This window comes from Spea bombifrons, chromosome 2, assembly GCF_027358695.1.
Source record: "Spea bombifrons isolate aSpeBom1 chromosome 2, aSpeBom1.2.pri, whole genome shotgun sequence".
Classification (NCBI taxonomy): Eukaryota; Metazoa; Chordata; class Amphibia; order Anura; family Pelobatidae; genus Spea; species Spea bombifrons.
Genome location: NC_071088.1, coordinates 115,563,926 through 115,706,876, shown reverse-complemented (window position 1 = coordinate 115,706,876; position 142,951 = coordinate 115,563,926). Strand labels below are relative to the sequence as shown.

Below are 142,951 nucleotides of genomic sequence, written 5' to 3'. Positions count from 1 at the left end.
GCACTCGTTTTAAATTTTAATGCATACACAAGTCTGGTGGCATATTGCTTTTAACACAAGCTGCAAAGAGCCTGAACCAAGTCCGAATACATTCAGTAGAAGACCTGTCTAGATCCACCAGATATTTCAGGAATTGCCATAGTTTTTTATGTCTACATAACCATAACACTCTCCAGCAGAATCCCAATCAGATGTTTTTCAGTCTTCAACTCATTTCTTGTATATTTGTGCGACTTCCTTGAAAAGGATAATCTTCAATACCCTTTGTTGGATATTCATAAAACCTGGGCTTCAACTGGAAATCTCTAGCAAGCGTAAAAAGAATCAACTAATCTGCTGTGTGTCATTTGGAAACAAGTGATATTTGAATCCAAATGATGAAGTGAGAATGCCAAATAGATTATTGGAAGCATCATATACATGTCCTGTAACCATAGCACACTCATGAACAACTATACAATGACTTTTCCATGGAGCAACTTGTAGTGGCTCTCAAGGCTGGCCATAGATACTATGTTGACTGGGTCCATGAGCGAAATGCCACCTCCACACACCAAAACCACACCCAAATCTATATGTGACACCTACATTAACGCATGCTGAAACTCACACTAATACACTCATCCAGAGGCTTACACTAACCCATCCACTAAGATACTCAGACCAACGCAACTAACATGCACATGCACACACTACCATACCCAGACACACACAATCATACACACTAACATACTCATACACACACATAAGCAGACACACACCAACATTTCCAGACATACAGACACTCATGCTAACACATACCCACCTAGACACTCACACAATCACAATTATCACACACTCAGACACTAAGAAACAGCCACACACACTAACAAACATACACTAACATTCCCACACAGACACTAACATATCCAGACACACACATAAGCAGATACACACACTAACATATCCAGACTCACACAAGCAGACACACACACTAACAAACACACAAACTAACAAACCAGAAACATACCCCGATGTCATGCCACGGCATGAGTAACTCTAGCTTGGCACTGAATGGGTTAAGGGATTTGACTGATGCTAGGTCCAGTAACATTTGTTCACACCTTTCCTTTTGGAGCCAGAACCCAAAATAAAACTTGATTACCCCATGCTGGGTATTGTCACCTGGGACAGGAAGGGATTCCTGTGGAAGAGTGAAGGGCCAGACATCCTGGCAACATCTCCCTGGGGTGTGGAGACAGGGTATCAATAGACACAGGGTTAAATTATTAAATGTATAATGTCCAAAATATGATGAGTACATAACCTTTGGGCCCTATCGTACATTGCATCCTTATGTCTGTGATGTGCTGGTTTCAGGGAGACCAAACACGCCATGCAGGCATGACCATAACAAGTGCTATGCGAACGTGTCCTTGTGCTAACTGATACAGGTGTGGAGTTTGGTATGAAAATGATCACTAGGACCAGAGAATTATGATGATCCTGGTGTCATAATTATGCCAAGCTCAGCCAGCGTCATATTACATATTTTGTGATCCCAGACCAAAGTTGAGAAGATATAACCCCGCCTTCAGAAGGTCATAGTTCTGAACCCCCTACTCCCAGCCCCTTGCTCAGGTAACAAGAAAAGGGCGGTCTTGGGGGGGGATAAAAAGGTGGGCAATTGGTAATGGAAAAGAGCCTGTTTTTACCATCACAGAGACAACATCAAGGCTCCAAGGAAGTATGGTATGATACTCTGTTTTATCCCTTTTATTTTATACTGTTTTGTATTTGTACTATTTAAGTCTATGTCTCTTTTTACATGCATTTTTGTATAACAGCACTGTGACCCATTTTATGCTCAGATTAAACATTTTTAATCAGTTCTGTCTTTGTTCTCTAATCGAACTCAGCCTAGAGATAGCCTTCTGTATACATATAAGTCACGTTACTAAGTGGTTAACTATATAGATATCAGTTTGGGGATTGTGTAGTTATCGCAGTCTAATTGTTTTTTGGGTAACCTAAGACGCCCGGGTTTAAAGTTCTTGGTGGTGGCAGCGTGTTTTACACTGGGAGTTTTGGGGTGACTGGTTGGGGTTGGTGGTGGTTGCTTGGTGCCCTGCGGGGGAAGTGACCAAACGCGCCGGAAGTCTGGTTGGCGTTTGACCCTTGTTACGCCCGTACTCCCACGTCGCGGCTCGGCCGATAGCCCTGTCCGTGACAAACTGGTGGCATAGCGGTGGGATAGATAGATATATTGATAGATATATATATATTTTTTAGAGGTTTTTAGTGCTGACTGGATTTGCCTGAAGCACTAGAAGAAATTGCATACCTTTTTGTGTAATTTCCAAAGACAGAGCTCAGTGCTGATTTAAGAAAGACATACAAAGTACAAAACAGTTCCCCTCCCTACTCTTGTTTTTCTTTCTCTATACCATCTGAATATGGAGGCCTATCGCAAACAACCCAAAGAGGCCCTGGAATTGATGTGCCAAGCAAGGAATTTACAAACTTTTGGCAAGAGCAAGGAACAACTTATTGCTGACCTTATGGAGACTGATAGGCACGCTGTCCAGCCAGAGACGGACACCGAAAGCGTGACAGAGCTCCCTACTACTGCAGGAGCGCTACTCCTTGGAATGCCCAGTGGTTGTACCTCTCAAGGTGCTATGGACGTTTGCACAACAGATTTATTTCGGCAACTAATGGCTTCAAATCCTCGGGAGGCCATGCAGGTGATGATTCAACAGCAAGCTGCAGAAAGAGAAGCTGCGGAAAGGCAGGCAGAAAGAGAAGCAGAGAGACAAGAAAGGATGGCAGAAAGAGAAGCACAAAGGAGACATGAACTGGAAATGGCCAAGCTGCAGTCCACTGTTCAGTCCTCTCTGAACAGTAATGCATCCGATCCCAGCACACGTAGGCTCCGCAAGGATGATTTTCCCTCCCTGGAAGAAGGGACTGATTTGGATGTGTTCCTAAAAAGTTTTGAAAAAGTGTGCAGGCAGCACCAACTACCCTCAGACCAGTGGGGGAGATATTTAACCCCACAACTGAAAGGAAAAGCCTTGGATGTGTTTGTGTCCCTTCCCTCAGAGACTGATAACGATTATGAGGCTATCAAATCTGCCTTGCAAAAAACTTTTAACCTTACTCCTGAGGCTTACAGGAAAAAGTTTAGGAGCATGCAGCAGAGTGCGTCATCCTGCTGCATTCTATATGTTGCACAATTGGAAACCGCGTACAAGCAATGGGTTACCGGAGTACAAGTTACTACCTATGAAGCTGTTAATGACTTAATGGTCTTGGAACAGTTCTTACAGACCCGGAGCCCCGATGTACGAGAATGGATTTTAGAAAGAAAACCGAAAACAGCTAGGCATGCCGCAGAGCTGGCAGATGACTACGCCGACATCCGTGCATCCAGGCGTGGAGCTGTGTCAGCTGGTACTTCCACCTGGAGAGGGGCTACAGTTCCATCATCGTCCACAAGATCAGCAGTGAGGACTTCACCACCAACTGCCAATGGGGTAAGGGCTATGTCTGGTGAGTCACATGCCCGCCGTTGTTTTCAATGCAACCAGATTGGGCATCTGAGCTTTAATTGCCCCACTAGAAATCCACCCCAACCTGCTCGTGGGGGTGGGAGCGCCCCTGAAGGGGCACCATCAGTTTTGCTTGTGGGTGGGCCTGTGGCGAGAAAGGAGGATAACCTGCAGAGTGTAACTGTGGGTGACCGGGTGACCATGGGACTGAGAGATTCTGGAGCTTCATTCACCTTGGTGCGCCCTGAAGTGGTGAATACGGAGGACATAATCCCTGGAAGAACCATGTCCATCAAAGGAATTGGGGGCGTGCGCCCTGCTGTGCCTCTGGCACGTGTGTACCTGGATTGGGGTGCGGGGAAAGGTTTGCGGGAAGTGGGTGTTTCTGAGGATATCCCTGTTAATGTTCTGTTGGGGAATGATTTGGGCCGGATGCTCTGTCACTATGCTCCAGAGGACACTGCTTGCGAGCCAGAAGGGCTGACTGACAGCCCTGCTTCACCTGAAGTTCTGTGTGAAACTTTGGGGGACATTGTGAAATGTGATCACTGGGAGGGAGGGCAGAGCGAATCTGTGCCAGAACCAGGGGTCTCTGAGGTGCCATGTGAGAAGGTGGAGGTTTTGCATCACTGGGAGGGAGGGCAGAGCAAATCTGTGCCAGAACCAGGGGTGTCTGAGGTGCTGTATGAGAATGTGGAGGTTTCGCATCACTGGGAGGGAGGGCAGAGCGAATCTGTGCCAGAACCAGGGGTGTCTGAGGTGCCGTGTGAGAATGTGGAGGTTTCACATCACTGGGAGGAAAGGCAGATTGAATCTGTGCCAGAACCAGGGATGTCTGAGGTGCTTTATGAAAGTGTGAGAGGACCACCCGATTGTGAAGAAGGGCAGAGAACGAGTGAATGTCTGTCTGTGCCAGAACCAGGGGTGTCTGAGGTGCTTTGTGAAAGTGTGAGAGGACCACCCGACTGTGCAGAAGGGCAGAGAACGAGTGAAAGTCCGTCTGTGCCAGAACCCAGAATGTTGGAGGTGCCGTGTGAGAATTTGAAGGCTTTGCATCACTGGGAGGGAGGGCAGAGTGAATCTGTGCCAGAGCCAGGGATGTTTGAGGTGCTATGTGAAAATGTGAGGGGGCCACCTGACTGTGGAGAAGGGCAGAGGGTGAGTGAGTGTTCCTCTGTGTCGGGATTAGCTGGTTCCCAGGGTCCTGTATGTATGCCTCCTTTGAGTGGAACAGGTGGAGTGACAGATGTTTCAACTATAGCTGTGGTAACCTGGCGGCAGTCTTCCCATAATAGGGGACAGAGAGAGGGCTTTTGTGCACCTGTGCCCGTATTCTCTGGGACTACAAAGTCAGGACACAAGGGAGAGGGTGAAACTGGTAACCATTCTGTTATCCCTTACGTAGGGCCTACTTGGTTTGGAAAGCCAGGGCGGGACACCCTAGCTACCCATCAAGTAGATTTGTTGGGGCTTGTAGCTATACCGAGCTGCATGAAGAAACAATCTGTTATTAAGGGCATTACTATCCAGGGTTATTACTATGCCCCTGGGTACCCTGAGACCATGGCCTTATCCTGTAGCAGAGCAGATAAGGTAGCTGATGCTTTGCTCAGTATATTCTGCAGGGTGGGTTTTCCCAAAGAAATACTTTATCTAAGCCGGAAACTGTTACCCAGGGAAAGAGTAGGTTGGCGCAGAGATAAGCTTGTGGCTTAATCTCTGGGCCACCCTCTTAAAGGGGGAGGTGTCATGCCACGGCATGAGTAACTCTAGCTTGGCACTGAATGGGTTAAGGGATTTGACTGATGCTAGGTCCAGTAACATTTGTTCACACCTTTCCTTTTGGAGCCAGAACCCAAAATAAAACTTGATTACCCCATGCTGGGTATTGTCACCTGGGACAGGAAGGGATTCCTGTGGAAGAGTGAAGGGCCAGACATCCTGGCAACATCTCCCTGGGGTGTGGAGACAGGGTATCAATAGACACAGGGTTAAATTATTAAATGTATAATGTCCAAAATATGATGAGTACATAACCTTTGGGCCCTATCGTACATTGCATCCTTATGTCTGTGATGTGCTGGTTTCAGGGAGACCAAACACGCCATGCAGGCATGACCATAACAAGTGCTATGCGAACGTGTCCTTGTGCTAACTGATACAGGTGTGGAGTTTGGTATGAAAATGATCACTAGGACCAGAGAATTATGATGATCCTGGTGTCATAATTATGCCAAGCTCAGCCAGCGTCATATTACATATTTTGTGATCCCAGACCAAAGTTGAGAAGATATAACCCCGCCTTCAGAAGGTCATAGTTCTGAACCCCCTACTCCCAGCCCCTTGCTCAGGTAACAAGAAAAGGGCGGTCTTGGGGGGGGATAAAAAGGTGGGCAATTGGTAATGGAAAAGAGCCTGTTTTTACCATCACAGAGACAACATCAAGGCTCCAAGGAAGTATGGTATGATACTCTGTTTTATCCCTTTTATTTTATACTGTTTTGTATTTGTACTATTTAAGTCTATGTCTCTTTTTACATGCATTTTTGTATAACAGCACTGTGACCCATTTTATGCTCAGATTAAACATTTTTAATCAGTTCTGTCTTTGTTCTCTAATCGAACTCAGCCTAGAGATAGCCTTCTGTATACATATAAGTCACGTTACTAAGTGGTTAACTATATAGATATCAGTTTGGGGATTGTGTAGTTATCGCAGTCTAATTGTTTTTTGGGTAACCTAAGACGCCCGGGTTTAAAGTTCTTGGTGGTGGCAGCGTGTTTTACACTGGGAGTTTTGGGGTGACTGGTTGGGGTTGGTGGTGGTTGCTTGGTGCCCTGCGGGGGAAGTGACCAAACGCGCCGGAAGTCTGGTTGGCGTTTGACCCTTGTTACGCCCGTACTCCCACGTCGCGGCTCGGCCGATAGCCCTGTCCGTGACACCCGACACACTCACTCATCCAGACACACACATTAAAATACCCAACCTACACAAACACACACACTGACAAATATAACTAACATACACTTACAATTATAACTAACATACACTTACAATGTTGTATAAATATATATTATATGTGTGCTTATTATTTATTTATTTAAATATCATCATCATCATATAGTGCTGTACTATATAATATATACACACGCACGTGTTGTGAGGATAGCCATTTTAGTCCAGTGGTATAATTTACCATTATAAATGACGGATTACGTTTTTGGCTTTCTTTTAGTCTGCTCATGTGTCTGTGTACCTGCTTTTAATATGCTATTTATCTCCACCCTTGCCCCCTTTCCACTTCACATTCTTCTCGCCCTGACCTTATTAATTTACTGCTGCCTTAAATTGCTGTGATCTATACCTTATCAGTCAGTTTTACTTGACCTATACACTATCACAGAGGACTGACTTGGGAAGTTTTCTTTGTTGTATTGCTTTTGACTTGATAAAGGGAGGTTGCTTCTCTCCAAACCTGGTCCAGTAAAAAAGAGGTATTGCTACATCCCGCAATTCATGTTGTTTTGATGAGCGAATCTACTTGCCACTAACTAATGGAATTCTAAAACATGGCTTTATACCAGTGTAATTGCTTGAAACTAAACTATGTGTCTCATAAAAGAAGACCTCTCTCTCTACTCAAAGGTAGAAGTTTCCCAACCTACTCCTGGCTCTGTCTTTGGATAATTGTTAATTTTGAAATGTTGAATGGTAAGTGCAGAATCCCTACTCCAAGTAACCATATAAATGGAAACACTGCAGACCTACACTGAAACTTCAGCAGAGAATGACATTGAGTCCCTTCCTAGATTACTTTTATGGTTTTAGTTTAAGCCTTGGCTGATGGTTTTCATTAGATTAAGAAAATCTGCCTGGAGAATTATTCTAAGAAACAAATGGAGAGCAAAATAGAAAACTATTGTCTGCTGTCCCCTTTATGAACATAATTCTTACAATGTAAGATAAATAATCGTTAATTTTTCTACCATTTTCAAGAAATGTTATAATGTGATATACATTGTGATGTGAATTGTTCTTTTAATATAGAACGTGTAGCCTTGCTAGCATAACTCTCAAGGTACCTAGCGTTACATACTAAACAATCCTGAATCACATTTTTAAAAGAGAATTACTCTTTATTTTTGTGTAATTTCCCTTTAATTAAGCAGAGCTCTGCAGGGGTTTGGATACATGGCTCCAATGCTTTCTTACGGCAACAAAGTCAGGCACTATTGGATTAAGAATAGACCTAATGGGGTAGAAGCTGCAGGCCCATTTAATGAAATGGGGCCATTGTTGCTTTAAGCCAGTTTAGGACTCTTACCAATGCTGTAATTGTAAATGTATGTTTCTAATGAACCTTGTAACTACTGCATTGTTCACCCAACCACATAATTCTCCACTTATTTAACTTCCCCATATGTGCTTCTCAATAAGAATCTAGCAAATGGTAATAACACTTAAAACACTTTTAAACTGATGAATATATGGAGACTTAGAAATCTGTTATGCTGTTTTCAGGCATTTATTATATATTCTGCAAACTTATGAAAATAAGACCCTTAGCATAAGTTAACAGGAGCAACAAAGAATCACCATCACAATACAAGTTCAACTGATCATAAAATATAATTGTTTTGTTGTATGACTTTTACTTCTTGGAAATGTGTGGCCTTCACTCTTAACCAGAGATTTTTGTAAAAAAAAAAATATATTCATCGGAGAAATACAACTAAAGCAAAAAGAGTTGCGGGAACGTTAGCATAGTAAGAAATATGTGGGTTCTTAAGAACGGATTCAAAAGTCTACTACAATATGTCAGATCTATTAGCAGTTTATGAGGTTGTGTATTTTTTTTTTTAAATTATTAACAATACACTATTGACGTGTGAATTTCTTAGCCATTAACTTTGAAATCTCCTTCCATGAGCAATTTCAGAAGTGTCTTCTGGGTATTTTCCATACAGGTAATATCACTGCTTGCTGTGTTTCAGAAATAATTCGTTGAAAGCATATTGCGTACGGTTCTGACCACATTTTATTTATGGTCCGGTGCAGAAAGTGTATTTGCTTGCAATGCAAACATGAACACATACCAAGTGGATACCGAAGAAATAAAATTCAGTGTATTAGGTACTTACACATTGAAACTATTTGTAATTATTGAACAAGCATAACATCTGCTCATCATGTTTCTAGGTATAATGCAAGTAATTTTAAACTTTGTACCTAAATGTAAAAAAGGTAATATAGATAGCAACAATTTAGATAAAACATCAGTTGCATTAAGTTGTTTTTGTTCCAAACTTGTACCAAAAGGAAAGATATCCAGGTCCTTCCTGCCCATTAGGACTATTCACTGAAGGAAGAGTTGGCAGGAGAGTTGTAGGCTCACCTATTTGGCTTTACTATACATTATGACGGCCCAACTTCCTTATCTGGCCCTATGGTTGCCATCCATGTTTCACCAAGAATTAAGAGGTAAATCCTCTGGGATACAATCTGATATTGTCCATCTACCTGGGGAACTGGACAGCAGCTGCACACCAGGTATGCATTTGGGAGGGTTTTGGAATGTGTGCAAAGATACAATGTTGAATGTGGGAAGTAAGAGAGAAAGGATCTTTGCATGCTTTCTTTCTTCCTTTCTTTCTTTCTTTCTTTCTTTCTTTCTTTCTTTCTTTCTTTCTTTCTTTCTTTCTTTCTTTCTTTCATTCTTTTCTTTATTTTCTATCTCATCTCCTCTCTTTTCTTTTCCTCTCCTCTCAGTTCTCTCTTCTTTTTCTCTCTCTTCTTTCACCTTACCTCTCCTTTCTTTCTTGACTTTCTTCTCTCTTATATCCTTTCCTCTTTCCTCTACTTTATCTCTACTAAATCAAACATTTTATCAAAAACAGGATGGAAGCCCTAGCTGACTCAGTATAATACATACTTTATTCATTAGGAGATGTTTCGTTTTTTTCTTGCCGATAAAGCTATGCATTACGGAATTTGTGGCCTTCTGTAATTATTCTTTGTGATTATATTACCTGTTATCCAACTGTTTTAAGCTAACTAGACGAATACTGTTTCAGGAATGTTTTATTTTGTATTTCTGTAGTTAGGCAAATTTGAAGGGCGAAATGCCTCTTACACCTTTCCGAGTCCTAGTTTATTGATATATATATAATTCTATATAGATACATACATAATTTTTAACTCTATAGTTAAAGATACTAGGATAGATAGATAGATAGATAGATAGATAGATAGATAGATAGATAGATAGATAGATAGATAGAAGTTTACACAATACTTAGATATAAAAGAATGAACAGACCTTCTCTACTTCCAATGCATTGAGCGGATGGAAATTAGATATTGCATATAAGGCCAATGTATTTCATAATAATTAGAATACGTTTATTTTCATCTATAAATTCATATTTAGATTTCTTCTGTTTGTCCTTGGATTTATGATTACAGCACACCACATTTGTCATAGAACTGTCTGCTTAATTGTGTGTTGGTACATTTTGGGGCAAGGAATACATTTACACGTCAGGTCGTCACGCTGCTGTAAGGGTTAAAGGCTGTCAGCATGTTCTCAACAAAAGACTGAAAAGCAGCAACCTGAATGGTTTCAGGGCAATAACAAATAGCAAAACATCTGTGATCAAGCACCACAGTGGAATATAACCCATTGCCTTATATGTATTAATACATAGCCTTGGGGATGTCTCTTATCTTCTAGCTGCGGTGTTTTGTGACAAAGCCAGATGCACAAACAAAAAAAAAGCAGAATGTTTTTGGCTTTTGCTGAGAGCAAAGAGCTGTTATTAGTAGATAAGAGTCCCCCTTAGGGTTTGTAAGGGCATATTAATATAAAGAAAAGTATGTATGTACAGGGCTTCCTATACATGTGCCAATTGTTTCCTTTGTGTTACTGTCTTATAAATAAAAATTCCTACAATGTTTTATTAAATACTGTAGCCCATGTCAAAAAAAAAAAAAACGCCCAATGGTTCTAGGTGCTGTAAAAAGGTTGTAGACACAACATTGAAAATATGGTAAAAATGCAAATTTAGATTATGAGGCTTCTGTTTTATCTGTTTTTTGTCTCTCTTTTAATACAGAAAAAAATACAAATAATGAACATCAATAATAAGCGCATATCTCATATCTGAAATATAAACATAAAATAGTATATGTTGCCACTGTGATCCAGTCTGCCAAAAAACTTTGCTACAGTCAAAATAAAGCAACGTTTTCACTGGCAAAAGAGGGGCGTTCGTGTTTTAGGGGGTATAGTTATAGTTCTAGCTAGAGGGTAGGACTTTACCAAGCCTTTTTGTTGAAACTGGTGACCTATACATTTTGATAGTAAGACATTTCTATAAAGTATAATGTATTTTAGTGTCACAATGAAAATTTTAAACACTTTTATTTTCTAAACATATTAGCGTAACCTTTATGGCTGCAGAACATGGTGATACACTCATACCCAAGAAATATTCTGTACTCCTAGAAGAACATCAGAGGAGGAAAAAGGGATGCTTGGGAGGTGAGGTTTCTTTTGGCAAGGCCATGGTTAGAAGTAGTCCAAGAGCATCTTGGTGGTCACTGTACTAAGGCCTAGTTAAACCTTTTTTAGGTTCTTTTATTTGGGTGAAATAGTATTCTCCATTTTTCAAATTATTAAAAACTGAACTACTTAACTGATGATGTATTGCTTTGAATCAGGCCTCTCTAAACATATAAAGAGTATTATAATGCTATTGAATGTCAGGATATAGAGGCCTAATTTCATAGAAATAGGAAGCAGGAGGGATGAATACCCTAAGTTATTTTTTTTACCTGTTGGGACTGTGAGTAACTTTTGTAAATTCCGGTTTTTAACCAAAGAAGCAGATGGCTTTTGGCTTAAATACATACATTCTTCACATAGAGATGTAAGGGTGGGTGCGGCGAATCTCTCACCCCATACCCTGGGGCCTGCCCAGAATTCTGTTTTTCTGGATACCTATGCCCATGTTACATGCGTAGTCATACTCACACTCCACAGACAATGTTCAAACATTGCTTTTATGTTAATCGTTTCTTCCTCAAATGGATCAATTACTGTGGGTCTTATACAGTATGTGTATCATTTGTTGATATTTTATGGAAACAGAATAAAAAGAATAGATGCAGATTTCCTTTACCACGTGTTATTTGTTTTTCTTTTGACCAGAAATCATTACTCTGAGTGTAAGTTCCTCCATTTTGATGAGGTGTTGTAACTGTGAATGCTGTTGGTATCTCCATAGTTTGACCAACCTGCGAGTAGACAGACATACTTATTTCTTTTAGCTGCTTTATACCCTATGAATGGACTGTTAAGTACAGAATAAGGTAGTCACTCTTCTAGGCATTAATAGTATGCCCTGCATTTTAACATTCTCGCCTCTGATAACAGCAAACGTAAAGAAATTAGTAGTGAAAAAAATTAAAAAGTGTAAAAAATATTGTGTAAGGATGCATTCTAGCCCTACAAAACCTTCTGTTCTTGGGGAGGTTCCTGAAGATAAGTTTGTGTAGTTTTCATAGTGCCACCTATTCTATGAAATAAATGACAAGCAGTATCTTCCTTTTCTGAGGCATCTGACACGTATTAAAATGTGTTTTATAAATGATAAAGTCTCTTTTGCACATTTATTGTTTAACAGCTTGTTTGTGAGTTTCGTTGTATACCTGAATAGACACCGCAGGTAGGTGTCCCTTCTCACACGCTGATGTATGACTAGTTGGAGGAACCTGTTGGTTTTCTGGGTAGAGGCTGTATTAACACCTCAGTATCATCATCATTTAATTTGTATTAATAATACAAACTTTGAGTTTGCTGTGAATATTGAATACATATTAACAGGCAAGCTATTCATTCAAATAGTCATTTAAAGACATAGGAGAGTATCTGCTTGGTGAACATCAGCGTAATATGACGAATCTGATATAGGCAAAATAGTGCAGCCCTGAAAGCTGTTTTCGAGATTCATATTTTAGCTTTAAAATGATCTATTAGATTTAATTTTCTGTAGACTGACAGAATAATTGTTTAGGAAATGTTGGAGAACGCAGAAATGTATTGAGTTTTCCATCTCAAGGAAATGCAATAATTCAGCTTCTCAAGGTGGAATAATCTTTCATTGACATCCGTCACAGATGATAACCTGATTGGGTCTCAGTTATCTAGGGACTATTTATCACTGTGCAAGTTAATATTGGCCAACACCTCATTCCTAAAGGCGACAAGTGAAGATGTTTAATCTTATCTCAGTGCCATGACATATGTGGTGAGGACCTTGGTTAACCTGTCATGCTGTCAGAACGCCAGAACCCAGGAGCACACACCACAGGAGTTATTCACCCTGATTAACCTACCGATAGCATAGAGGCTCAGGTAGAGACAAATTCTATAGGTATTAGATAGTAGATAGGAAAGCACTTGCCGGAGGGCTGGGAATCTGTATATAGGAGATGCCACAGGTGGGGCAAGACAGGTAGGGTACACAGAGCTGGTCAGCAAAGTACTAAAACACTAGGCAGAGAGTAGTCAGGCCAGGAGTCAGACACAGCTTTAGGATACAGATCTGACAGAAAAGTCCACACTAGGATGCTTCTGTACACGCAGTTCTGTGTTTTTAAGCCTGTTCCTTCACTCACTGCACATCACAGGCATGCCCCGTAGTGCGTGTCACGGAAGCTCCGGCACAACCTCCAGAAGCCTGTCGTGACCGTGCAGAAGACAGCCGTTGGGTAGGCGCCTTCTGCACAGAGATTGTGGTCTATCTAGCTGGGACTAGATGAATAATTTGTATCTCACTGTATTAAATAATGGTTAGAAAGGACCATCTCTAGTGAGTTCTCTTGTGAGAAAATCTAAGTGCTGTGAAGTACATGGTAGAATCAATTTATTCATCTTCATGTTTACTGAATAAACACAATAGTGAGGGGTTGCAGAAGATAAAGCTGGAAGGAGGACCAAGCCACTGGTACACATCTATTCATCTAATGCTTTGCAAAACAATATATCAATTGGTGTCAGCCCAGGTGAAGTCCAGTAACATAGTCCATCTTCTAAGTCCCCGGGAATACATTGACAGAGATCTATTGCTACAAAAGCGTTGATCCTATTGCTTTACTACAGGACACTAGTCATAGGGTCCAAGACCTACTTAAGAGTGGAGCTAGGCCTCTGTCCAAAGAGCCAGAGAGGAGGCCCAACATTTTTAAATCATGAGTATCTAATATAATTACATGCCTGTTACAAAACACATGATCTTATATCTGAATCAGAGTATATTGTTTTAGAAAAAGGGTGGCATTTTGATTCCAAAGACTTCTCATGGGAATGAAGCCCACTCGGGCTACAGTGAATGAAGCCCACTCGGGCTATAGTGGGCCCTGACAGGGATGCAGAGGAAGACTAGGCCAGGCTGCATTTGCTGGATTTGGGGGGAGGCGGGTTATGGGGAGGTTATTTAAGGTTGTATGCTGCTGGGGTAAGGAGCCATTTTGTATTTAACTTTACCTGGTGTTGTTTGCGTTCTAGGTAGTGTTGCTGCATTTTGTAACAGCTGGGGACAGTAGCTTGTCAGGTATCCAAGGGCTTAATGCTGCGCTAAGATCTTTGGTGACAATAATCAATGGGAGATTTCTTGTAGGGTGTGAAGCTTGAAACCTCGCGTCTGGGTTAGGCATCTGGGTATGTCCTTTCAAAAACTGGTGTGTGGCATGGAACCAGGATAAGTTGGTAAGCTTGGTGGGTTTTCGGTTTGTGTATATTTACCTGTTATATATTTTGGTAGTCATTGTCTCTGTTAAGGTACCTTTTTTACAATTACAGGTTTTTGTGTAAAAATGACTTTAAGTTATAAACCAAATTCTGGTGGTTGTGTTTTATTAACTTGCTAAGCCTAGCCCTTAAGACGAGGCTAGTCAAGGCTAGTCATTTGTCTATCAACAAAGATGAGACCAAGGACTGATTAAGGTTTGAGATGGGCAGAATGGTTCTTATCTGACAGAAGATTGTATATTTCTCTGTTGAAAATATTGATATTATACATTGTGGTTTAGTTTTCTTGTGATTGGGCTATTCGATTATTATTAATCGAAAAAAATATTGTTTTAAGCAATGTACACATCTAGTATGAAGTTAATGATATCTAAGTGTACCATATCTTAACAAAATTTACCAACATTGGAATTGTTAGTGAAGACCAACTAGTCTCATGCTGATTTATATTTACCTTCTTCTATACACATTGCCAATCTAACCCCCCCCCCCTTTTTGTTGAAATGTGAATATTCTGCCTGTAGGAGCAAAGTCTGTTAGTGGTTATATACACCTTATGAGATGGAGAAGCCTGTAAAACATTTTAGAACACATCGCCTAAGAGGTAAAAAGTTCATGACTGTGAAGTGAGACAGAGAGCCTATTAATTGCAGGATTTATGTGTACAGAAAACAAAGCTATGAGATTTCTGGGAAATTCGGGAAATTTGGGAACAGGAACTGTTCTTTAGGATTTGGTGTTTGTGAAATCAAAGCAATATGTTCTTTACAATCTGCTCCGAAGTCATAGACTTACAAACTGTGAGGGTATTCTTTATATCGTTATTTAGTTTAAGGGGAACTCCCACCATACTTTTCTATTTTCTAATTGCCCTATGATTGTAAGAAATATATAATATTTGTCACAATAGTTACTTTATCTTTTATTTATATGTTTCACCAAGTATGCACTTCCCTTTGATCTTCTGTTGTTTGTGAAACTAGCAACCTGGCAGCCTCTTGAAGATAAGAACACCAATTCTGACCAATTCACATATTTTTCACCACTTCTAGCTTTGTTGTTTATTGTCTTATTATGTAGTCAAGAAGTGGTTTTGAATCATGTCAAGTTGAAAGTGATGCTGACTAATCTTTTCCTTTTTCATCATTTGCTTTGCTCTCTTTGTCTATTTCCTTGTCTACTTCCTTTACATAGTGAATATCCAGGAGCGAGAGAGGTGGTTATACATTAATCAGATGCATTCTGTTTTGCTTGATCCCCCAAGGATGGGTGCTTGGCCCTCTGCTCTTCTCTCTCTACACGTCATCTCTTGGAAAACTAATCAACTCATTTGGCTTCCAGTATTATCTATAAGCAGATGATACTCAAATCAGTTTCCCCAGATCTCATGTCCGGTACTACCAACTACGTCTCTGCTATTTCTTCATGGATGTCACAGCACTACCTGAAACTTAACTGACCTAATTTTCTTCCCTCTTTCTCCACCCCAGTACCTTTCTATCTAGGCTGATGTTCTGTGCTGTGTTGGTTCAGTGGTGGCCATTTTGCTGTAGGGACCAATCATAAAAATCCTGCTGTATTAATTAACAAAGCAGGGTAAGATAATGTTACAGTTAAGTATGACTTAAACCATGGGTGAAATTATTCAAAGTTATATGTAATCCACACAGATCTAAATACCACAAGAAAATACACTATGTAAGGTCAAGTTAATATTGTTTTATTTCAATAACTGATACACAAACATACATACACTATATTAGCAAAAGTATGTGGACGCCTGACTATCACACCTTGTTGAGCTTGTTGGACAGCCCATTCCAAAACTGTAGATATTAATATGGAGTTGTTCCCCACCCTAACAGCCTCCACTCTTTTGAAGTGTGTCAGGTCAGGCGCTGATGATGGAAGAAAAGGCTTACATTCAGTCTTCCAATTCATTTTATAGATGTTCAATGGAATTAAGGTCAGGGCTCTGTGAAGTCCAGACTAGAGGATCTGTCAAAAAACTTGCGGCTGGTTTTTTGGGTGTTGTGGGTGGGAGATCAGACAATATACCTGTGGGTTCCAGTAATCCCGCACACTCCCGCAAGGCTGTCTTCACGTTGCTCGCACACAGCGCCTCTTCTCTTGTTTCGCTCAGGAACCCAGCAGAGTCACGTGAATTTACGTCACATGACTGTGCTCCGTTCCTGCTTCCCCTGGATGGGACAAGAGAAGAGACGCCGTGTGCGAGCAACGCGAAGGCAGCCTTGCGGTAATGCGCGGGAAATCTGCAGTTCAGGTAATGGGGTGGGGGAGTTTGTATGAATGAGTATAGGTGATTGAGGGAATGAATGAGTATCTGTGAATGAAATTCTTCACTATCTCTAAAAACTGTGACAGAATGTTTGCAGGAGTGGGCGGGAGTGGACACATATGTTGCGGGAGCGGGCTGGTTTGGACACATATGTTGCGGGAGCAGGCGGGAGTGGAACACACGCGCTGCGGGAGCGGGCGATAATGGTCAGAAATTCAGCGGGAGCGGGCGGGAGCGGGCGGGAGCGGGCTTAAGAAAACAGTCCCGCGCAGGTCTCTAGTCCAGACTCCACATAATATGTTCTGGCATCACTGAGCACAGCGGCTCAGTGATGCCAGAACAGGAAAGGGCCTTCTCTAAACTGGTGCCACAAAGTTGGAAGTATACAATTGTCTAAAATGACTTTGTATACTGTAGCATTAACATTACCCTTCACTGTAACTAAGATGTTAAGCTCGAGCCCTTAAAAACCGACCATCACCCCACCTCTACCAAACTTTACAGTAGGCACTTTGCCTTCCAGTAGGTAACGAAGCACAATGGGTAAACTGAACACACAAGTAGTGCATCACATAACAATTTGGACTTAAAGAAACAAATATAAAGTAGTTTAGTGAGTTTACATTGCCATGTTTTTGTCTATTTAACTATTTGGATATTTTTCCAATCAATTAATGAGACATTCTGTGATCCAAGTATCCTTAGTATCAATATTTTACACAGAAGGTGCCCATAGTAACTATAGTTGGACAATGAGGAGTATGAGCTAGAGCCAGAATAATTATTACCATTATTAGATAACATGTACAGACACATTATTGAGTGTTTCATTGGTGAGGAACATTGTCATCATATTATGATACACTCACATCCATCTCCTAAAAAATAGGGATACCTGGGCAGGAAATAGAGACAAAGTCCAAAAAAGGAAAGTTGTGTAATGTGGTGAGGAAACTATAAGGCTCAATTACTAGTGAGAGGCAGAAAACACTGTAGATATTCACCACCACCCCCACTCACTACCCCCAGGATCAAGAGTAAGACATGTAATTACTGCTGTCTCTAGGGCAGGTCCAAAGAGTTCCCAGGTATCATCATTACTTTCTTTCTCTTCTCTCCTTGGAAAAACATTGCTGAAGTAAGGCAAGAAAAGAAAAGGACTGGTTCGTAGTTGCCCGTCTGCTACAATATTCTTACTTTTTTAATAAACCTTTATCTCACGGAAATCTCCTGACTGGTTTGTAGGATATTGCAATATTGCAAGGTACATGACCTTTTATGATGACAGATGTACCCTTAACCACATGGAATTGTGGAATTGTTTTAATTTATCCATGTATTATATTGTGTGTGTCTCAGCATCCCACATTAATACTCTGATGCTAAATATATTGAATTAAAAGCAGTTTTGCTTTCAATATTTAACACTGCTATTTTTATTCTGAAATAGTTGACTTTGGCCAATGAGAAGACAAATTAAATTGTCCCATTATAACTTCTTAGTCTTGGGTTTAAGCTGTTTTGCTTTTGTCTGGTTTTGATTTGCATATTTAGCTATTTTGGTGTCTAATATTTTGGGCTATTAAATAGCTTAGCAACAGTGCTTTTACATTATTATAAATATACAGTAAAATCACATTTTAGAAATTCACCTTTTCCCTTTTTCGGAAACTTAGAAAGCAGGTGTGCATTGCACATAATTACAAAGTAACCTAGCCCTATAGTTAATTCACATTTAGACTTCTTGCCAACATACCACTGGATTGATATTATAAAGAGATCTTCTTACTTATAGAATTCTAAAGATGAATTTCATAGTGTTTAAATTTCAGAATCTAAAATTGAAGATTAAAAGATACGATATATGGTCCAATATCTAAAATACATATCTATGACCAAAAGTATGTTGACACCTGGCTATATCAACATTATGAGCTTGTTGGATATACCATGAAAAATTTTGTAGAAGTACTCAGAGAGAGCACCAGAATAGTGCAGAGAGATTTGGGAGAAAAATAGTTGCAGAAATGATTCTTTTTCTCCATGAATCTGTCTTCAGAGATGTTAGAAAGACACTGAGAGAGAAAAACGCAAGAGAGGGTTAGAGTCTGAGTGAAAGTGTGATAAAGCATGAAAGAGTGTGAGAGAGTGAATGAGGGTCATTGACAGTGAATTTTGTTTCTGAGTGGAAAAAGCCCTTTGACACCTCTTTATTAGTGAGAATTTTAGAACCAGGATATCCACTAGCCTAGTGCAAATAGACCAAAAATGACTCAAACTAATTTTTTATTTCGTTTTTTGGTCCATTCGTTTTCAGACAAAAAAATTAGTTTTGAGGGCTTTTTCCATTGTGAAACAAAATTTAATGTCAATCGCCCTCATTCACTCTCTCATGCACTCTCACACTCTAACTCTGTCATGTTTTCTCACACTCTCATTCACTCTCTCTCATGCTCTCTCTGAATGTCCCCCTACCATCTCTGCTGTTTCCGTGTCCCTGTCTCCTTGGGCCTTTATGTAGATTTCATACCTTGTCTTAAATTCAATATCAATTCCCACAAAAGTTAGCACTGGATAAGTCACAAACAATACAAACACAGCATGTTATGTTAATCAGATTCTTATAGTTCTTCTAAATTATGATGAGGTTGTTAACCAGTATGCTATAGCAATCTTTCACTTGAAATTGTGACTAGTTTTAGCAGCGAGGGGTTAATCTGCCAACACATAGGGATCTAAGGCAGAGATTGCTCTGAGCTGTTGTTAATCAAAACCATTTTGGGCTGGGTATGTAATCCTCAGGGGAACATGCCTTTAATAGCCTGCAGTAGGCACAGTCTTTTGCATTAATACCATATGTTGAATCTTGTTTTAGAAAGAAAGGAAGAGGTGAAAGGGCTAGAGAAGACATCGCACCATTTCTTATGTTTGTATTTTGGCGCAGGGGCTCAAAGAGTTGTAAAAATACCTCTTGGTAATAGATCCCATGTTTGCGATAAGTGTAAATGAAGACATAAATTGCTATCTAAGAAACTTAAACACAGCTTTGAATGTTTAATTAAATTCAGGCAGAGTGTATACCTTCATAACATCATTACAATGAAACAAAGTGCCAGCACTGGTGCTTATTCCGAGACAAATACTCCTTCCTGTATCGATTGTTGTGAACTTGTGATACCCCATAATTCTTGTGAGTTGGATTCCAAGACTTGCATATTATTTAATTATGCTGGATGTTTCCACACAAATTGTAATATAACATAATATGTTTGAGATGCCTGTACCACTGGTGGTGTTGGCATTAATAATAGGACTTTTGACTGATGTGGTACTTAATTGACAGGATTTATTATTTCTAGTTAAGTTGCGTCTTTTATTTCCACAATCCTATCTTATCAATGCGGATTGGTCTCTCTCTGTAAAATCAATGGGAAAAGCAGCAACCAATAATATGCATGCTATCTGAATTTTGATGTTTTGCCAGCAAACTTATGATTGGCTGCTTCTTCAGTGACAACAATGGGAGTGTTACAGAGTATATCAATAGCCAGAAGAAAACTTAAATGGGAGATATTTTTTTCTTCATTTCCTATAACGAACGAACGCATGCATAAAATCCAATTTTCATAAAAAACACACTTTTGAGGACTGGACTGTGTCTTTCATTGACTGCAAGTTTATATCTTTTTGATACATACTTACAAAGACTGATGTTATCCTATGTGATAACAACATGACATAACTACATGAGCAAGGATTGTCCACGGCATGGTGGACACACACTTCAACCAGCCTACTGCCGCCACTGACACTTTGCATGTTAAAACATTTCATGTCCATTAGTATACACAAATAAATACATGGTGAAGTTGTGTACTTGTGCTTAGTAAATAACCACAAAAAAAAACAAAAATGGCACTAATGACTCCCATTCCAGTCGTTTTAAACGATGCAATGGTTCCCAAGTTGTATGTACGAAAAATGTCAACTAGAAATAGTGTATGTGTAGATGTTGGTGCTAGACGTAGAAAGAAAGAAAAATATTAGCGTTGGAAACAAAGTATAGCATTACATAAACTTGATACCACTGACTGAGTGAAAAACCAAAATTAGCCTGTTTTAAACAATACTCCCTGTGGAGATACATTTAATCCAGGAGATCTATTGCTACACACACATTGTTGATGGAGACAAAACAATCTTCAAGAGCAATACAATAGATTAAATTGTAAGCTTTTTTTGTCTCATTTGATTCAAAGGATTTCAAATGCCAACTTGTTTAAGAAACAACCTGATTTTACAAATCAAGGTTTGCAATCCCATTTATTTTTTAACATGATTTTAGAAAAAACACAAAAATCAAAGTAGTTACTTTTGGCCGGTTTAAGTTTAAAAAAACGTAATTGAAATTAATAATTTTAAGCTTCCACAGAGTCAAAAATGCAATATTGAATCATAATTCACTCAAACTATAAAGTCCATGACATAAAAAAAATAAAAAAAAACCTTAATAAAATAAATGGTTAAAATATTTATGGTTGACTAATACATTTAGATTTGAAATATGTTATTTAAAGTTACATTGTTAAAAGGATGATGCCATTAAAGTATTAGCGGGAATTTTTCTTTTAATGACCTAAAATGTATTTATTTTGTTTAGTATCCTGTTTACACATTCTGTATTTCAGTTGTTTTTCGTCTTCTTTCTGTTACACTATATTATAGACTTATTAATGTGATTTATATTTTCTTCCTGAGTCACAATTAAATGCATACAGTATCATTTGTGCCAATATTGTTATTGTTGTATATACTGTTTTAGATTTTTGTAATTTTTTGGCAAGCATTATTTCATTATGATATCATTTGAAAAGATGAAATAATATATTAATCATTTGTTAGGAGAAATAGTTAGGAGACTCTTCAATAATGAAATTGGGACAATAAAACGTTGTAAATATGAATACATATGATGCTTTCTATTTAGTACACATATTATAAACCGGTTTATACGCTCATCATTAAAATGATGTGTTACAAAACAATTTTAGCTCTTTTTCTTTTTTCCCCCTCTCATCCTCTTCCTCAAACCTTTCTTCAACACAACCCCTCCTTTCCTTCTCCTGCAGGTCTCTTCACTCTCCTCGCTTCAGCAATGATCACCGTGCAGGCAAAAAATGCGTCTCGCCTTGGGATATGAATCATAGTGCAGAAAGTCTAGTCTACTATGAACTGGACCTTTCCATGACTGACAATTCCCACAGTGACATGCCTTTTATATTTATGAAAATGGCTCTAAAAGCATCCTACCTTAACATAGTCAAGGGACATCAATAGAGTCTGCAGGCAAAGATTTGGGTATATTACGATGTTTGTAAAGATAGTGTTAGGATAAACCTAGAATTTGACAGCAGATAAGAACCATTCCACTGATCTAGTCTGCCTGTAAAGACTCAGACCTTAATGAGTCCTTGGTCTCCTCTTGGATTCAGGATAGCCAAATGCCTCGTAGTCTCGTACATCATTATTCCTTCACTGTATTAGCCTTTACCACTTCTACTAGGAGGCCGTTCTACCTATATACCACTCTCTAGTTTAAGATCTTGACCTTTTGTTCTAAAAGATGCAACTTCTAAAGAAACAGCGCTAACCTGCTTAAGAATTCGAGACCTACACTTTTCCAAGCCTATTACAAAAATTGCTGAGCTCACTTAGAGTTAAAATAACTGGAAAACATGAGGTCAGTCTACCTTAAAGGAAATAACTTGGTAAAACATGGACATTTTGCAGGTGATTTGTAATTCCATATATTAACCATATTGTTGTTCCAATAAAATGTTACAGAATTAGCTGGTTAACAGCATAGGCATGAAGCCTCTAAACCTCACCATACCAACAGCTATCTTAATACATTTCAACCTGGCTGGTTCGCTAACAGGTAGCGTGACGACTAACCTTGTTTTATGCATCCCAGATTGGATAGACATGCTATGACTATTATTATGCCCGGTGATGCCATGCACTAACATTCTTTTCTTTCATGCATTCATTGTTTCAGTACTTAAGATGTTTATTATTATTCATTACTATAAATAGCGCCTTTGGGTCCATAGGACATAACAATTAGTAAGTAACATAACAAGTTGACTTACAGAAATAAAAGGTGATGAGGGCCCTGCTTATGTTTGTCACAATCATAACCTCCACAACGGATGCATTACATCAGTGATCAGGACAGCATATCTAATCTACACATTATATGATATAGTCTTAAAATACGGTAATACATATTTACGGTACTTTATGTAACGCGCAATTGGGGAGCATGAAAATATAAGTGAGATTTTCTATGAATGTAATATTTACAATTTCGTTTTAAAGAAAATAAATGTTTTTAGTACATACATTATCTTTAAATGTGTATATTGCAGATTTTAAGTATATATATTTTACTTTTTTCCTATAATATTTTTATAGAATGAGTCTTTTTTTATTTGATCCGCCTAGAGATTGTAAATGAAGCTATTTCTGCGGCACCTGCATCTTCACCGAAATGTGCTGATTCAAATCATTTGATGCATTGGTCACAGCTGACCGCATTGAAAATTTTCTCTGCGAAATTCAACTAATAATGTTTTACTGGCCTGTGAGATGCACAGACAGAGGCAAGATCCTGTTAACCACACATTAGGGAATCTGTATCTTCAGTTTTACAATTTATTGAGTGTTTTGTTAAACAGTACTGTTTTAAAATACGTATTTTTAATACATGTTTTTTAAATATATATATTTAAAAAAAAATATATATATATATTAAATGTCAACAAGTCACATATAAAGGAATACTTTAATATGATAAAAGCAAATATTAAGTTATTTTAATAGCAGGACTTATATTATAATTAGTGAGCCAAGTCCTCTTCTACAAACATGGTTACAGAGTTTAAATAGAGAAACAAAGGACAAATATATAAAAGATAATGTAAATTATAATCTCCATGAAATTAAAATATAATTCTTAAAATCCTAAAATAATGTATTCCATAGAAAACAAGACTCTTCAAATACAAATAGCATAAACAATTGATTAATCAATAATAAAGTAAACTCTAATAAGATGTTTAAACATATAGCAGTCATTTTGTAGTAATGTTGCAGTTAGATACATTTCTAGGCAGTCAAACAGGATGATCTATTGCTGGCCTGTTGCTTAATTTTCTAGAAAGCGATGGATTGCACCTAGCAGCTTAAATAGCTGGTAATGGGCTGCATGTGTTACTAAACCACCATAAATAATGGCCTTCTTGCTATTATAGTTAGGGTATGAATCTTCCACACATTGACTGAAGTAACAAATTAGAATGAGATCAGCAAACAATAAGCAAATTGCTACGTTTTATGTTCTATGGTTGCATTTTGACTGCGACTTCTAAATGGTATAAGTGTGATCTTTAGCTATTTAAATAACATCTTAAAACAATCTGCTTATCAATCCATTGATTTGCCATATAGAAGGATATTGGATATGAACCAGAAGGAAAAAAATGTTATTGAAAAAATACAGATTGAAGATCGTATGTAGAGAAGAAATCTGTTGTCAAAACCCCCCAACAATATACTCGCCACAACCAATATGGTGTTCCTTAGGATTGTTGAAGTTTTACTAATTTGCACTTTGGTATGTATTGTTTTATCATGTCCGGGTCTCTTTTTGTAGCATGTCTGAGTATGGCATCTAATTATTGGGTGCCCTGAACAGCTATTTAATCTTAGGACAGTAGAAGTATTTACTCTCACTCATTGATAATGAACCATATTCCTGCAATTCTAGCTCTGCCTTCTGCTGATTCCATACAGAGAGTGGGGTCTCCAGCATTCCTGGAAAGATCATCGATATATCTAATAACACACACTGCCACTCTGGCTTGCTCTTTCCACCATGAGACATCCAGCGCACAAAACATGGCTTCAACCCACACTTGTGAACGGTGTCACTTTAGTTGGTATAAAGTAAGGTTAGCTTTGCATCTTAAACCATTCAACAAACCACTCGACAAAAATCAGCAACATAACAATAGATAACCTGATGCGGAGGAATAATTATGCAGATCTTGAGAAAGCTAAGATAAATTCTTAAGTGGCATATACGTGTAAATATATATATATATATTGCTTATTTTAATTTAGAATAACAGTTACATGGATCTTTTTAGTTAATAGGTCTGTAAAATATAGGCTCTGGGAAAAGAGGCAGATCTGCTTTAATGTGTAAAAAGAAACTGCAAAATGTTTAACTTTATATTATATACAGTATATATACACACATATATACGCACAATATTGTAACATGTAGTGCTATAGAACACTATGATAAGCTTATACACTGCAAACACTGCAAATTCCTACAAAAGAGGTACGTTAGAAGTGGAAAGCATGGTAGTGCAATCTGTGTCCCAAAGAGGTACTGTCCCTCCTATGGTGGGACATTTGGCAGCTATGTAACCTGCCTATAGCAGGCTGAAGCACCAGCCATAGCTGCATTACAATAAACTAACTTCTAAGAAATATTTTAACATATTGTAGTAAGTTGTGCTGCAAATGAGCTCAGCTTTGTAACCTCTAAATGACCTCAGGTTCATCTGTTGATGCATACATCTAAGTGAAAGATTTGGATTAGAAGTGTAACTGGATAGATCTTGTTAAATTGATGGCAATTCTTGTTAATAAGGACACCTGCACTATTTACAATATCCATTAAATTCCCATAATCGGAATTAAAACAGACAAAACATTCCTCTACGACATTTATGGCCTCCTTTAATCACATTAGCATTAATATGTTTTAAGTGATAAGCCGTTTAGACAGTAGAGATGACAGGGATATCCTACAAAAGAAAATAACTTTTGACGTAATGTGTCGTTAGATCAGGGATTGTAAAGCCTGTGGAGATTCTTTCATTTAGATCAGTTGCAGAAATTCTCATATGTGGAGCTCCAGATGTAAAAATGATGCATATGCTTAAGAACACCGTACCATATTATCCTGATGTATGCAACTTTCACCATTAAACTGTAATTTGCCCAAATTTAGATAATAACGTCTATAATGTTTGTTAAGACTTTATGTTTCCCATATGGACACCCTGCACAAAAAGTATCTATCTATCTATCTATCTATCTATCTATCTATCTATCTATCTATCTATCACTACAACATAACAGAAAAAGAGGAGGAACAGATATATACAAATAATTGTATAGAATATTTTAGGTTACATAGATATTAATGTACTTATTTTTGACCGTACCTGCAGCCACCTCTCAAGCTGTTGTTTTTACTGCTCAGCACCAGGATATGACATCTATTCTGGAGCTTCTTCTATTAAGGACAACCAACACCTGGAAACATCATGCTTTGGAGGCTGCGCCAGCTAAGCACAGTCCTCCATTAGGGCAATTTGCTCCTGCTTTGGTGGCAAATAGGCTGCTTTCCCCCAGACTTTCCCCCCAAAGCTCAAACCTAGCCTTGTTAGTGTAGCCCAGAATACACCACTGGTTTTCACCCTATAAATCTAATCAATCAAAAATCAATTTAGCCATATCAATATGAGGCTATGAATATAAAATACATTTAGTCCGATCTACACCTATATCAACAATCTTTAAAAATAAATTTGTTTCAATAACTATTATGTTGGGTTTACAACATTTCTCAACCAAGTAAGACAAAGAACAGATTATTTTATCAAGTACCTTTAAGATATCTTAAGTATCCTAAATGTCCAAATGAACAAAAGCCTCAGATAAGTGCTCCCCTATAAAAAAGTAATAATAATTTACCTTAGGAAGCTGCAGCTCCCTGACTCTCTTGTGGTCTGACTGTTCTTGCCATAGATTGGCTGCTTCATGCAACCAATCTGTGGCAGAAAACACCTTCATTGAAATAAATAGGAGCGCTTTCCACATATGTGCATGGGCAGTCTCCTAAGACCTTCTCTGCAACGTTTTCCAAGCCAGCATTAGAGCTGACTGGCAGCAAGTAAACCATAGGTCAAGAAATGTGTTTGATCAAACATATTTCTTGTCCGAAAAATAGCTAGGAGATGGAAAAAGGGGAAAACTCCCCATGCTAACTTTCAAAATGTCCTCCATAGGCTGGACTGTCCATATCTAAGATTCAAATTCCCCTGCCCCTCTTTTTTTCTCTAATGTCCCTCTTTCCGAGGAACCCACAATGTTTGTTGTATATGAGTGTACCGTAGTGCTGTACAACCCAATAATGCGTAGCAGACAATGTTTAGAAACTCTCTAAAAAATAGATTTTTTCCACCTTTCCCAGGTGCATATGTAGCTATCCATAGGTCACAAAGTCACATAAAAGCCTCAGTAAAACTAATTTTGATGTCAAATAATACATATATATATTCATGTCATTACTCAACTCCCTCAGTGCAATCCCCCATGCACATCATATTCTTCGTCTGTCTCTCGATCACCAGACCCATCTTCCTATACTTCTGCCAATTGTAAATTCCATCTCCTTCCAATGTCGCCTCCAAAACTTTGCACACAAAAGCTTTTCTAACCCTGCTGGTCGGGTCTGCTAAAAAGACACCAACAACCTTTATTTTTAAAACTTAAAACAATAATTGTTCTTTTCTACCAGCGCCCTATGAATTAAAAGGAAAGTACGCTGTTGCGCTGTTTTTTTCATGGTACTGAATGAGACTGAGCACTCGTACTTTATAATAGATGATATATAATATTACAGATTCTGCAATCCATAGAAAACACAGGATTAGCAATTGTTTTACAAATGGCATAATATTTCTCCATGAAATACATATGAGATTTGTGGCTGGGTAGAACGCTGTTTTTCATTTCAGATCCGCACCTGGGCTACTTTAATGAACAAACCTAATATTCGCCGTATGAGAACAAATGTGCTTTTGTTCTATTTACTCAGGGAATGCAACATATTAGAGGAAATTGTATTTTTGATTTTTTTTTAATCATAGGAGTAATACCGTTTGGTCTTCCGTGTATTTTTATTATCAAGAGGTTAAAACACGTTTCAACGGCAAAAATATGATTTTCGCTTCTAGATTCCAGAATAACAAAAAGAAAAAAAAATAGTAAACCACGCCAATTACAACAATTATATTGTTAAAACTAGGAAGGAGGAACCCATAATGCAACATGATGATCACAACACTAAGATAGCAGTTCCTCAGATTCCAGAAATTCCTCCAAAAGCCCTTGCTGAGGACTTCAAAAGACAATCAATAAACCAGAGAATTGTCTGCATGAGCTGAGAGATAAGGGATTGTTGTTGTTATGTGTCAGAACATGATTTGCATTTAACACATACCATAGACTAGAGACCTCATTCAAAAATATGGCATACTAATCTGAAACTATACTCTTAGAGTCGTATATTATACAAATATATTAAAAGTGCCGAGTTTAATGTGCTGGGATTTTAGTTTAAAAACTATGGGAAAGTTAGTTGTAACTATTATGTTAACCTTTTGTGTGTGTGTGTGTGCATTTCAATATTTAATAATAACTTTTTACTAACATTTAGTTTTGTTTTTGACTTCCATCTATCTATTTATCTATCTTGATAAAGATATATATATATATATATATATATATATAATTTTTAGAACATATTTATCTTTATTTATAATTTTTGAAGTGTGTAAGCATATACAGATTTTCTATTTATTTGCATATGTATTTCCCTTTTAAACTTAACAGTGGCACTGCATATTGAATACGTGGAAGAAATGAGGCAACTAATCCCTCAGAAACCTGACTCTATTTATTTAATCTATTTGTTATATGGGGACTATTCACCAGAGATTCTTGCATCTCATGTGAGAAAATTAGCCTTTTTCCTGTGTTATCATGGGGCTAATTTGTCACGGGTTATACAATTTCTTCTAAATTAGCCCCATAAAAAAATATAGGGGAATGTATTGTTGTCTAACGCGGGATAAATAGCAGCATTTGAAGAATAGTCTCTTGAATTCTGCGAGGACCTTTATAATATTCTCCAAAATGACCAGGCTGTTTTTTTTCCGAGGCTAATGAATTGGCTTGAGAATTGTTAAATAGGTAACACTGTTTTCCTTAAAAAATGAATGCTTAAATTGTGTTTTATTAGTAAAGTCATTTATTTTAAAGAACGTTCTACTCATTTGGACTATAATGTATTCCAAAAAATTATGTTTTTGTAGGATTACATTTTTCTATTTTGAAATGATCACATTATTGTGATGAGCCATAAATGGAAAGCCAATGGAAATAAATTGTACATAACAAAAGAAAAACTAAAATTATTTGGACCAAGTACATAAAAGAACAAATCTTGAATGCAATTCTCTTTCTATCCAGAAGCTTAAGTAAATAAAAATATGGCTAGTGGTGAACAACTCTATCCCGCAGAAAGATGGGAGAGTAGAGAATTGCTTTCCCATACTTCCCCCCACCCCATCTGTTGGCAGATCAATAGTGTAGACAAGTGGGGTGCTAGACAAAGAAATAATTTGCAGAGCATAAGGAAACCTTCACATTTCTATCCAATATAGCTTGATGAGACGGCTTTCGCTGTAGGAATGCAGAAGCCCAGCTCCTGGCTTGGACCTCACCCTTCTCTTCTCATATATCATTTTGGTTCTGGATCAGCTTGACTTGCCAATCCTGGATTTGGGCTCAGCCCTGGTTCAGCTGGTGCTATGGATCTGGCCCACTTGCCCACTTGTACTTTTTATAAGGTCAACCTGATTCCTATTTTCTTGTTAAACGCATTTTGCAATCAGTGCAGACATGCTTTAGTTATTGAATTTAGAAAATGAGACCCTTTAAATGTAGCCCCTCCTCGAGCTGTCTCTGCTTAAAGCAGGAAGCATTCATCAATATACTTCGTGAACATGCTCACTAGCACAGCCATTCTAGCCAGCAGGAGCTACGCAGCTGTTACTCCATCTAAATGTAATAGTATTGAACTGTTTCAAAAAATAAGTTACTAGGAATAGTATAGTATCTGTCTACATTATTTTACTAATAAAGCCAATTGAACGAAAAACTAACATATCCACTGCATTGGTGAATAATTATCAATGTCGAGTACTACCATGTGGAACATGACATGAGTCCTGTTAGTGTCCACTCACACTTACTGTCAAAGTTTATGTCAAAATATGATTGATATATAAATATATATTGTTTTTTTTTTTTTACATGTATTCACATTTATGGCACCCTACTTGGCATAACAGCTGTTAGTAAGTGGGAATAAAATAAAATCCTTTGGTACATCAGTATATGTATTCCGATGGGAACACTGATTTTTTTCCTAACTCAAATACATGTATTTTGAAATATGGCAATTTGTATTCTCTGAAGTAAAACAAGAAATGAAAGTGAGCGTTCAAAGGTTAGACACCAGTATGTGTATAACAGCATCTATTGCGGTACATTGTTTGTTACACATTATATATTGCTGTATGTTGCCTGTAAGGTCTTCTTCTGATGACCTGGAGGAAGAGAAGGGCTGTTATAAATTCATAAACCATAGGCACCTTTATTTCAAAGCTATCATGCGGGGGTACAATTCTGGCAGCCGGTGTGGAGGCTGAAGCATATCTGGGTTTGATACTGTAATTTAGTATGAATAATGACCACAAAATAACATTACCAATTAAAAATGATGGTATGTTCTAATACCAAGCATTTCAAATATATTTTGCTGTTTCCTGTCATGTTTCTGTGTGCATTAGACTATGAAAAACTTCAACTTGGGGTTCTGACCAGTCACCAAAAGGGACTTCATAATGAGCCCATTGCCCAGGGCTGGTGCTACCGTGCAAACACACAAGAAAAATGCCACCTAGAACTCCAAAACAGGTGTTAAATCAATGTCAATATAAAATGAAATTGTCTTTATTAGTGTCCTTGGACAGTAGATACAAGAGTAAAAGGGGAACCTAACAGGTCCGGGCTAAATGCTTGACGCGTTTCGCACATCAGTTTACCTCTTTATTTTGGAGTTTCTCGTGTGTGTTTGCTCTTCGCTTTATGAGATCTTGAAGCTGGTCATGGCTGGCTACAGAGCTCGGAAAGAGGTGTCTACCAGCACTATGATTGTGCTTCAGTTCACAGAGGCTTGAGCTGCCGTTGTTTATATGTCTCCTGGTGCTACCATGTAGATTAAGCTGCTCTTTAGGACTCAGATTGGTCTAAAGGCCAATGTTCCCTTTTTAATACATATTTTATTACCGTTAGATGAAGGGTGCTGCTAAATGTGTTTGGCTAGGACCAACAAAAAACTAGAATTGCTCTGATTTTAATGATTTGATCTGTCAGTAGAGCTGCATATCTACCCTGACATGGCAGCCCAAACTCATTGTGATGATAAATTCCTTCTGGAAAAATTAAAAGCAGAGGTGCATTTTGCATGTGCTTGCTCCAAGGACTGCAAATGTCTATGAATGAGACACATTACCCTGTGAATGGACACGCTCCTTGTACTTTGCTCCACACATGAGCCAGGGCGGGCTGGATCACTAGTAAGCCATGTGTCTTCCCAGTGATCTTGTGCAGCTCGCTGACTTGTCCTGAATTAGGTATATAGAACACTATCTATAGATTAGTTTACATCTTAAATCACCCCCTGTAGCCATTTGTGACCTTGTAAAATACCAGATTGATGCCGGTAGTAGAAATTCTTCAGTCACATTAAGGGCAAATGTTCTTCATACCAAGACCAAAAATATGTCCTCACCAGAATACCTGACTTGGTTAATTTGCCACCAGTGATTTTTTTTTTTTGTTAATCTGCTGTCAGCACCAGGAAAATAAATAATATTCCTGTATTTGTATTCACAGAGCAAACTGTATAGGAACATGAGCTTGCAAGAATCCGGGGAGATCTATTCTATACATTATAGTCTGTAAATATACCGGCCCTCTAAAACGTATCACAATCTGCGTAGAACGCTATTGTCAGAATCCTAACTATTTAAATGCAAATGTTCCTGATTTCGAAGATTAGATGGTAACAGTTAACAGTTTAAACATGTGCAAAAGATCAATAAATTCACTAGTGTAAACTGCTGAGGATAGCCTCTCATCTTCGCTGGCTGTGAATAGCTCTTGTAAAGCAACATGATTGTGTTACACACTGACAGGCTATTTGGAGCAATTGATAAAGCACAGAGTACTTTGGATATGGAGTTTGGCAAGCGGTTTCTAATTTAGATTTCTGCACCCTGCAGCACATTTGCAGAATCTGTGCGAAAAAGAAAAAGAATTGCGGGAAAATATTTGCCACAAGTAAAACGTAATTTAGATTATTATTAGATCGACCACAAACAATATCACACATATAATAGTAAATAATCTATATCCATGATTTTTTTTAACTATTATTTAATGATTCTCAAATGATTATGGAAACTATAAAATGCTATTAATAAATGTGATGGTATAATTACTGAAGGTTTTATAACACATGAATAGTTACCATTTAGAAGTTAATACAGTGATTTCATTTAAATTCAAGACCAAAGACCAATTGTGGTTCTTATCTGCCATCAATTCTATATTTCTATTTTTTTCACTAAATACAAGCTCTATAAATAACAATGGAAAACCGCTTACTTTTCGCTTGTCAATGATTTTACTATTAAAAGTGTGAACCAAGAGATAAACTATAAATTCACAAAAAAAGCTATTTTATTTTGAAAAGATTTTTTAAACTTGAAAGTTTTTTTTTTTTTGTAAACATATTCATACTCCAGCTTTTCTATGGCTGACCCTTCTTTTATCCTGCATTTTTCCTGTATATTCATTACCATTTCTATACCATCAATAGAAAAATGGGCCATTTTAATGCGACACCAAAACTAATATTTATCTGAAATATCGCACAGATCTTACGGCAGATGGATTTAAGTTATATACAAATGCAACGTGCAGTGGTCTTCAATCAATAACATGTTTTACAAGTAATCCAGTCATACTAGTAAACTGTATTAACATCAACATCTAACATCAAAGCAATTATTAAACCCACTCAAAGCATGGCTCAGTGAAAGCCTCCAGCAAGCCGCAAGCCATAATCCCTTTGCCTTACAGTGCATGGTTTTAAGCACTCTTTTAATCCACCAGAAACAATGACTGCTTCATACTTGGGCAAGCAGCACTAAAGGAAACTAGTGATCCATCAAACAAAGCAGCTGGCCTGGCAGGTAGGAATAGCGCTGGGTTTGTATATCCAAGCAGGCAGCCAGGAAAGACTGACTCAAGCAAACGCCTTTCATTTGACACCACTGTAGAATTTCAGTGTCACACACTCACGATGACTCCTAGTGACAATGTATCCATCTATCTGGATTTTTAGCTAATCACATGCTTTCTTCTAAGGGAAAGATCATTATTTACGAGAAATCTATTTATTCATGTAGGTTTTGCTGTTGAATGAAAGGACGATGCCACTTCACGTGACTATAAATCATAAATATATTTTTGGAAAGAGATTTTAGTGCAGTATATGGTCCAGCAGCTCACATGACATTTAGACAAGACTAAATGTGCATTATATAGCCATGTTGAAAAAAATTAAAGAAAAGGCTGCCATGGTGAAGCCATATAAAAGATCCAATTAGGGTGTTGTGTAAGGACTTGTTACTAAACCCCCTGGTGGCTATATGTGGAATTGCAAGTAAAACATAAACAATGCTTTTAGTAGTGGCCAAAAATCTTCAAAGTAAGTCAGCACAGGGGATATTTATCCCCAAGGATCTTTGCAATTCCTGTAATGGACGAACACTATTTAAAACTGTAATTGCACATTAATTACACGATGGGCCGGTGGCCAATTGGGCTGCATACTTACTGATGCGGCAGGTTAAGTCCTACAGTGTGCGGCTGCCAGCTGGCTATGTGTGGCCAGGTGCTGTGAATGTATAAAAATGGCATTTGGAGGCCACTACCCTTAAGGTGCCAGGGCCACTTAACCATTCTCAGTCTGTCCCTAAAGATGGGTATTGGAACTAGATTATGGTGTTAATGCTGAAGCCTTGTTATTGTGGACAGCTTGGTGTCTATATGTGGATTGGGAAATAAAGCACACACGCAACAGAAATCTGCAAATCAGAGATGTCCAAGGGCTAGTGCTCCCACTCCCATCCTTATATAATACAAGGTGTTGCATGGCCATGCCACTTTGTTAGTCCACCCACTTCTTATCTAGCCGAAAACAATCGTAGTATTTGTGCCCAGAGATGCCAGAATTTATAGTGTGCCCTTAAGGACCAATTCAGACATCCGTAGAATATAAACTCATAAGCTTTCCTTCCTTAATGTTCCTTCCAGCTGTTACATTGTATTTTGCTCATTATATATTACTATATATAATTATAATTCATATAAACAATATTGTACTCCTGGATAGTCTTTTCTATTGATTAGTATAGTATTAGTAGCACTAAACACTTTTACAATTTTTTTTTTACTATTGGAATATAGAATTAAATTAAACAATACATGTTAGGTAGGTGGTGAAATTATACATTACACAGTGTCTTGTATGTTCAATTGTTCCCATTCCAATAACATAGTGCCACCTAGTGTCATATTTATGTATTGCATGCGTTTGTCCGTGAAAGCATTGCGCATTCGGAGGTGCAAGCCATTTTCTTAAAATCTTGGTTTTAGTCACTCATTGCTCTCAATAACTTAGACCTTCATTTTGGTCCTCTTTACGATTTACAATAAGGAAAGACAACAAAACAAATGTTCAAATTCCTCTATTCATTAAAGTTTGTGTTGTAAATTTTAATTAATGAATTCTAAATTACACACATCACTGTAAATGCTGTTGTCAGCAGTAACATATATACTCCAAATACTCAAGAGAATATAAGCTTTGTACATCTTGTCCTGGTTAATTTCTGTATCCTACATTCTACAGTTCAATGTGCTAAATAAACCTAGTTAATAATGTTTACATATTATAATAAGTAATGCATGTAGCTGAGTAGGCGCTGGGTTTGACCTGAAGTCTTCGGGTGAAGCACTCCTTCTCTAGGTCACCGGGGATGAGAGGTTGAGTTTAGCCACACCCAGTCCCTGCAAGATTTTCCTCCCAACCCACTTAATACAATCTATGGCTAGCCTCATTGCTCATGTGACTAACCACACCCTTTACATGGCAGGCCCCACCCTTTGTCTGCCTAGTCCCACCCCCTCGCAAAGCCACAACCTCAGAAGAGAGAGCCCTCAAGGTATGGCAATGTATAAGCAACCCATTTTATGTGTAATAATGGGAGCGACTATCTTAATTCCTGCTTGCATGATTATCCCTCATCACAGCGTTATTTTCTCACTGTTGCGTTAAGTTCGACTTAGCAGCTTTTGTAAGGATAGATGGGGAGAAGTGAAAATACTTGTTTATTCTAGTTGTGGAATGCCCTACCACAGTTTTTGCTCAACTGTGGTTAATATTTAGTCTTAAACCAAATTTCTCCAAAAATGTGTTACTCAATTAAGTTCCCCTTGAAGATAATTGCATAGAAAGAAGTTAATGCATATCATTATGAAAACATAAAATAAAATAAATCCCCAAAAAAGTAATAATTATGTGATTCGTATGCTGATTCCTATAACACATGGAATGGTTGATTGAAGTATACTGTATATTACCACAAGGTTGATAAAAAAACAGTATGCTTCCCGATTATCCCTGTTTAGGAGGAACAGTCACTCTTTTGGATTCAAATCTTTCTGTCCTTCTTTCCTCTCCCGAGGTCCCTCTTGTTCTAGGAGCAAATGTTTTTTGATAGACAACAGCCTATCATAGTGTTCATCAGCCCTGAATTTTGTAAAGAAAATATATGATTCTTATCTGATACATTTTACAAACATCCATCACAACTGCACATAAAAAAATAGAGCCTTGGCCCCTTGGTACATTTCATAAAATAAAAATGTCTCTTTTTGGCAATTTAAAATGTTGGGAGGCAGAGCCGGCCTTAGGTGTTCTGGCGCCCTGTGCGGACTACTCCTCTGGCGCCCCCCCATCCCAAAAAACCCCGCATACCAATCCACACGCATACCAATCCACACATATATACCAATCCACACATATATACCAATCCACACATATATACCAATCCACACACATACCAATCCACACACGTATACCAATCCACACACGTATACCAATCCACACGTATACCAATCCACACGTATACCAATCCACACATATATACCAATCCACACATATACCAATCCACACACACACCAATCCACACACATACACTAATCCACACATATATACCAATCCACATTTACCAATCCACACACATACCAATCCACACACACACCAATCCACACACATACACTAATCCACACATATATACCAATCCACATTTACCAATCCACACACATACCAATCCACACACACACCAATCCACACACATACACTAATCCACACATATATACCAATCCACATTTACCAATCCACACACATACACCAATCCACGCACATATACCAATCCACACATATATACCAATCCACGCACATATACCAATCCACACACATATACCAATCCACACACATACACCAATCCACACACATATACCAATCCACACATATACACTAATCCACACATATACCAATCCACACATACACCAATCCACACATATACCAATCCACACACATACCAATCCACTCTCACTGAATGCTTTCCTACCTTTCCTCTTTTCTCCATACAGCTCCTTTTCCTTCTCTTCGCTCCTCTTCTTCAGTTCTTCTGTCTTCTTCCGGGTCAGAGGGCACGGACAGCGGTGGGCGCGGCTTCAGTGTTGTGCGCCGGGATCTGACAGCAAACCCCGGCGCACAGCAGCTGTTGCCGCGCGGATCACAAGGGAGCGGTATCGGAGGTCTTTAACAGACCTCCGGCTCCCTTGAGTGATTTTAAGCCGGGTTCAAGGGAGATCCTTGAACCGGCTTAAAATCACTCAAGGGAGCCGGAGGTCTGTTAAAGACCTCCGATACCGCTCCCTTGCGAGCCTGCTCCTCCAGCGGCGGACATTACTGTCCGTCTCTGGAGGGGTGCCGGGTGCCCCCCTGATGAGCGGCACCCGGTGCGGACCCCCCCCCGCTAGGTACACTGTTGACGGCAGCGGTACGCTACGGTGGCGTCGGACCGCGCGGCGGCGGCGGCGCCCCCTGGAGTGTGGCGCCCTGTGCAGTCGCACAGGTTGCACACCCCAAAGGCCGGCCCTGTTGGGAGGCATAAAAAACGGAGAGCTGATGTTGTTGGCTAGAAAGTTCTACAAGAGGATTTCTCCTTAGTATTACAACATATCCCTAAGTTGCGTAGGCACAGGACTACTATTTCTTTAAAGGATCACCTTATACAAATATTCACTCCTGTATATACATATATATACAACTAAAAAATGGACACAAAAAGTATAAATCACAATTTATGTAGAGCTTCTGGTTTTATTGACAGTGATACCTTCAGAAAAGAATAGACAGATAGGGTGAAAGAAATCTTCATGCTAAGTGAGTTTAAGAACTGCAATGACATTTATACGATGGTTCTGCCTGTTTGATATTTTTGTACATTTTTCTCCTCAGATGCTCTCATGTGATCAAACGTCATTTAAAATACTTTTTTTAAACGTGGCGGTATTGAGGGTGGATTTCAGGATTGATTAAGACCTGAAGGGATCAAAACATTGCTTGTCCTGTTAGTGGAATAAGGCTTACTTTATGACTTCAAACAGTGTCTCCTTTGTTGATGCTCATTAACTATATGAGCGGCTAAATTTCTCCGACATATATTTCATGCAACACCAATGAGTCATCTAATCACTTCCTTCTAAATTGGAATCTGTACATAGAAAGGTATTTTTAGAATTGATTTCCTTATTGTAACCAACTGAAGTGTCTGGCCCGAAATGCCTTTCAGTATGCTGACATTTATACTATAATGTTATATTGTCATTGTTCCAGCTAATGATCTCTTATATTTCGGTTATACTAATAAGTACGCTTCAAACTAGCAGAATATTTACTCTGCTTAACACTTTCGCCTTTTCTATCACTGAAAAATAATATATTGGAACCCAGGATGAGATTTATACCATTATACAAAACTGTACAGATCAAAATTTAAATATGCTTAATTACCGATGTAAGAAGAGACTTATGGAAGTTTTAAGGGGGCACAAGAAGCTCCGACTTCATGCACGGTGAGAGTGTGTGTTTGTGTGTGTGTGTGTGGGGGGGTCACTTGGCTTTACGTGCCCCCAAGGCCAGAAGGTACCAGCCCCGATGAAAAGTATGTGATTTATTACATATTGTATGTTCTATGTTCTATGTTTTACCAATAAAATCCATTTTATAAAATATTTAATTTGCAGACATTGATTAATGTAGTCTGTCTATTATCCGTTAAAATGGTACTGGGGTGTCCCTTTAACTCCCTGGGAATCTGATCACTACTTCCTGTTTCAGACTTCCTAGGAATTTTCATCTAAAGCAGCTAAGGGTTCTTTACAGTATTATTATCATTATTATCTTTTATTTATATAGTGCCAACAATTTACGCAGCACTTAATACAAGGAGTGACCAGGAATTCAAACAGTAAAGGAGTACTAGCGCTCGGCAATTTTTATAAGCACAGTGGCAATTTTTACTCAAGTTGGATATAAATTTTCAGTTTTGCCTTTGTGCTCTTCAGGGCTTTCGCAGATAGCACATTAACATTTTCTGACAGTAACAGTATACATTTTAACTAAATTGGGGTTTTTGTATCCCCAAAAGTCTTTTATCCAACGCTCAACTGTAAACACACCAATAAAACAAAAATGTCCCTCTCTGGCTGTTTCAAATGTTGGGGGGGGGGTGATTGAAATGCGTTCAATGTCTAATACCAAATGTAGAACATGAGAACTTTATGGGAGAGACACAATTAATTGGTTAGAGATTATACATTTTGAGGGTAAAAGGTTGGCTAGCAAGAAACAGTATTTATAATGGATTAGTATTGATGATTAATGTAAAGCGCTAACATGGGCTCATCAGCTGAAGAGTTAGTAGAAGGCACCCGTTTGCACGTTCATTTTAATTGCTCATTCATATTGAGAACACTTTCCTACCCAGAGCTCTCAGTCTGTAAGAATGGAAATAATATGCCGCGGTAAAGTTATCGACTGCATTGATTATTGTAAATGAACAAAACTATGAATAGAACCAATTCATAATTACGTAGAAGTAGCCAAGACAAAAGGGATGCTCCACTTGATGTATTCATAGACATGGTACCCTCTAAGTAGTACCAGCATTAAACACATTACAATCCTAATGTAGACAAGCGAACACCTAAAGGACTATGGAGTTTTAAAAGTCCAACATTTGTTCCAGAATCAGGCTTATAGCATCCATCACCTACCATCAGATTACTATTTTAATAACCCTCAGCCATCCATCCTTGGAATATACATGCAAATAGTAACTACTGAGCCGCAAATTAGACAAACACATGGATTGAGCACAAAACCCAATATATTTTAACTACATTTATGTGTAGCTTTTGCTGCAAAAGAAAGTAATGCCTTATTAAAACAGGTTTATACACCTTTACAAAAGAGCTCATTAAAGAATGGAATTTGCTCTTTATTTCAGGCAGATTTATTAAAATAAGTGATGGCCGCGCACACAGTGACTGTTCTGCTGGGTCATATAGCACAGGCCTTCAACCTCTCTAAGCTGCTATCAATGACATGTCTACGATGCAATGTGACAGGTTCGGACGATGATGTCATATACACTTTTTGATAGAAAAAGATTGTTAACATGATTAGCACATCCGTTTATAATTAAAAAAAAAAGAGACCATGAAAAAAATATCAAAGTTCCTTATTAAAGAGTTGCTGAAGATAGAAACCAACATGAATCATAATGACTTAGAAACAAAGGCTACCTCCGACCTTTCTGTCATCTGGGCGTCCCGTGAAGGCTTAAAAACGCAATGCATGAGAAGCTGGCTCATCACAAGCACGGGAAGAACCTAAATGTGAAAAGCTTTGCCCGTCCAAAAGGTAGGTCCACGATTCCAAATTATTCTAATTTAAATTATGGAACAAAGTATTCACTTAAGTAAAAATATTTTTTGTTTCTTAATTTATTTAACTTTGTAGGATTTACAGGTGGTAAATTCATATTTATTAAGTATTGATGATTAAGTGTATTTTATATAGAAATTTTTTTTCTGTGGTTATGGTAAACCAAGATTATGGAGTCAAATATAACATACTTGCTCTGTGATGCATTCCCAGCAGAACACATGAACAAGATCCAATTGGTTCTCTTTGCTGCAGTAATGTTCCTGATGATGCCCCCGCTTACCTTGCAGATCTTGGTGAAGAATTCTTCAGATGAAACCAGGTAAGAATTTTGTTGACAGTATTATTATTATCATCATTATTATTATCATCATTATTATCATCATCATGAAACCCAGTAGTCATTTTTGAGTGGCTTAGTGGTGCCCTGCACTTTGTTGTTTAAGGGCCTTAAAATTATCATTCATAATGCATTCCATTTAATATATGAATGTATGATATACGGTGTTATGTCTCCCTCTTGTGTATAAAAATGGTATGACTGCCACACACATTATATACGGTATATATATAGATATAATCTATCTATATATATATACAGAAATTAATAACAATAGTTGATTGTTAATGTATAGGGGTCCTAGCAGGTTGTATATGCAGGAGTGGTGTGTTGTATAGTCTAAATGTCTAAACTTACTTTATCTTTATTTGAAAAATATTAGTCATAGATGTAGCTTTTTTGTGGAATGCATTACAGATGGCAACAGTATCGGTCTCAGAGTGTTATATCAAACTTTAAGCGACACTCAGAAGGAACCTTCTCAAGCGATTTAACAAGATACCTGGACAAAATGAAGGCGAAGGACTTTGTGCGATGGCTGATGAGCAAAAAAAGTTTCAGGTGAAAAAGAAACAGTTTCATATTTTTTATGGAAAATGTGTAAAAAGTTGTTTCCATTGTTTGATCAGATTCTGTATAATTTAAGTACAAATTACATGTCAAACCTCAGCCTTAAATTACTGTATATTCTTAGATGGTTTCCTTTTTCAATACTAGAAACGCACTCCTCCCTGTACCTTTAATTTTGTTTTCTAGGTACAATTAGCTGCACTCCAGTGTCGGAGACCATTTGACATTGAATGGAAAAAAACCTCAATGAAATATTCTGCGTTATGTCAATTTGTAGGTGGAATGTTCTCAATTCACTGGTTGATGTCACAGAATCACTGTGTAAATATTGGAGGTGCTCATTCTATGTATAACCGCTTGAGTTGTTGCCAATAAAGGTGATGGGAATCGATCATAATTTACATTTTAAAATTTGCACATTTTAATTAACGGTTGCCATTTTAAGATTTGCTAACTAGGCATAAAGACTCATGTGCACTTATAAATAAAATAACAATTTTTACAGTAAATTATTAAAAACCCCCAAATAAATCCAGCACTGGTTGCAGTTCACGGAGGAGGTATCTGGGGCTGATTCCCAGGCGGTGCATTGGGAAGCAGACGTGTCTGTGCCTTGGTCCGCACAGAGTTTAAAGGTTGCCACCATCTGCTGGGCCACCCGCTTGATACTCTTGGAGAGGTTGATTTCACCATCACATACAGGAAAGCTTAATGAGTTCCTCATATTATTGGTGGTCTAGGGAAGGGCTGGCAAGTGGGGCGGTGCAGAGGGCGATTGTGCTATGGGCCGCTCGGATTTGAAGACTTTGGGCCAAGATTTAGCATTTCATTTTTGGAATGGAATATCACTAGTTATGACTATTGGCCTGCTTTTGTACAGTCTGAGTGTAACGTTTCTGTTTTCCCCTGGAATTTCTTTACAATCTATTTTAGCGGATGCATGCTGGACATAGAGCGTGTTTTAGAGTAAACAAGTAGTCAACTTCCTTTGGTTTGATTTGTAGCAATGACATCAAAGCACTTCTTAATGGATTTTGAAGTGCACATGGCACAATATATAATTTTGTATATATCTAGACAGGTCTGGAGTTTCCACAAAGCACCAATTTTTTGTTGATGCCAAGTGGAGCAAAGTAGGGGAGTAATAATATCTTCGCCCATACTTTGCCTTCTACTGACCATATTGTAAATATAGTACTGAGCAGAATATACTTATTAGCCGCTGAATAAAAAAACATGCACACAATAACCACACAAAAGCTGCAAGTTTCTATGTTTATTAAACATTGTCAATAATTTCATAATATCTACCCCCAACTAAAATACACAGTGTGGGTAAGTAGTGTTAAGAGACAAATCCATTTACCAACATTTAATCAAGCATAAGCCAAATCATTTCATCAGGTGCTTCAGGTGGGCACTATTCATTTTATTGATCCAGGTTATATCAGGGAGCAGCATTAGTTTATTCTGATCTAGGCATTTTTTGGAAAGGGCTCATAATATGAATTCCAGCTTAAATAGACAGGCATACAAGTGGGGGGAACGAAATCACTAGCACCAGTCTATTGAGCATGCCCATGTCATGGCATTCTCATTACCCATGCAACAAGGTGGAGAGCCTTATAGCATCCGATGTAATTTTAGCTTCAGTAAGACTTCTCGTAGAAATCATAATGTGTACATTTTGGAATAGGCTACATTACAATCTGTGGCCCCCGAGTTACAAGTTTTGTAGCAATAATATTCCATTTAAAAACTCTCACTCCTAACTTAAAATGTAAATAAAAATGAATTGTTCTATAACGACGATTCCCGGCAATAATAATAAGTATTTTACTATGATAAAATGAGGATTTGAAAATAAAAGCAAAAAAAGTAAGGATTTTGTCTCTTTACATTACACCAACAGATGTTACATTACACACATAATATTTATTCCTTGTTGATCAAGGTAAACAGCAGATATACCTAAGACAGACAAAATTCAGACAGCGAAACACACAGAATTACAATCACTTTCAAAGACTAACTCCACAGTGGAGAAACCAAACTTGATGATAATTCTATAAGCTTTCCTTGTTTTAGTAAAAAATGCTTACTTCAAAAATAATTATTACCTAGGAATGGTTTTGATGTTGGTTCATTTTAATGGCCCTTCATGGGAGACAGTTATTGCAACACATATGCTCCGTTTTAGAAACCAGTTTTATTAGGTTTTAAAAACCAGGTTGGTTTCTTAAACCTCTTCTAAAGCCTGGTTTCTCCACTGTAAGAAGACACAGTGGTTAGGATAGAGGAGAATAAAATAACACAGATAAGCATCAGATTGATGGATGGAGGAAGAGAGAAAAAAAAGAAAATCACAGCAACTTTATTCCACTCACAACATGAATTCTACATTCATTAAAACAAAATAAATATATTTCAATATTTCTAAAACAAAATAATCTATCTCTATTTCTACGTGCTTAAGGAAGAAAATTTAATTGTGCCAGCACCTATTATTCCTTCCTTTGTAAGGGTCCACCAACCTATTCAATTGAAGAGGTCATCTGGTGGGTCAAAGACCTGCCTTGAAACGCATACCTGTGGATTTTTATGTTTATTAGTCATGTATGACTTTGGTAGGTCTCCAAAATGGGCAATGTGCATATCATTTGGTTCTATGTTTATAGAGCGCAGCTCAATTTCATGGAGTAGAAAGTTGGCAGTTTAATTAAAAAAAACAACTGTTAAGAATGAATTATTTTGATATAGCTTAGTCGCTCGTTGCTGTTAACATAGTAAATGTCCTCTGAGAGATGAGCTCTTAGATTTTACTGTATTATCTATTGCCATAGTTCCATATGCTAGATAATAATCACATACTTCCCAAGGTTCCTAGTTTTCATGATTTTCGGGCATCACACTGTCCCATTTTTGTGGGCAGTGATGATCATGGGCATACCTGGGAATTCCAGGTTCTGGTAGACGAGATAAGGGTGTTCCGTGGTCTGCGATGTTGCGGGCGGGGATAGCCCCAACCTCATAATTTTTGAATGGGGTGGGAGGGGGAAATGGTCATGGTCGGGGAGTAGGGCATGTCTAAAGATTATTTGGGCTGTGACTCGGAGAAGCGGTGCTTAACCCGGAGAGTTCCCAGGAACGAGCATGGGTCATCTGACCAGCCCAGAGAGTTGTAAAATCAATAGAGGTCTGGACTGTTGCAGGTTATATAATCAAGTCTTCCTGCTGGTATACAATACTGTTTATGTTAGCCTTCTATAGGGATTCTCAAGAGCATACGTTAAACATAAGTATTTTATTAAAGGGGAGGGATCATATATGTAAAATAAAACTTTAATCAACATCAGCAAGATGCCAACTCTCAAGCACAAGAGGAAATATCAGGTGAAAGGTACATTTAACAATGGACCCCCCCAAATTCATGTATTTTAGAGAGGGTGTAAAAATGAGCATTGAGTATATTCTGGAGTTTGATGGTTTGATGTAAGTCAAATTGTTATATTACATACTACTTGTTATGTCCTGTCTACCCATTGTACAGCGTTACGGAATATGATGGCGCTATATAAAACCATAAATAATAATAATACAGTATCACACTAGAACTCTGTGGGTAATGGCTTCTTTAGGAGGATTCTATGTGTAATTTTGTGAGCATGAGGTTTGCTGTGCAGTAGCAGTAAGGCGAATTTGGTGCCACCAAGGACCAGCTGTAGTATTGAGCCAAATTAGAAGGCTACATACAGTGTTGAGCTGGTTGGGGAAGAAGTCCATGCAGGAGGGGGTGCTGGAGACATAGCTTGCATAGGGTGCTAGGAAACCCTGGTGTCATCAATTCTATTGAGCACAATAAATATAAACAAAACACTAGCAAGTGGCTGGACCAGCAATTTGTGTAAATAGCATTAAGCTTTAAGCCAGTGTGCTATTCAGAACCTCAATGATCCAAATGAACAAATTAGTCTCTATGAAATGACCTACTTGGATGCCTCCAGCATCATCAATGTTTTTAAAGGTTCCACAACTCAAAGGACGGTTTCATAATAATTAAAGCCTGGCTCCCTAATTAGCAGCTTTTGAGAGCCAGAAGCATATGCCATGCCATCAAAAATTTCCAGTGCCGCTACAGGGGTTCTTGTGGTGTAACTATTAATAATTCACCGAAAACATGTACTTAATGTACTAGTGTACATAATGTAATAAGACTAAATAGCTATTACATAGACCGCTGGTATAAATAGGTGACTAAAGCAGGTACTATTGATTGGTTTCCTTTTCCTGGAAAGGAATTTTCTCAAGCAAATGCTGGGAAATGTTTGTTAATTTCCTATATAAGTTACTCCTTAATCACAGCCAAGCAAGTTCCTAGATGCACTCTTCAGAGAGGTTGCTCTGATTCTTGAAGAATGGATATTTTTGGTCAACTTGCAGGAGAACCCATACTCTGCTCTCATTAAAAATACCAAATGACCGTGTATAATTTTCATTCAATCCACAGCATTATAAAGTCAGTGTTAAATGCACGTAACATATGGGGAGACAGAGCCCAACAAACATTTTACAGGCTTCGCATGCAGAATGCCTAGTCCTAGGCATGCTGTAAGCATGAAACAGTTAGGGTGTGTGCGTTGGTAGCTTCTGGCCATGTTTTATGGTCATATAACAAGAAATGAACGTTCTGGATTAAATTAGTTTTGCACATCACAATTTTGTATTTTAAGTGTTCGTGACAAGAGCCAAGAGAAATGCGATAGATTAAACCTCTTTTGTTAGTGTGCAGTGTTTGTTATATAGATAGGAATTAGTATAGCTCATTTTAGAGCTATGGTTCGTATGTTTACCTATAATTTAGATCACTTGCGTACACAGCGCAGGCAGGAAGACAGCCTTCCACTTTTGACACATAACATGGCTGATTTTATATTCCTGCATGTCGCAAACATGGTGGACGGTTCTCTCAAACGATCAGACTGGCTTGGTGGCATTTAATTATAGGACCGACACAGCTTCCTTGATTGGGTCAGCAAAGGGTGAGATCTGCTGGGAATAAATGCCTAGTCTAATAATTAACAGCACAAACGCTTACCTCTCTAACAGCTTTTCCAAGAGATATTCATGGAAGTATGATATGAAATATTCCCTACTCCATATGGAGAACCTGGCGTGATTACACAAACTCTACGGTGCTGTGCTAACAAATAAGACCCTCCAGTTTATATACCTTTAAGTAATGTTTTTGCCACTAATACATATATATATATATATATATTATATATATATACACGTTGTGCTTACGCCAATTTAATCACACCATAATACATGATAACATAGTACATAGAAAGTGAATATCTTTGAAATAAAGATGAACTCTTAAGGTTTAATGCCATTTAGGTATTTTAAACAGTTCTTAAATAATGGATTTGCAAGGCAAAATAAAATTAAAAACTACAAAAACTATAAAAATTAGATATTATTACAGAATGTGAATATCAGAGGCCCTTCACTCACAATGGTAAACAGTATTAAATTAAATACTATTAACATTAACAATAATAGTAAGTGGCTAATTTTGGTGAAAATCCTGCCAAATATTAAATTAGGAAAATTATTTAAATAAATATAAATAGAGTTAAAAAAGGGAAAAAAGAAAGACTAAGCATAAACTTTCAACATTTAAGACACATTTTTGTGAAAATTAATACAAAATCAAGAAAGAGGGTTAGCTACTTTTCTTCCAAACCTAACATTAATACTAACAACTCCTTGTCTACAAGAATCGTTCATTAAATCAAGAACACTTTACTTGAACCAAATAATAATATGAATGGGAGTTAATGAACTACTTAAAGCATGTTGGCACTTTATGTTCCATAAATGCTTGGCCATGAGGCTACATGGCGTATGTTGTCACACTAGACATGTATTTTTAAGTTGTTTCACGGGTCAGCAATGCTTTGGGAAGTAATGTGCTGTTCAACCCTTTTGACTGTAAGATCTACCAAGTTAATGTATTATCAGTCTGTCGATATCAGGAATCCTTTATTGCCTACGGAGGAAAAAATGGTAGTTCATGGTACATCACAAAGAATCTTATTTGAATGATTCACGTATCAGCTACATTAGTCAGTAGTTTTCTACTTGGTGACATAGAATAAGCATTATTGTGGTACAGAGTGATTCCAAAATCGTATGCTACAGAACACACAAACAACCCACAAGAGTACAATTATTAATGGTTATTCACTATATTCATACTAGCTTTGCCGTGGATGATGCTGGTAAGAGTTCCATTTACAGGATCCCCATTTCAAATCTCTAGAAATTAGACTATGAACAATAATAATAATAATAATAATATAATAATATGTTGCTATCTGCTCTTATTGCCACATAGCTAAATGCTTTTGGGAAAGTAAAGTACATGAAATGTACAATGAACATTAATAAGAGTAGTGAAAATCACTAGTTAATAAAAACAAAACAAAACAAGATGTTAAAAAACACAAAATAATTAGCTCAGAATTTGCCCAAAAGGCTGCTTCTTTTATATCAAACAGTGCTCCACATCACTGCTACACTGCATCAGCTGACCTAGAACTAACTTTTCCTAATGGTTTTTAGCCGCTGGTTGGACATGCCAGGGTAAAGTTAAATTTGTCTATATACTTATTATCCTGCATTTTATTTATATCAACACTTTGAATTGCTCTCCAGGTGCTTATCATAGGTACAAACATATTTATATATATATATATAAACACATTTTAAGATTTACAAAACCCAAAGTAGAACCATGTGGTCTCCCCGATACAAATCTCTTAACGAGAAGTTTATTAAGCACAGGAATCCCTCCCTTTGACTTAGTGATGTCACTGAAGCTACAACTGCTAATATGCTGTTTACGAACATTAAACGTACACAACACATAGGTAAGAGCTATGCCAGATTTCCGTGAATCCTTCGCAGACAGACATTACATTGGCACATGTGCCACTCCCTTACAGTGCGAGTACCAGAGAATCAATGGTACGCACAGATTTATAGCTTTTCGAAGCACACACTGAAAATAAAACAAAAATATATAATATATATATATTCATATAATAAAAAAATTCCAATGGCTTTAACATGAATCCTTCTTCTGAAGAAAAGGATGAGGGACAGTTCTTCAAAGCTGTATGCCACGTTTTGGGTCTTGGCGCTTCCCTGAGTCATCTGTCATTTCACGCTGCCCTTCTTATGCCAAGACACCTATTTGAAAAAGCTGCAGAGCAAGTGGGAGACATATGAAACATGTAGGTGAAGTGTATTATTACACATTTAGGTAAGGTGAGGGTGGAGCAGGAATGTGTTTATTATATATATTTTTTTTTTGGTAAACTTTTTCAAAGCTATGAATACAATATTATCATATTTTCACCTAATAATTGTTTACATGCGATGCACTGATAGCAGATAGTACAAAGATAGTATGTAAAGTGTCATATCAACCAGTTTTTAACAAACGACATCATGGTGAGATATGGCGCTTGATCATTTCTGAGAATTCCAACTGTTCTCTCTAAGAAACACAGCCTAATTTACCTTCTTTCCTTTGCTTTTGAACTTTCATTGTTCATACTCAAAGCTTTCCACACTGTAGTTTTGGGCATTTCATCAGAAATATTTATGTCTGATGGATCACATCTAGAATGAGACAATAACAGGGAAAGTCACACAATGTACACTGCACAATCACATGTACTGCAAGTTAAACGCATTGAATGACTAGTGAGTTCCTCTACAAAAAGAATGGCGTGAACAAGACTGGAAAAAGAACAGTAGAAACAAGACAGTGGAACCAGACAATAAAATAAAAAAAGAAGAAAAATATAGAATACGATCTCGAATTATGTATTTATGTAATTTTTTCCCCAATGTATCAGTATATAATGGAATAGAGTCAGAGTTACGATTGTTTATCCTATTAGCCTTATTAGACCTAGTTATAAAGGACGACAATGCCACTCTGTCTACGCTATAGACCGAAAATAGCTTTTAACTATACTGTTACAGTATGCATTTTTTTTCTTTTTTTATGTTTTTTTTATGTATTTGTGTCTATTATATTTATTATGTGTACAAAAAAACTAAAATATATTTAAAAAAAACAAAAAAAACATATAGCAAATTATGCACATTTCCAATTAATCTCTAAAGAACAGATTTAGTAATTTCAATATAACAAAGTTGTATTTTGCGATGACAACCGTGGCATGTGCTTTCTTAGCCCCTGGATAACCTTGGTAAGCACGGTGAATTGAACTGGATATCTTGGTTATAACCTCCTCTTTCAAACCCAATAAAGATATCACACCTCAGAGCTCTCCAATTGAAGCCCAGAGAAATAGATGTGTCTCAGAATAACCAACAAGTTTAGAATCTGTAGAAATGCTACAGTAAACAGATACAGACACAGCAAGGAAAGAAACCCAATGGATATAATAAATCATCTTATCCTTGGAAGTCACAATATTAAACAGATCTCGGTTTAATACAGCTTCCACATGTACTTACTATATCAACCAGGACTACCAGAAGCATGATGTAATTAAATCATTATAGCATATGCCAAGTTACCTTGAATTATTATTTTTCCCAGGGCTGCTCAATAATTTTCTGGTCTCCATGGGAAGTTGCACACCCTTTTCCTCACTGGCCAGAAGCATCTTCTCGGATTCCTATAAAAAAAAATACAGAATTTCTTTATTGCAGATGCAGAGCAATATGCTTGAAGGTTGAATAAGTATCCTGATACACCTCACGAAGAGTTGGGTTGTTCCAGAAAATAATAGCGTTTAACTCATCTACCCTGGACCCACCATCTTGGTTTCCAGACCCCCCAGTGTTATATGAGCTGCTCCAAGCCTCAGAGTTATTAAGTGGTGACATATTACCTCTAATTCTTTAGCTTTGTTTTTGGCATCTTCCAGTATTTTCTTCTTGCTCTCTGGCATCAAGTCATCAAGCCAGCTCAACTCCCGGTTAGAAAACCCAAAGTCCATCAGTTTGCGGACAAATACTAGGGCAAGAACCTGTCACCATATAAAAAAATGAAAACAACAAAAAAAACAAACAAAACAAAAAAGGAAGTTTCCTGTTTAAATTAGATCAAACAGATGTGTAATAGAGTTGTTGTCAAGGACACATCACAATTATGGCTGATGTTAATAATGAATACTAAAAAAACTATAGGTCATAGATCAAAAGAAAATTTAAGAAACATAGCAAAAGACAAAAAGAAGACTTATCTCCTATCCTGCACAGCATTGATTTATGATTTATATGACGGTACTAAATGTACCAAAACAACCGAGAAACTGTAAAATGTGATCATTGGTCTATAAGTCATATAAACTGCTCAGTTTGGAAAACTGGGCAAGCAGCACAGGTTAAAATAATATCAAAAGTACACCTTCACAGACAAAATTAACAAAACAATATGAAATTGCTAGTGTACAGAAATGTACCATAAACTAAGGTTTCTATAAAAAGCTAGGAGGAAATGGGCACAATTTATCTTTATATGATGATATTTGCTCATTGCCCCATCCATAGATCATGTTATAAAAAAAAGGTTATCACCAAATGCTACACAGTCTTTAAAAAAACAGTGCAAAAAAAGTGCAATACAATAAACTCTCAGCAGCTATTACGTTTTAATTACATGCATTGTGTACAAACGTCTATAAACATCATTGATGTTAGAATTATGGTGTAGTGACGCATAATCATAGGGTAGTAACGTCACTACTAGAGAATCCACTGCAGGGAAGAAAGGGCAATTTGAGGGCATTGCACCATGCATACAATTACCAATGGATTAAACCTGGCCCCCAATGCATGCATTTTGTATATATAGACACCGGATAATTCTGTAATATTTAAATGGCTATAAATAATCATAACATTAAATATATCCTTTTTACATACAGCTGAAGTTCTGCTATCCCATATGCAGTGGAATTACGGTGACACCTCGCTAGGTGGAAGCTATACACCAATTCAATAAGCCAGTCAGTATGCCAGCAGATTAGAAATGTATAACAATATGTGCAGATATAAGGAGTATGTTTCCTTACCATCATTGGGAATACAATAGCAGCTCTAGAAGCTTTGATGACCCAAAGTAAAACAAGACAGGTCAGCTGGATGATGGTGAAGAGATGAACTTTTCGTAAAGGGACGTGTCGCAGGTAGATAAAATCTGGCTGATGTTTGGCTGGCATTGCAAAAAGCAGGAGGCGATCAAAGAACTACAATATAAATTGTAAGCGTATGTTAGTCGTGTAAATGAATAAGTGTTTAGTTAAAAAGAACTTTTACCATTGGAAGGTTTTTATAATCATTAGATTGGGTGGTTGGTTTGTCCTATCCGTCCTTTTCTGGGACTTTTCATTTCTTCTCTGTTCTTTCTCCTAAGCATCTAGCTGACTTCAGTTCTAATCAGACACGGCGTTTCCACATCTGTCCTAGAGGCTCAAAACTTAAGAAGCTGTCACAGACAAGCAACCTCCAATATGCCTCACAGGAGGCTCCGTTTGGAAAATTACCGAATGCACCAGGGAACTTTTACAAGCAAGCAGGGAATAAAGTAGGGAATAATGATCTGCTACACTTAACAACACTAATGTTATATTTTCCCTTCTCTCCGAAGGACCAGTACAGAGTCTGTATCATGCTCCACTGTATATTCTATATATTCTAACAAAATATTGAAACTGAAAAATAAACATATTACCACAGTGGGCGATAATACCTGAATGTTTGCAGTAGATAAGAGAGAATACATAAATGATGTGAATGTATAATTTGTATATGGCAATGTTAGGATGGCACACCTGGCCAGTGACACATTAAAATGAATATTTAATACAGCTGTGTCTGCTGTCTTTGTGCTGAGAGAGGTAGGTGATAATTAGACAGTAGGTATTATAGTTACAAAAGCTTTATATTAAAAGTACTTAAACAAAATATAAACACGATGACAAGTAAAGAGACGAGAAGGGAAGACTAACAGGATATCTGTTATGATAGAATAAAATAAAAGCTGAACTCGCATAAGGTCAGAGGTCATGTACGATTAGATGCAGAGACACAGATGAACCCCACGTACCTGGATTCCCCGCAGTGAAGAAACTCCCATATACAGAAACACTCCGTACAGAACAGGCATTGGGATAAACTGCAACAATGATACAGAATGAAAAAAGAGATAATAAATCCCAATAGAAAAGGCATACGCAGGGGAACAGGAAATTGCCTACTGGACTTTTCTGAATTCAAGCTTCTGAGCCATCGGACATTTCTTTTACATGTTTTCTTTCATTTACACAGTTAGCATCCAGAGGCAGATAGCTTGTCATACCTCTTCAATATACGTATTGTAAAAAGTGCTGCATGAACTGTTGGTGTTATATATGTGATGGTCTGGAAGTGGAACGTGGAAATTACTAGGAAAAAAATATCCCTAAACTTTTCAAGTTCTGGGAAGACTGTAACAGGTATTCTGTATGCAGCCTGTAGGAGGCATATGAGGCTATAATGGGGAGGGGAAATAAATTCTGACCAAAGAGCTAGAATGACACTGAATGATAAAGGCTTCTGCTTCTCATGATTCTACAGATATGCAACACTGTTTAAATAATACAAGGTTAACTAAGACTGATATGCAAAAGGTGTATAATGGGCCATCCATGGTATCTGTTAAACGTATTGAGCAAAGCAAGGTGAAAAAGTTAACCAAGCTTAAAAAGATGGGTATACATTTGAAGTGTATCTTTACTGGACTATGTTAACCCCCATTTTGTGTTATATTGAAGTATTGTGCCATGCGGTGTACAGACAACTACTGCAAAATGGTGGTCAGCAGCCAGGTATCATAGGCGTGGTGAGCTGGTGTAAACACGACACTTGGTTGGAACAGGTTTATTAAAATGGTCCAGTGAAAGACCATATGCTTTAGACACAGGGATGTGAATTTTGTATATATTGTAACGGAGTATGCAGATTGAGTATCTGAAATTGTAAATAAGAGCACTAATAGCAATTTATTGGTGAATCTAAAGAAAATACGTTGTTAATGTTCTGAATGTTATAAAAAGTCTTATGCTTGTCAAAAGCGGAAATAACAAAAAGGCCAAAGAGCTGGAATGACACTGAATGATAAAGGCTTCTGCTTCTCATTATTCTACAGTTACTACCTCTTATCCACTCATGTTTGAGGCTGGTAACATATAAATAAATGATCATTTTAATAATAATAGTAAAGATGACCTTTTGAGGTTTTCTTTATTTTAAAAAGGAAGCCCGAGCTTTTATAGTCATTCATTGCCTTTCAAGCTACTGTAAGATCGTGTTAAGAAAGCGCAATTCCATTAACACTTGTACTTCAGCACCTATTACTAGTACCGGTAGCAAAAACCTCAAAGCACTTAAGACACATCATAGAAAGTAGACACTTACAGAGACTTTTCATTTAAACGCTTTGAATACATCAGACTAGAAAAAAAAAACACTAAAAAGGTTAGGACATTTTTGGTCTGTATAATACACATTTCTTTGTGTTTTTACTCCATTAGTGTTTTTTTTTTTTGTAAAGCAGGATATTTTGCAGGCTTTGGGTATTTTGTCAGTAACAATTATTTTGTTCCTAAATAAATTGTTGAAAACATGTTTTCATGGTATTAACTATGAAATATTGACATTATATGCAAAAACACAAAATAATCTGAAAAGGGAACATGTAAACAATAACAGCTAACAAAAATGGTTTTATAAGTCTCGATAAATATTTTATTTATGTAAAAACACTAACATACCTTGAGCACCGTGGTCATAAACACAGAGCATCCCATCAGCACAAAGATCATCAGCCCAGTAACCCGCTGTTCCCTGATGCCAAGAAATTTAGGTTGCTCTCCAGGGGCTGAACATTCGGACTCTAGTTTAAGACTATTAACGTGGGTAATAGAGAGGACCGTGGCTGCCACAAACCACGGAAGTCCCATAAGTGAGCAGATTCCCAACATCAGTCCCACCACCAGAAGGTCCAAGTGGTAACCGCATCCTTTCTGTATGTAGGAGGGAAATGACTGTTAGTGCACTCGGTACTGCTGTTTTTACAACCATTTAGGAGAAGAAAAAAAAGTATAGTTAGTAAAACAAAGTTAATTACAAAATTTAATTTAAAATCAATTTCTGTTGTATATTTAGAGCACTACAAAAGAAGGAGTGACAGAGGAAAACCTGGGGTATCTGCGGTACATTTATGATTTTAATCATATGTTGCTCTGTGCATATTAGAGCTTTTATTTTATTAATTTCTTCCAGGATTATACTGAGAAATACCTCAGAAGAAGAGCCCACTTTGGATAATGTTCAATTCATCTGAATTGTCAATTATAATTTAATAATTTTTATTGATATTAACTGGAAGATGTTTAGAAATAATTCTAGAAAACGATTCGTAATATCTTTAATTGCTCTTTTAATTTGTTTTTCTACGTAGGGGATTAACTGCGTTAACATAATTTGACAGTATTATGGCATAATACTTGTCCAGAGGAGGATCAAGGTAGGGTTTCCAATATTTAATAAAGGTACATTTACAAAAAGGAGTTAATTAAAAATTGTGGTGCCATTTTAATAGCATTGTAAGCACATTTGACCAGGACCCTTCTCTTTTGTGTCTATTACTCCAAATTGTCCTGTTTATCCATTGTACAGAGCTGCAAAATATGATGGTGCTATTTCAAATAATAAATAATAACAACAGTTGTCAGGGATAAGGAGGGGGGCTCTGCCGAGCCTTGAATGAACAAAGTCACATCAACTGTTGTCTGTGGAGGAGGTATTGCGGGATATATATATATATATATCTTTGATATATCCATAGTTTCAATGACCGTTTGGGTCAGAAGCACATATTTCCATCACAGTAAACCTCGTATGTTTCGCTTGGTGAGCAAGCAAAACTTTCACTCATCAGGGCTCCTGCAAGAGCGACCATGAAAGGACGTGAAAACGTGGAGGTTCTTGCAGTAACTCAGGAGATTTTCCGCAATTTTCACCCACTTTAAATAATCTGTAAGGCTTGGGATGCAGGTTACCCGGTAAGCAAAACACTTCTTGGTGTCTTTTTTGGTCCAGTCAGTTTTAAAGATGTAAAAGAGTTTATTATGAAGCATAAAGAAAAATCAGCTGCTACTAAAATGTGGGTCATCCTGTCATAAGAGTATACACTAGTCCAAATCAGAGTGTTTGAGGTGTGCTAGGTGAGTACAGGCACTTTTTAAAAAACAATTGCCTGCAATTTTGTCAACAAACCTTCAGTTTATGTTCCTTCCTGTTGATGATCACGGCAGTGATCTGCTGATCCATGAATATGAGGATAGTGCACAACAGAGCAGGAATTATTGTGGGGAAAACCGTCCACCAAGGGTTTCTTCCAATTGGATTGACAAACCACCCTCTATCGTCTCTTGTCGGCTGTAATAAAGTAGTTCAGTTCATTAGAGAGAACTCCTTTATAATAAAACCTACAGCAGTGCATAAAAACGGTAAATATTGGCAATTAGATATGCCTGAAGCTAAACTAAATACTAGCGCAATGTACACATTTAACTTAACTATTGGGCTCAAAACTTCATTAATCAAAAATACATTTGGCCTGACAGATGTAATTTCTTATATAATTTTATAATATGTAAATGATTTATAAAGCAAACACAGGCAAATTAATAGAGTTGTACTGTTTTATTCGTTGAAAGAGATAAGATGATACCTTTATTGGCTAACTGATGTACAATGGATTGCAAACTTTCAAAACGATATAGGTCTCTCAGGCATATTATAGGCAAGCACGGCAGTGCCCAATTTTTTTTTACCTTAAATTCATTTGGAACTTGAAGCTTTGGAGAGGGCACGCCGATTAAATAGTCCAGGACTACCATTGAAAAGATAGTGAGAAACACAGCAAAGTCACTCACCATTGACCGTACCTATAGTGAAGAACACAAATAGTTTGTAACGAGCTCCATTCACTAAAGAGGGATCATTTGAACTTGTTGATATCACAATAAATAATAAACATAATTAATAATATTGCATAGACAAATCAAATAGGAGGGTTTTAAGAATTTCCCATAATGCTTATTCATCATGCAGGGTCAACTCAGACCATGCAGGAGAACTTCACTGTGATTTGCCCTTGATAATGCAAAAGTAATATCAAGGAATAGAAACTCCTGCAAAGTCCTTACTTAGTGAAGAGACCATAATATTAGTAAATCCTATAAAGGGAATAACAGCAGTGAAAGGGTTAACCATGGAACACATTCATTTACCAAAAAGAAAAGTGAACATCTTATAATAATGTATATAATAAATGTATATATTAAATAATAATTCATAGTGTATATATTAAAAAGGTACAAGTATCTATTTTTCTGGGTAATTCATGTATTAATTAATGAGTCAGACAGAAAACTCTGCAAGCCAGTTTGGTTTGTTGAGGGGCCAGGAAAACTACTAGGTAAAAAAGGAAATGTTTGGACATCTGTAGCCATCTGTAGCATGTTCACAATGACCAAATGCATTATTCTTTAGCAACAGAATTCCAAGTTGAATTTCTAGCACAACTATTTCACGCTAGCCCACTGAGCAGACCAATGGGCCATCACGCTGAATGATGTTTCGCGTAGAACTTGGGTTATGACATAAAATTCAGACATGGACTAGCATACTCAAATATTAAAGAAAATAATCATAATGTTTTTGATGGACTCTTGAATTCCAAGTCCATTATACCAAATATATTTTGTACTATTTTCTGACATTTAAATAGAACCTTCATTCACTTCAACAACATAAAAAAAGACTGCACTGTACACTTGCCTTAGTAGGAAAGTACCGACTTGTTTTAAAGGTTTTCAGGGTGCCAGATAATGCGAATGTTGTGAAAAACAGGATGCAGCACCAGAAAAGAACATCAGGAGTATATGGTCCATGGTGTCCACAGGCGGGTCCCATAAACTCGCCATGCATTTTTCTACATTCCTTAAAAAGAGAAGGTATGATTCAAATCAGTGTGAACTGCTCCATTAGTCATACCAGGGGATCTGAGACCCCCGCAGAACTGGGTTGTACTAATGAGAGCTATTTCGTAGCAAGTAACTCATTCTAGTAAAGCCTTTTTAACAAGGTATACAACAGATAAGTTACCTGTTGCAAACTAAGTCCAACTAATTATTTATACAGACTTTATACAGACTTTATCCCTACTACTTTTGGGAATCATAATGTACCCTGTTGTTACAGATAGAGCCGCTTTAAGAACTCTAGGAACACAATTTGCATCGTACTTGCCATCACCCATGTGTAGATCCCACCATATTTATTTACTTACGCTAACTGTGAAGTTGGCCCAATCCGTTTCAGAGAGGGTGATGTTGTTGTCTCTCCAGTAATCCAATGTTTTGTTGGATGGTGTTTCCGGAGCAGTACATTTACAGCTAGGACAATAATAATACACAGAAACATAGAATGTTAAGACATATCAGAACCCACCTAATCTGCCAATGTTTCCTGCTGTAAAGATCTGAAACCTTAGTCTGTCCTTGGTGTTGTCTTAAATTCGGGATGTCCTTATGTCTACCCCATGCATGTTAAAATTCCCACAATGACAGCTGCCTGCACTTTTCTTTTTCTAGTTATCCAATTTCCATGTACCAAAACCACACTAATTTGTACCTGACAGATCAGATTCTCTGCATCTATACCTATACAAACAGGAAACATTTCTTTAAGCCTTAACACATACAGGAGCACTCACTAGTAAAGTGTAAGTTTGTCCAGTTGACTGTGCATGTGAACAGGGTATGTTTCTCCCAGATGAATCAGCTTCTCTATGGCTTCGTAGATAAAAATAATGCAGATCAGGGACGCAAACGCTTCTTCCGTAAAACGTGTGATATAGCAGACCAGGGAGCTGGCATCGGTTGCCACCAGAACAATACAGAGGAAGGCAGTCCACAGTCCAATACACGCTCTCAGTGAGAGATAGGAAAAGTCATGTTCTCTGCAGAAAATTAAAAGAGAACGGACAACCAAGAGGCACTGTTATCACAAAGCATTCAAACTTTAAAGACAAAGTTAAAGGGGAACCATCACAGCTGGTACTATAAGTAAATATATACATATATATTGGAACAGCCTAGACCTTGGGCTTTCTGTTTGCCAAACTATTGCAGTTGTTTCAGAGGTTTAGTGTAAAGTATAATAATAATAATAATAATAAATAATTTAAAATAAAAGCTAAGATCACAAACAGGGCTGATATAAGATAATGGAGGTGAATAACCAGTCATTGAAAAAAAACCCATTAAGATACCATTCCCCATGATATACACTTAATGAGGGTTTTTTTATAAGTACATGTTGCTTAGTCTAATATTTAAATGCCATTACAAAGGTTTATTATGCGTGTAAACCATAAAATGTAAGTTTCAGGAAAAAGCAACGGGTCAACTTTAATAATAAAGAAGAACATATTCATGTGGGGATGTTTGCTTAATGGCACTTAGTGGTGGTATGCCTATATCCGAGCTGACAGGAAATATCGGCGGTTACAGCAGTAGGGACAGGAAATAAGGAAACGATGCAGGAAAAGCAAGGCTTTGACTCTGCGCCTCCAAATACATATCTACAGATTGGCATCATTTGGCCCTTTAAGGAGCTGCTGCAGAGAACTGAAGATTACATTTAATTAGAATTAGTAATTTACTGGAGCGTGATAATTAAAACTGCTTAAGGCATCTATTCTATCAATTGCTTTGTGGCATTGAGTCAGTTATGATACAATTTTAAGTAATATGAATCACATACTTGCAAAATTTGAATAAAATCTTCTCGAACACCAGCACAGGTCCCGTACTTCCTAGAATTGTGAGGGGTTGTCCAGCAAATAACGAGTAAGCAATTCCTGTCATTGAAGCACCAAAGAGGGATTCGATTGCACTCTGTAGGGAAACATAAATAGATTTACTCAACCTACAGATTTATTTTTCTAATAATAACAAGCCTGCTCCATGAAATTCTGATATTTAAGCGTATATGTGTGTATATGACTGCCAGTAAGACCCCAAGATGCCCCCCGAGATGCTTTCATAAATTATACAAAAATGGAAATTTATTATAAAAAATAAACTGTTTTAGCTTTTGAAAAATATTTTTTGTAATGCCCGAGTAGGCAATAATGAATTTTGTTGAACCCAAACATTATATGTGCACAATTACATGAATAGTTATTTATATTGACTGGTTAGAAAACAGATCAAACGCTCAAATGATTATTCAGATTAAAATATGATTGTAGCTGAAATAAACAGATGTATTCTTGTTTTGCCATGATTTATAAAAGGGAAAATGACTCCTGCACAAGTACCGAGTATTGTGAAAATGGAATGAATTGTAAAGCCGAAGGCATCGGCACCCGTGGGAACTTCCCTTAGGAGGAATAGGCTTATGAAAATTATATATTTATGATATTTATGATAAATTATGATATTATCTGTATTTTTCAAAAACGTTAATATCTTACTATGCGACCTTCAGTTGCTTCTCCAAGTAAACCTCCAAATGTAATCACTGGGGACATGCATGCGCAGTACAGGAAGAGGAAGGAGGCCACGCACTGTAAGCTAAGTGCATCCTTATAGTCACTCCAATAGAATGGAGCCTTCCTCTTTATGTCTACTATAAGACCTCCAAATAGCCTGCAATAAAAAAATACGAAGTGACCAGGGAGCAAAGTTTATTGCATCAGCAAACCAACAGACTACGTTAATCAGCTATAAAACTTCCCACGTAGTATCCTGTTTTTCACAAATGTGCCATTGCATACATTAAGGCAAAAAACCCTTTATTATACCTTATCTATGAATCACAATGCCAGTAGACTATATGTATGTGTAGAGTACAAGTATAAAACAATTCAGCATTTCCAACAGTATGATGTGCTTAAAAACCATATCTAAAACAGCATACAAGAAGAACCCATTCAACAAGGAATCACAGTAATCTGATTGATTTACCTTGTGTCCATGTCTTAGACAATGTCCCTATCGGTATTATTTTGCTTGTAGTACTATCAAAACTCAGAAACACTCCCACCTACCTTCCTGTGCGCTGAAGTTCTGGTCCACTATGCTCAGGTTCTGGTTCTGGGTCCACATGACAGACGTTGCCATTAGGAACTCCAGGCATTTTCCTCTTTTCCTAAAATACATGGAATATATAAATCCATAAGACTTAATAACTATGTATAAGCACAACCAAATGTATTTACCTGCCCACATCCTGTACTCAACGGGAGCCCTCTGTGGCACTGACTGTGCAGAGTTCACTATTAAGTCTATTGAAGGCTTCAGAGTTTTAGTGCAAGATGTTAGGAACTTTGTTGTCGGACCCCAACAATGTTCAGCAGACAATCGCTAAAATCAATGGGACTGGACTTGGCAAGGTTCATCAATTTGTCAAGATGAGCCCACCAATATCTACAGAGGTTGTGACAAAGGATAATAATCTATATCTTTTGATGATGCTCAAATTTGTCTTCAAGAAGGGTGGTGTCATCTACTGTAAGCCGATGTTTACTGGAGTATCAGGGATCATAATTATTTAGCAACAGTTGGAGTGCTTTCTGGTTCCCTATACTGGTGTCTTCCCCTTTCAGCATCAACCCGAAAACTAAACAAATCCTTTATTTCTCATTCTAATAGTTACTACTACTTCTTTGCACCTACCTGAGAAGGGACATTCTTTGGTGGTTCAATTCTAATAGAGGGGTCCCATTCCCCTGGAGGAAGTACAGTTACTTGATCAAGAAACTCATCTATACCAGCAAGCAAGTCCCCCCTGTCCTTCGCCTTGTAAGCAACATCATGAAAAATCTAAAAATAACCGAGGCAATAACATTATGAATTGTGTATAATATAATTACAATTTAAATGTATTAAAAGACAAAATGATACTATTAATTCACGCACATTGTTACAATGTTGTTAGGTAAATAAAATTAAGTGAGCAGATCATTAAGTAAGCATATTGCTTTATAGTGCACAGTGTTTCCATTACTGTTAATGTTATTACTCTAGCTTGATTCATTTTTTCAATTCCAATCTCACAAAAATGGAAAAATACAAGATAATCCACAACAATCAAATAGAAGCAGTAAGCGTTCATGGAGGTTAGAACAGAAAGGAATTATACTTTAATAATACTTTAACGTTCAATATTTTTTTTTCTCTTAATGACAATTTTGATAATCTATTGCATATATCCTATGAGTGAATTATGCCCCAATATGAGGGAGAAGGAATGTGTTATTGAAGAGAATAGGAAAACTATATAACAGGGCTCATTGTTCTTGGCACTTCTACCTAGTTAGGGTCACAGGTAATAAAGGGAACATAATACGCATGTATGGAGTCTGTGCATCATTAAAACACATCTTGTCACGGTAACCACACTAAGTACCATAATCCAAGTAAAAACTACGTAACAAACCATATGACTGTATCATATATTATATCATATTTTTTTTTTGTTTACCTCGTCTGTCATGATAGTTGCCATTGATCTTCCAATTTCATGGTATTGCTGGGCTTTTCCCACTGGTCCAAGTAAAATAAATAGGAATCTGACCAACAAAATAAAACAGAAACAAATGAGCAAAACATCAAGCCAAACTAACATATCCCCATATTAACTTCAAGCTTTAACATATCTTTTGAGCCTGGTTTCTTGAAAAAATTAAGTTACATTTTAATTCACTAGGACCGCTGTTTTTAAAGGTTTATAGTCCAAAAAATATTCCTGTGTCTCTGGTGGATATGAGATTTGAAACCATTAACATCTAATGTTACACATTATTAAGAATTTGCCAAACATAAGCAGATGTTTTATGGAGCAGTCTGAACATTCATTCTACTCTACTCTAGAATGTGCTACATTTCATTACACAGCAGAACTTTGGAAAATGGCCTTTTGAGATCAACTTATTAATTAGAAAATATATATACGAATTAAGAAACACCCGTACCTTGTTGGGATGGGGACTTCAGTCAGCCCAGTGAGAAGGACTGCTGGAGACAGACGCACAAAAGCTACAATTGGACGTTCTAGAAAGTCAAGCTCTCCAACAAGGACATTGGAGGCTTCAGCGCCAGTAGGGATCTTTTTCATGAAATGAAGGTCCACCTAAAAAAACAGACTGCAAATCAAATTAAACTGCACAAGATCTCTCAAAATACCTTGCTTCCTTCAGGGTTTGTGAGGATGGTCAATTGTCCACATCTATTATTTGAGCTATACATTGGCTTTGGGTAATAATGTCAGGGTTTTGTTTTGCAATTACACTTTGAATTTGTTCTACACGTTTACTGATAAACAATGACTCAATTTATATTCGGCAACATCTCCTGATAACAGTTATACCCCATACACAGGTTTTTATGTTCTAGAGGGCCACATACATCCTTTACATATTACCCTATAGCGTAGTATTTTTCTTACTACTGGCTTAAAGGTGTTTGTTACAGTGAAGGTTTTTTTTAATATATTTGTTTTACTTGCAGTGCTCTCTATTTAGTTTATTTATATTACTTTGTGTTGTCTTAAGAGGGAGAGCCTTAAATTCTCACTGTCTTCACTCTGCCCTCCCCTACACCGATCACACTGTGATCAGCAAGCATGAAATGCGTGTGAGCAGGCAGAACGGGGGAGCAGTCTGAGATCACAGCAAGGTCTCTTTGCACGATCTGGAACTCTTTTTATATACAGTATAGGTGTACTGGCGCTTGCCTGATCTCCTGTGCAGTGGCAGTTAGTACCTTACCAGCCAGTCACTGTTATTCCTAGAATATGCTCCCACATATAACACATATAGAGCTTAAGGAATCAAACCAATTTATGCGTCCTTTTCCATACTTATTTTTAATAAACTTAGTCTCATTGTCTAAAATATATTAGTTTTATGCTTATTTGATTCCAAAATGCATAAAAAGCAGACCGATTGACTGTTGCTGCAGGTATGTATAAGAGGGCCTTAGGTTACCTGCCTTAGGTTACCCAACAAGCCCTACTTCTGCAGTATCACCATTTGATGGTGCCATTGTCCTTATGAATTGGAAACAGAATTCTTAGTATTGTTTAACGTCCACACTGTTTCCAGACTTAATTCTTTAATTATGAACATTTTTTCATTAAATTATTAATTGTCATGGAACATAAAACAAGACATTAAAAGGTTGTGGTTATAGAAACAGAAAAAACTTCTTAAAGGTAATACATTTTTTTATGCAATGGGACCTTTATAGAAAACAATAAAATGACAAATGTGTTTAAATTTAAGTAACCAGCACCTTCAGATTAAGAATTAAATAAATTGCATTATACCAGAATAATAGGACACTTAGAAGGTTGCCCTGTGTAGCCAAAATACATATTTTAGCTATTTTTGAATAATATGTGGTAGCAGGAATTTTAACTACATAATTTGTCCAAAAGGGTGTAATGTCACAAGCAACCCCACCTTGCTTAGGTCCACGGCACTACTGTTGTCATGATTCCCACCATTCTTAACATCAAGTGTAGAGGGAGTAGGTTGTGGAGAAACAGCCAGACCTGAGAAATAAAAAAGATATACCAAATTATTTTTATTGTAATGGATAATGCTAACAATGTTTGCAGTTCATTTAATTCAAACAGAAGATGGAGTTTTTAAGTCTAAGTTGATATTTTACTAGGCCAACATATTAAAATGTATAAAAACACCTAAACTGTTGGGTCATCATAGGTCTCTTTTTCAATACCTTACCTAAACTTTGGTGATCTATCTGCAAACAAAGAAACTATTAAAAATGGTCCATTACTCCTGATGTGAAGACTCCAAATCTGGGTACAAATGATTTTTCATGTTTCTTAAAATTTGTTTTATTTATTTATATCCTTTTTTTTTTTTTTTACATGTTCTGTTGTAGTTAATTTGTCAGCATCATAGGGAAGTTTTCTATTAAATATAACACATTTTTAAACTCTTACATCTGCTTGTTATAAAATTAATTATGCGTAGAATCTAATCTTTTAGGTTCATTCATAAAATCTACAGGTAAGAACAGGTAAGCATGGGTTAAAAAAATACGGTATATAAGTTATGTGAAAAAAAAACAAGGCTTTTTTTTCTTGCTAAATGGAAAAGCACAATTCCGGGCTGCAGACTTTGAATTATTTATTGAAAAACATCCACGAAATATTATCATAATGTCCTGGCTGGTTTGCAGTCTCTTGATTGTAAGCTGTGCACCAGCTTGCTTTGCAGAGAAAATAATAGAATCCAAAATCAAAAACATTGTAGTAAACCCATCTGAGGACAATTATTTGGTATGTGCCGACTGCTTCTTCTTTTTGCCTTCTAGAAAGCGTGCAGAATACGGTTAGGCTCTTTAAATCTCTGCGCCCATCTCCTGGGTACAACAGTCTCTTGCCGAAGGGAACAATTCTGTTTATAAGTATAGCGTCCAGTGAACCATTTCCCATAAGACATAATATGCAGATCCTTGGTTTATTTTTCTAGGGTCACCATGAAGGATATCTTTGGGCAAATATTGGTGCTCCATATTAAAGGGGCCAGGGACTGATAATCTAACCTGGTAGAGACGGGCACACTCCATGTGTTGACGAGAGGTGTATGTATCTAAAAAAACTAACCTACTATTAATAAAACTAAAAACCGTCCAGTTATCACTAAAAACACATTTCCATGGTAGAATGTTTCCATTAGTAACAAGTAACAAACCCTCCTTAGAAGAAATGCTGGATCCCCTGATATAAAGGATATCAGAAGATTCCAAGGTCAGTTTCTTGTTCCTCTCTTACATGCTACTATTCTTAACATCAATCTGTTTTTAGTAATTTTGTTCACAGAAAGCCATTTTATACTTGTATTAATCCACGTTATCCATGATGCATTCATCAGATGTATTTTTCGGTGTCCAACACAAGATGGGGATGATGTTTTCACATTCTCTGTAAGGTGAATTAGCCTTGTTGCCAAGGTGATGTGCTAGTATTAGCTTCCCACTCTGTGGACACTAAGGAATACATTTTCTCTTCTACAAAGAAATCTATATCTCTTGTTTTTTTGTTTTCATAAATCTTCAAACATCCTAGCTATTATGCTTTGTCGTCATGCTATGTCTCCTTGAATGTATTACTCCATTGCGGGCAGGGCCGAACTGGGAATAACTAGGGGCCCCGGCAAGTGCAGGACCCAATCTGCAGTATCAGTAAGTATGCGTCACCCAACATGTCCACCGACGAGGAGGCCTGGTTGTGGGCTTTTCTGATTAAGGAAGGGTCTACATGTTTATGGAGAATATTATATGTCGTTCTTTTCTCTGATATTACCTTATAACTAGACAAGTGCCGTTGTGAATTTATGAAACGTATGTTGCTTTGGTTGGAGACTATATAACAAAGCAAACATATCAGATTCTGCAAAAAATAAGTAAATATGGTATTATGAACATACTTCCTAAATTTCACCCTTTTCACAAAATGATCAAACAAAAGTATGTCCTATTTATATAAGAGTTATCTGGCAAGTTTCAATGTTGGTATAATGATACACTTGATATCTCTGACCTCTCCCTCCCTTTACAGGTCATCTCCCTGCCTTTTCGCTAAGATCAAGTCAGTACCTTGGAGAGGGGAGAGAGTTGATCCCCTGGGTGCTCATCACTTGTGTTGTTTTTGGGTGAGGGGTACACCCCAGCACACACAATGGTTGGATTTGTAAGCGCACCCTAAGCATTCAGACCCTGCCTATGCAACCTTCTTGTTTTGCACACTGGCCTGGCCTTTGGCTGGTTGGTGATAATTACATTGTTGCCACGTACCAAGGCCATAATGGCACCATAATAGGACTATTCCTGTGTGCACTGCTGCTCATTAGTTTGCATCTCAAAAAACGATATAGTCACATTTTAGTCTTTATTACTGCATTGGACATAAACTGTATCAAAAGGAACTTACTATTTTTGTCTAGCAAATGGGGCTCTGACTGCTTCTTCCCAACCTCGGCAAAGGAACGCACCATTGGGATAAGATTGTTGCGCTTCTTCTCAATTTGATGATGATGCTTCTTCAAAAGTGCTTCCTTCACCTTTACTCGGATATTATCTCCTAGTTCACCAGATGTCTCTTGGTGATCCAAGATCATATCTATAATAGATAAGGAAAAGCATTCAATTTTTTTTTTTATAAAATGCAGATGCAAATTATTTGACTTTACATAAAATTATGAGGCAGTCTTAAAGAAATAAATTATTACTAGGCATGTGTCATTTACAAAATCACTGTTTTACGGTTTCTGGTCACTATGAAAATATTTTTTTTAGCATGTAGTTACATTTGAACAAGTCCCTTTAAAAACATCTCTAGGGCTATGTAAATTAACAGCTAAAATAAGTGATGATGGCAAAAAAAATAATTTACCGCCCCTTTATCTGAACACTGAATCTTTTTTATGGCTTTTCTCTGACATATTTGCCATTAAAAGGTGTTTCATAAAGACTAAAAATATAATGGATCCAGATGAAACAAGATAGGAATAATTCCTAGCGTGCATTTGTGTGTATACAATTACCATATTTGTTTATGGTGTGCATACAAACATGTTTTCTATTTCAAAATTTCATTCAAGGAGAAACAAGAATTTGATTGCTATGAGTTTAACGGTATCAGTACACAGAATGATTAAAGGCTCCTGTGCAATGCAATTGTCTTTTGCGGTTCTATTCGATTAAGTCTTGCAATACAATTAGATGCAACGTGTCATTCTCTGGTAATTGCGCCTTGTGCTCGACTGCCCCTAAAGAAAGTCATGGGACCCTACAGTTTTCAATAATAATCTACAACAAACCAACAAAGTAACTGTGTCATTAATATATAATATAGTGCAAAGCAAAACTACCGTATTTCTTTACTTTGAACATTCATTCTAGTTTTGTTGTCCGCCTTCCATATTTGCCTGCCAGTCATCCAAACATTGAGTAATATTATAGTCATTACAGACCAAAAACATGCTACTCCATCAATACTTTGGATGACTCTGTGCAAAGCATATTTAAGTCTGGGAGATTTATTGAAAGTCACTTCACTCATTGCACTATGGAATACCACTTGTGACATTTTTTGTGAATCCATTCACCTGAACAAACACAATTCACTTTGCTTTAGTGGATAAACCCAAAATAGTCTGGAGAGCATAATTTATGTTTTGCGATATCTCTTCTCTCGCTATGCAAATTCTGCAATCAACGTACTCTGCTGGATCCAATATGCAATGTCACACTGTTTAATTATTTTTTGATAATTATGTTTTGTATAAATGTATACTGAACTTAAAGTGCAACCGCCCTTTTCATTAGTTTTCAACCTGTTTTTAGTAATACGCTGTAGCCGTGTTTGTCTGTTGACTCGGTTGCAAATCAATACCCAAGGGAGTCTTCAAACAAGATGCAGGGACACTATAAATAATCTCCCCGGGGCTACTTATTAAAGTGTCCAAGCTGTGAAAGCGGCTGTGTTTTGTTTTCCTTTGATAAATGTGGTTCTATTTTTTGCACTTGTTCTGTCCACAGCATTTAATGTTCTATGTACTCCGATTTTCCTCACAATATCGAAGTTATTTTAGCTCTTGCTGCAGTATATAGTGTCTCTGATCTGCTATTACACTGTTCTGTTCTTGCATATTATTAAGAGCATTATTATTATTATTTATTATTATAATTGTTATTTCTCAGAGTTGTGAAAGGCCAGAGTATCAGAGTTCCTAACTGCACTGAAACTAGTATGGGGTGAAACACATCTTTCATCCAAGTCTATCAAAGCTCCCATATCTTAGGCTATAAAAAACAAATCTCTAATGTTACAGAAAGGTTTAACTAAAGTAAAGGCAGAATATGGTGTGAAGTTAGACCCGCTATACATGATGTTGGATGGGGCCAATATTTAGATGGCTTCTATTTAACTTAATGCAAGGACAGGAGAACAATAGAAAAAACCTCCATTCTCATTTTTAGAACAGATTGCTGTGCTTGTATTACATTTGTACTCCGCTAAGTGCAGTCGTACTATGGTGCAAACACAAGGTGCACAGATAGGAGTCAGTGATAAATCTTGTGCAGAAGTGCCCTCTACACCACAGGTGTATAATTCAGTGATATAAGGAAAATACACGAGAACCCAAAAATCCAAACAGATCATAAATCCATTCTTCAGACAATTTGCACCAATATGCGTCAACTATCGCTAGTGATCATATACCTGCTATCTCTTCTATAGTGTTTGCACGCATATCAAGTTGAACAGTCCCATTGATGATACAACTTCTTAGTTCAAATAGGCTGTGCAAGGAAAGAGTTGCTACATAGGGTTTACTCCAACGTTCCCCTCCATCTTCAACATCTTCCTCAAACTTTAACCACCTGGACGGATTAAAAATAGTTTAATACTTACAAAACTAAAACATGAAAAATAACATTACTGAATAATTAAATTACTGGATTATCAGTGTATCTCTGTATGTACCTTTAAGTTGATATTTATTTAACAAATATTTATAATCATTTATAAAAATATAAACATCTAAGCCAATAATTCTATTTGTAACCATTCAGAGTTTTTGCCATAGTCCTTTATTGTGCCCAAAGAAGGTTCTTTACAATGTAGAGATATGTATCATATGTAAATCTCAGAATGCCGAGGTCTGTAACTTACAGGAACAATTTGGGCTTTTTTGAGCAAAGAAGATACAAATTGCATTATCATTGTAACCATGATCGCTAAAAATTACTATAATAAAAGCCTGTGGAAACATCTGTACTTAAAGCGATTCAATGGTGTCCCTCTATACGAATAATACATCTAAAAATGAAAACTTGTCTGAAAAAGATTTGACAAAATTGAATTTAAGTAACACACCCTATAAAAGTAAAACACACATGTGCAGAGGAGTCTAAAGCCAAAAGCAATGACAAATTAATTAATTAAATTTTTTACCTTAATGCCACCTACCTATTCAGAAGTCCTTTTTGTAGTTATTAATTCATTTTTAAATATTATTAAATATTATGAATTCAAGTTTGTAATTTTAGCGTTGGATTTTAAAGTTATATGTACTGGCTGTATTTGTCTAGTATGATCAATGAGATCTGGTCCCATTTTTTTACGGTTAGTTTAGCTTAATCAAAGTAATTGAACGATGAGGTTCGATTTGAATTGGCCACTCGGAGGTTTGCTTTGATCTGCTTAGAGAAGTTGGTGATTTTCAATTGAAGATAGTGTTTGTTATGAGGAAATTCTGAATTACATGTGTGTGGTTGAACACACGTTATTTCAATATGTACCTTACAGATTGAATTGGTGACTAGTAAGCAACCATTTACCACTTGCTCTTTTTTGTTTCCAAGGTCTAGAAAATACACAAGTGATTGCATTGTTTGTGTGCTGTGGCTGCTAAGTACAGATGGTATGGCCATGTAAAGTATGGCGTCAAAGTAGGAGACCTATGTACCATTGATAAGACCCTGACAAAGGTTGAACAGAAAAGCAATTCTCTCAGCACTGCCTGCTGATATAGCTTTCTTTATTTGGGAAGGAGAGGAGGGCACACCATTATTACCTACTTATTTTATATGTGTGCAAATCAGAACAATTTATAGATCAGTTTGGAGCAGGACAGTCCAGGAGGTTTATCTAACTTTTATTGACATCAGAAATGATTGTACCGAGACTATGTACTATGTGGCAGTTTCTACATTCGTGCAAGGACTAGCCTGTACTACACGTTTAGTATTAATTAGTTTACAATCTTTACGAAGCATATTACAATGAGCGGGCAATATATTTATTACTTAATTAGTGCGAAAGAACACATGCGTTACCTTGCTGTCTCTTTCCACTCCGCATCCTCACCCTCCTTAACACAAATCTCATCCAGCTCTGTGAACAGTTCATGAGGGACATGTTCTTCATCATCCTCAGTCCCAAGTATGAACTGCACTCGCTGGGAAGGAGTATCTAAATAACCAGACACAATAAAGTCAGAGGTATCTGAGGCATTTTGGCTAGAAGAAATCTAATTTATGTGAGTGGAATGTCCTGCAAAATATTTACTTAATGGGATCCATAAATAAACAGTATAAACTCAAAGAAACTGAGTGAAGGAAATACTAAGTAGCCTTAAGTCATGTAATAATGTTCAAAAGATGACTAAAAGATGACTCATCAGAGTAGCATTGAAGTATTATGTGTGCAGTCCTCTACACATTCAGACAGGCTGCGGTTCTATAGGGCGCATCTCTATAGGAGACTAATCAGATTAGCCTAAATGTTGTGAGAATGGGAAATAAGAACTTTGGTTGCCTCATTAGTTTCTGCAGCCTGTTGAAAAGGTGCTGGATTGTAAAATAATTAGGAGGTTGTTCCCACTTTTCCTGTCACACAAAACCAAACCCGGGTTCTACTGATGTATTGACGAGCATATACTGTGCATTTGTTGGCCTTCCTATGTCTCTGTTCCCTGTAGACCATACCATAAAATGGTTTTCTCCTGCACTACTATGGTTATCTCAGCAATTAGTAACTCTGCAGATGCTAATCTGTAAATCCGATGATGCCCTGAGGAGTACACAATCTTTGCTGATTGAGTATGTGGTATCTGTGGGTGTGGGGTATGAACCAAAATAGCACCTTTCACGGCACTGGTGAACCAATTCAACACAAACTTTCAATAATTCCCAATGTCTAAAATAAGATTGATCTCATCTTTTCCTTACTTCCATATTTTTTTACTTCCTAAAATATGTTTTGCTACAAATATCCTCATTACAATCCATTTGCACACATATTAACATTTCAGGTGTGCAAATCAGGCAGCCAGAGATGGGAAGTGAGGGCCCGGTCCCCGGAAGTTGGCATGGTTGGCCTAGGGAGCGGGCAGCATGGTATGCATGAGAAAATGTTTCACAAAATATTTACCATGGGCTAAGGATTCATCGTGGCCTTCTTCCTGTATGACGCCCTTCATTCGATCCCTCTTTCTGTGTTTCTGTCCATGAGTTCGGTGATGTCTGTGGCTCTGCCGTCCTAACGGCATTCGAACACCCACATACAAAGTTCTGTGTCCTAAAAACCCATATAGAAACGTTAGTTACAAAGGAATTGCACTATTATAATACACACTACACACAGAAGAAAGCTGCTGTGGCACTATTTTTTTCTCAATATATTTTTAAGTCAACGTCTGTCCTAATTTATTTTAGTCTATCCAAGTAATGAGTTTATGTGGCACACTACCAAAGCACTTTAAAAACAGAATGACATAATTCCAAGTCATCTATGGCAGAAACCATCAAGTCACATTAAAACATGTTAATCACCTACTAATATAATATTATGCAACATGGAGCTCAAAACAGAGATGACCTATTTATCAATGTGAAACACCATATTACTTTGTAATAGTTTGTAGGCTGTAAAACACAATGTATAGTCAGATCCAAACTACAATAGTAGTCCATACCTGGGGGGGGGACTGGGGGGGGTTTGCTGATTTGAACATACTAGGCCACTACCTGCAACCTTTCATGTTATATTTCCAATTCCATAGGTAGCGGCTTTATAGGCAGGACTTTGGGAAGCATTTACAAAAGGACTTTACCATTTATCTGCTTTCTTTACTGGTTTTCCAATGAATTGCTTTCTGTAAATGTGTTTTGGATAGCACTGGATAAACATCGCCCCTGGGATAAATGCTGCCTCCGTAGACTAAGTTAAAAGAATCTGTCAGCCTTTATGAGATTATATCATATCCCCGGCACACTGCAGTGAGGACCGTGGCTGCCGGGTGGATGGGGGCTCTGACCTCAGTCCAGCCTAGGGCAGCGCCCGAGGTAAATATGCCTCTGGTTGGCGGAACGTAATGGCACATTAAAGGGTCAAAACCCTAACTGAGATTGATGTCGAGAGATTTACTCTCCTGTGTTCATATGTGATGGAGCCGACAGAGTTTGCAACTTGGCACTTCATATTCCTGGCTGTGTGCAAACCATTAACTTTACCTTCTACAGTGTGCAGTCTCACGGTGTAATAATTAAAAGCACTTTATGTGATTTCCCCTATTCTGAGTAACATCTCTTTATTTATCCAGGTTGTGTTTGCTGGTATAAGAAAGAAGCTTTATCGTCATCCTAGTCAGCCCAAGCTGTCTAGAATTGTTCATTCACATTGGGGTACCAGAAAGTAATTTAATGTCATGGGAACACACCCATTGTACACTCCAATGCAAACATAAAACCATAATATATTCACATATACTTATTGAAAGAACAAGGAATTCTGGATTCTGCAGAAATAATAATTTTATAGCAATTTTTCACATTTTCAAGACAAAAGCATACAATATGCCCATGTATTTCTGTGGACATTGCCAAGAATATATGGTAAGCAAGAGGTGTAAGCAAAAAAAAAAAATTGGCACATAGGTAATAAAAGTGTTAAAGAAAATTCCCAGGCTTTATTAGCAAAAATATTTTTGACCTATAACTGTCCTGAACTACAATAATCAACGATGCTTGTGAGGAGCACAGTAATTACTGTCAGGAGGGTACTTTGATTACCACGGGCCATTAGAATTCCACCCTTTTATGAAGGACGTTGGGAACTGTCAACTTTTTCAAAAAAGAATTCACCATTTGATAAAGCTTAGCGAGGAGGAGAGCATTTAAGGATACAGGCACTCAGTAGGAAGCTGAAACAAGATAAGGGCATGACTTTGAGGCTGAGATACCAAAGCAATAACTGCTGCTTCATGATAACCATCTGCTTAGTGGAAATCTACAGACTGAACTTCACGCTTCGAAGAATACTCTGACGATAAAAAAGCAAATTAGATTGTCTCTGTAAGTATCATAATTTGGGATTTACAGAATAATGGCAAAAATTGCACACGGAAAGATTTCTAGAAAGCAGAGTCTCAAGTCTTTTTTCAAACACAGACTATTTCACATGATTTAATTTTCCTACTAGACAATCATTAACACGTAGAGCTAAAATTGCTCATTTCTGTAAAAGCAAAAAGCGGCTGCCTGCTTTGGCACGGGTGTTTGGTTCGGTCAGTTGCTACTTGAACTCGTCATTAATTCAAAATTACCAGCTTTAACCTTCCTTAACAGATGTTTTCTTCTTCTTTAACAGATATTTTAGCAAATATTGTTTTATAGCAACTTCTGCTGTTCCTGCAATCCATTTGTGTTGATTACAGCATAGCTTAATTTTAAGACAAAACGCATATTAGATTTGACAAAATATGGATCTATGAAGTCAGTTGATACCCTTTTAATTCCAGGGCAGTGTTGGGGGGATTTCACTTGACATACATTGTGACACGGTACAGTCCCAGGGGATTTCCTGTGTGTATATTGTGCACGTATAAAGGGTCCCTGGGGTGGAGTATTTGGGGACCAAGGTGGGCCAATGCGCTAACGCCAGTATTGTAGCAGACTGGATACCCAAGCTGGGTTTACAGGATCCAGTCCAGGACTTTGATAAAGCCTGCACCAGACGCTGGGTGTTAAAACCCCCTTAAGGGCAAAGAGAGGCCGTGAAGAAGATACCCGAGCCAACTGTGGCATTACCTGCCTCGACTCGTGTGCTCTATCTGGGGGAGGTTTCCAGAGCCTGGGTTAGCTATGCCTGGCAGGGAGATCTAGTAAGTGGGTGTTTAGGTTGGTTAGTCTGGACCAGCGAAGTATACATACCTGGGAACTTCTTCACTACGGCTACCCGGAGCTTTCCCTTGCGGGACGCGGCCAGGACTGCGGGTGGTCCCATGATGTCGGTGGGAGTTCCTGCTGATGTCAGCGGGAAACACCCCCATTTAAAGGGCAAATGGGCGGGGAGCGGGACGTATAAAGGATTCAGGTGTCGACCCGGAGAAGTGGTGCTTCACCTGGAGATCTCCAGATCAAAACCGGAGAGTTCCCAGGTAAAGATGTATAGCTAGAGAGGGCTCCAATGAGAGCAAGGATTTTCTTTTATGATTTTGTTTTGGGGTCTTTGATTTGCGCACTTCCAAATAAATAACACAGTTTGAGGGCCATGCTTAAGATCCCTAAGTTACATTTAAGGCCCTCACGCTACAGAGTTTGCCACAACATGTAGAAACTATATTGATACAGATGAAATAAAACTAAAATAAATATGCAAAGTGAAGAACCAGACTTAGACTCCAGAGCATTTAATTAGAGCATCAAATACTTATTCCTTTCAATTAATCGTGAAATTCTGCTGCAGGTACCAAGTCACCCAGTTTTGGGCCTTCTCTATGATGAATGAGCCAGCATGGGCTCCAGCTCAACACTTGGTCCAGATTTCAAAAGCAAAGCCAGCCAAAATGCCCTTACCCTAGATATGTGGATATTCAGTAGTTAGTAAGGCTTGGCTCCATGTCTCCAGCTTGCTTTCCCACCTCTAGCAATTCAGCACATGCCAAGCCATCCACAACAGTAACTTATGACTTTATTGAAAGTCCTGCCTCCAGTGAATTTTGCAGTAAATATCTACACATTCATTTGGGGCTGCTTTTAAAATGTAATCTTCCAAATTTAGTCTCCATTCCCTCCCCCTCTACCTGAATTCCTAAATTCACACAATGTACACACATCAGTCTGGCATGTTGCTCACTCCCATCGAAGTCAATAACAGCTATACTTTTCATGTATAATGTATCAGACTATTAATCCAAGTATGTGAGAGCTAAAAGAAAAGAAAAAAAAAGATAAGATCATAAAATAAAAAAGCAATATCTTTTGGCAATGCGAAGGCTGCGGGAAAGGGAAATGACTAAGTGTTCATTTTTCTACTGCATTTTATCTATTCTGGACATTAAATACATAGATAGTTCTGGTGAACAATGACCTGTCGGTAGTAAAGGAATAAAAATACATCACAATAAAGATCTAGGGTAGTCTATTTATATATCTGTGCTCAGGCAGTCATGGTTTCTTCAATTACTTTGCTGAAAGGTTCCGGTAGTAAGCAATCATTTTTTTGTTACAAGGCTATATATACGGTGCAATAGATTGCTTGGATAACAGCCGCATAATTCATCACCTGTCTGATTGATTATTTACATATTGCCTGAATGTATTGTAGGCTATAAGCAAAAATGAGTTTTGGTACATTCAAAGCAATATGCAAATTTCCCCAAATTAAAAATGCTGCTTATGTTATGCAAATTAGAGTCAAACGGGGACATGTGAATAATATTTATAACTAGATCTGACAGTTCAAACTAACACAACCACTTGCAGATCTGTCACTTAATAACTTAAAGCGATGTAGGCAACTTAATCATACGCATTTAACCAGATATGTGCCAAGCTCATTCAGCAGGCAATTAGAAAGCTCAAATAGAGAGGTTGTCTCGCCATAATTACATTACACTGATCTTTAACTTAAAAACAATTTTATGTACAGTAATGTAGCATCATTTTCATAAGGCTGCCCGTCTGTATCAAAGCTGTATCCTTTAAATTATTATCACAAGAAAAATCACTACCCAGTCTTAATTTTTTGGTTTTGTAAAGGGACAATAACACCTCTTAATTGGTGTTTGGCAATCAGCTCTTAAAGAAATGTTCTTGTCAGGGGGAGTTCGCGTTCTTCAGAAACAGCATGGACAGGAGCATGCTCCACGCAAGGTTAGTATGTGTGTATGCCTGTTAGAGTTGGCGTGTGTTAGTTACATAGTTACATGGGGGCACTTGGCCAATGATAGAAGGTGCCAGCCTACCCCTGACTAAACTAAAACATTTGCATTTTTGGCACTAGGACACCCCAGCCATCATATGTATTTTGATGGCTGGGGTGTCCCTTTAAATTTTCATGAGGTCTGTTTTGCACATGCATCAGGAGATTCTGCAGAATGTCCCTCCAAATGCATTTGCCCATTTTCCACGCCCCCTATAAAAATGACCTGCAGAAGATGTGTTCAGCCAAATACATCTTCCTACATGAGATATACTTACATCCAGTCGCCTCCAACACTGACTGTGCAGGGGTCTCTTTGGACCCTAGTGCGCATGTGCGGAAAGTGCTGGCGTTGTTTGTATAGGAGCATATCCTGACTCTGGTTGATTGTTTCCAGCAGCCAATCAGTGACAGGAACAGACGGACCATGGAAGAGGAATGCTGCTGTTGCAGGGATGACGTTTCTTGTGTCAGGTAAGTGCTTTATTTTTATTTATTTTTTCATTTTGTAAGAATGCATATTAAAGTATACACATGGTACTTTAATTTACATCCCTCTATAGTGGGGTTGTCAAGGGCATTATAATGCATTAAGTAAGTTAAATAACAAAAGTTAGTTTTGCTTTTCATCCGGTAATTTGGAAAATCTTTCATTTCTAAAATGTATCGAAACTGGATGTTCCCTAGCACAGTGTTATTACTCAAGTAAAATGGAGAGTTATTATGTCAAATAATTCAAAAATCAGAAATGATCGAAAAATGACTAAATATGGAACGGCTTTCAAAAAACCCATGTTCTATAAAAAAAAATTTAAAAAAATTAAGGATTTGTGGCTTTTAAAGATTTTAGTAACTATGAATCACAGAACATTTATTATACAAGAAGAATCTAGATGGACTTTACTTTTGGTAGACAGGGAAGCAATCAATGAAGCTTCCAGTAAGAATGCAGCTGCATCGGAATACAACTCTTCGGTGAAAGAGCCTCACTATGAATAGCATCAACACGCATGGATCAAAAACCATAGAAAACATGTGAGGATATGTAAAAGTGCAAAGAAAGTATTTAAGAAAACATTGCAACAAATTGTGGCTGATTATACTCTATACTCACCATGGACAACCAGTGGAACGACCAACCCATCCCAACACTTACAATAAGGAGAACGATACCAATAGATGGACTTTTCCCAGACAGGCTATATAAATTTATTACGACGCGGAACAAGCTCACTGGTTTATATCAAGCTTCAGGTGGGACTGAAATGTAGATAACCATAACTAGATTAGCCTTCTCAGATGTAAAACAAAATAATGCTACAAAAATGTTGTTCGTTGTTGATAAAAGTCAATAAACAACCAAGTTACAATGACTGTAGACGTATAGAATAGCAAATGCTTTGAGTTTTTGAGCAATGGACATCCTACCTGTATGCGCATTGATGAGAAGATGTAAGAACATCTAAATTACTGTTTGGAACAAGGATGCATTACATCATTAAAAGCAATATTCAACATCCAAGTACTATTAGCTGTACCCACACACATGAAAGGCCACCTATTAAAGAAAGTTTATGGAACTTTCAGTTTGAAAAATATTATAAAAATGCTTTACAGATTTATCTGCACACATGCACATACATATGTCTAAAATTATAGTGTATGTTTCAAAATGTGCTACAATTTTTGCTTATATTTTAATTCATAATCAATGTGAGACTATACATGTTGCATAAACTAGTTGTTCTTTGTGTCTCTCCCTTCAGAATAGTTCCACGATTATCAGAAGGCATGCCATATCCAAGATGTATGAAGAGATCAGCAACGGCGTGAAAGTAGGGAGATTCTTGCATTTCACATACAACTTTTATTGTTTAATTTGGTTGATCTCTGAATCTCAGAGACACACTGGACATGGGGTGGTTATTGTCTCCAGAACAACGGTTGTTTCTGTGGTACAAATACAAAGACTTTAAATAATTAAGTATGTTTTTAAATGTATAGTGCCAGAGCTGCTATGTCTACTGTATTGTAGTTTGTGTGTATACTGTTGTGTCAGAGTCTGTTTGTATATGTATAGTGCTAGAGTTAGTTTTATAGGTCCAAAAGCAAAATATTGACACAAGGATGAAAACCATGACCTTAGCAAATTTTTGTTAAAAAACTCTGGAAATGGCAAACAAGAAAATAGTTAAATATTCTTTCCAAAAAATTCTGACAGCTTTATTGGATTCTGTAACACCATTTAAGATATTGGAAATTGAGTACAATTATTTTTTTTTTCTTGAGCTGTATGAAGCCTGGTCTAAAATGTTGATATCCAAACAGATATTCAGAAGCTGTCTTGGAATTGCAATGTGAATCACCAACAAACTATTAAATGTTGTTAGTTTTATATTGAAAATATTTTATTGCTCTTTGTGAACCATTATCATGTGAAAGTACTAATAACATGTCAAAAATAAAACATATTGCTCCATGATTGCAGCTGTTATTAATATCTGCGTTTCACCACTTCATATATGTTACTATGAATGACCCGATCTACATTTGCTGCTCTCCTCTCATTGTGTCTTCCAGGAATCATAAAAAGGAAAATGAATACAGTAATTTTACCCCACAAGAAGATGGAGCCTTTAATTGAAGTGGATACCTTTTATTGGGCCAATGTAGTAAATGGTGTACATCAGTCACATGAGCTGTCGGGACTACAAAGCTCTCTCTACCAAGCTCTGATCAATGATTAATTGTTTGGAGCTTCCAAATACTTCAGAAATCATTCTGTCCAAAGCCTAGCATGATTTCATGCCTACACTCAAACTCAGCTGGGGAATGAATACTAATAAATGGGTTGCTTTACATATTTCGGATTATTCTTACCTTCAAGCTCCTCTTTCTCATAATGAATATTCAGCACAGAACTGGTGCCACCTTGGTCTACGACAGCCTCCTCATCAGATCTCTGTAAAAGAATACAATATACAAGAACTTACTTGATTGCTTCCGGTTATGAATTACAAATTATACAATAAATAAAAATATGAATGAACAAAATGACATTTATGAATGAGGAGTTTGCACTTAGAAACTTAGTAATTCACCACCCCGCCTCACATTTTCCTCAATAGAAATAATAAAACGAATGCCTTATGCAAAACAATTTCAGTAAAATAATTTCTCTGACTTTCTTTGTCTTTTATACTCTTTAGTTTTCAAAAGGTTTATTGCGTTTCCAATCTGCTTCCAACACAAAAAGCAAGAAGCGGCTGTAAGGTCATCAAACTGCACCAACTAAGAGTCTTCTTTAGAATCTTAAATTCTTCTTTGGCAAGCTGTTCTGAAGGTAGGCCTGGGGGCTCATAGCTTCTTCTCCAACTATTTGCCACATTTGAATGTGAAAACAATATACACTGCAGTGTTCAGCCATTTGTAGGACATTGCAATGCAGAAGGACTATAGAACAGTGGTCCATTCAAAAGCCCAAGAGGGCCACATCAGGCACTCCAGCTGCCAGCTTCCTATGTAGTCTGTAAATGCAGTCAGGTGCTCACAATAAAGGAGCAAATGCAAAAAGTACAAGAATACACAACTGCCACCCACATACACATTACCTACTATTCCTGCATAATCGCTTTGTTGTATTTTATTTTTTTACATCTCTGCCACCCTTGTTTCTTATAATCATCACCATGTGTAAACAACATTTTACAGGGCTATAACAATATAAACTGCATGACGCATTTTTCTCTTGTGATTGTTCAGATTACCACAGCTATGAATGGCATTTTAATGCTTTCTATAAAATTCTGAGCCTGTATGCATACACTGCAGAAATAAAATGTATCCAGTATTAGAAAAGACCGCAACAATTTATTTTGTCTCATGTAATTAAAAGTGTATTGTTGAAAAGTATTAGGTTTTCATATAATGCTATGGCTAATGCACCATACAGGAAATTCCTTTATAGAGATGGTGTATTCACTAAAGAGAGATTTGGCAATGAGGTTGAACAGTGGAACGGCCTCTTCTTTTTACACATTTTGAAAGGCAACCCCCAGTGAGCTTCCTCTGTGAGAAGGTACGAGTTGTCCCTGCACAATGAATAAGTAATGTGAGATTCCTTAAAACACCTCGCTCCTCACTTTTTGTATGTATCTATGCATTATAAAGCACCAACTCAGTCTTTGGAGCAAGAGCATAGTGATATCAGAGATATATTGAAATAATTAAAAAAAATATCTTGCAGACTCCCTGTGTAGTATAAAGATCCCTCTGGAAAACATTGTATTACACAGTATTTAGGGCCAAACACCCTAGTTAAGAGCTAGAATTTGTTTCAAAACCATGAAATGTTGTAGCCAAGCAAGATTTTTTTAGAAGGAAAAAATGGGCAAACTAGCATACCTGGGAACATTTTGGGTTTGACCCAGAATCTCTGGATAAAATTCTACTTCCCCTTGACTCCTGTGTCACAGCCACTCCCTACCCACCATTACCAACTTCCAATCCACTAAAGTCTAACTGAAGCTACCCCTGCCCCTGAACAAGTTCCCAGGTACACAAAGTAAAGTTTAACACATCTACCATTGAACTGGTTCCCACACCTCTGAAGCCGAGAGTTATTAAGTCAAACATTAATTTTGGAAGAGCTCCAAGAACCCTTAAAAGAGAAGAGTCTGTGTTTTTGGGGCAATTGTGGTTTAAATGAAGCTACCTTCAATGACTTCAGCCATCATTAAAATAGTCAGCTTGACCAGTATATACAAATATTAATCCTAGTATCGTATCCTTATTCGTTTCCTCCATATCATCGTGGCAGAAATCCTTCTGAGGTCTCAGCAATTACTACTGGAGCTTTGAATAATAATTACAACACAACAGATTAGAAGGTCCATTATTGGAGTTCACCCGATATTCTCTATTTTAACCAAAAGCAAAAATGATCAAAACACAAGCAAATGTTTCAAGTCTTCTACAAGCACAATCTTTTACTCACTGGAAACTTCCCCAGTTGATGTGGGTTGCATAAGAACCTTGGGTAGCAGAGCATGAAGCTTCATTATTGTTATATTAATTGTTAATCTCTCATAGATCCTGTAGCCTAGATAATAAATTAAAAGCTACAATTCACACTAATGAGACTAATGCTTTCAAAATAAAAAATGAAATTAATAGCAACAGAAGTTCTTCCAGATCCATTGGCAGGAGAATAAAAACACTCTGTGTTCACTTTGTGTTCTGCAGTTATTTTTAAACAAAGACCTCAACGGTGAGGTGGTTTAATACAATAAATTGCACGCAGCGTTCAAAGCACAATGTACACGACAAACAAAAAACAGTTTGTACTAGATGCAAACCAAGACTATAAGGCCTGTTATAATGAGTCTGTAAAATAAAAGCAACAACTAATTATAATAAGTACTACAAAAGAAGAGAAAAGGGTCATTTTGGTACTCATTACAGGAGTTAACAACATCAAAATTGGGCATAACTTAAAGGAACACCATACTTTTCAATCGGAAAGAGTAAGAGGGCATCAATAGTTTATTAAAAAATACTAAAAATAAGCCTTGATTGTTCCTTTGTCACGCAGTTTAATACAGAAGCACCGTTTCAAATGTAAGTGGCACTACTTTGTTGGGACAGATGGATGAGAAGCGCTTTAACATATGGGGCGAACGTGGGATTCCTTACTTTGTTGTATTATAGTCATCTCCGCAGGCCCCCGAAATCTGTTTCTTTTTGCATAGTTTTTTTTTTTTTTTTTTTTTTTAAACAGTGTACAGCTCTTTTGCGTATTTTATAGTCAAATGCTGGACTGTTACACCTCAAAAATTCCAATACGCTTTGGAAAGCGATTTAGTAGTTTAGATGAGAAGTTAATCTCAGTGTGACCTTGAAATTTATTGACAGTCACCTGATCTGTCCTTTATTTCTACTGCATCCCTAAGTGACATGTAGTCTGCACTTTATACCACAATAACTGAATGGCTGGCTTGAATTGCCAGGAGAATGGAAAAAAATCCACATTTGGAAAGAAAAAGAAAATGATTCTTCATAAAAGTGGCATTCGTTCAACAATTACAGCAGCTCTCGGCAGTCATCAAAAGATAAGGGAGTGATTGGCCAAAATATATGACTCATCCATGCAGAAATACAAAAAGGATTACTCGCATTTCAAAATAGTACAAAAATATACCGTTTCACAGATATAGCTAAATATATACCCATAAAATAATAATAGAATGCATCCTCTTCAAAGCATGAATAGAACACCTTCCCCATTTACTCTGCTGAAGAGTACAGAGCTGTCATATCAGGGCTACTTATAATACAATCGCCTGAAAACTCAAGTCAAGAAGATCTGTCCTGCAAAGGCATAGGCTAAATCTAGGGGGGCACCATGTAAATTTAAAGGGACTGCTCAGCTATCATATTAATTAAAGTGCATATGATGCCTGGAGTGTCCCTTTAGCTACTTTATAACAGAATAGGTTTACAACTTGATTGACTTCTAGCAGTCATGCTTTTTTTTTCTACCTATAGAATGCTAGGGTTATTTCTATAAATGAAACAATAAATAATTTTTTCCGCATTCTTCTTTTCTTCCATTTTTGCACTGTTCCCATAGGCCCCTTGGGGAACAAAAATATTTGACTAATATATTAATATATATATCCTAATTTTGGTTGTGGAGGTAGTGGTATGCCAGTAGGTTAATTACATATATAATATAATATGTCTCCCCTATTAATGAGTTACTAATTGAGAGTAAAAAAACTCAAATGAAACTGATTAGATATGCTAGTCTCTTAGTTGTATGCTCTGAAACAAATAAACACAACTTTCTGACAGAAAAACAAAAAGTATAGCTAAATATTATATTATAATATTTTATGGCTTGAAAGCAACATCGAGCATTTGTATTTTCCATTATTATTTATAGTTATATAGCGCCATCATATTTGGTAGCACTGTAGAATGGGTAGACAGGACATAACACGTAGTATATAACATAACATTTAGACTTACAGAAACAACATGTGAGGGGGACCCTACTCAAACGAGCTTACAATGTAGACATTAGATATCGGTCTATTGACAAAGCGTATAGCCAAAAAGACTCCAAACAAAAGCAGCAACATATTACGTCTTCCGGAAACACAAACAGCATGTCTTCTTGAGGGAGCTTGAGCGAATTACACAATTTTCCGCATACTCTCTGAAGTTCAAGCAGAAGAGCAAGCGCAGTGACATGAGCATGCAACCCTGTATTATGCCTGGATGCACAGCTGCACAATCATCAATGCAGTAGGACCAGGACTACAGATGATATCGGTTGGAACAGTGATTCTGAAAAGGATTTGATTTTAACTAGAAAACCAAACATATAAAATGCTAATAACTAATGGTGGATTTTCAATGTACACACATAATAAAACAAGCATTTCAGATACATCAAGTGCTTCTCACTTGGCTTTAGAATAAGGAAGTAAGATATTATCACAGCTGGACAAGCCTTCTCACTGGGTGTATTAACAGAGCTAGTCTATACACAGTCTGAGAACCCCACGCTATTAATAATATTTATTGTTTTATATAGCACATCTTATTTCGTAGTGCTGTACAATGGATACACAGGACATAAGTAGCATTTAACATAAAAATTAGATTTACAGAAACAACAGGTGAGGAGTTTACAATCTAGATGGATTTAGGGTGGATTACACAAAAGGTAAAAATGCCACCATTAAGGATGGACTAGCCACATTAGTATAAGTTTTGCAGGAGAGGGACTAGGAAAGGTGAGCTAAGGTAAACATGTTAAGGTTGTAGGCATGCTTAAAGAAGTTGGTTTTGAGGGCTTTTTTGAAGGACCGAAGACAGGGAGAAATATAGGCAGCGGAAAGGCATTGCTGAGAAGAAGTCTTGGAAGCATGAATGAGAACAGACAGAGATCTTTGGATGAGCAGAGGGACCAGTTATGACCGAGGAGATGTAAGTAGGGGAACTGCTATGAAGGGCTTTGAAAGTGTCAGAATTTTGACTATCATCTGCGTCTGTGGTAGCCAGCGGCAGGTGATAGTAAAGTGAAAAGAGATGAAGATAAGTCTGGCAGCATCATTCATAGTAGATTTTAGAGGGGCGAGGTGGGTAAGAGGAGACCAGCTAAACAGGATTGAAATAGTCAAGGCAGGAGATAATGAGGGCATGGACAACAGTCTTGGTGGCATCTTGTGACAAATACAGGCAATATTTTTAAGATGGAGATGGCGGTTTTTTGAGACAGGCTCAATGTGGTGGTGAATGAGAAGTCAGAGTCAAGGGCGACAACAAGGCAGTAAGGGTGAGGGGACAGGGAGATGATTGCAACATTAACATAAAAGGAAACTGATGAGGGGGGTGTTAGCATTAAAGGGAGGGCAAATGAGGAGTTTAGGAGAGATTAAGTTTTAGGAAACAAGTAGACCAGGTAGACGCAGATCCAAGGCAGTTAGTTACATGATTCAAGATGGAAGGAGAGAGAGCGAGATGGGGAGAGGATAGGTAGTCCATAGACAACAGAGGAAATTGAGAAAAGGAACAAGAAGATTGTGAACATGGTACTTGGACAATAACGGTGATGGGAGTGTAATGTTGATGGAGCAAACACAGTAGGCAGCACTTGACGGTTCAGTGGCGTATTGATTGAAGGGTGCCTCCATGTTCCTCTTTCTCCATCCTTGTCAAACTCCTTGTTGAACTCCCCTGGGGTGTGCTAAGGCGAGACTAAGGTTGTAACTCACACAGAGACTGTGAGCTGCAGTGAAGACAGGACTCTGTGCAAGGTAAGAGGGAGGGGATGCTGTACAGGATGCTTTGATGATGGGAGAGAAAGAGAGTAAGGGTATGTATATATGTGTAAGCGTGCAGTGTTAGAGTGAGTGTGTGTCCAGAAGGTTGCATGATGTAAATCAGTGGTGCATGCATCAATGTAGTAAGCGTGAGCCAAAGAGAGAGCAAGAGGAAGAAAGACAGGGAGCAAGAGTGAGAGACAGAGGAAGACAAAAGACAATGATAAAACTCTTTTGTGCCATGTCATCTTATGGGTCAATGCATTAGTCTATATAGAAAATGGAACACATAGGTCATGATTACAGTATTCTGCCTTAAACTCAGCGTTGCTGTCACTGTTGCTTCGGGCAGCGTATATTTGTAACACAGCAACACAGATGTGGTTTACTGAGGAAATTACAGGCAAATAAACTATAATTAGGAGATAGACATACATGGGAAATCTCCAGAATCGCTCTGGAAACTCCAGTAATTAGAAATAATTACCTGGTCTCCAGGCACAGAGGCATCTCATTTGTGCAACTTACATAACCCTCATCTTTCCACATACTGCCTATACTACCTAATACACTTCAACAGAGGAAACGGGGAAATAAATAATCATAGGAATTTTAGTTCACAGTTAGCATCTGCACTTCCCATGACGCTCAGCCAGCATCATGTAAGTAGTGTCTGGCTGAGCCTCATGGGAATTCAATTCAATGTGTTGGTTATTTTTTTATATGCATGACTGTGCTGAAAAATACAAAGCGTGTTTTAAGTGGCGATGCAAGCGCGGCATTGTATTGGTGAGTTCCGTGAGATTTAAAAAATATTTTTTAAAAAAGCGTCCCTCTTTCACATTTTGAAATGTTGGGAGGTATGTATGTGTGTAAGGTTACATGAAGAACAGCAATGTAAAGAAGTGTCCTACAGGTGGCCCACAAATAGTTTGTTTAGGGTGACAACTGCAGAATCCAGCAGGGTGTTCCTTGCTGGATAGAACATCATTGAAAATTCTTAGATTAATATTGTTATATACATAATATACAGTTTGAGCTGCAGCAGCTTGGGTGCAGTCATCTGAGAAAGAAGTTCATGCCAGCATTCTCAGCAGTATGCCTTAATCTGTCAGTCATTCTTCTGTTTCTTCTCATTCCACTTGCATTAACCTTTACTTCTGGATCATTTATAAATGAATAAAATTGTGCAATGGAAAAAACACAATGCAATTTACTGTATCTCCAAGGCAAGCCAGGGGTTATCATAAATGCCATGTGCTCACCAAATACATCTCCCTGCAGGGTACCCAGGGTGCAAAGTGTTCCTATTAATTTCAATAGAAGCACGTTCCTGCCACTGCTTCAAGCAGCCAATCAGTGCCACGAACAGCTGGAGTTAGTAGGAGGGCAGCTTTTTGCAGGAGGTCAGGTAAGGCCTCTTTTCCCTTTTTGCAGGGAAATGAACCATCAGATATTTTATATTTCAGTATTTTACATGAACATAAAATTGAGTCAGAGCCATTTTGTTTTTTTACAACCATATGAATGATTTTTTTTCTTTCCTTGTTCTCTCTATAATTGAGAACAAAGAAGCTTTTATGAATATAGCTGCTTCGGCAAATTTTTACTAATTAGTGTATTTTCTATGGGAAACTTTCAGGAGAATTGTAATGGTGGATACATTGCAAGACCACCATAACTGATTTACTATGTAGAGATATGTGTGATCAAAGACAGATTCCAGATGTATATGTAATTGTCTTAAAGTTATTTCTTAGACCAGAGCGCCTCAGAGGTAAATGATGGAAATACAATGGTGCAAATATGCTAAGGAGTCCGAACTATAATGAGTAAAATCCACAATTATGAGACTGCAGTTCATAACCCGTAATAATGACAATGATGTAAAAGGTATTTTTACCTATAACTGAAGTTTGACAATATTTGCATCTATTAGAATTTTCACTAATACAGATATAGTGATCTTTTTTTTCTGTTACCGCCCTGATTATTACTTTTTTGGCGCGATCTGAAAGGATTTAGGATCAGAGATAAAACATAGGGTCTCTCTTTATATTAATATTTTGGGTCCTACAATAATTAATAGCATCAGCATTTTGTGCATGTGATAGAATATTGGTTTTGCCTATTTTATCTCATTCATATCCCTAACAGAACATTCAAGTACACAGCTTTAAACTGAATCAGTCTTTTGAGTCTAAGGTCTGGATTCGTCCACACACACGTAATATAGGAATCCAAAATCCACTCTGCCAAACTCATTGTTCACTGGCTGGTCCTTTTCAGTACATATAATATTGAATTACGGCTGAAATAACAAATTTCCCTCCAATCCTGTGGCTCTATATGTGCACATATATCCATACTATTTTATGTATTTTTTTTAGGATTTCTGGCACAAACAATGCTCTTCTTTTTTTCATGATTATGTATATTGAGGTTATCAACTAACAACCCCAGTGAAATTCCCTGTAATTTACTTGTGATTTATAAATAAAATGTAGTGATAATAATAATAATAATAATAATAAATGCGTTCCTCTGCATTGAAGAAATCTCACCAGTTTATCTAAGTTAGCCTGGCAGGAAAAACTTTTCCAGCATAGCACATACTTTAATAAAGTATACCTGAACTGAAGACGCAAAAATAAATACCAACGAAATCCCTATTTGAACTTTGAATAGTGCCAGTAACATAACCACTCCACAGTTACTGAAGTTGTGGTAAAAAATATAATTAAGTATAAAGTTTATTATATTGATCAATGTTTCCATCTTTTTAAAAAATTGTTATTTTGTTGCAACCCACACAGTCCCTGTGGCAATCCAATGCAATGTACAGTACTAAGGCCCGCATCCTTCAAGTTTAGATTCTACCATTGTGTAATGTAACACCCGCTGTTGTGTTCTTTTCTCTGTCTTTACGGCTTTGCCTAAGTGCATTTTGCGGGAGAGAGAAAAAAAAACCCACATTATTATGGCAGAGGAAAGCACTTATTGCTGTGGATAATTATTTTGGTCCTGCACAGTAGTTAATCACTTTATCCACTTCAGCTATACATTCTTAGAAGGGTAGCTTCATTTCACCTGCCAGATTTATGTGGGGAAAAAAACAGAAAAACAGAGTGTTCTGTACAGTAAATTATAGAGGGATTAATGTGATGAACGATATACATTTAAAATGCATTTCAGCGTGTAAAAAAAATCTTGCTTGCTCTTAGAGTACTTGAAACTAGACTTGTGCATTTGTATTCGGGTGAACATGAAAACGAACATGAAGGGTGCGTTTTGTTGTTCAGCCCGAATACCAAACATACGAACATGGCGGCGGCTAAACGTATACGAAGACGAAGATACACAACACGAATAATCTTCGTGTTTGTTTATTAATCTCCCTGGTCCCTTCCCCATCTAGCCTACCTCATATACGCAGCATTGCAGGGGTTAACGGGAGCGGAAATCCGTAGGTTCGTCATCAGGAGTTAAAGGGCAGTGCGAACGACTCTATTGGTCGCCAATTGGTTGATGCCAGAGGAGGCCCCTGCAGGCGACCAATAGACTCACTCGCACAGCCCTTTAACTTCTGATGGCAGAACTTGGGGAGTTAAAGGTCTATACGAGTGATTGGGTCTCCCCCAGGCCAAGTTGGAGCACCAGGGTTTTAAAAGTCTGTACGAGCGACTCTATTGGTCTCCCCAGGCCAAGTGCCATGTCAGGAGTTAAAAGAGCCATGCAACCGACTCTATTGGTCGCCTTCAAGGGGCTCGTCTGCCATCAACCAATGAAGCACAGGTGCACTTCATTGGTTGATGGCAGAGGAGGCCCCTGCCGGCGACCAATAGAGTTGCTCGTACAGACATTTAAAATCCTGGAGCCAAAGCTGCTGTGTAGTGCTTAGCGCGTTAACCCCGTATTAACCCATTCTACAAAAAAGAAGAACGGGCAAATATTCGTGGATTCGCCATCCAATTCTTCGTACATGAACTTGAAACATTCTTACTGAATGGACTATTCTCTTGTTTTCCATCATCAAACTTTGAAACAGACAAAGTTTGTGACTCCCATTGTCACTCTGGGGAGTTGAAGTCATGATTTCATACATCCCATCAGTTCCATCACAGCTTTTATGGGACAGTAAATTTTTTGGCCCACTGTCTCACTTTTGTAGGCCAGTTGAGAGTTCACCATGTATACACACACAGTATTTATATATATATATATATATTGTAGGGAACAGCTCACGCATGGGGCGGCAATGACAGTTTCACACAGGTTTCCAACGTAAAAGCGTGTTTATTTAGATGTTGTAGTCACAGAGCACCTTGTAAACAAAACAAACTATAAGCCTGTCCGGCTCTAACTAAACAGCAGGATACCTCTCTAGCAGCCTAAGGTCTGACGCAAAGCAAAGTAACCAGTTTTGTATGGGGTAAAGCTTCATACCTGATGGGCTGCAGCGCTGGCTGTAGCTGCTCCTTCATTCAGGTTCTCCCCTTTTTCTGCAAACCTAACAGCCCTCTCTTATAAGGCTTCCTCCCCAGTAACGAGCTTAGGAAGCCTCACCTGAGAGCACCTGGGTTTGCTACCATGCCTGGCTGAGGTAACCAGGTGAGATATATATCCCATCAACCACTCTCCCATACACTTTACCACATATCCCCCCCGTCGACTCCAGACCAGAGGTCTGGACAGCGTCAGCAACCATACAGTACACCCTGGACAACGCATCCGCATTCCCATGTAACTTCCCTGGTCTATGCTCCACTGTAAATCTAAAATTTTGCAAGGAGAGAAACGATCTGGTCACTCTTGCATTCCTCTCCTTATTCTGTTTCATCCATGCCAGAGGAGCATGGTCAGTCACCAACACGAATTCCCTGCCCAGGAGATAATATCTCAGAGACTCCAACGCCCACTTGATGGCGAGACACTCCCTTTCCACTATGGCATAATTTTCCTCGGCTGGGGTCAGTTTCCTACTCAAGAACAGCACTGGGTGTTCTTCCCCATTAACCACTTGTGACAAAACTGCCCCCAAACCTCTAGCAGACGCGTCTGTCTGAACCAGAAACGGTTTCCTAAAATCAGGGGAAACGAGCACTGGCTGGTCACACAGGGCAGACTTCAGACTCTGAAAGGCCCTTTCTGCCTCGGGGTTCCACTTTACCATCACTGACTTACCACCCTTTGTTAAGTCTGTCAATGGTGTGGCCATGGAGGCAAAATTGGGCACGAACCGACGGTAGTACCCGGTTATGCCAAGGAAAGCCCTCACTTGTTTCTTTGTTACTGGCCTAGGCCAGTTCTGTATCGCCTCAATCTTATTGATCTGGGGTTTAACCAGCCCCCTACCAATGATATAACCCAGGTATCTTGCTTCCTCCAGACCCACTGCACATTTTTCAGGGTTTATGGTTAGGCCTGCATCACTAATGGAATCTAACACGCCCTGTACCTTACCGAGGTGACTTTTCCAGTCAGACGAAAAAATTACCACATCGTCCAGGTAAGCAGCGGCATAATCACGATGTGGTCTCAAAATCAGATCCATCAGCCTCTGAAAGGTAGCAGGGGCCCCATGTAACCCAAATGGCATCACAACATACTGGAACAGGCCCTCTGGAGTGGAAAAGGCAGTCTTCTCTTTAGCCTCCTCAGTTAACGGTATCTGCCAATAGCCCTTTGTAAGGTCAAGTGTTGTAATGTACCTTGCCTTCCCAAGCCTCTCAACCAGTTCATCCACTCGGAGCATGGGGTACGCATCAAACTTTGAGACCTCATTTAATCTCCTGAAGTCATTACAGAACCTCCACGTCCCGTTGGGCTTTGGGATTAGCACTATGGGGCTTGACCATTCACTAGTAGATTCCTCAATAACACCTAATTCACGCATGCGCCTGACCTCCGTGGATACCGCCTCTCTACGGGCTTCTGGTATCCTGTATGGCTTCAGGTTCACTTTACTGTGAGGCTCAGTTTTAATATGGTGTTTTATGAGGTGGGTACGGCCCGGTATGTCTGAAAACTTGCGTCTGTTTTCCTGCAGGAACTCCCTCACCTCCTGCTTCTGGGGCACTGACAGTGCCTCTCCTATTGTTACTGGGGGAACTGGTTGCCCCACTTCTTTGACCCCTGCCTGGGTCGCCCCCAAAGACTCCCGCTCTTTCCACGGCTTGATCAGGTTTACGTGGTAAACCTGGAAGGGTTTTCTCCTGCCCGGTTGATGGACCTTGTAGTTCACCTCACTCATCTTCTCTACAACCTCATAGGGACCCTGCCACTTGGCTAAAAACTTACTTTCGATGGTGGGCACTAAAACCAGGACCCTGTCCCCAGGATTAAAGGCCCTCAACCTGGCAGATCTGTTATAAATTCTGCTCTGGGCCTCCTGCGCTCTTTGCAGATGCGTTTTAACTATAGGCATCACCGTCGCTATTCGCTTCTGCATCTGAGCCACATGTTCAATAACACTCTTATATGGGGTGGCCTCGGTCTCCCAAGTTTCTTTGGCAATATCTAACAAACCCCGTGGATGTCGGCCATAGACTAACTCAAAGGGGGAAAACCCTGTAGACGCTTGGGGCACCTCCCGGATAGAGAACATGAGGTAGGGTAATAGACAGTCCCAATCCCGACCATCCCTTTCTACCACCTTTTTTAGCATATGCTTTAGGGTTTTGTTAAACCTCTCCACTAACCCGTCTGTTTGAGGGTGGTACACAGAGGTACGGAGGTGAGTGATTTTAAACAACTTACACAGGTCTTTCATGACCCGTGACATAAAGGGCGTACCCTGGTCAGTAAGAATTTCTTTAGGGATCCCCGTGCGAGAGAACATGTAAAACAACTCCCTAGCAATATTTTTGGAGGCCATGTTTCTTAAGGGTACCGCCTACCGGGTAGCATAATCCAAGACAACCAAAATGTATTGGTGTCCCCTAGCAGATTTGACAATGGGCCCTACCAAATCCATGGCAACTCTCTCAAATGGTACTTCAATGATGGGAAGTGGCACCAAGGGGCTACGGAAGTGTGGTGTTGGGGCACTCTTCTGGCATGTGGGGCATGACTCACAATACCTTTTTACTTCTTCATATACCCCAGGCCAATAAAACCTTTGGAGGACCCTCTCTTGTGTTTTATTAGTCCCCAAGTGCCCCCCAAACACATGGTTATGGGCTATGTCCAGCACCAGGTGTCGGTATGGTTTTGGCACCAGAAGCTGTTCCACAATTTCCTTGTTAACTTTGGTGACCCGGTACACTAGATCCCCATTCATGGCAAAATGCGGAAATTTCTGGTCAGCTTCGGGTTCCTGTGGTACCCCATTTACTACCGTGACATTTGCCCGTGCAGTTCCCAGAGTGGGGTCTCTCACTTGCTCGGTCCCGAAGTTACCCCGAGACATTTCTAAATCTAAGACCTGTTGGCCGGGTAGGGAAGTTTCTTCTTCTTCCTCCCCAGCTAACACCTGCAAGGGGAAAGAATCTTCACTATACATTTCAGGTGGGCCTAGATCCTTTTCATCATGCCCCTTACTGGTATCATTGTTCCCAATGGCCGTCTCACCTGACCCATTATTTACAGGGAGGGTTACAGACTCTGCCGGAGTTTGTTCCCCAGCTGCAGAAACGTTCCCCCTTCTCCACAACTCCCAGAACAAGGGGAAATCGCGGCCTAAAATAACCGCATGCATAAGTCTTTTTACAACTCCGACTTCGTAGGTCACAGTTCCAGATGGGGTCACCAACTTAATGGGGGCCACAGGGTAAGCTACAATATCCCCGTGGATGCATAGCACTCTTATGTGCTTGTTCGGCACGTAGTCCATAGTCACAAGGCCAGCCCGAACCAAAGTCACCAGGCTACCCGAGTCCAAAAGTGCCTTCACGGAGCAGTCACCTATCTTCACCATACAAAAATGCGGCTCAGTCTCTGATTCTGGAATGGCTGCACAAACAGGTTCTGCAAACAGGGACTGACGCCGACTAGCGTCACACACCATGGGCTCTGAGTTAAGAGGGCAATAGGCGGCTATGTGTCCCCACTCATGGCACCTCCAGCACTGGGGGGTCCCTGGCCTCCTTAGTAGGGAGCCCTTTCTAGGATTGTGGGGTCCCAGGGGTTCAGGATCAGTCTTTTGCCCTTGCCCAAACTCTAGAGCCCTGCTCTCTCTCACATTTTTCCATACACCTCCAGCTGGAACTCTCTTACCCAAAGATGTCGCGGGTCTGACAGTCTTGGAAGGTGTTGGTGCCGCAGGGACCTCACGGAGGAAGTCCTCGGTTGCTATGAACCTTTCCACCATGTTGACAAGCTGCTCAGCAGTTCTGGGGTCTCCATGCCCAACCCACCGTTGTAGCTCCGCCGGGAGGGCGCGGAGGTAGTGGTCCACTACCACCTTTTCCACAATCTGGGCTGGTGTAGTGGATTCTGGTTCCAGCCACTTGCGTACAAGATGAATCAGATCATACATCTGGGACCTGGCAGGCTTGTCCATGGTGTATTTCCAACAGTGGACTCTCTTGGCCCGAACAGCGGGCGTAACACCCAGGCGAGCAAGGATCTCCATTTTTAGTTTTGTAAAGTCCCGGACATCCTGCTCCCCGAGGTCATAGTAGGCCTTTTGCGGTTCACCAGTCAGGAAGGGTGCAATCACTTCTGCCCACTCTGCAACTGGCAGTCTCTCTCTCTCCGCCACTCTCTCAAATACGGTGAGGTATGCCTCAACGTCGTCGTCGGGTGTCATTTTTTGTAAGCCCCGCTGAACGGCCCTCCTCACGTTAACAGTCTCAAGGGGGCTTGCCTCCACTTGTTGGGGCTGAGCCACAACAGTCTCTCTGAGCGCAGCAATCTGCTCCATTAACAGGCGATTCGTTTCCTGTTGTTGGGCCATAGTCTGCTGTTGCGCATGTTGCTGGGCGTGAAAAGCCTCTGCATGAAACTTCCGTTGCTGTTCCAAGGCCTGCTCATGTCTCAGGTTAGCCTGTATCAGCTGCTTTATCACTTCCTCCATTGTGCCGGATGGGCCTTACAGTGCTGCAGCCTTCACTCAGGACATATGCTTCCGGCCCTTTAAATGTCCACAAAATTCAGATGCTGTGTTTTGTCCTGCCGTTGCTCCTAGCACCACTGTGCCCGCATTCTCCACCAATTGTAGGGAACAGCTCACGCATGGGGCGGCAATGACAGTTTCACACAGGTTTCCAACGTAAAAGCGTGTTTATTTAGATGTTGTAGTCACAGAGCACCTTGTAAACAAAACAAACTATAAGCCTGTCCGGCTCTAACTAAACAGCAGGATACCTCTCTAGCAGCCTAAGGTCTGACGCAAAGCAAAGTAACCAGTTTTGTATGGGGTAAAGCTTCATACCTGATGGGCTGCAGCGCTGGCTGTAGCTGCTCCTTCATTCAGGTTCTCCCCTTTTTCTGCAAACCTAACAGCCCTCTCTTATAAGGCTTCCTCCCCAGTAACGAGCTTAGGAAGCCTCACCTGAGAGCACCTGGGTTTGCTACCATGCCTGGCTGAGGTAACCAGGTGAGATATATATCCCATCAACCACTCTCCCATACACTTTACCACAATATATATATATATATATATATATATATATATTATATATATATCCACTGACCTTTCAACAAAAATCTAAAAATGTCCTTCTAACAATAAATGGACAAAGGTCATCTCCCATTTCTGCACTAGAAATGTGACTTCTAAGGACACAGGACTCAAGATAACTACGTATATTTCTCAACATGTTATAAAAATGAAATATTGACTTTTATATGTAACTACTGATATCAGGCATTTAATATGTGGCTGGTGAGTTTGCATTATAATGAACTACTTTATATTTTGAGTAGTTTTAAGACTGGGAAATTGATCCAAAGCATATTGTGCCAACTCATTTATTTGTTTGCACGTCCGAAAATGTAATGATAGGAAGAGATGTGGTTTCAGAAGAGTATCTTTTGCAGAATAAATTGAGCAAATTTGAAACAAAACCCCTGGTGAGTGGAATGGAACAAGAACTTGGGTGAATAAATTCAGCAACTCAGAGTTCAGCCAGGAGACTTATTATGTCATATATCTGTACAAATAAAATGAGATTTTCAAGCAAGCCGGTTTGGTGTTGACCCTGCTTTTTTTAAGTTATTATATTTCTAGTAGGCAATCCCTTGTTCATAGCCACAGTCAATGAGGGTGGCCATCAGCACACACTCATGACTTTGATAGGAGTCTATCTTTACATAGCCTGATTCCAGATCCAAATGGTAAAAAAAAATTCGGAATATTGACATGGTGCTGTGTCAATATTCAGGGGGATACCAAGTCATTAGTTAAAGTGGATATTAAACTTTCCCGCTAAAATCAATGTAATCTCCATAACTGGGAACTTCCAAGGACAGGCTAACTGGATCTCCCTCTTATGGAGTGGCTTCATGGGGGCACAAGATTTGTATGATTATTTAACCCCTTCGCGACCTTTGCCGGTTCAGGACCGTCATGACAAGAAGGTCACTAAATGACCTTTGACGGTCCTGAACCGTCAAAAAGTTAAATAAGCTTAGAAAGTGATCAAGGATCACTTTCTTCGCTTAAACGGCCTTGCTGCAATGCCTCGATGTCGAGGCATTCAGCAAGGCCGAGATCGGCATCGGGGGCCATGTCTGGCCCCTCCCCGGGGCGTCAACAGCCGCCATATATTGTATGGCGGCGGACGCCCGTTTTAAAAGCGTTTAGGAGGCGATCAACGATCGCCTCCTAAACTTAAATGGTGTCGCTGGAATGCCTCGATCAGGAGGCATCCAGCGACACCAAACACTCACCTTTAGGTGGGCTGTGACCGCTCCAGAGAGCGGTCACAGCCGCAGCTGCCGGTGATCTTCGCCATCAAGTAAGATGGCCGCCGCTCTGTAAAAAAAACAAACAAGAAAAAGTTTGCTAGATGGTCTCCAGACCCTCTAGAGAACTGGCTCCACTTGCTGGTTGAATACAGGTACTGCATTCAACCATGCAAGTCAATGGAGCCCAGCTTTCTAATCACTATGTGATTAGTAAAATATTCAAAAAAAAATAAAAAAAAAATAAAAAATTGAAAAAAAAAAAAAAGGTGCTAACATTTAAAAATAATTATGCAGTGATGTCACTAGATGAACCATCCAGTACCAGCAAAATGTGTAAAAAAATATAAAAAAAGTATTAAAAAAATAAAAAAAATAAAAAAATAAAGTTTATTATTTTGAGCAAGTGCTAAAATTTCTCAAAAATCTCAAAGAGTTAAAATAAAAGCACTTCAAATACCCAAGGGGTGTCTAATATATAAAAAAAATGGCTGATGGGGTAAATTGGAGTGGCCTAGCTCACAGATAGGGCATAGGTACAGACTGACCAAAATGGAGAAAAAAAGCGCACTTCCCAAATGTGGCATTTTAAATCTGAAACAACCCGACAAACCCATGCATGTCGGGTATCACTGCACTCAGGAGATGTTCCTGAACACATATTGGGGGGTTGTTTGACAGTGACATATACCAGAACCTGTATATCTATAACTAAAGTACAATTTGTGTGAAAAAAATTACTATTACAAAGTTTGACAAAGTGTAGTTGTATAATTGGTGCATGGAAAGGGTTAAAATAACAGCATTCGGAATACCCTGGGGTGTCTAGTTTTCCAAAATATATGGTTTGAATGGGTTAAATTGAGTTAACCGGCTTCAAAGATATTCCAAAGAGGAGATGGAGGCAGAATGACCAAATGACCACCTGAATTACGCATGCCCCAAAAGTAGCCTTTTACCAGCCAAACAATCTGACAAACCCATGCATGTGGGGTATCGCTGTACTCAGGAGATGTTCCTGAACACACATTGGGGTGTTGTTTGATAGTGACATATACCAGAACCTGTATATCTATAACTAAAGTACAATTTGTGTGGAAAAAAAAATAAAAAAAACTACTATTACAAAGTTTGACAAAGTGTAGTTGTATAATTGATGCATGGAAAGGGTTAAAATAACAGCATTTGGAATACCCTGGGGTGTCTAGTTTTCAAAAATATATGGTTTGAATGGGTTAAATTGAGTTAACCGGCTTCAAAGATGTTCCAAAGAGGAGATGTAGGCAGAATGACCAGATTTGTTAAAAAAGATTTGGAAATCATAAAACGCTGCTTGTACTTATTGCCCTATAACGTACAAAAAACAGCAAAAAAACATAAAAACATTGGGTATCTCTAAACTCAGGACAAGTAGTAGAATCTATTTAGCTAGTTTTTTTACTTGCTTTTTTAGGTGAGTAAAAGATTTTTCAAATAAAAGTCATAAAATGTCTTTTTTTAAAATTTTTCACCATGTTTTTTTTATTTTTTTTTATAGTAAATAAGATGATACGATCAAAATAATAGTATCTGAAGAAAGCCCATCTTGTCCTGAAAAAAAACAATATATAACTTATGTGGGTACACTAAATGGGTGAGGAGAAAATTACACCTGAACACAAGCACCACAAAAGTGTCAAAACAGCCTCGGTCCCACAGGGTAGAAAACGAAAAATGAGCCCGGTCCTTAAGGGGTTAAACTTAGTAAAAGTGTAGTTAAAACATTGATCACACTATTTATTCTGCCAGACATATATCTGTCATTTTAGTCTTTCCTGAAGGTTAAATCATATAAAGCACGTGCCTTTGTCTGCATTTGTGTCACATGGCGATCAAGGGCTCCAGAGCAAAGAAAAATGTTATAGGATTAAATAATTCTTTCTGGTAAAAGTTTGAGCACTCAACAGGACCAGGAATTATGTTTTTAATAATGGAATTAGTCATAAAAGTGTTAAAGGTCTATCAGAATAAATTCCTCATAATCCTCAAGGAAAAATGGCCTAAAAATTCACATACACGGTGAATAATTAATTACTAATAAAGAGTTGGCTGTGCGGGAATCTATTATTTTGCCTATGTACAGAACAGTCTAATAGGACAAATGTACTACTGCAAATTAAGAAGATACATTTCATTTCCGTTATGACTTAAGAAATGTAATCATTGCATCAAGTTCACAAGATGTTTAAAAGTATACCAAGTGTAGGAGTCAACCTAAGGTTAGTGGTAATCGGGGTGTCCCTCCCCATAAGTAACACACGCTAACACGCAAACTTGCTTTACACTACACTTAACACACTCATAATAGTACCATAAACTTACACATACATTCACACACACTTTCCCTCTCCCAAGAGCCATTAACCCTAGGCTTACCCCTGACATCATATTTTGACATACTCACACTTAACACTATACGCTAACACATAGTGATAGAAAACACTCGTGCCAACAACATATTCTGCCACAAACACATTGTGACACTATATGCTCACACATGTGCTATGTAACATATGTTACACTGACACACATGCCAACACTACACACTTACACTAATGTACACACTCTAATACCATAAGCGTACACTAACACACACTTACAAAAACACTCTACCACCATACACTTATACTCTCCACCTCTTCCCTGCCTTTCTCCAACTGTCACACACACACCTAACAGTCTTCAATATAATTTTAGACCAAATTCAAGCTGTACTTGGCCGTCCCAATTTCATTTTTTCTCTCCAAAATATTAGTGCATTGAAAAGTTTATTTCTACAGAAGTAAGTTTAACGTATGACCTAGCAAAAGGTCACCGATTTTACAGTGGCATCTTCAAAGGAAACGCTCAGAGTGCTGCACTAAAGGCTTTTCTTTTCTGTTCCAACTTAAAAGACGGATTAGCAAACATTTAGGAGCTATTCTATAAAGGCACAGCAAGATGCTAAGTAGTTTGTCAAAGTAAATATATGGTTTGGCTAATGACTGTGAGCAGCAGACAGATCGACAGGGCTCCTGTTTGTAAGTAGGATTGTTCTAGCTCTGGGGAGAGAAACATAATTATCCCCTGAAAATAAATTTAGATATAGTACAATGATATCCAAAAAAGGCACTCTAATAGCATATGAAGAAGGAACATTCTGATAATTACAGTAATTATATTGGGTATTCTCCACAAGACTACGATAGGCGCTCAAAACTGCTAGGAAAGGGGAAAGAAAATTAATTTAAACAAAAACAAGATTGTCCCAATAGTTTATTTTCTTCAATACCAAATAATCCAAATGTGTATGTTTGCAACATTAAGTAGAATGAATAACTGCTTAAAATATTATGATATATTCACTATTCAATAGAACAAATGTTTGAACCAGATGAGAGCCATGCAGTATTTCTTTGAGAAAAGAAAGCTAATTTGGGTTGGTGTTATTAATTTCAAGCCTAGACAATTTTGACTGTTTATTGACTATTTCACATGGCTATTCATTGGGGGTTCCTAAGAGAAAATAGGCAATGAGAACTCCTACCCTTTTTATTACTAACTTACAATGAAAAATATTGTATTGTTACAATACAATCTACTAGACATACACCCCGACGCCTTATCATGCTGCCTGTGGCAAACAATCCAACGGCTCAGCCTAACCGGACGTATAAAAAAAATCTATGGGGGAATGGACTTTAACAGATTTTTGTCATTGTTAATTCACATTACTGTATATCACGCGCTGTGTTTTATGCTCAAAGAAAAATATTTTATTTTTTCCCGTGGGATTTTCCCTTTTTAATGATTCTGGTGTAAATGTTATTATGAGGAAGTTGAGGGTGAAAAACTATCAATGTTATTATATTTTCAGTCAAGGAATAGGTAATTCATCAGTTTTTAAACAGCAAGTAAAGCTCTGATATCAGGAGAAATAGAAGCACATAGCAATGTGAACAATATAATATTGTAATAGATCTCAAATGATTGTATCACACATAATATTACAAAATATGGTGAATTAAGGTTGTTGCGATAGGCTAGAGACAAAGACTGAAAATCAGATAACGACATGCGAAAGGGAATACATTAATCCTTCATTTAGCAGAACATAATTTGTTGCCTGCCAGTGGGTAAAGGAGGTAGAACCAGCAAAAAAAACTTTGTCAGATGTGCGAAAATGAATCTCTTTTTAACTATCTATTAAAGGCATGTACTACCATTGAGTTATGCCAGCAATGATGGGGTTAACGGTTTTGGGACCAACACATAACAATATTAAACCAGTGGTTTGAAAATATGAAGCTACCACAGAAGCCTATTTTGCTTAGAGAATTGACTGTTTGGAAGTTAATTGAGTTCTGGAGATAAGGACTGCCTGCTGCATGACTAACAGGGTAACTGTGCCAGACTGCGGAGGACTTGCAATGCGATGATACATACAGCAAGCCTGCTGTGGGAAGACACAAGGAATACACTATGAACTCTTCTAGGGTAGTGCGGGGGTATTAGCCAAGAAGGATGAAGCGATGTAGCATCCAGCTATTTATGGCATGTTTGGATGGTTTAACTTCTAGGTAATAACTGCATTTTGTACAGCATCCATCTTTCCCTGTGACTAGTACCACATGTGTACAAGGAAGTTGGGCAAGCTGTCCAGGAATTACAAACAGTTCTCGTACAAGGCTGCTGCTGTGCTGCTGATATGAGGGATGCTTTCCCAGTTGTGAGCAGAGAGGATGGCTTGCACACCGTGTCCGGCCTGGCTGATTCGGGCAAGAGAGCAAAGTGAAAGCTGCAGTAGATGTTTGTATGAGAACCAATATGTAGAATCACTCTTTTAAGTGAAATGTCACGTGTTGGGTTCGCAGGCTAGAACTACCATGGCACTAGCTTAGAAATAGTGATCAATGAGACAAATTTTTCTCCCAGAATAACGCTGTCCGTTTTTGGTAAAGCAGTATTAACTCCCTTTTTTATTATTACAAGTCCCAAAAATCATCCATGGCTCATTTCTGAAAACAGTGAGGAAGCTGCAGGCCACAAGAAACAAACGGGAGGGAAATAGAGGATGCAGTAAGTACTGTGTATATATGTGTATGTGTGGGACAAAGGTTTGATTTTGGTCCATTCGTCTTCAGACAACATATTCTGTTTCCTATTCATTTTGGATGAAAATCAGAAACAAAATTTGTTATCTGAAGCCCACATTTACTTTCTCGCACATTCATTTTCATTTCTATATTTTCTGCCACTTCAGCTTCTGCGTCTCGCGGCTCTTCTTCTGTATCTCACATCCTCTTGTTCCCTTTTTGTCCTCTGTTCTATTTTCTCTTTTTTTTCAATTCTTCTCCACGGACGTAACCTCCCGGGGAACTTTCACCAAAATGGTGAAGCTTCTAGTGAAATCCTCTCCCCTATGATACTCCAATTGGGCAAGAGGACATCACCAGGAGCTCTGCCATTTTGGTGGAATTCACAAAATGGAGGTGCTTCCGGTGATGTTCTCTACCCCTACCCTACAATCTTAGCCAGGGCCATCTTTATACATAAAGGGGTTTAGGTCAAACCCCCAATCGCATTGGCCCTGAATGGAGGTAAAAGTCAGTGCAGCTACCAGCACAGATTTCTTCCTTATCATTTCTAGGGATTTACTTGCGCTCTCCAACAGTAGGTAGTGTGTGAGACTCAAGAGAAGACATGTTAGGAGACCACTGTGCACATACTTCAACACTCTAGGTTGTCCTGCTTTACACAGTGCCACTACTTGCTATGTAAATATTGTACGCATCGCCTGGTTGATGTAGTTTCGGACAGTGTGTGTTTTGTTTTCTTACCAATAATAAGGGGCCATCTATAAAGATGTATCACTTTCTTTATTCACCGATTCCCTTTTCCATGTCTATTCTTTAAAAAAAAAAAAAAAAAGTAAACAAAACTCTAAATTAAAAAAAAAAAAAAATCAACAAACTAAATTAGTGCAATACAATTTCTAACCATTTCCTGGCCCTTATTACAGAATTAACAAAAACTACATGAAAACCTTATTTCTTCATTTATAGGCTGGCCATGTAGGAGCCCTTAAAAGGTATATGTAAAATGTATGTTAATAGTTTTATTATCTTTGTCACTTTGAAGATAGAAAAGCATTTGTAATAAAATTAGATGTTCGATATTCATCTGTTTTTTTCACTTCGCTCATTTTAACAAAAATAAATTACAACAAATATAAAAATAATGGCCTTGATAGGTTATCTGGCTCCAGTCCCAGATTATATTTGAGTATTTACCCATAAAGGTTTTTAAATTAATGAAAACCACTTAAAAAGATTAATCCAAGTAGAACAGCTAAATGAAAAATTGCTCAGTTCTTGCTTTTAAACCAAAGATCTGACACATATGATTCTCAATAAATAATTTCAGCTGCAGAATTAAAGCAAACTAATAGAGATGTGTGTCTTCTGAGTTTTTTAGTTAGTTAGTCGATTACAATGATGATGCATTTTTCTTCATTAAGTGCTTTCAAAATTCACTTAAACCATTTGGACATAACCATTGGTGCTATTTAAGCATCAATATTTATTTAAGTGAAATGGTATGGTGTTAGGGCATGTGTCAGTGTAAGTGTGTGTACGTAAATGTAGCGTATGATGTTTGCATGAGTAACTGGCGTTTTTGTGTATTGGGGTGTCAGCGTGTGGTGTTGGCATCAGTGAGTATATGAGGGAAAAGATAGTTTGTATGTGTTAGGTATGGCATTAGAGTGAGTGTGGGGTTCTTAGGTATGGTATTAGAATCAGTGGGTGCCTGTGTGTGGGTGTTAGAGCAACCAAGGAAACCATCTGTGGAGAGGCCATATTTCACTGCCCCCATCCAGCTTGGAGGACGAAATGTCCTCATATATAACGTTTAGTTGCTACAAACAACCAAATTCACCAGCAGTAAAAATAAATATTGCTGCTTGTAGCAGCTAAAAGTTATATATGCCCAGCCGTAGAACATGTTCAATTATTAATTGCCTGCCTCAATCTTATGGTTGATCTATATATATATATAGATCAACCATAAGATTGAGGCAGGCAATCCCAAGGAAAGAAAAGCGTTCATTAATGCATGTAGGGAGCAAAGGCTAGCCCATGTGGTCAAATCCAACATATGAGCTACTGTAGCTCAAATTGCTGAAAAAATGCTGGTTCTGATGGAAAGGTGTCAGAACACACAGTGCGTCACATTTTTTTTGCGTATGGGGCTGATCCTTGTCTACTGCAGAAAGCACCTACAATGTGTATGTGAGCATAATAACTGAACCACAGAGCAATGGAAGAAGGTAGAGGCAGTGCGATGCTTAGGGCAGTGTTCTGCTGGGATGCCTTGGGTCCTGCTATTCATGTGGATGTTACTTTGACATGTACCACCTACCTAAGCATTGTTGTAAACCATGTACACCCTTTCATGGACACGGTATTCCCCAATGTCATTGGCAGAAGAATGTGCCCTGCCATAAAGCAAAAAATGGTTCAGAAATGGTTTGAGGAACAAGGTGTTGACTTGGCCTCCAAATTCCCCAGATCTCAATCCAATCAAGCATCTGTAGGATGTGCTGGACAAACAAATCCGACCCATGGACAACCCACCTCGCAACTTAAAGGATCTGCTGCTAACTTGTTCTTGGTGCCAGCCACCACAGCACACCTTCAGAGGTCTAGTGGTGTCCATGTCTCAATGGGTCAGGGCTGTTTTGGCAGCAAAAGGGGGACCTGTATTTTTTTTTTTTTTAAGCTGGGAGGGAGGCGCCAAAGAGTATTCTTGTCTGAGGTGCCATTTGGTATAGGACCAGCGCTGGGCATAAATAGAGTTTAACAAAATGGGAGATTCGAATGATGTCTTAATATCATAATGTTACATCACTATCTTTAAATTTTAAAAAAATCTATTGTTAGTTTGAAAGCGAGAAATCACACCCTAACATGACAGTTGGATTTACAAAACCGATAAAAAGGAGTCTTTGTTAAAACTCATGCTTGTGATGAAAACTGTTAAGCCCTACAAGAAGGTGAAGGATTGGTAGCAGCCTTTCGACTGATGCTTGACAATCATCTCACACGATGAGGCAGTCATCCTGCAAATATACAATTACACAGTACTTAAGGTTTATAAAAAGAAGACACTGTAAAGTAGTTATGTCTATGGCAGGTGCTGAGTCCTTGGCACTACCCCTGCAGCAAGCAATAAGATGGCATTTGGAATTCTTCATGGATCAGAGATATGCATGCATAAATCTTTTTATAGGCTTCTATTTTCATCTTCAATAAAAATACATCCAATTTTCTTGAACGTCACTGTTCTGCTCGAGAGCAATACTTCTGTAGGAAGTAAATTCAACATCTTAACTTTTAAATCCTTACTTTTCAAACCATGTTTCTGTTGTGATGATGTCTTTTGTGGCCCATCTCATCGCTTTACCTACCTCCGTGTCATCCTTTGAAACTTATATAAGACGGTCCCGAGAGGGAGGGCACATTGAGACTTGTATCCATCAAATTCTCATTGAATTATGAAATTAATTTCATGGCCAAAACTATATTAAAATGTAAAAAAGATACATTATAAGAGACAGTTTACTGCTCTCTGAATAAGGAATAGCCAAACCAGTTTTATGTTGCCTATTAACTGCAGAACTACTTTTCCACTTTCTGTGTGTGTGTGGGGGGGGGGAGGTTCTGTTAGTTTGATTTGTGGTTAACGTTACTTTTAACTTGATATTTGGAGGTTGATATTCTTGAATGCTCGGCATTAAAATAAAATGCCAGACCAGTTATTATTTCATGCTGGAAAACCAATTTATTTTACATTTACACTAACTTGACTAATATGGCTATCCAAGCTCCATTTTTTTTTATCTATCTTGCTATGGGAAAACTGAAGGGACGTTGAACCTCCTGCGACGGTGCCTACAGAGATACCAGCTGCATCTTACTGACGAGGACCAAGAACGTACAAATGTACGCAGCTGTTTTTTTCCTTTCTAGACTGAGCTGGAATAATCTGATATACTGATTTATTTTTCCCCTGTAATGAAACAATATATTTGGGGTTCTCCCAGAGACTTATCATATGGCAAGTTCCTTCTGCAATGCCCCTTTAATGACAAATCATACCATTGTTCACTATAGTATTAAGCTCACTTTGAAACTTTGCACAAGAGTAATTTCTTTTACATAACTCCAAATCAAACACATTATTTCTTGTCAGAGAGCTGGTAGATAAATAGAACTGCTTTCAAACCAAAATAGTAGTAGAGATTAATACAATTAGTTAAATCAAGCACGAAAGGGATAGGATCAATAAAGTTTGTGTTTTTACAGCAGGTAAAAAGTAAGGGCTACGTGTGGTCTGGTTCATTCACCTTTCCGTTTACTGTCCTTAACATTGATAATTATAAAGGCATTTTCTCTTGTTTGTTACACCGCAGATACGAATAGGAAAGTGTTACCAAGATTTCACACCATAGAATGAATCTAAGATTTAATTTACCTTTCAATAGTATGGCATAAGTTGTAAATTAGCCTAATTTCCCATTAGTAAGCATAAAAGCAGAAATGTGTTACACACGCTAAAACAAACGGATAACAAAACTTATGTGATTGCATTCCCTGCCTCGAGTAGGATTCTTTTACGGCGTGTGCACATTAAATGAAATGCAACCAATAAGCGTTAGGTGTGATGTCAAGAAGGTACAGCTAAAATGTGTATTTCTAACACTAAACCATCTTCCTTTATTCGGAGAATAGACTACTGCTATAACATGTAACAGAGCAACAACCCTGCCCTTGTTGTTAATTCTCAATTTCACAGAGTTGGAGTACCTTCAAGACCTTTCATATTGATCAGAGAAAGACCTTGTTTGGCTTTACAATTTTACTTGGGGCTCTTAGGATTCATGTTCTCCAGAAGAAAAGAATACAATATTAACAGTGCAACCCACATTTAAAAATGGTAGGTTCACTTCTTTCAGGACATATGACATATGAGGATGTTTGTCCTTTGATCTGTAATGTTTTCCTTTAGTTCTAAATCCATAATATGTTTTACCCATTCCTGTTTCCTAGTCCTCCAACCTCCCCCGTTCTCCTCAAAGCTCATTTGGTAATTAAACAAGTAGTAGGATGTTAGTACATAGGCATGCTTGAAGCATCTAATTATTTCTACTTTGTCTATGATATTTTGACTTCCCTGTTGCTTCAAAGAGACAACTGAGGTATCATTTTAACCAATCCATACTGCTGCTGCCTTCATCGGGACAAACAGCACACCATTTGAACAGCCTAAGTGCATGAGATGCGGCCCACAGGCACCACGGTGCAACCTCCCTTCGCAAAAGTGTTCAGGCTTGAGCAAAGAGAAATTGGGGAATATAGAATGGGAACTGATAATTTGTTTTTTTACAGTCACTTAATATACCGTCTAAGCATAAACAAAGTAAATAAAATTGTAAAATAGCTTTAATAAAAAAAAAAACCTGACATTTACATGAGAAATGTGGGTGCAGACTGAGTACATCTGCTTTGAATTATGATGCATTCTGTAGGAAAACGCAATCTGGTCATTAAAGTTAAGTATGAGATTATTTTTATGGTACAACATGCATTTACAAATATCAGAATATTGTATTTTAATCAGTTTTACTTCTTAGTTAAGCTAAAAGAGCCACAGTGGATTAAACCTAAGGATTAGCAGGGGTATTACCGAAACATAGTTGCCATTGCTCATCGTAAGCTGGAAATTCGTCTAAGGCATACTGTAATGCTTTCATCTTATTTAAAAATCGAATTTTGAATCTCGTCGCAGTGTTTCTTCAAGCTTGCCTAATTAAAGACCCGTGGAACCCACATATGGACAGGAATTCTTCGCTGCATCATGCATTTTTTTTTACTGCATTTGGGTTAAAACCAGGTCTGTGACTCAACACCTAATTCCATAGGTTCATGTAATGGCAAACCTGGCAAGGCAATTAATATTAACACGTGGTCTAAAATGACTCAAAAGTTCCAACAATATGATCATGTATTATTCACTCAGCTACACAAAGCCTTCGAAGGGAACTAAAGGAGCGTTAAGAAGCACAGAGAACAATACAAGGTCGTTCCATTTGCACTCAGCAGTTAATTGCCCCAAGACATGGCCCATTATCCTGTGTATCCTAGTTCTATGAAAACAAATTCTCCGTGTGTGTGGACCCGATCTATAACAGTTCTCTTCTATAGCCTGCAATCCTATGAGAGTCTAAAAATAAGTCATATGAAGTCTTTCAGGCAGTTAAGGGATTGAAGTTTTCCATGAATGGTACAAGACAAACCCCAGTAAAGGTGGAAAGTAGATCTGGCGAACAAAATTGTCCATCCCTGAAAATGTGAAGAAAAATTGCACATTCCACCACAGGGAAATTCCTATGGGAAAAACTTGTTTCTGCTATTTAATATCTGCAGATACATGTCATAAGTAATAAAATTTATATATATATATATATATATATATATATATATATATATATATATATATACACATACACACACACACACACACACACACATACCCTGACAGAAAATGTGAAATGTTGGCATTGATTTTTTATATATAGTCTTATTTAAGGCTAGTGATCATATGAAACCATTAATTATCACATAGTTGTTTGCATTTTACATACCCTTGAATGTTTGGCCTTATCCTTATACCTTTTTAAATTGCAATTAGTATCTGTGTGTAAATAGTCAGAGATCCTTACCTTTTACATGGATGCACTGAGCAGGCTAGATACTGAGGCATGGGGAGCATAAAAGAACTGTTAAAAGACCTGTATAACGAGGTAATGGAACTTTAGATAGAAAAGGACCTAAAAAGATAGCCGAAGCCTTGAAAGTGCTAGTCAGTACCGTTCAATCACTTATTAAGAAGTGGAAACTTCAGGGATCTCTTGATACCAAGCCAAGGTCAGGTAGACCTTGGACTTTCCAGCACAATGCCAAGTTGACCCTCCAGTAGTTACAGCAGAAAAGGTGAAGGTTCTGGGATGGCCATCACAGTCCCCTGACCTTAATATCATCGAGCCACTCTGGGGAGATCTCAAACATGCGGTTCACGCAAGACCACCAAAGACTTTGCATGACCTGGAAGCATTTTACCGTGAGAGATGGGCAGCTATACCACCTGGAAGACCAACTGCTTTATAGACAGCTATTACAAAAGACTGCACGCTGTCATTGATGTAAAAGGTGGCAATACACAGTATTAAGAACTAAGGGTGTGCAGACTTTTTAAGATGGGGGTCATTTCATTTTTTTGTTGCCATGTTTGATTTTATGATCATGCCATTTTGGTATAACCAACAGTGTAATATGAATCCCATATGGAATAAAATAAATTTGTTTTGCCTGCTCACTCATGGTACTTACTTATATTACCAATTCTACAAGGGTATGCAAACTTTTTATCACAACTGTGTGTGTGTAACATACACTGCTCAAAATAATAAAGGGAACACTAAGATTACACACCCTAGATCTGAATGAATGAACTAATCGTATGACATACTTTCGTCTTTACATAGTTGAATGTGCTGACAACAAAATCACACAAAAATCCTCAATGGAAATCAAATTTATCAACCCATGGAGGTCTGGATATGAAGTCACACTCAAAATCAAAATGGAAAACCACACTACAGGCTGATCCAACTTTGATGTAATATCCTTAAAACAAGTCACAATGAGGCTCAGTAGTGTGTGTGGCCTCCACGTGCCCGTATGACCTCCCTACAACGCCTGGGCATGCTCCTGATGAGGTTGCGGATGGTCTCCTGAGGGATGTCCTCCCAGACCTGGACTAAAGCATCCGCCAACTCCTGGACAGTCTGTGGTGCAACGTGGCGTTGGTGGATGGAGCGAAACATGATGTCCCAGATGTGCTCAATCGGATTCAGGTCTGGGGAATGGGCGGGCCAGTCCATAGCATCAATGCCTTCCTCTTGCAGGAACTGCTGACACACTCCAGCCACATGAGGTCTAGCATTGTCTTGCATTAGGAGGAATCCAGGGCCAACCGCACCAGCATATGGTCTCACAAGGGGTCTGAGGATCTCATCTCGGTACCTAATGGCAGTCAGGCTACCTCTGGCAAGCACATGGAGGGCTGTGCGGCCCCCCAAAGAAATGCCACCCCACACCATTACTGACCCACCGCCAAATCGGTCATGCTGGAGGATGTTGCAGGCAGCAGAACGTTCTCCACGGCGTCTCCAGACTCTGTCACGTCTGTCACATGTGCTCAGTGTGAACCTGCTTTCACCTGTGAAGAGCACAGGGCGCCAGTGGCGAATATGCCAATCCTGGTGTTTTCTGGCAAATGCCAAACGTCCTGCACGGTGTTGGGCTGTAAGCACAACCCCCACCTGTGGACGTCGGGCCCTCATACCACCCTCATGGAGTCTGTTTCTGATCGTTTGAGTTGACACATGCACATTTGTGGCCTGCTGGAGGTCATTTTGCAAAGCTCTGGCAGTGCTCCTCCTTGCACAAAGGCGGAGGTAGCGGTCCTGCTGGGTTGTTGCCCTCCTACGGCCTCCTCCACGTCTCCTGATGTACTGGCCTGTCTCCTGGCAGCGCCTCCATGCTCTGGACACTACGCTGACAGACACCGCAAACCTTCTTGCCACAGCTTGCATTGATGTGCCATCCTGGATGAGCTGTACTACCTGAGCCACCTGTGTGGGTTGTAGACTCCGTCTCATGCTACCACTAGAGTGAAAGCACCGCCAGCATTCAAAAGTGACCAAAACATCAGCCAGGAAGCATAGGAACTGAGAAGTGGTCTGTGGTCACCACCTGCAGAACCACTCCTTTATTGGGGATGTCTTGCTAATTGCCTATAAAATCCACCTGTTGTCTGTTCCATTTGCACAACAGCATGTGAAATTGATTGTCCATCAGTGTTGCTTCCTGAGTGGACAGTGCGATTTCACAGAAGTGTGATTGACTTCGAGTTACATTGTATTGTTTAAGTGTTCCCTTTATTATTTTGAGCAGTGTATATGGTGTGGTTGTGGCAGCACCATGAGATTTCTGAGGGAAAAACAAGCCTTCTGGTGTCTGTAGATTAGTGTTTAATAATACTTCTACAGCTCCATATATTTTATATATATATATATATATATATATATATATATATATATATATATATATATATATATATATATATATATATATATATACACACACACACACACACACACACTACTTTACCATCAGTGGACATAACAGTACATGCAACATGTCTTCAGTTGTAATAAACCGACAGTTTCCACCAACTGTGGACCTGTCAATGGCCGCTGTAGTCTTATGTTGTACATTGATGCGTAACAAGACGTTAGCTCAAAAAGTCTGCATATAATAAATTATAGATGGATATAAGATGATATTTTTGTGAAAAAAAGATGCTCTAAGCAAAAAGCAAAATGTTTCTATGTTACAGGAAACTTTTAGTTATATAAACTAAATCTAGAATCTTCAGGTGAAGCACCAATTGGCCGTGCCCACTTCCTGCCTACTTAGCTTCCCACACATTAAAAGCTCTCTGGGGTTAGTCCTGCCCCTTCATGAAGACCCCTCCCAGAAGAGGGAAAGCTGTGGGTAGCCCAGGAACATGTAAAAAGCCTGTACATATTTTGGGGTGGCTCTCACCTTGCTGCAAAGGCCAACACATGTTATGATGTATTACATCATTAACTTAAGAACATCTTCATGTCCAACACTACATTATTTTTTTATATGGGTCCTTCAATCATTAAACTACTTATCCTTCATCAACTACCATAAAATATGTATTAAATTAAATTTGTATCCAAGATCTCTCTCTACCCTAATAAGAGTCTCATAATTTTATTGTCTGGGATAAACTTAATATGTAGTAATTTAGTTCATTTTGTGTCTGTAGTTTTTAATGCTAGCACCCATCCATAACCCTATATATCCTGGGTGGCTATACATCAGCCATTGTAAATAAACCGGTTACGCAGAAAGGAACAGTCTGTGACGTAAGTAGTTCAGATAACGGGTCTATCATGTCATTACTAATATTAAACGTTCTACGGCTAAGTGAGTAGATGACAGAGAATCTTTTGCTTGCTAATGATAATGCATAATGAGATTTATAATTAGGTAAAGCATGTGTTCTCCGTACAGGTAACTAAGCCGGATGTAGCAGTAATATATTGTGATCTCAATAGTGCTGCCATCCAGAAATCGGGCTATATCCATAAAAGACATAATTAGAGCTTACACGGATAAGCCAAAAGGCTAGGTACTGCCTGAAGTAAAGATGTCCTATCAAAAGGCTGCTAGGAGTTATGAGAGCTGGAAATTTATTTTCTGATACCACTATTGATTTTTCCTGTTTGTTCATCAGAAAACTGTAATTTATACGTATGGAAGAGAGGTACGGTCTCCTTAAAGGACACAAATAAAACACTTGATCTCCTAAATGACTTGCATTTTTGCGGACAAGCTGAACAATGACAGGTTGGAAAAAGGCTTGTATTTTTGAGAATGCATCATGTACACTACTGTGCAAAGGTTGGGGTCACTTATGAATTTCAATGTTTTTGAAAGAAAAGCAGATCTTGTTCATTAAAATAACATCAAATTGATCAGAAATACAGTGCAGATGCAGAGGCTCTTCATGAGCAACCGTCACTCCTGTGTTTCAATGGCACGTAGCATTTGCTAATCCAAGTTTAAGTTTAAAGGGCTAACTGATCATTAGAAAGCCCTTTGACAATTATGTTAAAACAGCGACTGCAAACTTTTAAAAGGTAGCGTGCATTCTTTTATAATACAGAATAGTCTAATGGGTCAGAATCACTGTGATAATTATGGGTCATGTATGTTAAAATTATAATTACTTAATATTTTCTATTAAAAAGATAAATGCTTCCTCTTGTCATTTATTTGCTAAGCAAGGCTGCTTTATTACACACATATCACCATCTCGCAGTATGAACTCTTACTGAGCGGGGTTTGGAAACAAATCTATGGAGACTACAAAATAATAATGAAATACCCCCTTGGCAAAAGGATGTCCTCATTAAACTCGATTCTGTCACTGTGCGTAAGAGAGTCCTTTTTAATAAATTGCTTGCTCAAATGCTTAGAACACAGCAAACTAGCTATTAGATCACAGCACCTTAGTTTGTGGTATACGAATTGAATCCCCCCAAAAAACATCATTAATCAAATTGTTGTCTTAAGGACAAGACGGTAAGTGTGAATGACTGCTTGAAGAGTTTACATTTGCCTGCTATAAATCAGAGGATTGCCTGTATGATGCATCTTTGAAGATAAATATTAAAACGGAAGCATTTGAAAATCATATGAGACCAAGAGATGAACCGAACACTTCTCTAATAGCATTACATTTCCATTTATAAAGCAGAAGGAATCAACTGAATTCAGACAGTAAATCTAGGTCAGGTGGCCTGCTTCATCTTTTTCATTTTACTACATTATAACACAGTATGAATCTCTATTTCACTGTGCAAGAGAATTTGACTACAGTGTTGCCATCTGCTTTGAAGGACAAAGTATCATCTACAGTTGGTTCAGTATATTGTTAATATTGTTGATCAATGAGATGCATTAAAAGCACTGGCAATGTATATAACATAACATTCATGCAAAGCAGCGGTGTCCATATTTTTTATGTGGAGCGCAGAGTAGCTTCCAGAAGGTAGTGTTGGGAACCCTTGTGTGTGCTGCATGCAAATAGTAACATGTATTTTTAATTACTGGAGTTATTTTCCTTCTACCCTGGCTGTCGCTACGGAAAACAAGAAGCATTAGCAATTTCTTGCAGATGCTCCAACTACCACTGAAATAACAGAAGCAGTAGCTAACCTAATACAGCTAGCCGGTGTGCTGATTACACACATGTGATTGGTGATTCCATGGAGAGCTCAGCTTCCATTCAGTAGAGGGGGAGTTCTACTGACCATGTGCAATTTTGGATCGGGCAAGAGCAATAAAAAAAAAAATCTCCTCCTGGGGAAGCTGGGTGCACCCAGTGAAACACGTAGAGGATGTCGGAGCAATTTTCAACTCAAGGACTTGATGGTTGATGTTTATTTGAAATACAATGTTTGCACATGTACCAGTATATATGCGCCATCACTTATTGTAAGTGCATTTCTGTTTATACCTATGTTTGGATGATGATCATTTGCCAATCTCACATTTATCTTTTAGAATCACCGAACCGGATGTTATTTTGTGAGCCTAGTCTATCTGGAACAACATTTTAACCAAATTCAACTTACGTGTATCATTTTACTGCAGTTGGAGAAAGAATGATTACATAGGGACATGTGTTTGTGTATGTAGTATGAATCCTCATTATAAACAAGAAGGCTGCCTTATCCTAGAGGCTGCATTTTAGTTACACGTTTCTGTTTTTCACTCTGTCAAAAAAGAAAGTCTTGATCTGTTTCACATCAGTGTAAGCTGCATAATTAAATTGTCAGGCAGTGCAAGGACAGGAACATATTGCGTGGGTTTAAAGTACTCCACACCAAAAGTATTCTTTAAAAGGGGCAGTAGTGTCAGTTTTTATTCAGGTGGTTGCTTCCTTCATCTCAGCAGTGAGGGAGAAGATTCCTGTGACCCAAGTGCATTCTCCCCTAGTGGCAGGCTTAGCTAGGACTAAACCCCAACCATGTTATCAGAACAGACAGGCAAGCTTTCCAGATTATGAAACAGGGAGGGCAAATTCATTCTTCATCTGGAAACTCAGCAGAGATCATGAAGGCTTCATGAAAAATGCTTTCATTTTTCTACTCAAGGAAATCATTATGAAAGCCAGGAAAATGCTATATGAGAGGGGTTATCATTATTATTATTTGACACGAGACTGTTCTAGGTTTTTGGCAATGTTATCTCCCACCAGAAATAAATGGAAATACCATCTCGTCATCCAGGCCCAGACTGGTTCAGCAATGTCAAGTAACACACCAGCAGTAGCACAACAGCTTGCATTGTATGAGTTGCATTGAAGATAGGCTGAGGCCTTGCACATGCTAAATGAGGTGCGTGTATGTATGTGTTAGTGTCTGGATTTGTGTGTGTGTTAATGTGAATGCCTGGGTGCGTATGAGTGTTTGGGTGCGTATGAGTGTCTGGGGTACCTGTGTGTCAGTATCTGGCTGCATGTTTGAGTGCCAGCATCTGAACGAGTGTGTGTGTGTTGGCGTTAGTATGAGTCTCTGTGCTGGAATCAGTGTGCAGGTGTGTCTTACGAGTTTTACTCCCGATTTTCTCTGTTCTGTTTCTTGTTTCCTCTTCCTCTCATCTCCCTCCTTTTCTCCGCAATGTGTCTCTTTCTCTCCTCAATAAATTATAAGGCACCACACTCTAAGCAGCAACCCTCCAAAGATTTCCATGAAATGGCTCGGTAAAAGTTGGCCACCCTACTTACCTAAACAAATAGAATTTGTTTCACTCGGGAATGCCACTCAGTTAAATACCAGGTACTGCCAATGTATTCCTAAGGCACATTAACACACAGAATACAAGGAGTGTGAGGTTTTGGATCTCAAAATTGACACAATGCCAGCTTCCCATATGGTACCAGTTCATGTTAGCCTTAAACAAACAGAAAAGTATGAGAAGATTTATATAATTATATTGTAAGGACAGTCCTGTCATGAGGTGTGTATTGTCCAGGGCAGTGAATAATCTATAATTTGGCTCATTTTCCCTTTATAATTGACTTTCTATTAAAGGAGTAAACTAACCAAGCTCTCTCTCACTTTTCTCTTCTATGTTCAACCATAAAGTAAAAAAGGTTACAAATAAAACAAGCTCTAAATGGTCTAAACGTGGCCCGCAATTTCACAAGTATAACAAGCAAATAAATTATAAGAAGAAATTCTGTATTCGGCTTTTTAAAATGGAGTAAAAATCACTGCACAAGAATTGTGGGGGTGCAAAAACCGCCTATTATTCTCCACACAAAGGGCAGGCTCTTGTTTTGTTGTGTTCTCTTTTTTCATCCAGATCAGCCTCGGTCATTCCTATATGATGGAATCTGATAACATTTTTTTTTTTGTCAACAACAAATTAAAAGCAAATTGGAATTGGGAGGAAGGCTTTAGCCATAATTTACTACTTAGAATTAAGGGTTAGAACGAATCAGCAGACTGTAAAAAAGCACGGAAGGATGACACCGCAACTGTTACTACTCTATCATATCAAAACATTTTTTCTACAAATCCAAAACACATAAAAACCACAGACTTCTGTTGCCAGACCTACAATTTTTGGTTCAAATTTAAGGTTATTAAAATATTTTGCATAGTCAGGTACAAACCTGGTTATTTTTAATAAAGGCATAATTCTAGAATCAATAGTAATTGTCCCACATTTGAAAACATTTGTAGCTCCAGTGTCCAGGGCTCTGAACGTTATAATTTAAATACATATAAACTGGAGTGGAACTACCAATGATCTGCCTTGAAGAGCAGCTACTCACTGACAGGAAGTCATTTCCAGGAGGGGTCTGCCTGCTACACTCACAAAGTCCTCCACATAACTAAATCTATGTGAGGTAAAGGACTCTGTAAGTGTAGCAGGCAGACCCTACCCGGAAAGGATTTCCTGTTTGCCCCACAGTGAGGAGCAGGATGCTGAAGCAGTCCCAGAAGGAAGCAACATCAGTACCTGACCTTACAAATGCTCTTTTGGGGAGAATGGGTGCAAATTTCAACAAAAACACTCCAAAATCTTGTAGAAAGCCTTCCCAGAAGAGTAAATGTTGTTATAGCTCCAACTCCCTTAAAAATGTCCATAGTTTTGAAATGAGACATTCAACAAGCTTATGCAGGTGTGATGGCCATATGTCCACAAACTTTGATATATATATATATATATATATATATATATATATATTATACACACAGTACCGGGTTGGACCCCCTTTTGCCTTCAGAACTGCCTTCATTCTAATGGCATACTTTCTACAAGGTGCCAGAAACATTCCTCAGAGATTTTGATCCATATGGACAAGATGGCATCACGCAGTGGCTGCAGATTTGTCGGCTGCACATCAACCATGCACCACATCGCAAAGGTGCTTTATTGGATTGGATCTGGTAACTGTGGAGGCCATTGTTGTACAGTTTATTGTCATGTTCAAGAAACCAGTTTGAGATGATTTGAGCATTATCCTGCTGGAAATAGCCATCAGAAGATGGGTACACTGTGGTCATAAAGGTATGGACATGGTCAGCAACAATACTCAGGTAGGCTGTTATGTTTAAACACTGCTCAATTGGTACTAAGGGCCCCAAAGTGTGCCAAGAAAATGTCCCCCACACCATTACACCACCACCCAGAACCTTTGATACAAGGCAGGATGGACCCATGCTTTCATGTTGTTTACATGTCTAACCCCGCCATCTGAATGTCATAGCTGGAATCGAGTCTCATCAGACCAGGCAACGTTCTTCCAGTCTTCTACTGTTCAATTTTAGTGAGCTTGTGCAAATTGTAGCCTCAGTTTCCTGTTCTTAGCTGACATGAGTGGCACCCTTAGTGGTCTTTTGCTGCTGCAGCCCATCTGCTTCAAAGTTTGACGTGTTGTCCGTTCAGTGATGGTATTCTGCATACCTTGGTTGTAATGAGTGATTATTTGAGTTTCTGTTGCCTTTCTGTCTCACTGGATGGTTGTGCGTGAAAATTTCTGTAGATCAGCAGTTTCTGGAATACTCAGACCAGCCCGTCAACCTGGCACCAGCAACCACGCCACGTTCAAAGTAGGGCTGCAACTAACTATTATTTTCATAATTGATTAGTTGGCCGATTATTTTTTCGATTAATCGGATTAAAAAAAATGAATGTAAATTTTTCATTTATTTAAAATAATTTAACAAATTATGTTAAAAACAAAACAGCAGAATAAAAAAACTATGCTAAAATGCATTTCTTGTCTTTATTTCCCAACCTGCCCCCCCCCAGTTATGCACATTTCAGCCCAGGTATGCCACACTGCCTCCCACATATGCCACTCCCCTCTACCCCCAGATATGACACTCCGACTTCCCCAGATATGCCATTGTGCCCCCTGATATGCCTTATACCCCCTGATACACCACTCTGTCCTCCCCTGATATGCCACACTGCCTCCCAGACATGCCACACTGCCCTCCCCACATATGCCTTATACCCCCAGATATGACTTATACCCCCCAGAGATCTCAGTCCCCTCATAGATTTGCAGACCCGTTCACAGCACACTGACACCATACTTTTATAAATAAGTACTGGTTTAATCTTCACTGCCCTCAGGATTTAGATTCCCCTTAGTTTGCCCACCCTTTACCTCTAACTGCACCTTAAGCTAACCTTATTAAATTAACCCTCAGTCCTCATCATTAAATTAACCCTAAACATCCCATTAACCACAATGGCCCCTAAATTAACCCTAAACATCCCATCAACCACAACTGCCCCTAAAGTAACCCTAAAGGCCCCATTAACCATAACTGCCCCTAAATTAACCCCCACCTCCCTTAATTTTCAGCAGCCCAAATATTACTTTTATACTTAGTTAGATGAGTGTCTTAGCCATGTGGGCCTGGGAGAAAGGAAGGGGCGGGGCCAGTTGTCAGTTACTGCAGGGAGGGACTTAAGTAGTAACTGCTGTGAGTCACTGAAACGGATTATATAATGAGGGGTATTTTTCAGAGCATTTGCTCTGAAAATACCTTCATTTTATAAATCGATAAAAATCGATTCAACTAATCGATTAGTTGTTGCAGCCCTAGTTCAAAGTCACTTAAATCCCCTGTCTTCCCCATTCTGATGCTCGGTTTGAACATCAGCAAGTTGTCTTGACCACGTCTACATGCCTAAATGCATGCTGTCATGTGACTGGCTGATTAACAATTTGTGTTAACAAGCAATTGAACAGGTGTACCTAATAAAAGTGGCCAGTGAGTGTGTGTATATATAATATAATATATATACACATACACACACATTGATGTACCTTCACATGCATACACACATTCACATAAGTTTGCCATCGGACTCAGCATTACACTTCTGATCCAGTTTTAACATTGTAATTCATGTAGCATAACAAATTCTGGTTTAAACTTTAGATTCATCATTGCTCTGTGCTCATCTAAAACAGACCACTAGGTGGATCTGTACCCTAGTTATACAAAGATATTGAAATGGTCTGCCTAGCAACATGGTTTACCAATGAAAACATACAGAATTCTTAATATCTTTCTATTTCATCAAGCAATCTCCCCACATAAGGAAATGTGTATGATTTTTTTATCGAAAAAACAGTTCTAATTTTGTTCTCAAGCTCTCAAATGTTACTGGCAACTGTTAGGTGCACAGAAGTACATGGGCATCACACTATTGGTAGCCCAACTGGTTCAATCATTTCCCAGATTTACATAGTTACCCTTCAAGATGCACTTGAATCTGCTGGCCCAAATACCAGTTGTCATTTACTGGACACTTTCTTGTATAACAGGAACCAGAATGTGAGTGTATCCATAGAGTATATAACATTGGTATTAATAAGACATGGGCAGGATACTCATCCCAGCCTAAGCCCTTGGCTTCAGGTTTATGTGATAGTCTAGGTGTAGTCTAAAAGAGAGCTGCGAGTGCTAGTCAGAAGAGGACTGCACATTCTGGTCCATGAGTAGATACAGCTAAGTGCCCCCCACCATACATCCCAGTGTAACAGCCTGTCCATTCCCTCACACTACTGGGCAGCACCAGGTGCTGATTTCCAAGCAATCTCACCTGTGAACAGCCTCTCCTTTTCGACTCTATGAGCTCTGATTTTTTAACAACCTTACCTGTGAAAAAGCCTATCCTGTCCTGGCCCTCTCACTCCTGGTTGGTGCTGGGCTAAGATTGCCAAGCAATCTCACCTGTGACACAGGCGATTTAAACCCAAGGACTCCCAGCTATCATTGGATGTTCTTATACTCCTGCTTCCTGTTGTGTCCTTGCTTGTTCTACTACATACCTGTTTTCTGGCTTTAGCTCTGTTCCTGACATCCCGCACCTCTCCTGTGTTCTAAACTCTGGCTTGTTTTTTGGCTATTGCACTTTCACACTGTGGGGATCTCTCAGCTCTCATTGGATTATTACAAGACCCACAGTGCACTTTTCTGCTTTTCTGGTGATATCCAGTCTTCATTCCAGGGTTTCATTCCAGCATACAATTCCAACACTCAGTAAACCAAAATACATATTAGCACACTCACACCAACACTCTCTCTAAAATGAGCATACCCATACTCACCCTATCAATCACACCTTGCTTCACCCTATCACACATAACACCCTTACCTTGCCTTGCCTAATGCATTGTTGTAGGGCGGCTTGCACACTGTGTGAGCAGCTATGCTATTAATAAAAAGGCATAAATGCTCATTTAAATTGCTTAATGTTCATTTAGCGTGCAGTGTTAGCTGAACCTTCACTCAGACACTTAAAGACTTGGGAAAAGTGTAATCGTGGATCCACAAAAAAAGAGAAAGCAGAATGATTCTCAGAAATGTGGTTAGCGGGCTCCTTGAACTTGTCTAGCTTTTGGTAGACATCAAAAATAAAAACAAAAATATTTAATAAAAAAAAAAAAAAAGAATATAAGCTTCCTAGCAGAAGACATCTTGATATGTAAAGCAGATTACAGACAATGTGTCTTGTAATTTATTATTGTGCTCTAGAAAAAGGAGAGACACACACACAAAATGTAAGGATGCTTTGGAATATGGCTTCACTGTCTATTTCACTTAGTACTAGATTCTTATTTCATCAATTATACATAAAAACTATTGTCTCAGCTGACATATTGTGTCATGTCCTTGGGTTCAATATTTATTATTTAACTAGCTGGTATTCGGTTGCGTAAATTAGTAATATTAAAATTAGACAATTCCCTGTTTATATAGCGGACATACCAACATCTGGAGAAAATAGCCAAAATGACTACTAGAATGTAATGGTATGCCTTGTGATTTTTGCATTGAAATGTAATACAGTTGTAATGTGATTCATCACCAACATTTAAGGTCCAAATTGTCATCCAGAGCCAGCATTGATTGGTGTGAGCACCATTACATTGTCAATGTTTGAATGCTGCAATGGAATTGACACTACGAGTATGTTCTGTTATTGTAGTGAAATTCCTGTAGTTTCCAAAAAAACAGAAACAAATTAAAGATTATACAACTCTCCTGTCAGCTCTCCTTTTAGTGAACCCCCCCAAAGGTAAAACTAATATCAAAGAACACATAGCTACGGGTAGCGAGACGGAGACAGAAGATGAAAGCTTGATTACCAGAATTTCATGCACTGTTGTTGTATGTTCCATAAATAAGAGAAATACGTACACATGCAGAGAAGTCAATGATGTCTCATAAGAGTGCTAAAATTAATTTGTTAATACACATCTACATAAAAATATCCAAAAATATATACACTTTAGCCATAGCTAAAGAATACCTTTGAAAATTCAGTAAAGGAGCCAACTATTGTTCTGCAGCAGTATGATAAGGGGAGGGGAGTACTGAGGTCATGTCCTCAACATGTCAGTGGGCCCCAGTCTCTAATCATACTTACATTACCTTCTTTGCCTAATTTCACCCTATCTTTGTTACCAGGAGCATCTGTTCCTAGATTTCCTTACCTTTCCAGGGCCTATCCAGCATTGTCAAATTATGTCCTCATTTCTTCATTTTTGGTCCAGGGAAAATGGCCATCAAAAAAATAAAACAAGAAAAAAAAGATGCGAGGCAAAGGGAAGGGCGTCACACACAAAAAATAAAATTATTCCATTCTGCTGGTTGACAGGAAACAGCTCCTAGTGTTTGGAGTATATACTGTATCCTCCATTGACTTTCAAAATCTAAGGGCATCATTCAAGTCTAAAGGGACCTATCCCATACGCAGAGGATGAGGGGGCATACTTGTACAATATACCTCCTGGTTAATTAATTGTGCACAGGGCAGTTGATCGTGCCCTTATTTGTAATTATTTATTGTTGAGGGGGATTGATGCTTTCACTATATTTTGTGTGCTTTTTGCAAGGTCATTCAATTTTTCGGTCACCTTGCATGTACATACCTGAAAACCTGCAATTTTAAGTTGCAGACACTCACAAACAACGTACATTTTTGTTTTGCTAGTGTTGGCATGCAAGGGCATGTGACCAAATTTGGTCATTTGAACCAACTCTCAACTTTACTGACCACTCTGCCTCGATACACAAGTCCCCTAAACAGTCAAGGGTTTTATGTCACAGGATTAAACCTTGTATCGGTTACCTTGGAAAAAAATATGTCAAAAATTACTATTGTGCATAAACCTATTATAATTTACCTGCCTAGTATCACTCTTTAGGAGAAAATCACTATCCGAGGGACAAATCCCTTAGTCTCTCTTTTCTCCCCTGGTGTCCCTCTTTTCTAGGAGGTCAGAATGTGTGCTACAGTGTTCTACAGCCTTAAAAGCCACAATAATGTGTATGGAAGCAGCAAATGTGCTTAGAGATTAAATTGTACAAAAAAATACATTAATTTGCTTCTAAGTCACTTTACTCAAATACATTAATAGTTAAGTGTTGAAACAGTGTTACAAAATCTAAAGGCATCATTGCCTAAAAAGGGTCCAACTGTGGCCATTTAAAATGTATTGAACTTTTCAGGTATACAAAGTATAATTGATGCTTTGATTTTAAAAAACTAACCACATGCAAAATTGTATCAACGTGTTGCATTGAAGGAAATGAATATAATAACATGTACTGAGAAAAAAAAACCAAAAAAACATTTTATTGACTGTTGACTCTCAATAAATTATCCTTGTCTTATGACTGTAAAATAGCATTGCATGTAGAACACCACAGAAATAAAATAATAAATGAAGCAAAACAAACAAAATATAATGACTTTGCAGCAAACTGCTATCTGTATTGAATCAATGGAGGACAAGGAGGACTGAAGACAATTCCATGACGGCATGTCCTTTCCAGTGACAGAAACATCAAAAGCATTGTGGCTTCAAGAACAAATATTAGAAATTCAGCTTATTTTCTCAAGCAAATTTCACTCATTGCAATGCAGGGGAGTGCTACATACCTAACTATGCTTTCTGCTTTCAATAGATGAAGCCAGGGGAGGAGAAATGGAAAGAAGTCTCCAATGACAATAGCCAAAACACATACATTTTACTGCATGGAATTTGGTGTATCGAAGTCCACACAAAGGGGACCCCTGTATGCATTATACATGAAGATAGGTCTGGAGTGGTCATTTTAGCAGGTTTTAGATGCCCAAACTGGTGTAACACGAGACAGGTAGTGCTACTGAATGTATTATATTATACAAAGCAATGCAGCCATAACAAAAACAGAAAGATTGTTACATTCCTTTCATCACTATGTATCATTGATACAGCGAATATACACCTTTCCAGTTTATCATAAGGTGTTGCTACAAAGGTTACACAAATGCTCATTCTAAAAATGCTTCCTATGGATGTAAATTAATGGAATAATGCCTTTTTGACAGTTACAACATGACAGAAATAGCTCACTTGTGTGCTGGCATGATCAGCTTTTACCATGAATATGTAATTCCCAGAATCTGTCTTGCCACTCGAGTTATGATGCAGATTTTTACCCAAATCACAGGAATTTTTCAGAAACCTAATCTTACTTGCAAAGGAAACTTTTTTAGATGCTACAAAGAAAAATACTACTGGCCTCATCCTACCACAGCAATAAAACATACAATTTAGATTTTTCAGAGTCGTATTCAACCCATGCGTCTCTTCTGTGTCAGAATTTCAGGTGAAAAAGGCCTAAGGAATAATTAAAAATCAACCTTGCTCGGATACATCAGCAGCACTCAGTGCTGGAAGTATGCATTGAATCCTTCATTGAACTAAATCTATCTCATTCAAGTCTAAAGGCACCATTCAATGCAATGCATTCTCCTAACACTCGGGCTGCTGGTTCACAGGAATAATTATATATATATATATATATATATATATATATATATATATATATATATATATATATATATATATATATAAATATAATACACACACACATTACATATACATGCTCCTATAGAACAAGAGGCCATTTTCCACTGCCACTAGACATGAACATAGGGCAAGAGCATTGTTTGACAGTGGGGTACAGGATGGGGTCCACTGCTCTCCAAAGTTTTAGCTTACATTTTAACTCCTCTCACTCTGTAGGAAAGTCAAAAGGCATAGATGTAGGGCTGAAACAACTAATCGATAAAATCGATAATAATCGATCATGAAAATCGTTGTCAACTATTTTCATTATCGATAAGTCGAATAGATTTTTATCTATTATAAAAAGAGGTTTTTTTCAGAGCAAATGCTCTGAAAAACTCCTCTCCTTATATAATCCGACCTCAAACAGAGATCGGATTATAACACCGGAATCCAGATCCCCCGCAACGCTGCAGGGGACCTGGATTCCCCTCACTGTCGGCCGGTCTCTCACTTCCGTCTCTCTCCCCCCCCATATACCCCTCTGACTCCTCCCCCCTCCCATACATCACTCTGCCTCTCTCCCGACTCCCTGGTGCTTTGTGAACCTCCATTGCTGACAGGCACTTTCACTGCAGCTTCATAGAAGCCTCAGCATAAGTGAAGGGCACTAACGGAGGCTGTCTGTGCGCATCGCGCAGACCCCCACCGGCTGACAGAGGATCATCCTCTCTGTCAGCCGGTGGGGGTCTGCATCGCACAGACAGCCTCCGTTACTGCCCTTCACTTATGCTGAGGCTTCTATGAAGCTGCAGTGAAAGTGCCTGTCAGCAATGGAGGAGGCAGAGTGGTGTATGGGAGGGGGGAGGAGGCAGAGTGGTGTATGGGAGGGGGGAGGAGGCAGAGTGGAGTATGGGAGGGGGGGAGGAGGCAGAGTGGCGTATGGGAGGGGGGGAGGAGGCAGAGTGGTGTATGGGAGGGGGGAGGAGGCAGAGTGGTGTATGGGAGGGGGGGAGGAGGCAGAGTGGTGTATGGGAGGGGGAGGGGCCCGAGTGGTGTATGGGTGAGTTATAGTGGTGTATGTGGGGGTATTATGAATTTCAGGGCATATAGGGGGTATAAGGCATATCGATATTAGGCATATAAGGGGGGCATAAAACATATCTGGGGTAAAAGGTATATCAGGGGGCTCATTTGCATATCACTGGCATATAAGGAGTATAAGGCATATCGGGGGCACAGTGGAATCTCTGGCATATAAGAGGTATAAGGCATATATGGGGCAGAGTGGCAAGCTGGGGGTCAGATGTGCATAACTGGGGGCAGTTTGGTAAATTAATCGAAAAAATAATCGGCCAACTAATCGATTATTAAAATAATCGTTAGTTGCAGCCCTACATAGATGCTGCCAAAGAACACTTAGTTTAACCCCTCATATTACTGGGAATAATGATGGAGATGAAGTGGAGGGACAGAATGGAGTCTGTTCCTCCTATAGAGTATTTTTATTAGTTTTAAGGGAGTATACTTGGGGCTATGCTATGCCAGGTTGATTTAATTACCAACATGGTGAACAGGGTGGGAGTAGAAGGAAAAGACTGTCATGCCCCTGGTAAACAGGACCTCCATTTGTTTAGTTATACCTATTTATTTTATTTTGTATGTTTATTTGCGGATATAGCAGTTGTAGAAAGTTTGCACTTAATTCTGTGAGTTCCAGACGAGGGCAGGCAAATTTTTATTTAACATCAACAGCCTTGCCTGAAACTTGTACATTTTGCATGCTCCTTCACTCAAATTTAACCCACAACCTGACTGACCACTTACTATATAGCCCCAACAAGCCATTTAAACCTCAAGTACAGTAACAGAGGAAGCATAGACAGAATTATTATGTTTGTACACAGTAAAAATTACCTTTCTATTAACATCACCTGAGATACAAAAGAAAACCTGAATATACTCTACACTGAGAAAATTAACATACAGGCATCATTTATTAATAACACTATGATTACTACAACTCGACAAAGAAGGTGCAAGGAAACAGATGAGGATTTGCAACTCCCACTGGGTTGCAGGGTTAAGGACAGTTTATGGTCCAGTAAAAAGCGTTATCCTAAAGATTATTAGGAAACCGACTCATTGTACAGTCCCATCCAATACATTCAAGAAAAATGACTGCACAGAAAGGATGTAATAGACCCAGTTAAGGTGTAATGCTTCCTAATATCATCCCTGCTGTAGACACTCCAGTTGTTTATGTGGAATAATAAGTTAAAAAGAAAATCTAAATCCATTTACCCCCCCTAAAAAATCTTCTTTTCTCTTGTATCTATCTGTAGTCCAGAATGCAATATCTTGAGATTGATGCTATTTTGCGACAGCCCAAAATACCCTTACCTGACCATTTTAAAACAGATTTTTCATAAACAGACTCAAATCTTATTTTGTAATGTCAAAATTAACCACTTAATCATCAAAATGCATTGTTTTCAATGGTTTTAGGGATCATCCATTGTCCTTAAGGGGTTAATGCTTTACAAGTTGTTGCTGTGTACACAATCTAAAACAACAGCACAACTGTAACTAATAGACCATACTGATCCAATCGGAAAGGTGCTTTCAGTCTTTCAGTCTCTTAGAATTCTGCCAGTTTAAATGGGATCTTCTAGCACATCACTCTTTTAAGAAAAATATTTCCCCGTAAGGACATCTGTATGACCCTAGACCTTTTCATAGGCAAACTAATAGGTTCCAGACCACTGATCAAGTTGCTGATCCAATGTCGCTGCATATTGACTTTAAACATGGTAATACATTTCTCTATTACAAACTACAAAAATAAGTGGTCTTATTACTATGGTAACAAATGGACTGGGCCAATCAGCAGAAACCGTCCAGTAGTTGCTAGGGTGATAAGACCAGATTGGGAACTTTGCTTAAGAATCACTTTTTATACACAACCCAAATGTGTTTTCCCCAAAGTTAAAAAAGAAACAATAAAATGAATTCTGTTACTTCAGAATGTTAAGAGGCAGCATTATTTTAATCCGGTGCATCATCATGATGTATGCTTCAGTATGTAGTGAGGCCCCATGCACCGATTTCAGAGTTAATACCCATCTGAATACATGACAGTACAGGAAAACACTAATAATGCATTACCCAGTAAGAGAAAAAAAACATTTTGCACCCTTGAAGAAACTAATTTTATCTCCAGCATGCTACATCGTTATTAAATTTGGACTCAGAGCGAGCCGCAACACAGAGCTCTTCAATGACCTCCATGCAAGGTGACATTAGAGAGAAGGCACAAATACAGTCTGCCATGTATAAAACACCATGTCTAGTGCTGCATCAGAACACGATGCTGCACAGAGATTGGGACCATAACAGGACCAGAAATTTGATGCATAGGGTGATCTTTTTCAATGGACCGGCAAATCGTATCTTACAACTGAGACAATTAAGAAGCGGCGCTGTTCCTTAGAATCGCCGGATTTCTCTCTATGACCAGCACCACAGATTAGATTGTCCTTATGGGACACATAAACAAGTTATATAGTATTTAAACCAAAAACGATTGGACATATGTACTGCACTGGTGTAATGCTGGTGTGATTCAAGGTAACGTACATTTTCCTGCTGATCAAACTTTAAGATGCAAACACTTATTATGGTGACAGACCACACATATCATATTATATTGTATCCATACATATAGGATAGTTAGATAGATAGATATTGCATTCAGACCGTTTATTCAGAATTCTTGCTGAGCTATTGCAGCCTCCTGCCCTGCAGTGCAGTAACCTGATGCCCTTATTTCTAGGCACTCTTCACCTGTAAACCCTAAATATGTCAGTCTATGCCTGTGCACCATGGGTAGAGAGAGATGGCTGCACATTCATTTCTAAAGAACTTGGCACAGACCTCTTAGGAATCCTGACACACAAAGGGCTGTTTAATAGCCTATTCACATCAATCCCCCCAGCATAATAATTCCACCCACAGAAACAGACACAACAGCCTCCTTGTCACCTGCATATAGCTTGGAGATGACATGGAGGGGACCTGTCCACTACATGCCAGATACACACAGGCTATATGTGACATGCCTCGACAGACACACAGGCTATATGTGACATGCCTCGACAGACACACAGGCTATATGTGACATGCCTCGACACACACACACACAGGCTATATGCGACATGCCTCAACACACACAGGCTATATGTGACATGCCTCAACACACACACAGGCTATATGCAACATGCCTCAACACACACACAGGCTATATGTAACATGCCTCAACACACACACAGGCTATATGCGACATGCCTCAACACACACAGGCTATATGTGACATGCCTCAACACACACACAGGCTATATGTAACATGCCTCAACACACACACAGGCTATATGTAACATGCCTCAACACACACACAGGCTATATGTAACATGCCTCAACACACACACAGGCTATATGTGACATGCCTCAACACACACGCTATATGTGACATGCCTCAACACACACACACACACACGCTATATGTGACATGCCTCAACACACACACACACACACACTATATGTGACATGCCTCAACACACACACACACACACAAAGGCTATATGTGACATGACAACACACAGTCTATATGTGATATGTGGCACGCAGGGTCTGCATAATGCAGGCAGCTGGCAGCTTTACCTGGTAGCTCAGGGCACATTCGGGTTCATTGCTTCCTGCAGGCATGGCTGACAAGCTCTGATTCCGCAGATTCCTTAACGGGTTCAGGTCCTTATTTACCAAAACCTTGTCTTTTTGGGTATATAGATAGACAGGATACGCGTTCTCCTCGCTCCGTGGGTGATAGTAAGAAGCTGCCGGGCTCTAAGACGCTGAGTTACCCCCACCAGCAAGGCAATCTCAGTCAGTGACGGTTCAATTCCAGGCTGCGGCTCCCCATCCCAGCTGCAGGCACTGGGACTGAGCACCCAATCACAGCACAGGAGAGATGACAGAACCCGCAGGGGGATCCTGGGCCGGAGAAGGGTGATGCTGTACAATGTGAGGCTAGCAGGTGCTAACCGTACAATAGCAGCAGCAAAGATATAACACAAGGCAGCAGGAAAACAGGTTCCCGGTAAGCTAACGCTGCAATTGGGGAGGACAAAAAGGTATATCGATGTTAACCCCACCCTCCAGACCTAATTGGCTTCCTCTGAGCTGTATAAGAAAATGAAGCGCGTTAAAGCGAGCCTTGATGCCGCTAGCCCCGCCCCGGAGACTTCTTCGTGCTGTAACATACAGACAGGGGATATAAGGACCACATAGTGTAGTGATCGCACTGTACAGACAACAGGGCGGGAAATTGAAAATAAAGGCAAAGAGCAGGAATGAGGCATTTATTTATGACGTTTAATGGAGAAAAAGAGCTATGGATGAGGAGCTTTTTTTCTTCTTTTTTTACCCGCTTGATGAGCGGGTGGAAGGGGAAGGAAAGTATTGTATTTTTTACAATATATAGCAAACAATGTGCCTGACACACTTTGTCAACATTCCTGACTGTTTTTCTCGCTGTCTCACCCTTTCTATCCATAGCTCTCTTTTGTGTTCCCTCTCCAATGGGGTACTTGGTGCCACTTATCAGGGGGTGCCACTAGGATCATGGATCCCCCTCTAAAAACAAGTGAGCGTGAGGTCTGTTAATACAGACCTCCGTATCTTGCTCCCTCTTTATGCTCACCTGTTACTGATGCGTTGTGCTGGCATATTATGTCATATTCCGGCGCCCAGCACTGAAACCGTGCCTGGCGCCGGACCTGAAGGCCTTGTCAACGCAGACAAAAACAAAAGAAGAGCTTCAATGTTTGGTTCGATATATTGTGATGGAAGTTATGCTGTACCGCCGTCTGTGTCTGTATACACATTGATATTTTCATACTTTGAATATCTGTATTTCTAAACCTTTTTATGTATTTAAACATGAAGGTCTTTTTTTTGGCCTGGGTACAGATTAAGATTAAGTGATCGTTTTATTTATTGGCATATTATTATGATATAGCTGATATATATTCGAAAGTAGCCTCAGATTCCTTAAGGTAAACACAAGCTAACTTAGTATCTTTGTTTAACCCCTTGATGACAATTGATGTGCCAGTCTCCAACTGTTTTATTAATCCTAACTGAAATTGTTAACATATATGGTTCAAAGACCAACTGCCAATTCACATTCTGTATGTAAATAAACATATAACACATGACATGTTGATAATATTGCACCCTGCAGGTTCAACACAGGTACTGCATTCAACCATGCAAGTCAATGGAGCCAAGCTTTCTAATCACAATGTGATTAGTAAAATAAATAAAAAAATAATAGCAATAGCATGTAAAAATAAATCCCCACTGATGTCACCATCAGGACAATCTGTCAGTTTCAACAAAATGTAAAAACAAAAAAATTAAAAAGTCCAGACATACGTTTTTGTAAATACTTTATTATATCTTTTCATGTGATCACACTGCAGAAATGACACTGCTATAATGTAAGGTAGTGAGTGTACAGCCTGTATAACAGTGTAAATTTGCTGTCCGCTCAAAATAACTCAACACACAGCCATTAATCTCTAAACCTTGGCAACAAGAGTGAGTACTACCCTAAGTGGAAATGTCCAAATTGGGACCAATTAGCCATTTCCCCTCCCCAGTGTCATGTGACTCGTTAGTGTTACAAGGTCTCAGGTGTGAATGGGGAGCAGGTGTGTTAAATTTGGTGTTATCGCTCTCACACTTTCTCATACTGGTCACTGGAAGTGCAACATGGCACCTCATGGCAAAGAATTCTCTGAGGCTCTGAAAAAAAAATGTTGCGCTACATAAAGATGGCCTAGGCTATAAGAAGATTGCCAAGACCTGGAAACTAAGCTGCAGCATGGTGGGCAAGACCATACAGCGGTTTCATAGGACAGGTTCCACTCAGAACAGGCCTCGCCATGGTCGACCAAAGAAGTTGAGTGCACATGCTCAGCGTCATATCCAGAGGTTGTCTTCTGGAAATAGACGTATGAGTGCTGCCAGCAGTGCTGCAGAGGTTGAAGGGGTGGGGGGTCACCCTGTCAGTGTTCAGACCAAATGCCGCACACTGCATCAAATTGGTCATCCCAGAAGGAATCCTCTTCTAAAGATGATGCACAAGAAAGCCTGCAAACAGTTTGCTGAAGACAAGCAGACTAAGGACATGGATTACTGGAACCATGTCCTGTGGTCCAATGAGACCAAGATAAACTTATTTGGTTCAGATGGTGTCAAGCGTGTGTGGCGGCAACCAGGTGAGGAGTACAAACAGTGGCGGAACTACCGGGGTCACGACTGCGACCGGGCCCTGGAGTTCTGCCAGTCAGGGGGGCCCAAGGGGTGCCGAGCGGTTGCTGAAAACGACCGCTCGGCAACTCTTGGGCCCCCCTGACTGACAGAAATCCAGGATGCCTCTGCTCGCCGCCGCCTGCCTCAGCGCTGCCCAGAGTGCCGTGTTGGGAGCGTGAGGCGTTTGTCTCGGGTGCCGGCGCTTCACACTGACCGCCGGCATATGACGTCATATGCCGGCGCTCAGCAGTGAAGCGCCGGGACCCGAGACAAATGCCTCACGCTCCCAACACAGGAGTTGACGGTAAGTGACCTACAAAGGGGGGGTAGGGAGGGAGTGGGTAGATCTTGAGAAGGGTAGATCGTGAGAAGGGGGGGAGGGAGAGGGTAGATTGTGAGAAGGGAGGGAGGGAGAGGGTAGATTGTGAGAAGGGAGGGAGGGAGAGGGTAGACTGTGAGAAGGGGGATTAGGGAGGGAGAGGGGAGATTGTGAGAAGGGGGTTTAGGGAGGGAGAGGGGAGATCGTGAGAAGGGGGGTTAGGGAGTGAGAGGGGAGATCGTGAGAAGGGGGAGGCAGTGGGGAGATCGCGAGAAAGGGATAGATGGGGTGGGGGGGCCCTTAACAGATTCTCGCACCGGGGCCCTGAGGTTTCTAGTTACGCCCATGAGTACAAAGACAAGTGTGTCTTGCCTACAGTCAAGCATGGTGGTGGGAGTGTCATGGTCTGGGCCTGCATGAGCGCTGCCGGCACTGGGGAGCTACATTTTAAAAAAAAGTATTAAAGTAGCGCCGCCCGGCGGCATCAGCACCCAGCGGCCGTTTACATTAGATTTCGGGCGGCCTGGGGGGCAATTTCCCTCCCTGCCTCCCGGCCCAGCCCGCCCCTGGGTATGCATCACACAAGAAGTCCCCAGGTTCTGATATCATTCTGTTTACCCAAATAATGGTGAGTAAGTGCAGTATACACAGTGAGTGAAGGTGCACTCTGTTCGTAACTGCTTGATGTCCAAAGATGTGATATTGTGTCCCAGCAGAGCTACCAGTTAACACCACAGAATGTAATATTACATTCTGGTTTCCTAATCAGCAGGATGCGCAGATTGTGTGGATCAGGTATTTCAGCAGAAGCCAGATTTGTTCACATGTAAGACCAATCCCACAGCACGCACAAAGAAAACTCTGAACCAAAAGTAAATCCATGTTAGAGTAAAAACCAGGAGCAGATGTTGTTTCCTGCCCAGTGAGGTCATACAACTGTGCCGTACAATAAAAATAAAGATATTTTGCTGTGGTGTTAAAAGTGAGATACATATATCTTTCTTTAAACAGACACTGTACAAGGTCCATTGTTATCAAATGGAACATCGACATGTACGATATCTAACAGTGTCCTCAATGTGTGCCTATGGCTGTAAGAAAAGTTGCAGTTTGTTTAGCAAGCCTAGATAGTCGAGGTCTAGAGGGCACTGCTGTTGCTCGTCATTAGGAAAGCAAAAATGATCTTGGGTTCTTATTCCTGCAGAAAAAAATGTATCCCACAAAGGAGGCATGGCTGTAATTTGTGTTATCATGGAGAGTCTTCTACCAGCCCACACAATCTTACCAAAATTTAGTTTACCATTTGGGCATTTTAGAATGCAATACTTTCACTATATCATCATAGAAGCTATACTCTACTACACTTTCTCCTTCACCTTTCACAGCCAATCATTCACTAAATCCTGCTACCTTCACCTGGAAAATATCTCTCAAATTCTTTGTTTCCTTAGAAAAGACACAACTAAAATATCCATTATTTGATGATATCCCATCAGGATTATTACGACTCCCTACAGACTGGCCTTCCCCAATTATTTAATTTACAGTGTCAATCCATCCTGTCAGGCTAATTTCCTAATAACCGCTCTTCATTTGCTCACAGTGTCAGTCCCGTCTCCCTATACTCTCCAGGCTTAAACTTAAGGGCTTTGAAGATAAGGTTCAGGAGATTAACAACACTCTATCCTCTTATTTTCAAATACTCTCCTAACCTTCCTCTTCACTCGGCCTTTGACTGGTATGTCTATTCAACCATCATCACTTATTTTCCTTTGCATCTCCAGTATGTCACCCATACTGTTTATGTTCTCCCGAATTCCCTACCTCATCCAATCAAACTTTTTTGACTTTATTCTAACATTCACTAAAAAACCAACCTGTTTTGAAACACATAAATCTTTCCTCTTCATATACACAAACGGCATTCTTAAATAAACCATCTGTTCTCCTAACCTTTGCACCATGCAACTGACTACTGCATACAACTACAATCAAATCATCCTTACCCAAGCAACCCCTCACCTCCTGTCTCCCATAACCACTAACCGGTTTATCCACTTTTAATTATCTGAACATTTTAATAGTCACTTTTCACTAATATTAATAAGTAGCCATATAATGTATGAATCACAAAATTAAAAAAAAAATTAAATGTCCCTGTGAAGTACCTGTAAGTATCAAAACCAGCTGTTTTAGGGAACATAGCTTCCTCTGTGACTAACCGAATGTAGCTTAATATATAACATTTTTGACAAGTAGCCGACACAGTGTATTTCATTAAATTTTCTGGTTCTCGCAGCATGAGAACATTATGAACAACATTTTGTACAATGAATCTACATTATGTAAAATATTTAGTTTTATACCTACCAGAGTGTATCAAATCCTTCAATATTCAACAAACTACTCAGTTCCTCCAAAGTTCTATAATAGGTAGTGTTTTTTCCACTTGCCCACACTTTATAGAAAAATGTTCCCCAATAGCACATTAACATAAAAAAAGTTATTACCATTCTAATGCCCCCCCACACACACACACCATGTGTACAATAAGATATTTCCAGTAAAGTATTCTGTCACTATTTGTAACATGATATAAAGCCAAGGGTTATTCCAGGTTTGAGAAAGACAGCAACATAAGTCAGTGTGTGGACTCCTGCTGTGTATCCTCTATGGCATCCTCTGAGACCTCATATCTCAATACCAGGGGCAGGCTGGCCAACTTGGACGGGCCCACTAGCGGAGGTGAGAACACAGTCATGTAATGCAATGTTATTTGACCCCACAGTAACATTGTGACTGCAGCTACCAAAAGACTCTGGTGAGGCAAAGGGTGTGATGATGGTGTGATTGGTGTTATAGAGTGAGTGCTTGTCTCCCTCTCACATGTAGGGTAACCAGTGTAAATGGGTGGGTTACAAAGGAATTATCTGGTATCCAAATGGCCCATTGAGAATCTACACAATGGTAGCCTGATTGCCCAATATTAGTAATGTCTAATTATGAGGAGTCATGGCCAGATTAATCAACGGGCAATGGAGTGACATGAGTTGATACACTGCAGCTAGAAACTATGCGGCTGTGTGCTCTGGTTTAATGTAATGTAACTATCTTCCAGTGTCCATCTTGACCTGGGCATAAAAAGTGTGAGTGCCTTGGATCTAAAAATGCTTGATTGGCCTTGCTTCACTGCCCTCCCTTTCCCTGTATGTTACATAGGCTTGGGTACCCATAGACTTGTGCAAATGGACCAAAAAAAGATTCAATTCGGTTTTTATCCATTCATTTTTAGACATTGAATTTAGTTCCCTGCCCTTTCGGTTCAGATGACATTCGAAAAAGCTTTTTCCATTCAGTAACAAAATTAATTTTCACTCACGCTCTCGCACTCTCAATGACTCTTGCAGATTTTCTATCACACTCTTATTCGCCCATACAGAGCACTGACCTCCACCCCATCAAACACCCTTTGAGATGAATTGGAACAGAGATTGTGAGCCAGACCTTCTCATCCAAAATCAGTGCCTGGCCTCACAAATGCTCTACTGGATGAATGGGCAAAATTTCCCACAGAAACAAAGTCTTGTGGGAAGCCTTCCCAGAAGAGTGGAAGCTGTTATAGCTGCAAAGGAAGGACCAACTACATATTAATGTCTATGTATTTAGAATGCCCCAATACTTTTGTCCATATAGTGTATATAACCACATATATTGAAGCTCAGCTTCTAAGAACATGACTTTGATAAAAGGAAGTAGAGATCCCTCTGTCAATGGTATACACATAAGGAGGGTTTTTTATTACATGCTGTATATATTTAACGGGATACCTAGGTCAGCAGCTCCAGGTGCTCGGCAGGCCTTCCCCTTCATAACAAGGAGCCAATCATTATTTTGGGTGATCAATCACTGAAGGGAAACAGTGGCTCTGCCCTTGGTGAGGTCTAGGCCAGCACCTAAGATATATATATATATCTATATGTGAGTAAAGATTACTCTTTCAGTGGAATACACATAAGGAGGGATTTTTTTATATGCTGTATATATTGAGCAGCACCTAAGATAAACATCTAGAAATACAGTTATACCGCTTACTTCGTAAAGAGCTATAAAATGTAAGGTTTTGAAAAAGTGACAGACCCGCTGTAACCCTTTTCTCCAGTCAAAATGTAAATACAAGGCTCCATTTTTCCCAAAAATATTTATTATACTGAATTACATAAATTACATGACAAGATAGTATGTAATACTGTATTACAGTCACGTTTGCTAATAATTAAAAACTAACACACTAGCTTGAAATGAGAGATGTTTTCAGCCTTTACATTACCAACAGTAAGTGTAATTTTATTAATTAATGAAATACTATTCTCAATCAGCATAACAAAGAAGATGATTAATGACCATGAAAGCCCATCTGCTTTGCTGGTGAAGTTCCTGAAAAACAAGAATGAAGAAGTAAGATAGCACCTAATGCGCCTTCACTTTTTTTTCACCTTTCAAACATTTTTTGTTTGTCGGTTAAAATTATCATATTGGGGTACAGGTGTACTGTAATGACTGCTTATATGACTTTCAATAGAACTTGAAACATAGAATTTGACAACAGATAAGAGCCATTTGTCCATCTGGTTTGCCCATTTATCGTGATGTAAAGACTCTGACTTTAATCATTCCTTAGTCATTGTAGAGGATTTATTCATTCAGAAGAGAAACTGGTTCTGCTTTTAGAGAAGAGTTAACATGAGTAAAATGTTAGCGGTATTATGTTACATTACATTTCAGTGCTTTTCAGAGACTGAACATTAAAAAAAAAACATTAAAATTGACAGTATACGAAATTGGCTACACCATTTACACACGTTAAGAAATGCTAGTACAAAAAGAGAAAAGGGTCCTGCTCTTGCGGGCTTACAAGTTATTGGGAGTATCCTACGTAGCATGCTCAATGAGTGGGTTAATGGGAGATCAGTGACATCATAAGGAGCCAATGTACCAGCGAGTGGACAATTGGTGGGAAACTCTTAGCAAGATAACACCATTCTTCACACTTCATGACGTGAGCTAAAGCACTATGCATTTCAAGCATACAACTGAACCAATACTCCTTCAATACAGATACACCTCAAGATCCAAGGTCATCATCCATCTTGAAATGAATCCAGAGTATACTCAGTCCTTTATCCCTAAAGTACACGTGATCGCTAGACCTAGATATACTTAATTATGTCTCTGCAAATAACTGTTTTGAAGGTTTAATGTTTCCAACAAATAGTCTTTATCATATAAATGCATTAGCTTGTATTATCCTTTTTTCATAGTCTAGCTTGGTTTGTATGTTTGCCAAGTAATTACAGTTCAATCATTAGTCAAACATAAACACTGCAGCTAATGCGCTTAAATCCAGTTTCATTGGCAAGTGCTAGTGTACACAGTATGTTTTGAAAGATGCAACTAATTAGATAATTTAAGAGAACTATCTTGATAATGTATAAACAACAATTGTGGTACAAAATAGTAACAGTATAAAGCAAGCAAGCACTTTTGCCACCTTGAACCTGAATTTAACTTTATTTATAAACACCTATGTGAATAAATAATATATGACTGACAGAAGCTAGCGTTGTTCATCTGTTGTGGGACCATAACTCTCAAGGAGCTCAGCCATTAAGTACCCCTACGTTTGTGCATGGGAATTTAATATTAGGGAAAGGAATTAACTGAAATGCCAGTTTTTCCCATCCTTGGCCATTCTTGGGAACTTCCCAGTAGGCTACCTGGAGCTCTCTGGCTGGGAGTGGCTTAGTGAAGTGCTGGGGCTAGTTAAAAGTAGGGGAGGAGCCAGCCCCATATATGGGCAAAGCTAGCCACAGACAGCCTTTAGTGTGGGTGGGGAGTGGGTGCGGGAGCGGCATGACCAAATGCAGCTCACATGCCCAAGAAGAAACAGACCTGGAGACTGCAGGTTGCTTATATGTGTTATGAAAGTAACATGTGGCCTTCTGTAGTGTGTGACTTCTGTTCTAACTGTAGATGTGTAAAGAGGAGGGATAATTAAATCTAGGGACCACAAGTGTTTTAATCCCTTAAGAGCCAATCTCTTGAAAAAATGCTTACTTTAGGGTTGCCACTTTTAGGTAAACCAAATATTGTGATTAGCATAGAAATGCAAAGACTTATGGCAAATAGTGATATCAGCAGAATTAACATGATGATAAATTGTGAAGAAATATGCTAAAATCTTTTGACATTTTAAGATAACCTTCAACTATTGCTGTAATTGATACAGACATGTTAAATGTCCATACACATTACATCAAACCCCAATGCAATATCTCCCAAATAACCGTTGCATGAAGTGGCTCTCCCCTCTAATTTCACTCTAATTTAATCTCCCTTGTACATTGAAAGGCCAAAATTTTAAATGTAGACTTATATTATTGATAAAACTTCATACAATAACTCTCCACACAAGATAGGTTTCATGTATGCTCTGTCCTGTGGGCTCTGCACAGTCAGAGCCTTCTACATGCTCTGCACATATTTAGCATCCTGTATGCTTTGCCCAAACGCAGCCTCTTGTATGCTCTGCATTGACCCTGCTGCATAATGTTGCTCCTGGAATGAAGAAAACAATTACCGTAGGCAGGTGTGCATTTACTAAACATCAGTAATAAGAAGTGAAACCACTATTAAACCCCAACAAAGGCAGTTACAGTAGCAGGACTGACAGCCATATTTCTTCTAGAATAAAGATTTATTATAAAGTTCCAGATAATACAATCCACCCAGAGACACTTTAACATATGGTTTGCACTGAAGGTTTCTCTAAAGCAGTTAATTACCCCTTTGCCTCCCACTGTGTTATCTGCTGCATAACACACACACAGACCATAGTTTGGACAATCTCACCAATTTCAGGACTCTTGGCAGTTATAAATTGGCAGTGCCCTAGATTGCAAACCTCACAATTTAAGGCAGAATATGGTAACCATGCTACATCTGTGGTCTGTAGGGTTTATATGGCGATGGGCATAGCATTGTAGGAAATTCTATTTAAAAGATTACACTCATAACAGCATGTGATTAGAATAACATGAAATGTTCTATGTTAACAGTGAAGACCAGCATTATCCTAATAGTATTTAGAAAAAGCACTTAGTTTGCAAAACACTCCACAGCCAAACATCCAGAGATTAAATGTCTCCTACTTGCAGTTATTATAATGTGTCCCGACTTCTCGTCATTGTCCCTTACAACAACAGCAGGCGTTTCAGATGTCTATCATATTTCTCAATGGGGCAATTCGTTTCTATAGCAGCAAGGGATGTCAACATTTCTGTTGCAGCCATAGAGCCTACATAATGTGGGGCATTATATGAGTTTACAAATTACCGTATTCAAACATTGCATATTAAAACCACATACATTTTAAAAGGTATCTAGATTAGATACTAACTTTGAACATATAGATAACTAAGTTTCATTCTGGCAAACTGCAAAAGTCTATGTGTACTTCTATATCCTCTTAATGTCATATGTACTATGACCTCTGTAACATTGGAAATAAAGAACTGGAATTCAATGCCGTTCATCCACCCTTACTTGTGGAAAGGGTATAAAATCAAGAACTCTATTAAAGTTAAAATACGGGAACATAAAAATAAGATTCATACAGCACTACTAGGGAAAGGATCACTGGATTCCCTTTTGGCATAACATTTCCAACAGGCCTGTCATTGGGTGAACCAGCTTTTTTCAGGTCATAGACCACATACCTGAGGGGGATACTGCGTTTGCTCAAGCAGACCATTTTGATTGATGAACTACAAAATTTAGTCAGAAAAGAACTTGATGAAGACTTCTAGCTGAAACACGTTTGAAGAATGATGTCTGGTTACCCCAGATTCTGGGTACATCTGGGACTATAAAGGCTCCACTCTTTGTGTCGACAACACAGAGGGTATACTTTGGTTCACGTCACCATGATCACTGTAGTGCTGTCCTCATTTCATTATTGTCCTGTGGGAGTGTTTTACTAATTTATGGAATTTCTTTCCGGGTATACCCTGTTTATGTATTTTATATATGCCACTAGGAGGTGAGTGCCTCTTTAAGATTATTGATTGGTTTTATGTTCCTCCTTTATTTCTTTACCTCGATCTCTTCTTTTTCATAATGTACTGTATATACCTTTTTTGAGGGGAACAACGTCTTATCTAGTCTTTTCTTAATGCAGCACAATTGATACATATACTATAGCATGAAAACGTATGTGGACACCCCTCCTACTTCCCAGCCACCCCCTTTGCTAACAAGTATATAATGTCAAGCATCTAGGCAGCCATCTCCATAGACAAACATTGGGAGTAGAACAATTTGTTTTCCATCACCTTTACACCACCACAATTTATGCTGTGTGTGCTACATGTATTACTCTAAGCCTTAAGCAAAAAGCCAGCATCCAACATCATGCTGATAAGCGATAAGTGATTAAAATAGTTGTCTATCTGCGTTGGATGACAGGGGCTTATTACCGAACATGGTACACAGCATGTAATCTGGTTGGTAATTGTACCATAACTCGTCCTTTCTGGGGTCAGACAAAGCTGTCCCCTCAAGCCTCTTCTTATCGTCTATTGTATAGAGCTCTTCACCAAATGCTTTTGACGGAATGAAAATATTAGTGGGATCGCACACTGGACAGAGACAAGAGATAAGTAAAGTGCTCACTCTACATGGGCAACGTGACCATCTTCTACGCAGACCAACAGTCTGTGAAAGAACTCATTGAAACATGTGAAGGGTTCAGCAGAGCTTTATGCGCAATGGTCAACTGCGGGAGGTTAGAGACAACACTGTTTAGCCATTGGGACTTGAGATGCACCTATTTCCCATAAGACAGGCATGGAGGGTGCAACACACACGAAGGGTGCTATTGAGGATGCTTGGCACCCACTATGCTGTTAAAAAGATGCTTTATGGTTTGCAAGGAGCCAACTGGTGTTGCGGAGGAAGCAGATATCTGTCTAAGACTACTGCAGGCACATCCACAGCCTGCTTAAGGGCTACTCTTTTAGGTACAGTTGAAAGGAGGACCACTAGTCACATTCCTGTCATGGCCCCCTCGTTTAACACACACCTCACCCTAAGCCCACACCTTAGACCTACCCCTGTCACAACTCCACCCCACTTACTCAGGTTCGTTTCAGGTGTGTCAAACCATATTTTATTAAACAAGTGTCCTTGCTCTAGTTCTGCTTTTTGTATCAAGGACATTGTCTTGTTGCCTTCCTTTTGTTAATAACAGACTGCCACATAGTGGTAAACCTGTAAAGTGCAGTTATTTGTGTAAATATGACACATAGGATGTTTCATGGGTGGGCCAGATAAGCTCTTAAATTATATTAAAATAGGCTATAAGTAATATATGTTAAAAACCCACCGTATGTACGGTATATTACACAAGCAAACATCTTAATTTCCATTTGGGATCTGCATAATTAGTGTAGATCCTTGGAGTGAAAAAGTTGCTCCAGGTGCCACACATAAGGTGGGTTCCTTATAAACATATAATGCCTGTTTAAATCTGTAAACATGATTTCATTTATTTAGCATACTGGTTTACAAAATGTAATTTTGGAACTTAAAAACGACATTCCTTGTGTATAAGTACTATAGTTAAACTAAAACACATGCACATACAAACACGCAAACTCTCTCTAACACACACTCAGTCTAACAGCATACACTTACACATGCTCCCTCCTCTCCCTTGTATCACTAACGTTAGACTCACCACGACAGTCTAACACACAGACATACTGACATAAAACACTAACACACTTTCATGCTAACACCATACACTAAAACACACACTAACACCATACAGTAGGACATACAGACATAATAACAGCATTAACTCATGCTAACCATATTCTCACACACTAACACCATGCACTAACAGTAACTCATTCAAGCACCGCGCACTTACACATTCAAGCATACAAACACAAACTCACTCTGTCCCTCTCCTGTTAACCATACAGCTCATACATCTTTCCCTCCCAGTTCCTGCCAGCTTCCGTATGTTACATGACTCCATTGGGAGCCCTGGTTACAGAACATCTGGGTGCCATGCACCTGCCTTAACATGTCCCTGGACACACCTAATTTTTACACATATAAAGTGTTCCCAGTGGCTTAACTGCGACGAGGCCTGTGCTTTTAGGGGCCCGGGGGTGACCCCTGCAACCTCTTGTTCCTGTCACCTCGTACCTGTTCAAAATAGTTTAGAAAGGGCCCTTCATATATATATGTATGTGTGCATGCATGTGATTGTGTGTGTGAGAATGGATATGTAATTGTGTGTGTGTGTGAGCATGGATGTGTAAGTGTTTGTGTGTGAGCATGGATATATAATATATATAGGTGGTAGCGTGCAACGTGTAAAGTAAGATCTCCCCAAAAAATGCTGATATGGCAACCTTAGGCACGTGTCATGTGTGTCTAATGAAGAAGATGTAATAAATCACTCTACACTCTGGTTCTTATAAGTAGGGTTCATTTGTGGTTGAGATATAATAATTACATTGAGTCATTTGGATATGTTTATTCTAAGAATTTTCAGTTTAAAAAAACCAACAAAAAATGAATACAGAAATGTGATCAATACAGCAATGTGATCAAATACATGCTTCATTAATATATAACCGTGTCTTAACAATTATGACTTTAAAGAATTGCGGTATGTAGAGGAAATGTACATTCGTTATGGTATCTACAGTATGCTCTAAACATGTGCTTTGGAAATTGCTTAGCCTTCTTGTCACGCAACTAGCCACAAAGTGTTTCTTTCTGTCTATTAATAGCTAGTTCAGCTTTTTCTTTCACATTTTGTTAACCATCTTCTGCTGGCATGTCAGTATCAATACATTTCAAATTTATAGTAGGTGACTAAGTATGTCCAGGGGCTTATTTTATCAACACAAAACGATAACATGGTTTTATTGTAAATAATTACATATACAATATTAGTTTGGTTAGTTTAGTGCATTGGATTTGTAATCTATTTTCCATGTAACGCTACATATATTTTTAACAATCTTAAAAAAAATATTTCCACAAATAGTTTGGAATTACTCATTTATTGATCGTGTTGTCCTTGTGTAGCGCTTTCCTGAAATAGAATGACACTTGTCAGGGTTATTGGAGACTGAAAAAAACCTATGATCTAAGAGTAAGAGTTCTACAGCTGTGAATTGATAGCCTATTGCTGTGTGGGGACAGAGATAGCACTTCTTTGGGGGCATTGACAAGCTGTTTGGGACAAGGATGGTCTGACAAGCTGTTTGGAGGAGCTGACAACATGTTTAGAGGAATATGGCACAGACAGGCTGTTTTGTGACAAAGATTGCACAGGCAAGCTGTTTGGGGACAAAGATGACACTGAGAAGCTGTGTGGGGCTAAGATGGCACTCACAAGCTATTTGGGGGCTAAGCTGGCACTGTTGGACATGTTCCTTGGAGGGGGCCCAGGAGAAGTTTCGCTCTGGGGCCCTGTGGTTTCTAGTTATGCCTGTTACTGATGCCATACTCTGATGAGACACTCAGTTTGATAAGTGATCTTGACATTCACTCCACATGTCCCATAAGATGTCTTAAGTAATCTCCTTCGGTTGCAGTACCAGCTGGAAATATAGCCTGGCAAAATTCACATATTTGAGAACTAAGACCAACATCTGAATTTGGTATATGGTATTCTCCAGACAGGCAGCCAGGTGTCCACGATGACTGAGCACAAGAAGAAAGACAACACCATTAGGACATGTGGACCATCCCAAAATACCATATCATCATTATATTTAATAACAATAGATTCCACTTAGAATATCAAGGTTTGCTCAATTACCTTAAGTATATTAAATTGCTAATGAACACTATCTAACATACTCTGTTTTTTTTCTCTCTTTTAAAAGAGATTCATAAGTACCGCTCTTTTCAAAAGAGAAAAAATGGAGGACAATTACACAGAAAAGGCTTATCATGATACAGTGAATATAATTTCTACCAATAAATAAAGATAAATAGAAAACAAAAAATATTAAACTTTAACACTTTTCTGCCCACCACCCCAAAAGCAATAAAAAAAAAAAAAAAAAAGAAAAGTGTGTAGTGCCATGCTATTTCCCCAGAGTAATTTGGTCCTTGCCACTTTGTAAGTTTTACATGCCTTTACAACTAAAATGCCTACATGATGCCCAGCCCTTTTGTTAAAATCTGAAACTGTAACAGCTCATATTTACCCCTGTCTCCGTCCTTGCCTTCCCAATACTTTATTGCTGTGTAAATAATATGATAAAACAAATTCTTATTTATGCCGTATTTCCTGGATTGTCTCCGTGTAAGTACAGTGATTACACTTTGCCCGCTGTGCCTGCATATGTTTAGGTTTGGTTTTAAGACTATGAAACGTTACAATTCCCATTAACGGCAGTTATTATCCTTTTCCGAAACATGGTACTTGTGCATGGAAAGAGGATTACTGATTTAAGCTGCCTTTTGACCCGTGAGTCACTTGATAGTCCAGTCACAGATGTTGGCAGTGAGAAAAATTAAATTGCTGCCCATATGCTCCCATCAACTAAGCAGAGTTTGACATATGCATTATGTTATGTCTCTAATTAAGAATATGTTTAGTATTACTTATTTACCAATGATATATCATATCTCCCACCCATCTCGCTTTGGCCTGGACAGCTTCGATTTTCGCAATTGTGATTATGGGGAAGTTGGGAAGAC

General features: G+C 38.7%; 3 protein-coding genes across 3 annotated transcripts in view; 1 reads left to right on the top strand and 2 right to left on the bottom strand.

Annotated features, from left to right (window-relative positions):
• The first annotated feature begins 40,000 nt into the window (after window positions 1–40,000).
• LOC128473554 (glucagon-1-like) lies at window positions 40,001–40,934 on the top strand. Its single transcript, XM_053455809.1, has 3 exons — window positions 40,001–40,123; window positions 40,559–40,702; window positions 40,898–40,934. Exons 1-3 carry the CDS (start codon window positions 40,023–40,025, stop codon window positions 40,905–40,907), a joined length of 255 nt encoding a protein of 84 aa, XP_053311784.1. The 5' UTR covers window positions 40,001–40,022; the 3' UTR covers window positions 40,908–40,934.
• Window positions 40,935–47,512: 6,578 nt separating this feature from the next.
• SLC4A8 (solute carrier family 4 member 8) lies at window positions 47,513–127,599 on the bottom strand. The gene is made up of 25 exons (XM_053455810.1): window positions 127,177–127,599; window positions 78,518–78,599; window positions 70,865–71,011; window positions 69,769–69,904; window positions 68,150–68,310; window positions 65,855–66,043; window positions 63,354–63,445; window positions 61,863–62,020; window positions 61,373–61,460; window positions 60,565–60,711; window positions 59,937–60,037; window positions 59,361–59,535; window positions 58,646–58,779; window positions 57,594–57,839; window positions 57,168–57,273; window positions 56,657–56,818; window positions 55,648–55,761; window positions 55,088–55,249; window positions 53,581–53,832; window positions 51,876–51,944; window positions 50,842–51,015; window positions 49,657–49,794; window positions 49,340–49,440; window positions 48,305–48,406; window positions 47,513–47,984 (listed from the first exon to the last, which is right to left on the bottom strand). Exons 1-25 carry the CDS (start codon window positions 127,219–127,221, stop codon window positions 47,972–47,974), a joined length of 3,294 nt encoding a protein of 1,097 aa, XP_053311785.1. The 5' UTR covers window positions 127,222–127,599; the 3' UTR covers window positions 47,513–47,971.
• Window positions 127,600–141,058: 13,459 nt separating this feature from the next.
• LOC128473553 (TRAF family member-associated NF-kappa-B activator-like) overlaps window positions 141,059–142,951 on the bottom strand; it is a 6,255-nt gene continuing 4,362 nt past the window's right edge. The window contains exons 4-5 of the mRNA XM_053455808.1: window positions 141,760–141,943; window positions 141,059–141,329 (exon numbers count right to left, since the gene is read on the bottom strand). Coding sequence (XP_053311783.1) covers window positions 141,785–141,943 — 159 coding nt within the window. The 3' untranslated portion in view covers window positions 141,059–141,329; window positions 141,760–141,784. The remainder of the gene's footprint in view (window positions 141,330–141,759; window positions 141,944–142,951) is intronic.

Excerpts from the sequence above, each read along its gene's own strand:
- SLC4A8 (XM_053455810.1), bottom strand. The coding sequence starts at position 127,221 with ATGCCTGCAGGAAGCAATGAACCCGAATGTGCCCTGAGCTACCAG. Across the intron at positions 60,038-60,564 it reads CAAAGAATGTCCCTTCTCAG|GAAAAGAGGAAAATGCCTGG; the intron begins GTAGGTGCAAAG and ends CATGTATTTTAG. Across the intron at positions 51,945-53,580 it reads TTATGACCACGGTGCTCAAG|TTTATCCCAATGCCTGTTCT; the intron begins GTATGTTAGTGT and ends TCATTGTTGCAG.
- LOC128473554 (XM_053455809.1), top strand. The coding sequence starts at position 40,023 with ATGAACAAGATCCAATTGGTTCTCTTTGCTGCAGTAATGTTCCTGATG. Across the intron at positions 40,124-40,558 it reads AATTCTTCAGATGAAACCAG|ATGGCAACAGTATCGGTCTC; the intron begins GTAAGAATTTTG and ends AATGCATTACAG.